The sequence below is a fragment of the Sarcophilus harrisii genome, chromosome 3 (assembly GCF_902635505.1).
Source record: "Sarcophilus harrisii chromosome 3, mSarHar1.11, whole genome shotgun sequence".
Lineage (NCBI taxonomy): Eukaryota > Metazoa > Chordata > Mammalia > Dasyuromorphia > Dasyuridae > Sarcophilus > Sarcophilus harrisii.
In genome coordinates, this window is record NC_045428.1 from 330155023 (window position 1) to 330285325 (window position 130303).

The window sequence follows — 130303 nt, forward strand, 5'->3', positions numbered from 1 at the left end:
TTGAACCAGATAGTCTCTGAAGCCCTCCCAATCCTGATATTCTTTGGTTCTTTGATTGTATAAAGTTTCAAACATGTATTCCTTATCATTCAGCAATAACTTATTATTATCCTATTATGTTTAACACTTTTCTAGGCACTGTGGACAGGAAAATGAAAGATAATCCCTGTCTCAAAGAACTTACATTTCTGGGGGGGGGGGGGGGGAGGAAACTTGTACTTGTCTTTAATTATTACATTATTTGTGAATATGCTTCCTCCTTTCTAGTTGAACTTTTTCTTGAAACAAAGATAAGCAGTTAAACAAAAATAGCCCATACATTGACCAGTCTGTGTCTGTTTGCACATTGTCTTCTCCATTAGACTGTGAATTCCTTGTAGGCAGATGTCTTGTACCATTCTTTGTATTCCCAGAACTTAGCACAGTATCTGATTTGTAGTTTTGTTGTTCAGTCATTTCAGTCATGTCTCATCCTTCATGATCCCATTTGGAATTTTCTTGGCAAAGATACTAGAGTAGTTTGACTCCTTTTCCTTCTCCAGCTCATTTTGTAGTTGGAGAAACTGAGGCAGATAAAAGTTGTGACTTACCCAGTCACATAGGTAGACCAGATTTCAGCACAGATTTTCCCAGTCCAGTGATCTCTCTATTGTATCACCTAAATGCTCTGACATATAGGGCATTCACAAGACATTCTTAACATATGGAAATATTTTGGCAGTAGGTACAAGTATATTGTCATTTCAATCGGAAACATGAGAGGAAACTGATATAAAATGGGAGGGACTGACTTTTGCTCCAAGCCTGTGAAGGTAATAGTTTCCATTCATATAGTTCTTTAAATTTGGCCAAACACTATATATCTATAGATCTATCTATATCTATATCTATATCTAGATATCTATATATCTTTTATACAGCTTTTAGACATCTTGTTTGGTCTTTTCTTTTGGCTATATGACAGCCTTGATTTTAGGAAAATTATTTCTCATTAATATTAAAAAGATTCAGACAAATGTGAGAGGAAAAAACGAGACTAAAGGGGAAAAGTTGTGCTTACCCGAGGCTACTCTGGATTTTTGAAGGGTGTAAATCTCCCCCAGCCATAAAGAGCTCATTAACTTGTCACACTTTATACCTTTATAGAATAGAAAATCACATTCTTCCCATTATTTATGGCTCATCAATAATACATTAGCTTCCTGCTAATAAAGCTAACAGTGTTTTGTTTGATTTATTTGGCACCTGAAGATAAAGTTAATTTAATCTATTTAGCATTTGGCTGAAAGGTTTATGCTCAACTCACTGCCAGTTACAGACCCCACCCTGTACACTCCACCCTAATTCAATTCTGTTCAGCTCAGTTTCACCCTCTCATTTGGCAAATTTACTAGATTGTAAATTCAGTGGTTCCAGGGATGGTGTCTCATCTGAATTTTGTATCTTTCTTAACACTTTGCTAAGTTCTGTGCACAGAGTAGGTATTTAACATATTTTTGTTAAATTGAATTAAATGAAGAAACAAGGACCCCAAAATACAATACCGTTCATAGTTGGCATAATTCAAAGCTTGATTTCTGGTTTGATTATTTTAATTACACATTGCTTGTTGGTTCTTTGTGAATCTCAGGTCTCCTAAGATTGTGAAGAGAGTGGATGAAAGGAGGTTATTGAAGTAATTTTTCTTTAGTTTGCTTTGAAAAAGCTGGGTTCGCAATATAGATTGGACTTGGGCAATATAACTATATATCCTGAGTTATCATTTCCTGTGTGGACAATTTTATCCCCTAAAATATGCTCTATAGATATGGTTTTAGAAGCAGCTAGATGGCACAGTGGAGAGAGCACTTGCCTTGGAGTCAGAAAAACCTAAGTTCAAATTCATGAGCAGACCTTTTACAAATCAGTTAACCCCAATTGCCTTACAAAAAAGTAAACAACAACAACAACAACAAACTCAACATAGATTCCTTGATGGTTCTGCTAAATTCTTCTTCCTTCCTTCAAACCTTCCTCTTTCTTTTATCTCCGTCTTTCACCCCTGCTTTCCCGTTTTTCCCCTCCCACTTTTACTTTCCTTGGTCTCTCTCTCTTCTTTATTTGTAAAATGAAGGGGTTGAATAAATTAATTTCTGGGGTCCTTTCCTAGTCGTTTCAATGGTTCCTATCTCTGTCTCTCGTCCTCTCCTCTCTTTTCTTTCTTTTTTCCCCTCTTCTCTTCTGTTGCCTCTTCTTACTCTGTGAGGAAGATGAGGAGTAACTATCCCTGTGAGTGACATATAAAGAAACTGAGGTGCGGACAATGGGATGATTTGTCTAAAAACAAGAGGAGGAACATAGTTACCTGGACGTGGCTGCTCAGTTTTCCGGACTCTCTTTTCAGATAAGTTTTTCTGGGCATGCAACTAAGGAAAGGGGAAAGGAGAAATGAGGGTTTTCATAAGATGCCATATATATTGTAATGTCGGGAAAAGTATTGCCACTTATTACCTCTGCAAAGTCACTTGGACTTAGCTCGACTTAATGTCCTCCCCTGTACAAATGAGTAAAATAAAAGGTTTCAGACTAGCCTGATCTCCAGGATCCATTCTGGTTCTTATTCACTGCATCTCCTTCAAGACTTGGAGAGACATAGGGGCTGGCACAGCCTGTGCCTCGGACAGCTCCATTCCGCTGAGAGATTGATAGTCTTTACAAGCAGGACCTCCATCATTTCGCCCTCCGCGCTCCCTCCCTCCCTCCCTCCTAGGCTCCCGGCAGTCTTTACTTGTTGATAGGCTGAGCCGGCGGTAGAGACTGGCCACTGATGTCTCTTGGCGGCGGCGTTCCTTATCAGTGGGCCAAGAGGCGTAACTGAGCAGCAGCAGCTGGAGCCCGCGGCCCCCACAGTACCAGAGCAGCGGCGCTGCGCCCGGGAGCCTCCTGGGGCTGGGGCAGGCTCAGCGGGTGGCCCAGGTATGCCGGCTAAGGCAGAGTGGTCCTCTCTCAGCCAGGGAAAGTGCACCCATATGAACAGCTGGGGGTCAGGTAGCCGCTGTCTGTGATCCCCCGGGGATGAGACTTGTGTGTGAAAGTCTGTGGTCACCACCATGCAGACCTGCAGCTTGTGGGTGATTGTCTTCTCGTGGGCTGCGCTAACCGTGAGTATCTTCATTTCTTTTCTCAATCAGAGATAAGCCCTACCCCTACACACACACTTTAAGATGGGGGTCTAGAGACTACGCAGTTGAAACATCCCCAAATTTCCAATGGGCAAATTTTAGCCTTGCAGGCTTGACGGGAAGCACCTGCCTGGTAAAGCTGGGAAATTAATTTGAGAAACTTTTAGCATCCAGAATAGTTTTGAATTGGGGTGGGGGTGGGGGGAATAAAGCTTTCTAGAGTTTAAGAGTTTGAAACCAGTGCGGTATGACAGAAAGCTACAAAACTACCTTCCTTGTCATGCTCTTACTCATTCTCTCTTCTTCCATTTCTCCCTTCTCTTCCATCCCCGAACTTTCTTTCTCTTTTCCTCTTCCTCGGCTCTCTTTCCTCCTTCTTAATTCTCTCCTTTTTCTTGTTATCCCTCCCTTTTTACCTATTTCTCTCTCTCTTTGCTTCTTTCTCCCTTCCCTTTATTTTTACAAAACCCTTTTGTCCTAGGGACTTGCAACCTGATTAACCTTCAGGGCAATATTCAGTCTCTACAAAACTGGTCCAAGAAGCAGTAAGAAAGGATGAAAGAGCCCAGGGTAAAATGCAGAGATGCTTGTTTCCTCTTTAACAAGGTTTACCTGTTTCACCATGTGAATTTTGTAAATCAAAGTGATTAATCAATGCCAGTGAAAGCTAACTAATATAGTACACAGCAAAAAGACCTATTCCCCTAACTCTGGATAGCACTGAAATCCAAATATTTCCAAAATACAGATTCCTTTCTATTCAGAGAAGTCTCTAAAAGTAGAAGAATCTATACCTTAGTAGCTCAGAACCTTGACACCTAGGAAAGTTATCTTGATGTTTCAGGAATAGTCCTCTTACAGTGAATTATGACCTTGCCTCTTCTATGGATGAGTATGAGAGGACCCCACAGGGCCAACTCAATCAATAACTTCAATGTCAGTTTCTATGCCAGGAAAGTTTTTTTTTTTTTTAATTTGGCATGTCTGTGACATTCTTGCAGAAGTCAGTCATGCAGAGCTGTTCTGGTTAATGTTTTCAGCTCACCTGCAGCTTTGATTAAGCTCCCTGCCAAATGCCCACTACCTCCCATTCCCACTTTTCAGAGAAAATGGAGAGAGGTCACCATAACACTTCTCCTGATTCTCAAACCCAGCTACTCTGGTACACACACACACACACACACACAAACAGGTAAACAACAACAAATAAAACCACCACCATCAATAAAATACTATTATGGTTAATTCTCAACTTAGTTGAGAAGTGAAAATGCTTTGTCCAAATCAATGTGACATTTGGTAAGGTAGCATCTTTAGCCTTGGTGCCTTCATAACCTTCTTGCCTATGTGTATCAGGATTTCAATTACTAGGGGACTAGTTAGTTATCTCTAACCAACCAGATTTAGAAATTCAGTGCTAAAGGGATCTATGAGTATGAAGAATTCAAAGAAATATGGGAAAACATGTCTGAAATGATATACACTGAAGAAAGTTGAACCATAAAAGCTATTAATATAACAGACATTACTGCTAGATAAATGAAGACCACTTTAAATAGAAACAAAGCTCAGCTAGATTTTTTAAAAATACAAAAACATTAGATGACATTGGTAATAATTTAGAAAGTGAGCACCCTTCTTTTAACAAACAATAAATTACTAAAAATAGGGCTCTATTGTTACCTATCATGATTTTTTAAAGAATGTTTTTGGCAACTGAAAGATGTTATTGAAAGACTTTGGGACTGTATCAAAAAAAAGGGAAAAAATCAGTACTTATTTTTCAATGCAGAGAAGGTGAATAAGATATGAGATAAGGTACAATTTTATTTTTATCCCAGGGTAAAAAACAAAACAAAACACCAACCTGTATTTTGCCAGGAATAAGCTCCAGACCAAATTGTAAGATAATACCTTTATTTTCATAGGGAATCAGCTGGAAGGGACATTCAAAATCATCTAAATATCCACCAACCAGCATGCTATATGTGAAAAAACCAAGACCAGAAAGCTGAAGTGCTCAGCCACTAATTGTGATCTTGGGCAAGTGCCAAAGTACTATTACATTCCTTTTGGCTCCTATTTTTATGTCAATAAAATGAGAATGTTTAGCCTTATATCTAGGATTAGAACTCAGATCTTCTGCTCCCAGTCCAGTGCTTATTCCACTGTGCCACTTATTTTATTATAACAGCTTATCTATCTATGGGGAGAATTTTACATTTATACATATAACATTTCATTGTTATTTAATGGTTTCACGTTTATTAAATAATTTACCCAACTAGATCGTGAGCTCTTCCAAAGCAGGGTCAGTGCTTTATACTTATTTATATTTCCCACATTGTCTCACATAGAAATCATGCTTAATAAAGAATTGCCGAATTGAATTAAATTGAATGGAAAATTCCTTTGTTGTTTGTTGTTGAGTTGTTTCAGACTCTCTGTGACCCCCTTTGGGGTTTTCTTGGCAAAGGTACTGGAGTGGTTTGTCATTTCCTTCTCCAGCTCATTTTACAGATGAGAAAAGCAAAGCAGAGTCAAGTGACTTGTCCAATCAGGGTCATACTGCCGGTAAGTGTCTGAGGCTGGATTTGAACTCAGGTCTTCCTGACTCTAAGACTGACTGTCTATTCACTGAAGCTGCCCCCCCAAATTTCTTAGTCTTCACTATTGTACAGTGGTTTAGAAAATTCCTATAACCTACTATTTACTTACTTTTTTTCCCCCCTTTCCCCTATTGGGGAATAAGGCAGTGCTTATCAAGTTATGAGGAAATACATAAAAGTAATTAATAAAGGAAAACCACTTATAAATACTGATATAATGACTAACTGCTGCCAATGAGCAGTTAAGTCCAAGAACCTTGGGAATAGCAGCAGCTTCCCCCAAGATCCCTGGCCTTGCTTTTAGTTTATTCCCTGCATTTGTCAACTGAGAAAAGAACCTTTGTGGTGGCTAGATGTAGCTATTTCTACCAGGTGTGGCAACCAGAGACTTCCCAGCTGCTACAGCTCCTGAAAATCTGGGGAAAAAAAGTTCTCACCAATCAAAATTCTTAGTATGTCAAATGACTCAATGTCAGAAACTCAACATGACTTTATTAATGGAAAATGATATTAAAGAAGATGTGTTATCGAGTGCCTTATTGCTGCATCCCAAGGACAAGAAAGCCTTTCTGTATGATTTGCATCTGAAATCTCTTATGCCTGTTATTTCTCTTATTAGAATGTGAGCCCCTAAAGAGTAAGAACAAATTCTGCTTTTCTATTGGAGTGTCCAGTATTTACACATAAGTATTCAGCCTTCTTTCCTTTATCTTTTCCTTTCTTTCTCCCTTCCTCCTTCCCTCCCTTCCTGTCTCCTTTTCTCCCTCCTTCCCTTACTTTCTTTCTTTTTTTTTACTTTCTTTCTTCCTTCTTCCCTTCCTTCTTTCTACCTCTCTCCCTTCCTTTATCTTTTCCTTCCTTTCTTTCTCCTTCCCTCCCTCCCTATCTCCTTTTCTCCCTCCCTCTCTTTTTCCTTCTTTTCTTCCTTCCTTTCTCCTTCTTCCCCTCCTTCCTCCTTCCCTTTCTCCTTATCTCCCCACCTTCCTCTATTCTTTCCTTTCTTCTTCGTTACTTTCCTCCTTTCCTTTCTTCTCTTCCTCCTTCATTCCCTCCATTCCTTCCTCCCTTCGTTCTTTCCTTTTCTTCTTTCTTCCCTACCTTCCTTTCTTCTATCATCCTTCCTTTCCATTCTTCTTCCTTCCTTCCCTCTTTCCTGTCTTCCCTCCCTCCCTTTCTGCTTTCCCTCTCTCCATTCCTGCCTTCTTTTTCTCCTTCTTTCCATTCCTTCCTTGCCTTCCTTCTTTTCTTCTTCCATTCCTTCCTCTCTTTTTTCTTTCCTCTCTTTCTCCTTTTCTTCCTTCCCTCCCTTTTTCCTTCTCTCCTTCATAGACCTAGCACCTGTTTTAAATTGGGTTTTGGTGGGTTTATCCTGTATGCATTGATTTTATATGTGGCATATCTTTGTAATAACCTTGTATTATTATAAGATTCTACTGTAATATTGTTAATGTGATTTTGGGAGAATATAAAATAATTGAAGGACTTCAGTGTTTGCTGACTGGGGAACAAATAACTCATGATAATTCAACTGATGTAAACTTTTCAAAGCATTTGCCTCACAATAACCCTGTGAAATAGATATTAAAGAAATCAGCTTAGCTATTCTTATTTTTAATTGTCTTTTGCCTATTTCTTGAAGCAAACATGTATTTCAGTACTTTTGTTCTTTCTCCCCCTTTCCCACAAAGTATATATTCCTGAGCCCTGGAAGATGTTGTCCAGCTGCTAAAGTTTGCCTACTCTAACTAACCCTGATGTAACCTTTAAGTTTATGTCCTTGTCCAAGTAATTGCTTATGTTTTATAGCCGGATGCCTAGATATCATGGAAAAATCTGGATCTAATTGATATCCCAAGCTCTCTTCAGCATAATATATTCTCTTCCTATTTGCAGGTGTATATACGATGTTTTGATTCATTAAGCCTGTTGGAAAATGTCTGGCATGAATGATTGAATAAGCAATTACTTAGTTTTTACTACATACAAAAAAAGTGGTGGGAATAAAAGTGGAATATTTAAAGTCTCTGTTAACAGGCTCACATTCTAATGGTGGTGGTACTGGTGGGGAACAACATATTTAATTTGAAAGTAAAATGGGAAAATTCCATATTTTTTAGGATGTGGCAGCAAAGCAGATGGTAATAAATTTTTCGTAATATAATTTCCACTGGTAAAATCATATCAGTCTTTTTTTTATATATTGGATCACTTGATAGTGCTACAGATGTTGAAAGCAAAAACTTTTATTTTCTGGGTCTTGAGGAACTATAACTGTGGTCATAGAAGCAGTTTCCAGGTTGCATATCCATAGGAGCTGCTTTCTGGGATGATGCCTACAGGAGTTTGACTGGAAGCAGGCCAAGTGTTCTTGGGATGTAATTACTAATGGAACTCTTGGACTTACCTTTAGAGGAAGGGAGAAAAGTAACATGATGTAAAAATAGCATTATGCCTAGTACTTTACAATGATTATCTCATTTGATCCTTACAACAACTCTAGGAGGAAGGTACATTATCCTTATTTTACAGATGAGGAAACTGAGGCAGACAAAGGTAAATGACTTGTCCAGGGTAACAGTGTCTGAGATTAGATTTGAACTCCTGCCTTCCTTTTATAGACCTAACACTCCAACCATTGTCCTACCTTTTTCTCTAATAGCGGCTTCAAAGGCAGGAAAACATGGATTCAAATTTACCTCTAATCTCACCGAGTACTGCAGCGGATAGAGCACTGAGCCTGGAGTCAGAAAAATCTGAGTTCAAATTTGACCTCAGATACTTACTATGTGACCTTGGGCGAATCACTTAATTCTGTTTGCCTCAGTTCCTCATCTGTAAAATGGGGACATATTGAAGAAGGAAATGGGAAACCATTCTTGTATCTCTGTCAAGAAAATCCCCTGGACAAGTTTACAGAGTCATGAAAAGTCAGACATGACTGAATGACTGAACAACCACAAGTGTGACACAAGTAAGTCCCTTGGTTTCTTAAGTGCTCTAAATTAGTGGTATCAAACTCAGTTAGAAATTGGACCGCCAAACCATACATAAGGATCCCTTATGGGCCACATGTTGACAGAAAAAATGACATGATTAAATCTATCTATATCTAGAGAGGAAAAGATTATACACCTCTCTCTCTCTCTCTCCATATATATATACATATATATATATATATATATATATTTAACACATCAACATTAATTCAGATAGGAACCTGTGATTTCAGGGAATTACAGTGAAGGTACCAATATATGTTGACTGAGTTTCTCCACCTGGGAGCTCTGTTATAATTGTATCTTGTTCTGATCTCCCTGAACACAGCTGCCCTTCTAGCCAATATAGTATGTTTATAAGTAGCCAATATAATAGCATTTCTACTCCCTCTGTTTTTGTTTGCTTGCATTTTTGATTTCCTTCTCAGATTATCTTTACCTTATTTCTAAGTCTAATTTTTCTTGTGCAGCAAAATAACTGTATGAACATGTATATATATATATATTGTATTTAACATATACTTTAACATATTTAACATGTATTGGTCTACCTGCCATCTGGGGGGTGGGGAGAAGGGGGGGGAAAGTTGGAACAGAAGGTTTTGCAAGAGTCAATGCTGAAAAATTACCCGTGCATATATCTTGTAAATAAAAAGCTATAATAAAAAAATAAATAAGTAGCCAGCATAAAAGGGCAATCAAAGGAAATAAGATTGCAAAAGGGAACCCAGAAGTCACATACATATTTTCCCAAAGATTAATGAAGCACAATTTACAAATTATATCATATAGATAACAAAATCCACATCCAGGTAATATGTGCCGGATGTAGTCTCTGCTGTCAGTGCCTTCTGGTTTTGCCTTATGTACATCCCAGACAAATCCCAGACCTTCAGTGTAAAGACCAGCTTATCACCAAATAGTGTTAATAGTTCGGTGATGTTGTGAGGATGTCATCTTTAAAGTTTTACTAACAATTTTGAAATGATTTATTTATGTTAATGAACTAATCCCAAGGTGGCACAGATAGGAATTAGTCTGGTCTTCAAAAACAAAATAAAACCCTGTAAAAAAAAAACGACCTCAAACTCCTGCCTCTGAGCATTTCTGTCTCCATGGGGTCCGTGCTACACTTGTGCTCTCAACTCTAAACTAGTGTTACATGGATTACAGAGTGAGACTCTCTTCCTCTGCCCTTCCCCTCCTTTTCCTTATGCTACCTTTGCTATCTTCCCCTTTTGCCTCTTGTCTGTGTCCCCTCTGTGACTTATTAAAGTGTGATTGCAGCCCCATTTTCCACTCTCATCATGGGCTTTTCTAGTGAGTACCCAAGAACCAGGCCTGCTTGCCCCTGTTTCATAATTTCTTAAGTTAATTATCAATTCAAGCTCCCTGAAATCATAGGTTTGGTCCCTATATATGTGTTTGTCTATCAATCAATATATCTATTTCTCTTTAATTATTCTTTGAAAACTCTACTACCTTTGTTTTCTGAAGGGGGTTTGTGGATTTTCATTTTATTCTTCTTTTAAAAATTGAATAACAACATGCCTTTTCAAATAACAAACAGTAATAATAGCTAACATTTACATAGCACTTTAAGATTTGCAAAGCACTCTCTTAGTTGATCCCACAACACAAAGTAGGAAAACAGAGTTTGAGAAAGATTACATGACTTGTCCAGGGTCATACAGATTTTGTCCAAGTCAGAAATTGAATACAGATCTTTCTTACTGTAAGTCCAGCATTCTGTTCACTTTGCTCAAGCTGCCTAAAAATTTGATTTTAGTCTGTGTGATATCATGGAAATGCTCTAGTTATTTCATAGATTGGAAAAAAAAAAAAACTTTCTTCCTTCTCTCTACCTAAATTTATTGTAAATATAATCTCTTTACTTACACTAAATACCTACTATCTTACCTGATCACTGGGTGAAGGTGAATGACCCTGGATTTTTACAAATTTTGTCATTAGAATACAAGCTGTAGCAGGCCCCATCAAGAAGGTTTCTAGTGCAAGATTGGAGACAGTTGTATTTCTGTTATAATAGGACTAAGTTTCCAGATGCTCTTCAGCAGAAGACTGGCTGCCAGGTGATGCATTGATGAACAAATTTTCTTGGCCATTAAATTTTATGTGGAACTAATTTATTAAATATTGAGAAAAGGGGAAAAGATTGGGTGGGAATTTTCATCCAGATTAGTGTGGAATGTACCTAGACCATTTCAATCAAAGTTCTTTGTAGCAAGAAAATGTTAAGAGGTTTAATTAGACAAAATAAATATGACAAATAATATTATTAGGGAGGGGAGAGAGGGAAAGGGGAAAAGAAAAATCAAAACAAAGGTACCAAAATCATTTTAAAAATAATCACTGCTCTAGGAAAATTCCTAGTTTCTAATTCTAACTACAGGGATAGAGAATTTAAGGACAAAATAACCAACATTCCATTCTCCACCCTAGTGAAAAGTTAATCTCTTATTGTTATCTCCTAGATGACCCTACCAAAAAAAAAAAATCAAGCACTGTGGATCAGAGCTACTTTTTCTTCCCTTCCCCCCTCCTCATCACCTAATTTAAATGCTTATTACTATATTTTAACAACTTCAATTTACATTCCACTGACCTTCATTCAAACTCACCTGGAGAAGCACATAACCCCCATAACCCAATAATGATTAGATCCTATCGGTCTAATGATTACATGACAAACAGAGGCTAGCTCTGACCAAGACCAGAAGAACATCAAATTACTCCTCTAGGTCACAGCTACAGTCTATCCAGTCCTAGTTTCTGACTTACAAGGCATACTAGAAGATATTTTGTCTTCATTCCATCACTATTTTTTTAGATTACTTAATAATTAAATGTGAAAAGTTAATAAAGGCATAGTTCAAATATCCCTATTTTCACTGTTGTTCCAGTGTTTGTGTATTTAGCTAAATTCTTCTAGAATCCTTTTATCTTTTTAACATGCATTCCTTAAATTTATTTATATTGTTCAAATTAGTATTATCTTTTGATTTATCATAAAACCATTATGTTTTAAGTGTCAAGAGAAGATCCACCATTCTAGATTGAGATTTGGTAAATCAAATCTGGTTCACTAATTTTCATGACTTTGTACACTTCAACACTCTCCTAATCCTTCAACTTTAAAGAAACTTCCTTTTCCAAATAACTAACAAATTTAGATCTCAATAATAAAGAAAATAAAACTCCCTCAAAAAAAGAAAAAAAACCCAGCAATATTATTCTAATTATATCAGTTTATTGAGAATTAGTATATTGATTTTTTTAAAAAATGAATTTCTTAAAATCAGAAGAGACCTGAGTGTGAATCCTGTTTGTGATATTGACTATCTGTATTACCTTTGGGAAATTACTCCATTTAAGTCTCATTTTCTCATATGTAAAATGGGATTAATATTTTCTCTTCAATACCCACTTCAATGGATTGCTGTGAGGTTCAAATGAGATGATATATGTAAAGAGCTCTTAAACTGAAAGTGCTATATAAAAGTCAACTATTATTAGTGTAAATGTAGGAAATCACTCTAGAGGTAGTGTGTTGTGAGTACAACCTCCAAGGAAAGGCATGCAAAAGTTAGCCAATCATAAATTCCTAGAAGGAACTTTAGAGGTTACCTAATCATCTGAACAAAAATTTCCAAAGTAATTTTTGAACCCTCATATTTTTTCTAGCTCATATAGATTATTTTTATGTTTATTACAAATAAAGAACAACTGTAAATGAAAATTAATCAATTGCTAAAGCAAACTTTGTTTAGATGGCACTAAATTGAATTCCCCAATAGGGATCATGATAATATATTGCCCACATCCACTAAAGGATTTTCATCAATTCTATAAATATTGCATTTCACTATATTTCACTGTATTCTGAACACACTACTAAGTACCATGAAAGATAAAAATAAAGAAAAGACAAAGTTCCCAGGTGCGTACAATTTTGTTCAGGCTGATACTAGAGAGTACAGAGAGAAAAAGATCAGTATAGTCTGTATGGGCAGAGAAGATTTAAGATAGAAGGTGAAGAACATGTAGGATCAGGATAAGGAGAAGAAGGGGCTCTCAAAGGCAAAAGAGCTGAGGGCCATTCAAGGTCTATAAAGATTCTTCACCAGTAAAAGCAGTATTATAACAATAATTCACTATGAGATGTAGTTTCTTTGATCCAAGACTCATAAGGAATGGACTCATGATGAGAAAATGCTATCCCCTCCAGAAATAGAACTCTGAATACATATTTAAACATATTTTTGATTGTTGTAGTTTAACATTTTATTTTTAAATTTTTAATATATATTTCATTAAATATTTTCTAATTACATATAAAAATTTAACATTCATTTTTTTAAATTTTTGAGTTCTAAATTCTCTTCCTTTCTCTCTCATCCCTCCTTGAGAAAGCAGTTTGATATCAATTATGCATGTAATATCATGCAAAACACTTCAATATTATCCATGTCACAAAAGAAGCCACAATACCCAATTACTCAAAACACTTCCTCCAAAAAAAAGAAAAAAACAACAACAGCTATGCTGTAATCTGCATTAAGATTCTGTCAGTTCTTTCATCATCTGTCCTTTGGAATGGTCTTGAACTGCACTGCTGAGAATAACAATCATAGTTGATCATGGTACAATATTGATTACTTTTATTCTGTACAATGTTCTCTTGGTTCTGCTCACTTCTTTTTGCCTCAGTTCATATAAGTCTTCTAAGAATTTCTCTGAAATTCTCTCTCTTTTCTTACAGCACAGTAGTAGTCCTTCTCAATCATATATCAAGATATTGGCTATTGATGAAGGTAATAGATCTCTCACCTTCACCTACTCCATGACAGCCACTACCACCACTACCATCACCCCAACCAAAGTCTGGGCAGAAATACTTTTCCCTGTTTAAAAGAAGTATTAATGTTATGGCAGAGCCTACCCCACTGGGGATGATAGAGAAAAAATCAGCTTAGAGGACTTTAAGAAGTAAATAGGATAAAAAGTCAAAAATTCCCGGGTCCAAATACTCTTTCTGACAATTTATAAGCTGTGTAATGGAAGACAGACTGGGTAGATTTATTCCAGGCTTTCTTCCATGCAGGAAAACAGTCATATGAACTGAAATTGGAAAGAACCCTTTAGAAACCAACTAGTTCAACATCCTCCTTTTATAGATAAGGAAAATGAGGTCATGATTTTCTCAAGACCATATTGCTAGCAAACACCAGAAATTTGATTTTTTTGAATTTGAACCCAAGCTTTCTGACTTCTAATTCCATTTTTTCCCACTGTGACGCACAAACTCTTTCTTTCTGACTTGACCAAATGTTTGAACACAGTCTGTATTGTGCCTGATCTTAAATAATCCACATATAAGGTTGTACTCTACTTACATTTAAATGTAAATAAATGTGTCTTCTGGGGAGAATTAGAATTCTAGGGAATTCATATGCAGCAAAACAAAGAAGATCTCCAGTAAAAATTTGAGTCAAGAAGAGCCAGAAGTTGTTCTTTTGTTTCCCATCCTTCCTCCCCATTCCCATTCCCAATCTCTTACTGAATTCACTCCCTCCTAAAGTTTAATCTATGTATGACATATCCATATCTCTCAGATTGTCCTGGAACAGGGGAAGTGGTTAAGTATTTAAGTTCCTGACAGCTGGCTGCATACAGAATAAACAAAGGAAGTTGAAATATCAACAAAGCTGAAATGGAAAAGACTAAATGCTAAAAGTTAATTCTGGGTGTCTGTAGAGATGGCAACAAAACAAGTGCTTAATTGGAGTAGGTGCCACCAATACACTTAAGTCTAAGATTTGTTCTGGACAGGTCTTCTTACACCTTACTTTCCTCTGGGCACTCTGCCATTCCATGGCAGTGGCCTCCATGCTTATTATTGCCCAAGACACTCCATCTTCTAACTCGAGGACATTTTCACTGCCTTCCTTCATGTCCCAATTAAAGTCCCACCTTCTACAAGTAGCCAGTCCCTTCCCTCTGTTCATTGTCTTCAGTTTTTCTGATTATTTAGGATATCTTGTTTATATCTAGTTGTCTCTCCCATTAGACTATAAGCTCCTTGAGGGCAGGTTTTTTTGGTCTTTTTTTGTATCCACAGGGAACTTAGCACAGTGCCTGACATGTGTCCTTGTGAACCCCTTTGGGGTTTTCTTGGCAGAGACGAGTAATTCGCCATTTCTTTCTCCAGGTCATTTTATAGATGACAAAACTGAGGAAAATAGGGTTAGTGATTGCCCAGGATCACACTGGTAAGTATTTGAGGTTAGATTTGCACTCAGGTCTTCCTGACTCCATCTAACATTCTAAGATACATACTAATAAATGCTTTTTGACTCAACAAGTCCCAATTTGGATAACAGAGTCCTTCTAAGAAACATTGACTACATAATGGGGGATAGCAAACTGGTCATGTGATATGATGATAGTAATCAGTATATTTGGCTTTGGAAATTACAGGTTGGTGCTTTCTCTCCTCTCTGTGATGTGCTCCGAGAGCTAGAGAGGGACAAAGAGCAGTGTCTTCAAGAACCGAAGAACAACTCTGAAAATGGGGAACCCATATCAGGTACAGGGCAAACTACTGTCACATTATTCTTTTGCATTTAGCCAGTTCATTGCCTCCATGTAGATAATTTACCCAAATGGACATTCTTCTTACCAAATAATACATCATTTTGTTTTAAAAGCTGCAGTTGGATAATCTGTACCAAATACTCTGTTTCTAGCCTTATAGGTACTGACTCAATTTTCCTAATAATACAACTTCTGCAAAAGTATTCCCATTAAGTTGATAACTTCGGAAAAGAAACAAAGGAAGCTAATAGATCTTTCATCTATCATACCTATTTCCCTGCCATCATTATGTCATTCCAACCAAAGTCTGTACAGATTTTTTTCTGAAACTACATATTAAAAAAAACCTGCATCTAAAAATAAGAGATCTTCATGCTTGTCTCCATTGAAATGTGTACGAAATATATTGATAGAACGAGTGTCAGCCTGGGTAGTTATGGGAGACAGAGGTAGTATGAAGAATTGGATAGAGTTCTGAATTTGTAAGGAAGTTTCAGATTCAGATCTCATTCCTGATACTAGCTGTGGGATCATGGGCAAGTCATTTAATTTCTCTGACCATCAGTTTCTTCATCTGTAAAATGGGAAGAATGTTGTTGTGAGGCTCAAATGCAACCTATGTAAGGTGACTTACAAAGTCAGAACTGCTAGTACCTCCCAACCCAATTACTTTGTACTTATTTTTATATATTTATATATGAATAGGTGTTTCCTTTACAAAATGTAAAGCTCTCTGAGGTCAGGGACTTTCTTATTTGTCTTTGCCTCCATAGCAACAGTAGTTACAAATAAATAACATAAATGTGAGCTCTTGTTATTACTTCTATTAATAAAGGAAAAAACTGAAGTCTACTGATAATCTGGAAATAGTTCTGCCTTTGACACTTAGTAGCTGTGTGATCCTGAATAAGTCACTTCATCACTTTTGAGAATCCTTTTTCTCATTTGTAAGATGAGGATAAGAAAACCTATTTCTACTTTATAAAAATGTCATAAAGCTCAAAGGAGTTAATGTATGTAAAGTGCTTTGGAAATTTTCAAGCATTTAAAAAGTGCTGATTAATATTAGTTTGACAAATCTGGCATGTGAGTTTGGGGAAGGGTATATCCTCTTACAGGCAGGAAGAAAGGGTGCAATGACTGCCATTCTAGCCCTATTCTGTTTACTCTTATATTCAGGGGTCATATTCTCAAGAGATTTCCAAGTTTATGGGCCCCAGACCTTTTCAGAAAAAAAGTAACCTGAGAGATACAAAGATAAAAATCAGCTTTCTTGTTCTCCAGATATGAGAGAGCATTATCTGACTGAATGTCCACTCTTATCCAAAGCAGTTGGTAGTTTGAGTTTCCTTCGTTAGGCACAAAAAATAATGACTGAACTACTCAGAACCAGGTTATTTTGGAGAGACGAGCTGAGGAAAAGGGGGATGCTTTTGGGGAGGATTAAAGGAGGTGGGTTAATGTTTCAACTCCAGAAAAGTCACAGGAAGTCCCAATTGTAGAGCTGTCACTGAGCCCAGGCACACTTATCACAAATAAAAAATTAACTCTTCTCCTATTCTAGGTTGTTTAGTTTTGCTCAAGGCCTTTCTTCTTTTTTTTTCATGAACTTTTCAGGGTCACCCTAATAATTACTTAGCTGACTGTGCTGGGCAATTTATAACTATGCCCCAAAGCAAACACAGGAAACTTTCTCAGTCCTTCTACCCCCTTCAGTGCAGGATGTCATAATTCAAAGCAATTTAAGTCAACAGACACCTTTTGTGTATACAGTAATGTACTGTCCTAGGTGTTGGGAACACAAAAAATGGAAGAGGACAAGATTCTTACCTTCAAGAATTTTATAGTAGTTAACACTAATATTGTGAAAAGCAGCTAGGATCCAGAAAATAGAATACTGTTCTTGAAGTCAGACAACATGTCTCAGACGCTCACTAACTGTTTCATGTTGGGCAACTCACTGAAACTTGCTCAGCTTCAGTTTTCTTATCTGTAAGATGGGAATGATAATAGCATCCACCTCATAAGACTGTGTAAAGATTAAAGGAGAAAACATGTGAAAAACTTTGCAAATCTTAGAGCACCTTATAAAAGTTCAATGATAATTACTACACTCCTAATGATCATTGTTATTATTATTATTGTAAATTATACACATTAATTCACTTAAATCTTTCAGTAATCTTATGAGGAAGATACAATGGGGACTATTATTCTTACTTTACAGATAAGGGAACTAAGGCTGAAGGAAATTAAGACATTTGTTCTTGGTCATGTGCTAAGTGTTGCTAAGGGATGGAGATAGATCCCTCTTCTGATTCCAAGCTCAACACTTTTACTTCTGTATCTAACAGGAGATGTGGAAAGCATACAAAAACATACAAACCCAAATTAGAATATAACCAAGAGGTCCAAACAGAATGATACATAGCATCACAGTTAGACTTTGAAAGAAGGGAAGGATTGAAATGTTAAAGGTTAGTTATAAAGATTTGTTGGTTCCAGGGATTAGGGGATTGGCAAGAATAAAGTCTAAGAGTCAAGAGAAGACAGGATAGGAATAGGGAAAGGAAAAATAGTACTTTTTATAAGAAAATAAAGTGTATAAAAGATCATAGTATCAGATGAAGGATAAATAATTTGGAGCCAGACTATGAAGAGTCTTCAATATCAGGTTAATCCCATATGGTAGACAATGCAGAGCCATGGAAGTTTTTTGATAGTATATGCAATGGAAGATGACTCCAGAATTTGTTTGATGGGTGGAATGGGAAAAGGTAGGACCAGGGAGACCAATCAAGAAGCTAGGATATGAATTCAAATCAGGCATTGAATTAGCATTTTAGGTTGCCTACTTTATTCCAGTAATTGTGGTAAGCCCCAAGGACACAAAGAAAGGAAAGGAGTGGAGAGGAGAGGAAAAGAAAGGGGAGGGGAGGGGAGGGAAGGAGAAAGGAGGAAAAAGAAAAGGAGAAAGGAAAGGAAGGAAATTTCTGCCCTCAAGGAGCTCACAGTTTAACGGAAGAGATATGCACAGTCTAAATTGGAAGGAATCTCATAAGGAAAGCATTAATATTATGGAAGAACAAGAAGAGCTTTTTGCAGAAGGTGGGATTTTAACTGGGACTTGAAGGAAAGTGAGGAGGGAGAGCTTTCTAGGCATGGAGGACAACCAGGGAAAAGCCTAAAGTCAAGCTATGGAGCTTTTTGTTAGAAGAAAAGCAAGGAGGCCAGTGACACTGGATCAAAGAATGGGTAGAGTATGATACTAGAAAGGAAGGGAGGGGAATAGTTATGAAGGCCTTTTAGTAGCAAATAGATGGTTTTATATTTTATTCTGAAAAATCTGAGGGAGCTACTGGAGTTTGTTGAATGAGGGAGGGTGGAAGGTGTGATATGGTCCGATTTGCATTTTAGGAAGATTAAAATGAGACGTAATGGTGATTGAAGAGGGAATAGAGAGGAATTGGTTCAGGGGGAGAAGTAAATAGAATTCAGTGAATTATTGAATATGGGAGTTGAAGGAGAAAAGAGTTTTGATACAGTAGAAAGGTCAAGGAGGACGAAAACCTCAATAAGAGAGTGGTTGCCACTCTAACCCCATGGATGGTGTGGCCTTGACCAAAGGCAGGTTGTAGGAGATGAGGAATGAGTCCCTGGTGAGAAAGTGGATATAGTGACCCTATATTACTTATTTTTTTAAAAAAAGAATTTTAGCAGTGAAGGGGAAGAAAAGTATTGGCTAATATACCTTGATGGGGTAAAAAAAAAATCAAAGGAAGACTACTTTAAAAAAAAAAAAAGGGATGAGATACCTTTGTAGATAAAATGAAAGAAACTAGAAAAGGGAAAAACTGAACAGGGGGGAAGAGAAAGAAATGATGAATAGAGCAAGAAGACAGGAAGGAATAGGATCAAAGGCATAGATGAATAAATTAGTTTTGGCAAGAAGATCTTATTCTCTGAGACCTTGAGAAAGAGGAGAAAATGGAAAAGACATTTAGAATGTTCAAAGTGTTGGAGAAATGGAGTTAAGGGAGATCATATCAGATGACCTTCATCTTTTGGAAAAAGTGGGAGGATGAGATCCTTCTGCTCAGAGTAGAGATGAAATTGGGTACTAAAGGAGAAAAGAGTGATTGTAATAGCAATTATGAGAGGTAATCAATAATGAAGTAATAAGAAGTCAGTATGAATAAAACAAATGATTGCCAGGCAATTTAGGGATAGATAGGATAATTGTGTAGTTGTAATCCATCTCCACATAGCTCAGGTCTGACCACGTCCCTACTGTATTCAAGGAACACAAGTGGTTTTCTTGCCTCTCAGCCGGGACTTTTTGACCTTTTTTGTGTGTGTTAGATACCTTTGTCAGTCTGGTAATGCCTATGGACCCCTTCTCAGAATAATTTTTTATTATAGCTTTTTATTTATAAGTTATATGCATGGATAATTTTATAGCATTGACAATTGCAAGACCTTTTGTTCCAACTTTTCCCTTCCTTCCCCCCCCCCTTCCCCCAGATGGCAGGTTGACCAATACATGTTAAATATATTAAAGTATAAGTCAAATACAATATATGTATAGATGTCCATACAGTTATTTTGCTGTGCATAAAGAGTTGGACTTTGAAATAGTGTACAATTAACCTGTGAAGGAAATCAAAACTGCATGTGGACAAAAATAGAGGGATTGGAAATGCTATGTAGTGGTTCATAGTCATCTCCCAGAGTTCTTTCGCTGGGTGTAGCTGGTTTAGTTCATTACTGCTCTATTGGAACTGATTGTTCCAATCTCATTGTTGAAGATGGCCATGTCCATCAGAATTGATCATCATATAGTATTGTTGTTGAAGTATATAATGATCTCCTGGTCCTGCTCATTTTACTCAGCATCAGTTCATGTAAGTCTCTCCAGGCCTTTCTGAAATCATCCTGCTGGTCATTTCTTACAGAACAATAATATTCCATAATATTCATATACCATAATTTATTCAGTCATTCTCCAATTAATGGGCATCCACTCAGTTTCCAGTTTCTGGACACTACAAAGAGGCAAAGAGGGCTGCCACAAACTCAGAATAATATTTTTAAATACATAAAACAAAATGCACAGAATCACAATTATGTTAAAACATAGTTATAAAATATCTTTGAAAGTTCACAGATCCTAAATTAAGAACTCTGCCTTGGATAAAAATCAAACAAACAAAAACCAGTGTTGGGCTTTTAAAACCTTTCCCAAGATAGTCATACTCCTTACAAGCTATCCTGTTTCCCAACAGATTGCCTTTCTGTCATCACCACTCCGTCACTTCAGTTTCTTCCTGTCTAGCTTCTTCCCTACTGCCTCCATATATGCCTTATCACTTCCCCATCCTCAGAAAAACCTAAACTTGATCCTTCCATCCTTGATACCTCTCTGTCTCCTTGAGTTGAATTCCTTGAAAAGGTGGACTACAATAGTTGCCTCCCCTCTCACTTTCTTTACTCTCTAAAATCCTGCTTCTATTATCATCCATGGAAACTGCACTCTAGATTATGCCTTTTGAACTACAGGTTTTCCACAAGGCTTTTCCCAGCCTTCTTCTCTTCTCCCTTTCCACTACTTTATTTGGTGATCTTACCACTCCCATGGATTTAATAACCATCTTGATGTTGATGATTCTCAAATCTATTTATTCTGACCTAACCTCTTTTGCATCTCCAGCTGCCTTTCAGATATCCCTAACCAGATGTCTGATAAATATCTTAAACACTCAAAATCTCTAAAACAGAATCTGGCCAAACACTCCCCCAGTTACTGTTGAGGGCAGGAAACTGAGGCTGAGTGAGACTATATGACTTAATCTTGATTAGATTACTGATAAGTATCTGAGCCTGGACTTGAAACTTTGTCTTTAAGCATCTTTTTAATCCTTATGGGTAGGGCTGATGAACCCAAGAAAGGGAAGATGAGCCAAAGTGACCCCACACAGAATACCTATCCCTGGCGAGGTCCTGTTCCAGGTGTGGGACAGGTGCATGCTAGGGGTACCTATCCCAGGGTGGCTCCTGGGTATAGCAGCTGCCAGGTCAGGTAAGGGTGTTTGACTGATTTGTGTCGAAGGAGGCAAGTGAATAGGTTGTCATAAAGCAAAGGAAAGATTACAATGTCATAGATTTAGAGGTGTCCAGAATCCTTGAGACCATCTAGTACAATCCTTTCATTTTATAAATGAGAAAACAGGCCCAAGAAACTGCTTTCTCAAGGTCACACAGATTCTAAAAGAACCCAAATGCAAACCCGTGTTCTCTCTCTCCAGATCCAGAATGCCGAGTCCCTCTGTGAGTTGGGAGAGAGCCTTGCTAGTGGCAATAACAGCCTTGAGGTGGGGGAGGACAGTGAAGGGGGAATGTTGCTGTATAGTTTTTGTTTGTTTTGTTTTGGGTGGCCTGGCAGGAAAATCACTATTGCTCCCAATCAGGGGAAGAAAGGGTTAATGCTTATAAAGAATGGGATGGTTGATTAACAAAGTGGGGGGGGGGCAAGGCAAACTGGAACCTTTCTCTCTGGGTCTCCATGGGAAGATAAGGCAGGCACTGGTCACTCTGGTGGAAATTGGGGCAGGGAATGATTTATCATGTTGGCATAAACTCCCAAGACAGCTCATGCTTCACCCTTTTCTGCTCCAGATGTCACTTAGGCTTGATATATTTCTCCACAAATATTTCAGGTCCAGCACCCGATGATCCCTGATTTCATTTTATAAATAACAAGGATTGTGGAGTTAGTTTGGGGCAAAACTGAATAATAGGATAGTCTATGGCCCTTCTCCTTCTTTTCCTTACTCCTCAAATTCAACACATTCAATTCAATCTAATTAGCAGTTAATTAAGCACCTACTACAACTAGTGCTTAGGATAGAAAGATTAATAACAAATAGCATTTATATAGAGCTTTAAGGCTAACCAAGTGATTCTCTTATATTTTCTCATTTTATCCTCACAACAAAAACTGAAACATTCTCTGCCCCCAAGGAGTTCATGTTCTTTTGGAAGTGGAGGACAAAATGTGCCTAGAAGTGTAAATACAAAAGCATATATAAACTGTTGGTTTTGTTCATCCTTCAGTCTTTTTTTAATGATAGCTTTTTTACTTTCAAAATACATGCAAATACAGTTTTCAACTTTCACCCTTGAAAAACCTTGCGTTCCAAATTTTTTTCCTCTCTTCCCTTTACCCCTCTCCACCCTAACCCAATACATGTTAAACATGTACAATTCTTCTAAATGTTTTTCTACATTTATCATGCTGCACAAAAGGGAAAAACATGAAAAAGAAAGAAAAAAGCAAACACACAACAACGGCAAAAAGGTGAAAATATTATGTTCTGATCCACATTCGGTCTCCACAATCCTTTTTCTGATTGCAGATGGCTCTCTCCATCACAGGTCTATTAGAATTGGCCTGAATCACCTCATTGTTGAAAAGAGCCATGTCCAACACACTTGATCATCCCATAATCTTGTTGCTCATATGTGCAGTGTTCTGTTGGTTCTACTCAACTTCATTTAGCATCAATTCATGTAAGTTTCTCCAGGCCTTTTTGAAATCATTCTGCTTATCATTTTTTACAGAACAATAATATTCCATAATATTCATATACCATAATTTATTCAGCCATTCTCTAACTAGCGGGCATCTACTCAGTTTCCAATTCCCTGCCACTACAGAAAGGGTTGCTACAAACATTTTTGCACATGTGGGTCCTTTCCCCTTTTTTGTGATCTCTTTAGGATACAGATCTAGTCTAGTAAGGACACTGCTGGATCACAGTTTGATAGTCCTTTGGGTATAATTCCAAATTGCTTTCCAGAAGAGTTAGATCAGTTCACAACTCCACCATCAATGTATTAGTGTCCCAGTTTTCCCACATCCCCTCCAACATTTATCATTCTCTTTTTTTGTCATCTTAACCTATTTGAAATGTATGAAGTGATATCTCAGAGTTGTCTTAATTTGCGTTTCTCTAATCAATAATGATTTAGAGAATTTTTTCATATGACTAGAAATAGTTTCAATTTCTTCATCTGAAAATTATCTCTTCATATCCTTTGATCATTTATCATAAGAGAATGGCTTGTATTCTCATAAGTTTGAGTCAATTCTCTATATATTTTAGAAATGAGGCCTTTATTGGAGCCCTTCTATATAAAATTTCCCCTCAGTTTTCAGCTTCTATTCCAATTTTGGCTTCATTAGTTTTTTTTGTACAAAAACTTTTTAATTTAATATAATTAAAATTATTCATTTTGCATTTCATACTGTTCTCTTGTTCTTTGGCTATAAATTCCTTATTTCTTCACAGATCTGAGAGGTACACTATCCCTTGTTTTCCTAATTTGCTTGTAGTATCACCCCTTATGTCTAAATCATGAACCCATTTCAAATTTATCTTTATCCTTCATTCTTGAAGAGAACTAATGATGTCACAAGATGGTGTATTTGAACTGGCAGAGCTTTGCAAAGTCATCAGCCTCCATTTCTCCTCCAGTGTTATTGAAGTCCAGCAGTAGAACATAGAAAGGTCAAGGTAACAGGTGATGACCCAGAATGCACTCGAAGGCCTTTCAAATTTGGTCTTTCCCAGGACTCTATTTGTTTGAAACTATGCCCAATAAACTGAAGAAGGAATCATGGACTCATAGATTTAGAAATAGAAAGGATTTTGGAGGTCAATTATTCCATCCTTTTCATTTTATTGGTAAGATCTGTGAAGCCGAAAGAAATTGTCTAAGGTCACATAGGCAAGAAGTTTAGAATCAGAATGTGAATTCAGGGCTTTGACCCTTAAACCGGCACTCAACTGAGAGGATCAAGAAAGGTTTCATGAAGGAAGTGGTATCTGCATTGAACTTGAATTCTAAGGGGGTCCTAAAGAGTAGAGGTGAGGAGGGAATGCATTCTAGGTATGAGGAACAACTATGCAAAAATATGGAGTTGGAAAATGAGATTGCCTTTAGAGGTAACAATGAGTGGATTTTTAGAGGTAACTAAGTGGTATAATAAAGTACTAGTTAGAATCAGGATTTGAGTTCAAATTCTGGTTCAGATATTTACTAACTATGTGACCTAGTACAACTCTGTCTACCTCAGTTTCCTTAACTGCTAATTGGAGATAATATCTTCTTTCTTCCAGAGTTGTAATGATGATCAAATGTGATAATATTTTTTAAATGCTTTTAACAAAGTAGGAAGGTAATAAATGCTTATTTCCTTCCTTCCTCGGTCATTTTGTGACTATGTGAAAGAGAATAATGTGAATAAAATTTGGAAAGGGAGATAGATACTGGAATGTGAGTTTTTAAATGTCAAGCAGGAATTTATATTTTATTCTAAAAGCAAAATCAAACTGCTAGATCTTCTTGAGCAGGGGAATGGTATTATCAGACCTGTGATTTAGGAATATTGTTTTAATAGCTGAGTGGAATGTGAATTGCAAATAGAAAAGAATATTAAAAGAGGGAGGAAAGAGAGAGGGGGGAAGGAGGAAGGGAGGAAAGGAAAGAAGGAAGGAAGGATAAAGGGAGAGAGAGGGAAAGGGAGAGGGAGGAAGGAGAAAGAGACAGGGAGAGGGAGGGAGAGGGGAGAAGGAGAGGAAGAGGAAAAGAGAGAAAAAGAAAGTGAGGGAGGGAGGAAAGAAGGAAAGGAAGGAAGGAGGGGGGGAGAGAGAGAGAGAGAGAGAGAGAGAGAGAGAGAGAGAGAGAGAGAGTGCTTCATTAGTTTAGACAAGAAATGATGAAGACCTGAACTATTGCAGCCCCTGTATGTTTATAAGGAAAAGAAAGATTTGAGAGAAATTCTGGAGAAACACTCATTGGGCACTTGGCAAAGCTTCACCCCAAAGTTAGACCAATAATTTGATTGGTCTAAGAAAATGTGTACACACTTCTTAGGCTGAGATATTATACAAATGGTAATGTGAGCTCAGAATTTTTCATTCTTCCTTTCTCTTCTCACTGTCCCCCATCTCATTGGTGAATCAGTGACTGTTCTAGCTGGAAAGATTTCCAGCCAGATTCTCCTTTCTATGTTACTTCCTCTTCTTAGAGAAGAGATTTTTGACTTTCTTCATTTCACAAACTTTTTGGTTAGTCTAGTAAAGAAATCGATCCATTTTCAGAATCTGAAGTTAAGAAGAAAATAATCATTCTGTTTTGAACACTATAATGTATACAAAGTTCAAGAGACATAGTTTCTAGGTATTTAATAATCAATTTTATTAATTATGGGTAGAAGATTATAAAATGATGGTCATTTGTCTTTCTCTCTTAAACCAAAGGACTCCCCCAATTTTTGAATGCTTAAATAGATTTGAAAAGAGGGGGGAGTTTCCTGAGGATAGAAATTAATTCTTGAATGGTTAACAATCAAGGAGAGGATAGACATATTAATGAGGTAGGCAAAAAATCTTCAGTTCCTTCTGATGATCAGAATCTTTTCAATCATGACACTCTGCCACCTCTAGTTAGCTGACAAAAAAAATCCATCTTTATCCAGACCACACTGGCTGGTTTTCCCTTTTATAAGCTGTCTCATCCTAATTCTAATTTCTTAGAAAGCTGCAAGGACAAGAGCTCACCTAGACTGGATTCTGTTTGTAAGGTTTTCTAATTAGGTAGAGTCCCACCCAAGATTAAAAAGCATGTACCTCTAGGATTTGGGCAATCTCATTTATCAGTAATGTCCTTCAGAAACTTACTGAATAACCTACAGGGGTTTATTTCTGAAGTAGGAAATAGAAAGGAAAAAACCTTCATCTCAACTAATAATCAGCTATTAATATGAGAGAAATAATAATTTCTCTCAACATATTGAACTTGAGATACCAATAAGACATCCAAATAGATATATCCCGTAGGACTGAAGTTTACCCTAGAAATAGAGGCTGAATATAGATTTGGGAATAATTTGATTAGGGAAATAATTGTACTATTCATTAGGTGTATGTATATAAAGAGAAGGTGACCCATGATAGAACCTATGATGGGAGAAGGACATGGATGATGATCTGTTAAAGGATACTGAGAAGTATTTATCAGAGAGGTGGGAGGATAAGCTGGAAAAAGCAGTGTCATCCAAACAAGGGAAGAGAGTGTCTGGGGGGGAGCTAAATAGTCTCAGAAGCAACCAAGAGATCAAAAAAAAAAAAAAAATAGTAACTAGGAAGAGGCCCATCTATTTCAAGTTTGCTCCCTCATCATCTCCTTCAATGCTTGTCCTATGTTCTCATTGGGCTAGCTAAAATTGACCCTTCAAGCCTAGCAGGATACACCTGGAGGTTCTACTTAGTTTCTTTCCCTAATTCCTGTCCTCTCTTGGCCAAGTTTTCTATGCCTTTGAAAATATCAACTGTGCCAATGAAATAAGAAGAGAAACGTTACCTAAACTCAGCCTTTTCTTTTATAAGTAAACTTTGTTAACACTTTGATGTCAACCTCTGGAAATCTGGAAACAATACTCCTGCCTCTTATTTTATCTCTGATATCTCTTCTTTTGGGGGGCAGTGATTATCTCTGCCTCATTAAACTAGGAACTCCACAAGAGTAAGAACTGTGTTTTCTCTATCCAACTGAAGATGGCCAAAGATCTTGAAGGGTAGATGGATGGCACAGAGTGCTGGGTCTAGAGTCAGGAACACTTGAAGTCATACTCAGTCTCAGACACTTACCAGCTGTGTGACCCTGGGTAGGTCATTTAATCATGTTTGTCTTAGTTTCCTCATTTGTACAGTGAGGAGGAAAAGGAAATGGCAAACCACTCCAGTATCTTTGCCAAGAAAATCCTAAATAGAGTCAGTCTCTACCGAAATCACTGAACAATAACCACAAAAGTCTAAAGGAAAACTCATTCCTATCCTCGACACATCCATTTCTGACAAAAAAAAGCCTTGCCTACAAGGTGTGCTATTGCCTACTTCACTAAACTCCTTTTCCTCTCTTCCCTTTTTCTCCTCACCCCAATAATCAGAGGCAAGTCAAGACCTCACTGTCATTAGGGCAAGGGTTCCACCTGCATTTTCTACTCTGTGTGTGTGTGGGGCGGGGAGAGAGAGAGGAAAAGAGAGAGAGAGAGAGAGAGAGAGAGAGAGAGAGAGAGAGAGAGAGAGAGATATACATATAAATATATTATAATTTTAGCATTTATAATATATTTGCTGCCTCTTGTTATTCTTTAGTTGTTTTAGTTGTTTTTTAGTCATGTACCACTCTTCGTGATTCCCATTTGGGGTTTTCTTAGCAAAAATTCTAGAGTAGTTTGCTATTTCCTTCTCTAGCTTATTTCACAGATGAAGAAACTGAGGCAGACAGAATCAAGTGACTTGCTCAGGGTCATACAGCTTGAGTTTTTCTGACTCCAGGTCTGGCACTCTGTCTACTATTACCTACCTGCCAAATGGGGATTTGCTACCTGAATGTCAATATGATTACTTTTCTTTGTCACTCTGTGTATTTTATTTAATACACTTAAAAATAATATTCTGAAAAGGGATTTATTGCTTCACTAAACTAATCAAGAGGTTTGTGAAGTAAAGGAAGTTAAGAACCTCTCCTCTAAGAAGAGAAAGTAATTATAGGAAGGAGAGTCTGGCTGGAAATCACTCTAGAACAGTCATAGATTCACCAGTGAGATGTGGGACAGTGGGAAGAGAAAGGGGGGGAGGGAGAATACAGAATCTGAGCTCACATTACAGTTTGCAGCATATCCAAAGCCAGCCTGAGAAGTATAGACACATTCTCTCAGACCAGTCAAGTCACTGGGCTAATCTTGGAGTGAAGCTTTGCCAAGTGCCCAGTGAGTTTCTCTTCTAAAAGCCAAACTATGGGGCTGGGATCCCTAAATGTGGAGCTATGGTTATATATTTTCCAACTGAAAAGGGGCTGATAGTGAATGAAGCCCCTTCCTCTCTAACCCCCAGGCCTCAGGCTACTCTCATCATCTGAACTGGATGACCAGCTCTGTGATGTAGTTTAAGAAACACAGCATAGGGTACTGGAAAGAGGGCTAGATTTAGTCAAAGATCCTTGATTCAAATCCTGGCTCAATCTTTGCAATTTGTGTGATCTTCAGCAATCCCTTCATCTCTCTCAGTCTTTTTCCTGATTTGTAAAAATGCAAAGGGACTAATGATAATGATGACCCTCCCCCAAAAAGCAGAAAAGAGCCTTTAAACATGCACAGAAGAGAAAAAGTTTCACAGGAGACAAAGAGGATAATTTTGAAAAGAATGTGTTGAATTTATTATGTATTTTAAAAAATGCGTGTAATAGAAACATGCAGTTATATATACAACATTTTTCTGTTTTATAAATATATGGAAATGTTCATGTTTGTCAAGGTCAAACTAACAAAAAAATGTATTTTAGAAACACAAAGAGATTGAATTAGATTCCTCTGAAGTCTTCTATTATCCTCTATGATTCCAGGGTCTATCTTCCCCCTCCCCTCAACACAAAGCAAAAATAACTTCTTTGACTTAAGATTAATACTTGGAATTCCACCAGTAAATAAATATTCCTTTCTTTGAGTCTTGAAAGATTTTTAGCTTTCAGAATAACCTTTTGAAGTGAAAATGCTCCTGAGAGATATTTGGGTTCTCAAAAATTATGCTAGTGGAGAGTATGTTCTAGGAGGTCATACTAACTTTAAAAACTTTAAAAGGTGTGCAGCTCTGAGAATCAGCCTAGCATCTAAATTTCAAGAAGTTTTTTGACAACAGGTTGAACACTAAGTGGGACAACTTTTTAGTTGTAAGCTGTGCCAACTCAGTAAGATGGAGAGAGATTGCCACCTGCAGGTAGAATGAGAATGCACAGGGACTAATAAAAACCACATAAAAGGATGCTAGATAGAAATAATGAAGTAAAAGGGGGAGACTTGGGAAAGTGCTGCCTTTACTAGCCAAAATCTAGAGGACTAATTTAGGTTCCTTGAAATTAGAGGTTAACAAAAGGAGAGAGAAGGGTCTAAGAGGGGATGGGACAAGAGGTAGGAGTTTATAAAAAAAAAAAAAAACTTTCCCTGGAAATCTTTTGTTGTTGTTCAGTTGACTCGTTGTGACCCCATTTGGGATTTTCTTGGCAGAGATACTGAAGTGGTTTAAAATTTCCTTTTCCAACTCATTTTCTAGATGAGGAAACTGAGGCAAGCAGGATAATCTTATAAGTATTTGAGTTCAGAGTTGAATTCAGAAAGATGAGTTTTCTGATTCCATCCCTAGCTCTAGTTGCCTAAAGAAACCTATTAGATTCAGGGAACATCAGATCTGGAAGGAAGATGAAGTCATAAATCCAATCCCCTCTTTTTCTTTTGTTATCAAATTGGCAACTTCACTGGAATGAGGAATTCCTCATGAAACCACCAAAAAAGATGGACATTTCTCATGCATCTTATTCTTTTACAGACTCACCTAAGAGACTGAGAGGTTAGTAACCTGTTCAAAATTATAGAGGCAGAAGAAAGAAAACAAAGAAGGGAAGGAATAAAGTTAAGGGGAAAAAAGGAAATAAAGAGAAAGAAAAGGAGCTTTTATTAAGCACTTATGTGCCAATCCCTGTGCTAAATCCTGAAAATACAAATAAAAAAGCTAAAATAATCCTGCCTCTCAAAAAGCTTAAATTTTAATAGATGGGGTGGGGTAGCACACTTTGATTCAGAGTTAATGATCGGTGCTATATTTGATTGTGGCTCAAGAGTTAGAAACACAGACCAAAGTAGAAGTATTGGTAGCAAGATTGCTGGCAAGTAGGGTGCAAGGGGTGGGAATTAGATCTATCTTAAAAGTGTTCCAGGTGTGGATAACCTGGCCCCAGGGTACAAATTCTGGAGAAGAAAGAGTGAAAACCTCCAGTATATGGTCTCTGGTCCTGGAGAGAAGGCAATTAACATGGCTGTAAAAATAAAGGTCAGTGAAAAAAATTAAAGGCCAGCTTGAATGCAAATCTTTCCCATTCCAAGGCCAGCTCTCCTACTATTCCAAGGTGCAACTTTGATTCTTTTTACAGATTAAAAAAAATTGAGGATTAAAGAAGTCAGAGGACTTGTTCAAATTTCAAAAAGTAGAGACTCTCTTTAGCCCTTTCACAACTGGAATTACGACCATTGTAAGCAACGATGTTGTCAACATCCCAGAAAAATGTTGACATCTCTTTTAAGGATCAGACAGTTATTTTAAAGGACCTCCAAAGGTCCTTCAAAGGGATTTCAAGCATGTCAGTATTGAACTTAATTTTCTTGGAAAGAAGATAATAATGAATGACAAGTGGCAGAGAATTTGAAAAGAACTTGAAACCATACATACAATCTGTTATCATGTCCAAAACATTACTGTGGGGTTTCCATTATAAGATGAGGTCTGAGCATGGTTACTTCCTTATCAATGTTGCTAGTCAAGAGAATGGTTCACTTGTTGAAATCAGAAATTTTTTGGGGGGAAATTATTTTTGAAGAGTGTACATGAGATGAAGTGTTACTTAGGCTATTTCTTAAGCCCCAAAACATGAATTAATTCTTGAAGTAAATCATATTTAATCTGTATTAAACTTAATTGCTCTGATTCAGTGGATTGCCACAGTAAAAAACAAAACAAAACAAAAAAAACAAGGATACCAGAAAATTTCTGGATGGTATCTATATTTCTGAGAAAGGCATAACAAGCTGATGAATAATTTGGAAAAGATGCCAAATTGTCATTTTATTCAGATGTCAAAATAAAAATGCTTTTTATCAAAAAAAAAAAGTGTATGAACCATGGGACAACTTTATTTGATAATTCAATTTCCAAAAAAGAATTTGTCAGTAGAACTTCCTAGTTCAGGGTCCTTTCTATTACTATTATCATTACTATTACTTCATATCATGAAGGAATGCAACAGTGGTTTTGTTGGTAGCATGTGACTTCTTGTTTTCAAGTCTGGAGATTATATGACTAATACACAGAGTATATCCATATTTATTTGTCTACAAAGTGTTCCTCTCCTGCTTCTTACCTTACTACTTCCATAACAACCAAGCAATACTCCATTAATCTTCCTTGGAGCTTGGCCCAATGACAAAGCAGCCTGGAATTCCATTTGATTGTTGAAAGAAGCTGTCCCATAGTTGAATGGCCTCAGACCCTGAACTCTAGCACTGTAATAATCATATTCAAATTCTATGTAGGTTACACAGGGTTTTCTCATTTTCTCATGGACAGGGGTATTTGTTTCTTGGTTTTGTTTCAAGGTCCAGAAATGTCTGAGAAACTCATTCCAGGATCTATTCTAGGCTGAAATGTAAGCTGCATTATAAATAAAGCTTCCTACTGACACGCAAAAGCCCTGTATTTAGGGGAAGAGGAAATGGGGGCTGGTATTAGCGTCCAATGAGCTCAGACATAGGAGCAATTTTTTCCCTAAACAAGTCTCCCTCAGAATGGGGCATCTCAAAGTAAAGAGATACCATTGTGAACAATCTTTGCCTAGCCCCCTGAGTCAACTGAAGAAAGTAGCTCACACCTGGATCATTTTATCGGGGAGAAAATAGCTTTAACAGAGAATAGTTCAGACCAAAAAAGGAACTTTCATCATCTTTCATCCTCTGGATGGGTGTATGTAAGTAATTACCACAGTCACACCTTATGTATAGGGGTGGGAAATGGGGGAATATGCAAAAGACATAGAGGATGTCATCACTGCTGCTAAAGAATGCATAGGAAAGGAGTATCAATAAAATAAAAAAAAGGAGAAGGAGGAAGAAGAGGAAGAGGGGAAGAGGGAAAGAGGAAAGGCTCGTAATGAAAAGACATTGGCTTTGGGCTGACTCTGCTACTAACTTAGTGTATCATCTTGGACAAGTCATGGAATCTTAAGACTTAGTCAACAATCCACTCAGTGGCCCAGTGGATAGGACTAGTGAATAGAATTAACATTTCTGTCACTACAATCACACATTTGCCTTTTCTTTTTCTCAAGCAAGCATATCACACTGTTATTTCCCACTGGACTTGTGCTTAAACTTCCAGAGTTGTTTTCACATGAAATGCCATTATTCCCATTCTGTAGATTAGCAAGTCATTCACAGTTTATTTTTTTTTTTAATGTCTATTGTTTGCTAAGGAAGCCAGGTAGTGTAGATATAAAGATAGAAAAACAACAGAGTATAGGCTGTCAAGGAGATGTCAAACTAGTAGATGCCCTCAATTCTCTCCTGGACTGTTGCAATAGCTTCCTAATTGATCTCCCTATGTTCATCTTCTTCCCTCTCTAATCTAACCTCCATATGACTTTGTTGTTCAGTTGTTTTTTCAGTAATGTCTGACTCTTCATGACCCTAGGAGGTTTATTTTGGGCAAAGATATTGGAGTTATTTGCCATTTCTTTCTCCGGTTTATTTAACAGATGAGGAAACTGAGGTAAACAACATTAAGTGACTCTAATCTACCTTGCATATAACTGCCAGATTGATATTCCAAAGCACATATCTGACTGTCCCTTCACTGTTCAGGAAGCTTCAGCGGGTCTCTCTTTATCTATAGAATAAAATACAGATTTTTTTTTTGGTTGACATTTAAAATCCTTCACAATCTGGATCCTTTCTGTCTTTTCAGTCTTAATTAATATTACTTTCAATCTCTCTTTGCTCCAACACATTTGACATTCCACTTAAACTGCTTATGTGTCATTCTCATTATATGAAATTCCATCTCCCATTTATTTGCCTTTCTATGGCTGTGATTTTCTTTTAAAAAAATAAAATTTTGTTTTATTTTTAACTTTTTGTTATATCACTCCTCCAATCAATGGCTTCCTATCAGCTCTAGGATAAAATACAAAACCCTCTGTTTGTATTCATAATCTACTCCCATCTCCTAGCTTCCTGTATACCACTTCACATATTCTTCCTTCCAGAGACACTGACCTCATCCCTGTTTCCCAAATAAGACACCATCTCTCAGATCCAGACGTTATCACTGGCCTCATGCCTCAAAAGCTGTCCTTCATCACCACCTCCTGGAATCCTTGGCTTCCTTTAAGACCCAGTTAAAATCCTGCCTTTCCCCAGTCCCTCAGCTCTAGTGCCTTCCTTCTATTAAGAAATTTTTATTGATCCTGCACATAGTTTGTTAGTATATAATTATTTGCATGTTGTCTCTCTCCCTCATTAGATTGTAAAACTTCTTGAAGTCAGGAACTATCATACTTTTCTTTATGTCCTCAGAATTTAGCACAGTGCCTGAATCCATAGTAAAACACTTAATACTTAGTGATTGTCTGATCAACTTATATTTCCTCTTCTATACAGTAACCCCTTATAACAAAAAAATTAGAGAGAAAAATCAGTTTGACAAACCAACAAACATGTCGAAAAAAGATTGACACTATATATAGTGTTCATATCCATAGTTCTCCACCTTTTGCAAAGAAGCAGGGGAAATACTTTCTCATCACCTTTTTGGGGCCAATCTTGATCATTACCATTTCATATCCATTGCAATAAGTTTTAATGGGCTGTTCCATATGCCTAGAAAGCTTATCCTTCTCACATTTCCCTCTTAGAAATCCCAGCTCCTTTCAAGGCTCAGCTCCCATGCCATCTCCCATATGAGACCTTCCTTGATTGTCTCTCCTTGTTTCTCTTCCACCATGAAAATTTGTATATATTTATTTATGTATCCCCCAGTAGAATATAAGGGACTATTATTTTTACTTCTCTGGTACTTATGACAATGATTCCCACAGAGTAGGCAGAGCAGTAAATGGGTTTTTTTGTTTGGTTGGTTTTGTTTATCCATTTAATGGTATTTTATTTTTTCCAATTACATCTAAAGATAGTTTTCAACATTTACTTTTATAAGATTTTGAGTTTCAAAAATTTTTCCCTTCCTCCCCTCCCCAAGACAGCAAGCAATCTGATATAGGTTATACATGTCCAAACATATTAAACATATTTACACATTAATTATATTGTGGAAGAATCAGAAACAAAAAGAAGTAAATGTTTTAATTAAATTATAATATAGTAAAGAAGATGAAATTTGCACAAATAACAGAGCAAATGATTAAATTTGTAGGAGTTGACAAATATAGACCCTTAGAGATTTGGAAAGATGGAATATCATGGAAGGTAAAAATCAAGGGAGATTTTGAGAAACTTCATCTTGAAGAAGGAGAAAAACATCTAGGTAATTGTGATAATCCAAGTGAGAGGCAGCAAACTGTACTAGTATAAGTAGAAAAGTGGGGGAGATGTTATAGAGGCATTGCTACTTGGCACTTGATTGAATACTGAGGGTTAGGATGGGGGAAGAATCTAGAATTTTATCAGAGATTTTACTGAGGAGATGCTTGTTCAGGAATGGTAGATGTTTGAGGTCTGTCTCAGCGTTGACTTCTGTAACTCCATGGTTTCAAAGCCTGGATGATGTTAATATCAATACAAACAAACAAACAAAATGGGAAACTGAGAAAAGAAGGTGGTTTTGGAAGGAAAATGGATACAGTTTTAGAAACATAGAGATGCAAGGATCTTTGAATTATCCAGGCTGAATTGTTGAAAATAAAGTACTAAATCTCAATTTATTTTTTAAATAAAAATGCATTGCATTATATTACATCTTCAGTTTTGTCATTTGTGCTTGAATCTCACTGTATTTTGGGAAAGAAAGTCACTTTATTTCTCTAGTTTTGTAAAATAAACAACCGGCAGGTCCCATCCTGCTCTAACAGTGGTGATTTTGAAGTACAAATTCCTACCCTGCCATAGGCTAACTTGCTAATGTGTGACCAGGAACAATTCACTTAACTTCTCAGAGCCTCAATGACCTCATCAGGAAATAGGGATGATAATGTTTATACTATACATTTCAGTGGGTTCTAAGGAAAGCATTCATCAACCTTAAATGTTACAGAAATGTGAGCTTTTTATTTCTAAGATGATAGAAGGCCTGAAGATGCCTCTCCAGGTTTTGTTGTTATTGTTTGTTTGTTTTTAAAGAACCACACACAAAAAAAGCAAATTAATAAAATGAACCTGTGATCCTTTTTTGTACCCTCTAGCCTTCCCTACAACCACAGAACGGGAGCTTGGAGATTTCTCAGTGTATTCACTTGGCTACCCACAATTTCTTGATTGACCATGCTTGAGGCAGATAGTGCATGTTTTTGAGAAGACTAGTTAAAATCTCAGAGGACAGTTTATGGTTGTAGATCAGGTTTTTTCTGTATGGTACTAACTGGCATATACAAGAATAGAAAAACTGTCTCTCTCCTTGGCCTTCCTGGCTCCGTGCTGTGTTCAAAGAGCTACCTGGCAAACAGTGTATCAGGATTGGAAGGAGATAGAATAGAGGAGTGAACAGTCTTGGGTATGGGTAATGAAGCAACTCCTCCTGAAGAAGAAACTTCCAACTCCTTTGCCTTTCTCACTCACATTAAACCTATTTTTCACACTTACCAAAAAGTGGCCTTCGGGATCTGGCTCCTAAAATTCACCTGTTTTTCTTTTTTAAAGCAAATTTGTAACCATGTTCTTTGTTTTTATGTCACCTCTCTTTTCCAATAAGGACCTCCCCACCCCTTCTCAGAATGATTACTCTGACTTGCAACTAAAATCCTACTTTCCCCTCAATACTATTTTATTTTTCTAAATACATGTAAAGATAGTTTTCAACATTCATTATGGTAAAAATTTTATGTTCCAATTTTTTTCTTCCTCCCTCCTTTGCCTTTACATGTACATGTATAATACTTTTCAATATATTTGTCATGTCATGTAAGAAAAATTAGACCAAAGAGAAAAAAACCACAAGAAAAAAAAAGCAAACAAACAAATAAAAAAGATGAAAATACTGTTTCAATCCACATTCAGTTTCCATAGTTCTCTCTCTGGATGTGGATGGCATTTTCCTTCCAAGGTCTATTGGAATTGTCTTGGGTAAATGCACTGGTTGATCATCACAAAATCTTGCTGTTACTATGTAGAATGTTCTCTTGATTCTAGTCACTTCACTCAGCTTTAGTTCATATAAGTGTTTCCAGGTTTTCCTGAAATTAGCCTGCTCATCATTTATTATAGAATAATAATATTCCATTATATTCATATACCATAATTTATTCAGCCACTCCCCAACTGAAGGGCATCCCTTCAACTTCAAATTCCTACAAAAAGATTTGCTATAAACATTTTTGTACGTGTGGAGCCCTCTTACTTCTAAGAGAGTTAATTATTTCCTATATCTATATTTTATTTTGTATATATTTATTTATATGTTGTTTCCTCCATTAAATTGTACCTCCTTTAGGGCAGGGACGATCTTTTGCCTCCTTTTGAATTTTCAGCTTTTAGTCCAATCCTGGAACACAGTAGACATTTAATAAATGTTTACTGAATTGAATCAAATGATATCCCTTATAATGAAGAGTAAAAAAGGTGTATGTGAGAAAGTTCAGTTAAACTAACCAATATATCAAAATTATCTAATATTATATACAATTTTCCACACTGATAGTAAATCACCTTGGCACAGAAAGGAGGGAGGAGTCTCCCCATATCTCTTTCCCAAAGTCAAGCTTGGATTTGTGGTTTTGTTGCTCTTCTTTCCATTTAAATTTTTGTAGTCATTGTACATGTGATTTTTGCCAGTTTACATACTTCATTTTACATTAGTCCATATGCCTTCCCATTCTTTTCTTTATTCTTCATCTAATTTCTTACAGCACAGTAATATTCTATTAGCATAACACAATTTTTTTCCATTCCTCAGATGAAGGACATCTGACTTATTTCCAGATCTTTACTGCTAGAAAAGTGTTGCTATCAGTAGCAAATAATACAGCTAACATCTGCATAGGGTTTTGAGATGTGCAACCATTTTATATTAACTCATTTGATCCTCACAATTCTATGACATAGGTGCTATTTATTATTTTCCCCATTTTGCAGGAGCGGAAGCTGAGACAGAGGAGATTTAATACTTGCCCAGGATCACACAGCTAGTAAATGTCTGAAGGCAAAGTTTAAACTCAGATCACCAAGATCTGATCACTGAGATCATCCAAATCCTGTGTTCTATCTACTCTGCTGCTCTAGCTGCCCACTTTTGTTCATATGCAGCCTTTCTTTTTATTATTGACCTTCTTGGGGGCTATGCCTAACAAATGGAATCTCTGGATTAACATGTATGGAGATTTTATTCCCTTTGTTTGCATAATTCCAAATTGTTTTTCAGAATAGTTGGACCAACCCATAGTCATACCAACAGTGCATTAGTATACCCATCTTTCCACAGCCAGCATTAACTGCTCCTATGTTTTGTCATCTTTCCCAACTTGTTAACTGAGAGGTGAGATCTCAGAGTTATTTTAATTTGCATATTTAAATTTTTATTTTAGTTATTTGGAATATATTTCCATATTGTTGTTAACAGTTTGCAATTCTTTTGGCAACTGTTGATCATTGAGCAATGACTTTTGCTTTTATATATTTCTTTTAGTTAGCTTTATATTCTGATTATCAGACTCCTATCAGAGATAGTTTATACAGATTTTTCCTCATCCCTTCTCATGCATATGTTAAATATTTTACTTATATTTTTATAACCTTAATTTCTGAATATATCCTTCTCACTTCTTCTAGCTATTGAACCACTACTTGTAACAAAGAATAAAAAAAGGGAGAAAAATTTTCATCAAAACGATATACAATATGCTATCATCGTTCCCCATGTCTGCTAAGAAAGATGCATTTTCTTAACTCTTCTTCAGGATGATGTTTGGTCACTTTAATTTTACATTGTTGTAGTTATTTCATAAATTACTTGTGTTTTTGCTTAGTTCATTCTTCAACAGTTCATGTTTAGTCTTCTCATCTTTTAAAATCTCTCCCTCACCATTGGCTTCATCTCACTTGTCTACTTGTTTTGCTGTTCAATTGTTTTCATTCATGTCCAACTGTGACCACATTTAAGGTTTTCTTAGGAAAGACACTGGAATGGTTTGCCATTTCCTTCTCCAGCTCATTTTACAGATGAAGAAACTGGGGCCAATGCTCAGAGTCATACAGCTAGTGAGTTTCTGAGACCAGATTTGAACTGAGGATAATGAATCTTCCTGACTCTAAGCCTGGGATTCTACTGTACTACCTCACTGCCAACAAACATACTCAGGTCTCTCCAATTCTTAAAAAAAAAAAAAAAAAAAAAAAAGCCTTTCTTTATCTTTTCATCCCATCCAGCATTCACTCCACCTTTCTCCTCATATTTACTACTAAACTTGAAAAAGTTGTCTATATCCAGTTCTATTTCCTTACTACCCAATTTTTCTTCAATTCATTTTAATAAGACTCTCCAGTACTCCACATGCTTAATCATGCTTAGGTAATCAGTAGTCTAATTACTAAATCCAGTGACATTTTCTAGTCCTTACCTTACTCAATCTCTCTGCAGATTTTGACATTTAACTATCCTTAATGAATGTTCTCTCCTTCCTAGGCTTCAGATACATAACACTCATTTGGCTCCTTTCCTACTTCTAAGTTCATTTTGCATCCTTCATGCTCTTCCTTACCTTGATTCTTTTCTGTCTTGAATATATATACTCAATATGTATTTTTTTGCACCTACAATGTAATCAGCCATGTGGTTGTGGGGATTATAAAAGAAGGACAATAGAAATAGTTCTTGGTGCTTAGAACAGTGCCTAACATTTATACTCCGGTATTAATTTAGCCAGAAAAATATGGAACTGGTTCTTCTCCTCCCCTGCCAGTGTCACTGAGTTGACCAGCTCAGACTTGACTTCTTTCTGTCAACAGTTTCTAGATGCCCAGAAAGCCCCCAAGGAGGTGGAGTAGCCATCTTCCCTAGACCACCACATGGATATATATTACATATATTTTTTACTTAAGTGAAATAAAAATTTGCAAAAATTTTGCAAAAAATTTAATACTGGGATAGTATACAAATTGAATTTTGCAATAAAAATAAATAAAAATTTTGATGCAGGAAGTAGTTTAATTAGAATATCGGCTTTGGGCGTTGATGGCGGGGAGTAATGCCTTCTTCCTGCTGGGTCCTAGGAAGGGGTTTTACCTTCATTAATTCAGAGGGCTCAGTGGCTCATAAATTTAGAAGGGACCTTCAAGGTCATGTAATACAGGCTTTTCCTCTTGCAGAAAAGGGCACATTTTCAAGCACAAGAGTAGGGTGGAACTGACTAAATCCTTCAGACTGGAGCTCTTCAGGCAACCTGGTCTAACCCAAGTTTCCTGGAATACTATACATACAAATAATCATGACATTGCAGGAACTCCACAACAAGACTGGAACAGGCTCAATGACAATCATTTGTATCAGAAGGTCACTGGTGCTGGTTTACATAACATCAACCTCCCTGAATCTGGGCAGGTTCAGTGAATGATCTGTAGGAATGGCTCCAGGTGTGCCAAAAGGGAGGTTGTTTACAACCTTGCCATGTCTGCAGGCAGCCGTCAGCTGTTAAAACACCAAACTAAGAAGACATTTTGAAGGGAGAAATGAAAAGTTTTGCTGAGAGACTGGAGGCAGGAAAGGAAGGAAAGAAAGGAGTCAAAGATGACTTGTACCTGGCTAACATGGAAAATGGTAGTGCCATGGGTGGGAAATTAAATTATAAAAATGAACCCTACAGCTAAAAACAACCTTGGCTCTTCCTGAGATCCAGCCTGGCCCATCATCAAGAACTCAGAGGACTCAAAATAGAAGCTGTTAGAATCTAAACTGAATTTAGAGTTAGTCAACAAGTCTTTCAGTAGAATGAGTGCTAGACATATTATATTCAGAGGACTTGGATTCAAATCCTTCTGTGCTGCTTTAACTACCTGTGTGATCTTAAGCCAGTGATTAACACTCAAATAAAAACTCAAGAGTGGGGGTGAAAGGGTAAAGAGGAGAGACTAGGTAATCTCTGAGGTCCCTTCCAACTCTGAAGCCAAAACTCTGTGATCCTAAATGAATATGGACTCTAGAACAGTCTAGTAAGCTTTAAAACCCAAAAGAATAATATCACAAATCTTTATTACCCAAATATCTTCCACACCCAGAACTACCCTGACCTAGAAGTAGACAACATACTCTAAGAGACAATATGGAGAGAAGCATTAAAAAATAACTTTTTTTTTATTTAAAAAAAGGATGTATGTGGTCAAATGCAAGAATTATTTTATGGTTAAGTTGCATGTGCTCCAGGGAAGTCTCAAAACCTTGAGGGGATAGTGACATATAAGAAGGACAATTTTTGACCTGGACATAGATGTTACATCTTGGTTTGACTTCTAGATGAGAGCAAATTTGTGCCTAGAGATTAATGGGAAGACCAAAATATGTTCTCTACCCCATCCCCATCCCTTTACTTCTCCACAGTGGGAAGCAACAATGACCTAAATCTTTAAATACTGGCCTGATTTGTGGTCAGCAGATAAGGATTCCATTCCCAGCTTCAACATTTATAAGTTATATAACCATAGTTATTGTTGTTCAGTCACATATTACTCTTTGAGATCCCTTTTGGGAGTTTTCTTGGCCAAGATATTGGAGTAGTTTGCCATCTCCTTCTCCAACTCATTTACAGATAAGGAAACTGAGGGAAACAGAGCTAAATGACTTTACCAGGGTCACACAACTAGTAAGTGTCTAAAGACAAATTTGGACTCAAGGAGTCTCCCGGATTCCAGGTCCAGTGTTCTTTTTACTTTGCCACTTAGTGTAATTGTGGACAAATTACTAAAATTCTTATGCTACCTAAGTCATAGGATTGATGGAAGGAAAGTGATTTGTAAGCCTATACACTACTATATATAGTACTATATAGCATATAGTATATATAATGTATTATATAAAGATGAGCTATCTGGCATTGTTGGTACCTCACTCTCAGCTGTTTTGTGGAGTAATGGATAGTGCAGAGAAATAGTCCCAGATACTGATTGACTATGTGATCCTGAGTAAGTCAGATGACTATTGTTTGCCTCAGTTTCCCCAATTGTAAAATGAGGATAACAATAGTATCCATTTCTCAGAGCTGTTGTGAGGATTAAATGAGATAATATTTGTAAAGCACTTAACTCAGTGTCTGACACAAAGTTGGGCCTAGGACAGAAGGGAAATTGTTGTGGATAAGAGCCATCTCACAAGCCTCTGCCCATCTGCACTGTCCCTGTTTTCCCTGCCTGAGCAGTAGTAGATGTGAGACATATTCAAGAATAACATCCTATCAAGATATTTGTAGTAACAGAAATTTGCAAGGACAAAACAAACAAACAAACAAACAAACCTTCCTGTCCCAGATCATGTCTGTATGAATGAGCTAATCAAAATAAATCGACCTGAAAGTTAATTAAGCTGTCTTCCTACTACTAATGAATGGACACTATGTGGTGATTTTTCAATATTTATTTTCAGTATATAAAAATGAGAAGAATAAAGATGGATTTTTTTCTATATGGTATAACCTCCTCAAGAGACATTTGGAAAGAAATCTTCAGTGTAAGATCTAGTATAAAGTATTTCTGTTAGAATTTTTTAAGCCTTCACTCAAGAAAAGTTATGTTACCAACTGAGATTGATGAGTTCATCTAATTACAATTCACCAAAACAATAGGTAGGATTACGATTTTTAGTAAGCTAATTCTTGTATTACATGCAAATACGTTTAGTTCCAAATACATATTTTTAAGGTTTTTGGTTTAGAAACACATCTTGCATATTAAGTTGCCAATAAAATGGACTTTTGAATTGCTGTAGAGATTTTTTTAAATAGGAATTTCAATTTCAGTAGTAATCTTTGTTGTTTGTCATTTTTTCTTGAAGAGAATCATGACATCAGGAAGGTGATACTATGACATACTTGCTAGTAAATTGGATTTAAGTGAGGAAGTGCTATGAAAAGTCAGCAGTCTCACTTTCTCCTCCAGAGCCATGTGGGTCCAGTGACAAGCTATAGATCAGGACCACTGGAAATAGCTCTGGATACAATGGCAGACCTTGGCCCTTTTAAATTAGAGTAATTCCCAGGTCTCAGTTTGACTGAAGCAATGTCCATTCTATGATTAAGGCTAGATCAGCACCCTTTAAGCATATAGTGAAATGACAAAGTTTTTGTCCACAGATACTGCTATTTTTTTAATAGAAAGATTTCTCTTTTCCTGTTGTAAACATCTTTAATTAGGCTTGTCAAATGTTCTATCTATTTTTTAAAGTCCATTTACAATTAGTGATTGCAACCACTGGAACAGCATAAATAGGAGGCAAAAAAAAAAAAAAAAAAAAGTCTAGCTTATTCTGGAATCGATTCCAACTTTCTTGCTATCACTTATTTAGTTTGTTTTCTTTTTTCTCTTTTGTGAAAGTTTGTTTCCTATATAGGTTATACAGAGAAACACCAGGGATTTTATAGGGAAACCGTACAATTTCTTTGAAATGATTGACTTCCAAAAAGTTCCTGAGAACAGAATGATGATATTTCTTTTGTTGTAGATTTGCTCTGCATTAGGGACTTTCAAACTAGTGATTATTTCATTATACAGTTGTGCCAGAATAGTCTCTTCTGATGCAATATTAGAAACTATATCATCTTAGAATCTTGTGCATTAAAATTCATTTTGCTCTCTATTGCACCTTTTGGGTTAAGTCTGTAGTCTGATTTGTTATGTTTAAAGTGGAAGAGCAAGTGCTTCCCTAAAATACTTTATTAAAATTTTAACTATAAATATACTTCAGTTTATCACTATTAGTCATAAAACACCTCCAACCAGTTTATGTACATGTTATTTTGCAAAGGAGAATGTAGCAAGAGAATAAAACTGCCTTCAACAATGTTGGTCAGATTAAGTCTCCTGCTCCCTGCTTGGGACTGACAACTTAATTTTCATGAGGTGTCACAGGAAACTCATTGTCATGCCACTTAGATGGAAGTATGCATGGAGCAGATCCCTTAAAATTACCCACATATATTTTGATGTGTGTGAAATAGTGAAAGCTATTTACTAAAAGGGGAGAGAAACAATATTCCTGCATCTTGACACTCTAGTGAATAAACATTGCAACTTATTTGCCAATGTTCACCTTCAGCATGCATCTGTCTATAAAGCTAAACTTTCATGAGTATATTTTTACTGCATTGTAAATTCTTAATCAACCTGTGTTGTTGGGTTTTAGATTTTCACATTTAATTCAATGCTGACATCAGTCTCATAAAGACATGATGCTTTTCAAATTTAATACAGTGCACATAAGGACAAAATATATCCCAAGTTAACAGCAACAGCAAAGTAGACATTTGGGTAGGTAGGTGGCTCAGTGTCTGGGTCTGAAGTCAGGAAGGCTCCTCTTTTTAAGTTCAAATGGGGCCTCAGACACTTAATAGCTGTGGGAATCTGGACAAGTCATTTAACTCTGCTTCAGTTTCCTCTTCTATAAAGTGAGCTGGACAAGGAAATAGCAAATTCCTCTAGTATCTTTGTTAAGAAAACTCCAAATGGGAATACAGTTGGATATGAATAAAATGACTCAAAAACAACAGACACTTAATAAATGTTGGTTTCTTTCCTTCTTTCAGCATCATCTTAGACTTGCCTTCTAATGACTAGTTAGGAGATGCATAATCCTGGAAACTCTTTTTTCTAGAAATTCTACCTAATCCACTGACTTCTTGATAATTCACATAAATGGTTCTAACTTTAGATATTCTAATTAGCTTCCTTTCTTCATATGTGAGCAAAATAAAATAAAATACAATAAAATTCACCCTTATCTCTAGTTATAATCATCCTCTTATCTCTTAAATTCCTTCATAAAAGGTGGGGTAGGAGACTGGTTAAGCCTTCACTCAAGAAAAGTTATGTTACCAACTGAGATTGATGAGTTCATCTAATTACAATTCACCAAAACAATAGGTAGGATTACGATTTTTAGTAAGCTAATTCTTGTATTACATGCAAATACGTTTAGTTCCTTTCTACAGAATCATCAGTGGCTATAACTGAAGAGCTGACTAAAGCAAACAATTCCTACTTTGAAGGGAAGAAGAGGAAAAAATTGTTTCTCTCTTGTTTTAATTATGTTCTTAGATGGAAAGAACTTTGATCTGTGAGATCTGGATTCTGGGAACAGTTTTGTTGTTAACTTATGTATGAACTTAAGTTATGAACTTAAGTAAGTCACATTTCTGATCTTCAATTTCCTTATATGCAAAATATTAATCATGGCCAGCAACCCTCCAAAATTAGTCTGCTGACCAAATTTACCACCACCAGTTTTTGTATTGCCTCTGACATAAAAATGGTTTTTCCATTTAAAAAGAAATTTTATTGTAATTTAAAAAGCAAAAACTAATGCTTAACTTATAAACTGTTACCAAAACAGACAATGGGCTGGACTCTCCTGCCTTAGATTTCTAAATCCAGGATTAGATTTTTTTTTCTAAAATTTAATTGTTGTTTAAGTCTTTCAATTGTGTCTGACTGTTATTGACCCATTTGGTACTTTTCCTGGGAAAGATGCTGGAATGATTTGCCTTTTCCCTCTCCAGCTTGTTTTACAGATGAGATAAACAGGGTTAAGTGATTTATCCAGGAAAGCACAGCTAGTAAGTTTTTGAAGCTGAATTTGAACTCTTCCTGACTCCATACTTAGAGCACTATTTACTGTGCCACCTAGCTGCCCCTCTCAAGGACTTTCCAGATCCTAAATGAATGATCCTACAATCTTAGCAGATGTTTTCTGTTATTATTTCTGCTCTTTTCCAGGCTGCCCTAGACTATGGGACAACATGATTTGCTGGCCTTTCTCTTTCACCGGACAGACAGTGAAAGCTGAATGCCCCAAATTCCTCCAAATGATCACTGGCAAAAATGGTAACTAGAGAACTCATTCCTTCTTTTCTGGGTCTGGGAGGGTAAATATCAAGTATGTCAGAGAGCGAGTCAGAGCTAACATGTCAGAGTAAAGTCAGGAACTTGCCCAACTTCTCCCCCAAAGTTCTCCATATTCCTTTAAATGATGACTCTAAACAAATTTTAGAGTGTTAGAACACCCAAAAAGATGGAGAAGAACATTTTCCAGCTGAAGGCAACTTAGAAGGTCAGCAGAAAAGGTCTGTAGAACCAGGGTGGGAGTCCATAATACAGTCCCCAGTGCAGCCCCAGTCCCAGTCCTGACCTCTCAATCAGCAATAGTGCTGGAGGTTTCCAGATTTCTCAGCTCAGAGACACCAAAGAAGATCTGGAAGGTCAGCAGAAAAGGTCTGTGGAACCAGGGTGGGAGCCCAGTACACAATCTCAGTGCAGGCTGCACCAGAGCAGCTCTGGCCCCAATCCCAGGTCTGAGCATCAGCAAAGCTCTGTTGATTTAGCACACTAGAACTTACAGTTACATTGAAGGGGGAGAAAGGAAAGAAATCCTCACAGTTCCAGGGCAGAAAGATGCTTGTAGTCAGATCCTTAGAAGTATTTCTGAAAACAGCTGCACAAAACCCCTGAAGTTTGAGACAGTGCACCTTCTACCCTAGAAACAGATCCTACTTTAACAAAGAGTTAAAAGCTGAGCAATAGGCTAGGAAAATGAGCAGACAACAAAAAAAGTTTCTGACCATTGAAAGTTACTATGGTGGGGCACCAGCTCAAAAGGGATTTTAAAATCAAGTAAGAGAAAGAGAGGAAAAATTAGGGAAAAAAACAAAAGTGGTGCAAAAAAAGAAATGCAAAAAGCTAATGAGGAGAAGAATGCCTTAAAAAGCAAAATTGGCCAATTGGGAAAGGAGGCACAAAAGCTCACTAAGGAAAATAATTCCTTAAAAAATAGAATTGAGCAAATGAAAGCTTTATCTTTTTCTTTATGAGAAATCAAGATACAATAAAACAAAACCAAAAAGCAGGGAAAATGTGGAATATCTCATTGGAAAAAACAACCTTACCTAAAAAATAGCTTCAGAAGTAATAATTAAATTTTTTTTGGTCTACTTGAAAGTAAAAGTAAAAAAGTAAAAAGAGCTTGAATATCATCTTTCAAGAAATTATCAAGGAAATCATCCTCATATGGTCCTAGAATAAATAGAGGGTAAAATAGAAATTGAAAGAACCCACTGATTACACCCTGAAAGAGATCTCAAAATGAAAATTCCTAGGAATATTATAGCCAAATTCCAGAACTCCCAGATCAAGGAGAAAATATTAGAAGCATCCAGAAAGAAACAATTCAAGTAAGTATAGTGGAGCCAGAGTCAGGAAAACACAATATTTAGCAGCTTCTACATTAAAAGACTGGAGGACTTGGAATATGATATTCCAGAGAGCAATGGAACTAGGATTATAAATAAGAATCACCTACCCAGCAAAACTGAGTATAAGCCCTCTGAGGAAATGAAATAGAGGATTTTTCAAACGACTTGTGATGAAAAGACCAGAACTGAATGCAAAATTGAATTTTCAAATACAGGACTCTGGAGAAGCATAAGGAGGTGATTAGAAAAGTGATATCATAAGGGACTTAGTAAGGTTTTTCTATCTACATTCTTACGTAAAAGGTGATACTTGTAACTCATTAAAACTTTCTTATTATGTCTGTAGAAAGAATATATATAAACAAAGGGCATGGATGTGAGTTAAATATGAAGGGATGATATCTTTTTTTAAAATGATGAAATTGAGATAGGGTGATGTACTGGGAGAAAGGGAAAGGGAAAAGTGGAATGGTGCAAATTTTTTGCCATTTTTTTTTAAAAAGGGGGAAAGAAAAAGCTTTTATAATAGAGGGGAAGAGGGGAAGGAAAGGGTGAGAGAGTGAACCTTACTCTTATCATAATTGGCTTGAAGAAGAAATAATGTACATGCTCTAAGGGTATAGAAATCTATCTTACTCTACAGGAAAATAGAAGGAGAATGGGATATGGGATATTAGGAGAGTGATAACAGAATATATTGGGGGAGGAGGTGGTCAGTACCAAAACACTTTTGAGGAGGGACAGGGTGAAAGAACTACTTAATTTTATTTGTCCCTGGAGAAGGAAATGAATGGCACTGTTCCAGTATCTTTGCCAAGAAAACTTTATGGACAGAGGTTCCAAGAGTGAGGCACAACTGAACAACAAAGATTTTAGGCATCAGGTTGAATTATTATTCATTATTATTAATGTTTGGTACTTCATTGATGTCAAGTACATCTAAAGAGAGAGAGGGGGGAAAAGGAAAGCTGGGACATTAGAAAGGGGTGGCCTGGGAGGAAAATACAGGGTAAAAAGAATTAAGTAGTTTGCTCAATGTCACACAGCTAGGAAGTTTCTGAAACTGGATTTGAACTCAGATCTTTTTTATTTCAAGTCCAGAGCCCTATCTACCATAGTAGTTCCAATATTTTATGATTCTGTTGTAATATGCATTGTATTTAATGGAATAAATGTTGCCATTGAAGTCAAAGGACCTGGGCTCAAATCTTTATTCTTCTGCTTAAATCCTATGTTGCCTTGCATGTCCCTTCATTTCTCAGTAACTTTTTTGTCATCTAAAAAATAAGGGCAGGCAACTAGATGGTGAAATAGATAGAGGACTGGTCCTAGAGTCAGGAGGACCTGAATTCAAATCTGGCCTCAGACACTTAACACTTCCTAGCTGTGTGACTCTGGGCAAGTCACTTAACCCCAATAGCCTTACAAAAAATAAATTTAAAAAATAAGGACAAGGGAAAATTGACTAGATAATCTGTCCTTTCCAGATCTAAACTCTTGATTCTCAAGGCATAAGAAAGGATACTTTCAAGAGGAAGTTGATTTTCCAAGAATCCTTAGGCAAGTAGCTGGTGCAATGGATAGAGCACTAGGCTTGGAGTCAGAAAGATGTGAGTTCAAATCTGACCTCAGATACTGTGTGACCTTAAGCCTCAGTTTCCTCAACAGTAAAATGAGAAGAGTAATAGCACCTATTTTTGCTGTGAGAATCAAATAAGATAATATCTGCAAAGTGCTCAGTATAATACCTTGTAGTTATTATGTAAATTCTGGCTATTATTATTATCCTTAATTCTCTCTGCACTTTCCCTTGATGTAAAATAATTTTTTAATTTGGGGCTATAAAGTCTCCCTTATTGTTCCACTAAGTTTGTTACTCTGCTTTTTTTGTCCCACTAGTAGAATCAAGATTTCCACAATCCCTTAAATATTTCTCCCAGCCTTAGATGGATGAAATTGAATCTATTCTTGCTTACTCTTTTGTATTTGTCTCTTCTACCTTATTATTCCTGTTGCTTTTAATATGCCTGTCGTTTTGTTGAGAAACATAGAAGGAAAGGAGGAGAGTAAAGGCAGAGTAGTCCAGTAAAAAGAACCAGAGTTTGGAAGCTCTCAGACCTGAGTACTAGTTGTTGCCTTTGACATGAACTCTAGCTGTGTGACCTTAGGGAAGCATGACTATTCATGTTTCTATTATATATATTATATATCACAATAGATAGACACTGCTCAATGTCTATTATTTTTTGTTGTGAGGGTCAAATAATTTAACTGAAAGTCCTTTGTAGAGTAAAAAAGTTCTCTACATATATAAGGCATTATAAAGATAGCAGGAGCAATACTAAGACCCTGCACATCTAGAATCATTGAGAAGAATCATTAAAGAACGCACCAATAAGGATAATGAAGTCCTGGCAAACTAATATTCTTTTGGGCAAAGATAATATTTTCAGTAAGTAAGGGTTTTATCAGTAAAAGATAAATTTGTAAGGCAAACTAGTTTAAAATGTGCTGTTTGATGTGGTTGAGATTTTCAGACACTGGCTTAATAGAAGAATGAAAGGTTCTTAGTAAAGGACAGAGTTTATCTTTTAAGAACAAAGTCTTCCCATATAAATGAGTGCAGCAATCGTTTTTATCAAAGAAGTTAGCCTCAAGAGTTAAGAGTTAAGAAGAGATGGTATCTATTTTTAAACCATGGCTTAAGATATAAAAATAATGATGCAATCAGGGGTGAAGTATAGCTAATTATAGTTAGTAACATATATTAGCCTGGAAAAGTTGTAAATCTGGTCAAAAAGACTTTAAATTGAACATGGAAGAGGAAGAAGACTACTGTCAACATCTACCCACCAAATCAAATACTAAAAAGAATAGCAATTATGCCCTAGGAAGAAGTGAAGATGATTAGTAGTAATTTATTTTATTTTTTACATTTAGAATTATATTTTCCCAAGTACATGTAAAATTTTCATTATCATTTAAAGTACTAAATTATTTTCTCCTTTCCTCCCCCCTCATTGAGAAGGCAAACAATTTGAAATGGATTATACATATATAGTCATGCAAAACTTATTTCCATATTGTTTATGTTGTTAAAGGAAACATAGCCAATCTCCCTCCCCAGAAAAATAAAGTAAAAAAAACCTAAAAGATATACTTTGATCTACATCCAAATTCTATAATCTCTTTCTCTAGGAAGGGATAGCATTTTTCATCAGAAGTCCTTAGAAGTTGTCTTAGATCATTGTATTGCTGAGAATAGTTGTCATTCACAGTTGATCATCATAAAGTATTGCTGTTACTATCTACAAATATTCTCCTGGTTTTGCTTATTTCACTTTGTATCAATTCATGTAAGTCCCGATTTTTCTAAGAGCATTTGATCAGTAGTAATTTAAAGATCATCTCTATGAAGCAAGGAGCAGTAGATAAATTGTTTAAAGAGATGGGTATGAATGCAGAGGATATTGATAAACCAACTAAAAAAATTAAGACACATATAGAGAAGATGGAGGCAAGAACAGATAATTAAGGTTGAATAAAAAAGTATGAAATGATCCTCTAAAAATAATATTCATAGCTCTGGAAATCAGAATGAGATGGGAGTAATCATAAATGTAAACGATAAAACAGCACTGTTTACAACTATGTTGGGGGTAAAAGGAAGATCTAAGAAAGGATAGGATCATAACTCAGAATAAATGAGATGATGTCAATGGATGGAGAGAAAGCACAAATACCCTTAATTTTGCTTCTATTTTCTTCTCCAAGAAAACCACTCTTCAAACGGGAAAGAATAAATCATTCAATCAACAAATATATGTCAGATACTGGAAATCAGTACTAAATACAGGAAATACAAAATGAGACTATCCCAGCTACCAAGGAACTAACATGATTTGCTAAACAAATATAGGCAAAAATGAATACTGAGAGTGACTGAGAGGAGAGGTATCATTAATAATTAGGGGAATCAAGACAGACATAACAACAGATAGTGTCTGTGCTTAGATTAAGGGATATCTTTTTCCAGTCAGGAGTCTTTTTACTCTGTGGTCACACAGATACATGTCTAATCTTGGGAGACCCTGGCCTCTAAAGGGGGCCCAGACTATATCTCAGAGTCATGAGGAAAAATACTTCAAGATTATAATTGGCTCATGTTTGAGGCCTTTCCAATAAAGAGCTTAAAGGTGCTTAATATTTAAAGTAATTTAGATCTAAATGACTATTAATTTCCCATACACAAAAGAAATCATTAAAACACAAAGACATAAATGAAACATGAAACTAATCCACAAATCCTATTACACTCTCCCTTAGTCATTATTTAAAACATTGAAACATGAAGTTATTTATTTGACTACTAAAATGCCATATGCTATCATCTCAAAGTTTCATTATCCAAACAATTTCCTCAAGATCCATGACTTCTTGCAAGCCATATCATGATTTGGAGTCATCTTCCTATCATTGATTATCTGTAAGAAGAGTTTGGTTGCCAAAAAAAATCCTTCTATTGTTCATTAATGGCATCTGAGATTCCCAGAAGCCTCAGGAACATTGTCTTGAAGGCTGTAACTATCCACTCAGGATTGCTATTGGATTACTTCAGATTAGAGAATGAGATAGGGAAAAAAAAAAAAAAGGCAGACAGGGCCTTGGGATCCAGTCTCAGCCAACTAGCCAACAGGCTATACCATATGTACACAGGTGCTACTGTTGCCAAGGTGGAGGAATGGCACCTTTCATTCCAACCTTGAGAAGTCCCAGAGAGATTGTCTTGAAATATTTGAAGAACTTTATGTAGAAGAGTATTTTTTGGTGACTCAGAAAAAACAGTACCTGGCATTTAATAAGCACTTAAACAATGCTTGTTTCTCCTCCCCCAATAGGAAAAACTGAAGAAAGGCAGAGTTTAGTTTGATGTAATTAATAATAATAAGCTCCTATGAGTTGCTATTACTATCCCTATTTTATAGATGAGGAAACAGGCAAACAGAGGTTAAGTGACTTCTCAGTTATAACTGACTCTTAGGTCCCAAGCTCAATCCACTCCACCTCCTACCTATATAAGGATAAGGAGATTCTTGGACACAGTGAGCACTATCTCACAGGGAAATGAATTTCTTCTTCTAATTAGCTTTCCATCATTGGAGGTCTTCAAACTAAATGACCAATTAATAGAAGCGTAGAAAAATTAGAAGAAATGATCTCCAGCTTAGTTAAATTCATAATCCTTAAATCTAGTTGCCTCATTGTACAGACAAGTGAACTGGGACTCAGAAAGTGGATTGATTTACCCAACTGGGAGCTGAGCTAGAATTGAATCCAGATTTTCATGTACCCAATTACCTCACCTGACTTCTAACCCTCCTCACCCAAACTTTCTCTAATCTCTAATCTTCTAAAATCCCCTGGAATTTTTTCTGCCCTATACATTATGTTTCACTCTTTTTTGGGAAAATTTGTGGATTGAGACTGCAGTGTCCTGAAAATAATAGAGACTTTTAAAATATTAAATTAAAATAAATTTGATGAACTGAGAGAGATGCCATTCATCAAGCTGAATAAACAAATTACTTTCCTAGGGCTCACCTTATGGACAGGTAGAGAAGACAGCTATGTAGGTAGAGAAGCACCTGGCAGAGACCCTGTGGTCAAAATTATTCTCTCCCTCTAGAACCCCCACCTGAAATCTCCTCTTTGAAGTTATGTTCCTTTGGCTTATGAAAACTTTTTGTTCTTCCAAAGTCCTTTACAAAATCCAAATACTGTTGGGAAGAATGAGGGTGTTATTCTTTGTTTATCCCTTAAATCTAAGTAGGATTAAAAGGTAGTGAGGGGGAGGAAAGAAGTTTGAGAAGGGGTATAGCAGGAGATGGAAAAGGTCCTGAAAGGGAATAAGGGAAAACTGGAAAGACAAACTTTATCTTCTTTGAAATTTTGCTAAGGGCTCACCCTACCTTAAACCCACATCCTGTTTATTGAAACTGGGTCATTTCAGTCTCATGACTGGCTCGTTAGAAGGAGTTCCTCATTAGAAGAAAAAACTGGGTTTCTGGCCCAGATCACAAGCTCTGTCGGTCTTCCCGAATTCTGCCAGGTCAAAGCAGGAAACTGTGTTGGACAATTCTCAGGACTAAAGAATTGCTCCCCAGCCTAAAAAAATCCTTCTTTGATCCACTGTCTGATTTCCTTTAGCCTTGAGGCACACAAACAGATGATTATGTGTATATAGCTGCCCTCATTCTTTTCTATCACATCCTCCTAATTTTGGCTTCTGTTTTTTGTCTTTTATTTTATCCTCCTAATGGAAATGTGGGGATCTCCCAACCCTTTTCTGACATTGCCTTCAGAACTCTTTGCCCAGAAGTTTATTTTCCTACCCACCTCAGAACTACTACTACCATTCGGTAGGCCAAATTTTATTCTGGCACCTTTTCAGGGATAGGTTCCAAACCTGTCAGGCTTAGAGCAAAGGTATCAAAATTAAGGCAAAATTCCTGAAAGCAGTTTCAGTCAGATTAAAAGGTAATCGGGAAATGTTTAACAAAATAAACAAAAATATAATACAACATAATGTTAATTTAGGGTTTTCTAAGTTAATACACAGCCAGCAGGAATCTATTTCTATTTGACTTTGTCACCATTAATCTAGAGCATCTCCATAAGACAGTAGCAGATCCAGATCACGTCTTCAAAAAAGAAGTGTCCCAGAACACCAGAAGCAGGGAAATCCTGGCATCTGCCTAAACCCAAAGTCAGATAGAGTTGAAAGTGCCATTAAAGACACCACATGGTACCCATAAGCGTAGGTACAAGACAACTGATATATTTGGCTTTAGGTTCAAGGAGTTTTTCTTTGCAACCTCTAAGAGCCAAACCAAGTTTTTATCAGCTAGCAACAGAGATACAACTGATATTACAAGAGATAAAAGAGAATAAAATACCCTTTAGGCAGCAGTTAAGAGTCAAAAAGGAGAAATAAGTTGGCTTCTCATCCAGATTTTTTCCTTATCAGATTGTTTCTCTATCTCCTAAACCTTCCTTTCTCTTTCCTGCCAAAACCCCTTGGAAGTGTAAATCCAATTGAAAAATCCATTAAGAGAGTCTGAGCAACTCTGGTGTGGCAAAATTTGTAAGCTAATTATCTCTTTTTTCCTTTCTAAATTCAAAATTTTTAAGAACAAAATACCAAAAAACAAACAAACCCATTATATATGAAACCATGAATCTTCATTTCAAATTACACGTGCTCTCTCCATCTTCCTCTCTTCCTCCCTCTCCTCTCTGTCTCTCTCTCTTTCTCCCTCCCTCTCTTGTCTCTCCCCAACTCTCTCTCTTTCTCACATACCCATACACACTCCCAAATATTGCATATGTTTCTTTCAAAACTGTCCTGCTTATTTTTGAATCATATTCCTGTTCTTTTCTATTTTAAAAATGTTTCAAAGATGCTACTTTTTGGCATTGCTATTGCTAGTCCCCCTTTCTTCAACTTCCCAATGAAAACAGGAGGAGAACAATCTTCCTCACAAACCAGTCTTGTAAAGTAAAATGAATCTACACAATGACCATGTCCAAAAACATGTGTCTCTGTACCTTAAATCCATCAAGTCTCTGTCAGGAGGTATGCACGTTTATAACATGCTTCATCCTGAGTCATCCAGAGACATCACTGAAGTTGGTCACTGCATCTTTCAAAGTTGTTTTTTTCTTACAAAATTGTTTTCCTTGTATAATTGTTCTCCCAGTTCTACTCCTTTTGCTCTGTACCAGTTCATACTTCCTAGGATTCTCTGGTTATCTCTTTTTTCATTTCTTGTGGCACCTATTATATAATAATTGATTTTGTAATATTCTGCTTAATTCATATATCATGATTTGTTTAGCCATTCCCCAATTAATGATCACCTTAAAGACTTTTTTCAATTTCTTTTTATTTTCTTTTTAATTTATGGAATAAAACAAGCATTTCTAAAGCATAGTACAATAAAAAGATGATTGCATATGAAACTTCTAATCTGTTATGCACAATTTTCTATTCCTTTCAAATGTTCAACAAAATTAAATTTCTTTTTTTTTCTTTCCTCTCCCTTCCCACCTTAGAGATGGCTATCATTAGACACATAATAGGTATATATACATTTATAAGCATATATACATGCACACACAAATATATATGTAAAATTATTCTATCAGTTCTTTCTCTAGATACAGATAGTATCTTTCTTCATATGTCCTTTATAGTTAGTTAATTTGGGTACTTATAATAAAATAACTTATTCACTCAAAACCATTTAAAAAATATTGTAACTATATACAATGTTCTCTTGGTTTTGTTCATTTAGCCCTTGTTATATTATGCAAGCCTTTCCATTTTTTTCTAAAATCACTGCGTTTATCATTTCTTAGAGCAAAGTAGTATTCCATCACAATCATATACCACAACTAGTTTAGCCATTCCTCAAATGAAGGGCATCTCTGCAATTTCTAGTTCTTTGACACCACAAAGAGAACTACAATAAGCATTTTAGAACATATAGGTTCTATTTTCCTTTTTCCTTTAATCATCTTTGGAAATATACCAAGTAATTGCATTGCTGAATCAAAGGGTATAGGTAAATTAATAACTCTTTGAGCATAATTCCAGGTTACTCTCCAAAATTGTTATTTATCAATTCATAATTCTACCAATAATAAATCATTGAATCCACCAAACCTTTGCCACTTTCCCCTTCTATATGTTTAACCGATCTTGTGGGTATAAAGTTATATCTCAAGGTGGTTTTAATATGGATTTCTTTAACCAAACCAATATGACTATAAATCATTTTGACTTCTTCACTGAAAAATTATCTGTTCATATCCTTTGATCAATTATAATTGGGAAATGACTCAAATTTGACAAAGTTCTTTATATATTTTATATATGAGACCTTTAACTGGTAAAGTGTCTATATATTTCTCCCCAGTTTTCTGCTTTCCTTCTGATCTTGATTACCTTTGTTTTATTTGTATAAAAACCTTCATAGACTTTAATTCTTTTGTTCTCTTTTAATTTCTTCTTTCAGGATTTATGTTTGTTTTTCTTATGACTACTTCTTCCTTAATATTCCTATTGTTTCTTTGTTGTATTTCTACTCCAAATTCTTTTTTTTTTTTGAGAACAGGTTTTATTTTTTATTAAAGCTTTTTATTTTCAAAACATATGCATAGATAATTTTTTAACATTAACCCTTGCAAAACCTTGTGTTCCAAATCCCCCTCCCCCCCGCCTTCCCTCACCTCCTTCCCTAGATGGCAAGTAATCTAATATATGTTAAATATGTTAAAAATATATATATGGTAAATCCAATATATGCATACATATTTTTATAATTATCAAGCTACACAAGAAAAATCAGATCAAAAGAAGAAAAAATGAGAAAGAAAACAAAATGCAATCAGACAACAATAAAAAGAGTGAAAATGCTAGGTTGTGATTCATACTTAGTTCCCACAGTCCTTTTTCTGGGTGTAGATAGCTCTCTTCATCACTGAACAATTGGAATTAATTTGAATCATCTCATTGTTGAAGAGAACCACGTCTATCAGAATTGATCATCATATAATTTTGTTGTTGCCGTGTACAATGATCTCCTGGTTCTGCTCATTTCACTCAGCATCAGTTCGTATAAGTCTCTCCAGACCTCTCTGAAATCGTCCTGCTGATTAATTTTTAAAGAACAATAACATTCCATAACATTCATATACCATAACTTATTCAACCATTCTTCAATTGATGGGCATCCATTCAGTTTCCAGTTTCTAGCCACTACAAAGAGGACTGCCACAAATATTTTAGCACATGTGGGTCCCTTTCCTTCCTTTATGATCTCTTTGGGATATAAGCCCTCCAATTCTTAAAATATGTTTCTGTATGTATCCAACCCTTTTTGGTCCAATTAAGAGAAGAGTGAGGCTCTTTGGAGGCCCATTCTCCTCTCTCTTACCGCCACATATGCATGCATCCCCTTCTCATATATCCCAGTTATGAAAAACAGCAAGTCTTATCCTCTTTTACATCTATAATAATTTTTGATATCTGCCTTTCAGAATTAGAACCCCCTGTATCTTTGAAGTTGAGCCTGGATTTTCAACCCGGCCTCTCCATGCCATGGTGTCTTAGGCAGACACAAGTGTTGCTGTACTATTCACTACTACTTCCTGAAGTTCAGTTTCAGATATCTCTAGGGATTCCTTATCCCCTCTTTGACTTTCTGAGTCCCCTGAGGCTTTTTCAAAGGATTTCTGTGCTTTTGCCATGTTTTTTTTTTTAAAATCTCAGTCTAAACACCATAAGCTTTATCTGAATGTGGATAACATGTTTCATTGTGATTCCTCTATGATTGTGGTTGGTCCTTGTGGTGATCAGAGCTCCTAAATCTTTAAAAGTGTTTATCTTTACAATATTGTTGCTATTGTATAAGAGTTTTTCTGTTCTATTAATTTCTTTGCGTAGTTCATACAAATCTCATTTTTTTCTGAAAGTTTTCAAGTTTTTGGAAAATAATTACTTCAGAAGATAATCTTTTCTTATCCCAGTTCATCTGACTTTATAGGGGAATCCAACAGAAGAAAAAGTTTTCCACTGAAGGTTCACTATATAGAAAGGAATTTCTTTTTAGGAATTTCTATCCCTCTAAACCACTTGCTAGGAAACTCAGATAAATAATAAGTGGACCAATAGAATAATAGATGGATGATCTTCAAATAAATGAAAGACTAGGATGTGAGCTTAAATGTTATGAAGAACTTCTTTAAAACATTCTTAGGTACCAAAGTAGTAGACAAAAGGAGTTTTTGGAGTTTTTTGGGGGGGGCTTCTAGGTAGATAGGGATATAAAGGTAAATACCCTTGTGAGGAAATTAATGAATTTAAGGGACTAATTTATTACAATTGCCAAATATTCAAGTTTCTGGAATAGAAAGGCCTTAAAGATAATAAAGTTATTTAATGAAGTGCCAGCTATTTAATGATAGAGGCAAGCCTAGACCCAGCTCATTTATTCCTAGTCCAGTGATCTTTCTAGTATATAATACAATGTACTTCATGAGCTTCTTTTTCTAGGAGTTATGAGACCTGGGATTTTGTCTTATCTCTCCCACTAACTAGTTATATGACCCTACACAAGTGACTTACCATCATGTTAGAGCTAAAAGGTCTTAGAGACCATTTAATCTAATCCTCATTCTACAGATGAAGAAACTGAGATGTTAAATTACTTTGCAGTTGTGACTGCTGAGACCAAAGCCCTTTAGAAAAGGGACATGAAAATCAGAGATGGAATAATTGTGGAGGAGATCCAAGAAAGGATGTAGGTCTCAGAAAGTTTAGAATCACCATAGAACACCTGTCATATTGGCTAAGATGATAAGAAAAGATAATGATGAATGTTGGAGGGAATGTGGGAAAACTGGGACACTAATACATTGTAAATGGAGTTGTGAACTGATCCAGCCATTCTGGAGAGCAATTTGAAACTATGCTCAAAGGACTATAAAACTGCACATACCCTTTGATCCAATAGTACCTCTACTGGGCCTGTATCCCAAAGAGATCTTAAAGGAGAGAAAGGGACCCATATGTGCAAAAATGTTTGTGGCAACCCTTTTTGTAGTGGCAAAGAACTGGAAACTGAATGGATGCGCATCAATTGGAGAGTGGCTAAATAAATTATGGTATATGAATGTTATTGAATATTATTGTTCTGTAAGAAATGACCAGCAGGATGATTTCAGAGAGGCCTGGAGAGACTTGCATGAACTGATGCTAAGTAAAGTGAATAGAACCAAGAGAACATTATACATAATAACAAGATTATGTGATGATCCATTCTGAGGGATATGGCTCTTTTCAACACTGAAGTGATTCAGACCAGTTCCAATGGATGTGATGGAGAGACTTACACCCAGAGAGAGATCTGTAGGGACTGAGTATGGATCACAATATAGTATTTTCATCTTTTTGGTTGTTGTTTGCTTACTTTTTGTTTTCTTTCTCATTCTTTCCCTTTTTGATCTGATTTTTCTTGTGAAACATAATTGTGGAAATATGTATAGAAGAACTGCACGTGTTTAACATATGACAGATTACTTGCTGTCTAGGGGAAGGGATGGAGGAAAGAAGGAAGAAAAAATTTGGAGCACAAGATTTTGCAAGGGTGAATGTTAAAAATTATCTATGCATATATTTTGAAAATAAAAGACTGAAAGAATAATAAAAAACTTTAAAAATAAAAATAAAAATTAGAGTCCCCCAAAACTAGAGTGATATAGGAAGTAAGATTAAAAAAATTAGTTTCAGTGGGAAAAAAAGGAGTCATTGCAGAGAAACAGAGATGAACACTAATTTTGGTGACTTCATAGTTTAGGGAAGGGTCTAGTCTTTAGCCACTCTTTTTCTGTGTATAGTCACCATAGACAATTAAGAATTGATTACATTATTAAAAAATAAGAAGCAGAGGAAATAGGAATTGAAGCAAAGTGTGCTAGAAATCACCCTAAGATAATTATCTAGAGGAAACCTAGCAGTTGTGCTTACTCACTCTCTACTCTTATTTTGTACCTGCAGGGTTTGTATTTCGAAACTGTACTCAAGATGGCTGGTCTGAAACCTTTCTCAGAACTGATACTGCCTGTGGGTATGATGTAAATGATACCACCAATGATAAGCGGGTAAGTGAGGCACTCAACACCATGGACTAAGGAGCTACTGTACAATATAAGGTCAGTTTGGGGATTTCAGGGGAGAGACAGAGCAGGAGAATGAAATGAACAATGGGATAGAAATCAGAATCTTTGAATCCTAGTTCCATTAACTAATTGTAGGTAAGTTCTTTGAGGGTAGAAAAAAAAATTTGTCTTTATATCTTACAATGCTTGAAATTGTGAGGTATGATATATCTTTACATGATAAATACTTGTTGATTGACTTATTAGGTCACTTAATTTCTCTGACTTCAATTTCCCAGCATTTAAAGATAAGAATTATAATATTACCCTTTCCTATCTCTCACCCTAGGATTATTCTCAAGACTAGATGTCATAATAGATATTTAAGTAATTGTTAAAAAAACAAAAAAAAATCCATAAATGAGGAAAGAAATATGTCCTTGCAAAGATCATCTCAGAATGTTTCTAGGAGTTCTTTCCTTCCTTCCAATCTTCCTTCCCCCTTCCTCCTTTTTTTTTCCTCTCCTTCCTTCCCTAATAGGTTATCTCTCTCTTTGTCTCTCTCTTTCTTTCTCTCTGCCTCTCACTTGGTGGGAAGAGATTAGGGTAATGAGTTTAAGCTAAAATCTCCCCTCCCAGTTAAGAGCAATCAGGGAAGCATAAATAGACTAGAGATATTTGAGTGTCAGCAAGTAGATAGAATTCTTGTCCAATACAATTCTTAGAGGGTGGTCTCAGACTCTTCCTGTTCCTACCCTTAGCTAGGCTGCTAGTGGTATTGACATAACTTTTCTTTGGGAAGAAGTTTCAAAGAATATTGTGAAGAAATAGAGAAAAATTACATGGTTCGCTGTGTTCCTCCAAAGATTTCATGGATTTTGAGATTTCCCCTGAAGAAGCAGCCCTGATGCATTTTAGGCAGGTTTCAAGATCTTGCTAATGCACAATTTGGGACTCAATGAGATTGTGCTTTTAAATTTGGAAGAGTATACTCATCTGTACTGGAGTTGTAGCAACAGAGTCACATTTAACATTTATCTCAGAGTTTTGGTGGAAACCAACATTGGCAACATAGACATTGTCAAACAACTATTCTGGGGTTTATTTGTGTCAAGTCCTTCTATACCCACCTCTGTTCTCATAAATTGTCAGTGACTTTGAATAGTTGAGCTATTACCCAGAGAACCATAGCTTTAGTTACCTGAAAAACTAGTAATTGAATCATGGAAGTCATGGAACTCATGAGAGGTGATTATCTTTGATGAATTTGGCAATATTTGTCACTTGCTATTTCCTGATTTCCTGGTGTTTTCTATTTCAAGAAAGTTGTGTTTATTTTTACTACAATTTGAGATCATGTGATCAATATTTATTGCTTTATAAAAGAAATAAGCTGTTTGGAACTCAAAGCTGTTGGTTCTGAGTGGCTCTTTACCCTAGTATGCATAGAGTAGCTTTCAAGGGACTCACAGTTGGAAGTCTACAAGGGCTACCTAATTGGGGGCTTTTCTACTTAGGAGAAAGGCCCTTTCATTGGTAGGACCCAGGGAATATTCTCCTTTTTTACTTAACTCTTTCCTAGGTTGTGATTGGACAGCAGGGTTTTCCAATTTAATTTCAACAGATCAACTAGTTGATTTAATTATTGAAAGATTCAATAAATTTTCATTAAACAAAGAAAGTATCAAAGTTTCACTAAATTTTTCTTGTTTATTGGTGTGTGACAACATTGTAAAAAATGCAATTTTTTCATATTAAATTTTTTGTTTTGGTGAATGTTCAGTGGTTAAAGAACTGGTACTCTGTGGTAGAGATTGACTCTCACTTAAGACTGATTGTTTGGGGGACCCACCCAGTGGAGATAATGAAAATGGTATTAAAAATAATTTACATGGTACAGTGCACCCTTTTAATGTCTATGAAGTTACTGTCTGTACAAGTTTGATGAGGATGTTGATTATATTGTGTCAGCTATTAGAAATGGTATTACATTGTAGCAACCTTTCATTTGGTAGATGTTAATAGTTGTTTCAAACTGTTCTTTCAGATTGTTCAGACACCAATTATTAAACCTACTGTCACTTAGAACCAAGGTTCAGACCCTTCCTTGTTAAAGAAAATATTTGTAAGCAATGCTTAGTAGCATATTGGATAGAGCATCAGTCCTGGAATCAGGAGGAGCTAGTTCAAATCCAGCCTTAGACACTAACTATGTTACTCCTAATCAAGTCACTTAACCCTGATTACTTCCAGAAAAATAAAATAAAAGATTCACCAGAAAGTATTACTGGGAATGAGATAAGAGAGCCGTACCAATACTTAATGATGTAGGAGCCACTTCATCTTCAGTAGCTTAATCTTGAAAGGAAGATATCATCATAGAAGGATTTTTTTTTTTTCTGTTCAACATTTTATCAGTGACTTAAATGAAGACTTAGAATGAGTTCTTATCAAAGGTACAGTTGATATATCTTGTAGCAAATTTTTTCACATGGGTTAAAACGAACAATGGGCAACTAGATGGTGCAATGGATAGAACAATGGGTTTGAAATCATGAAGACTCATCTTCCTGAATTCAAATCTGGCTTCAGACACTTACTAGCTGTTGATCTTAGGCAAGTCACTTAACACAGTTAGCCTCAGTTCCACATCAGTAAAATAAGCTGAAGAAAGAAATGGTAAACCACTTTATGACCTCTATCAAAAAAAGCCCCAAATGCAGTCATGAAGACAAAGAACTGGTCCCCAAAATGGGAAAACTCATCTTCCTGAGTTCAAATCTGACCTCGGGCACTTACTAGTTATGAGACTTTGGATAACTCACTTAATCCTGCGTGCCTCAATTCCCTCATCTGTAAAAGGACTGGAGAAGGAAATGGCAAACCATATCTTTTCCAAGAAAACCCCAGATGGGGTCACAAAGAGTAAGACATGACTGAAATGGCTGAACAACAACAACAAAAAAATAGATTGAATTTCCTTCTGGAGCCATGAACTCCCAATCACTGGAAATATTCAAACTGAGGTTGAATCCCATCTGTCAGGGATACAGTAGTGGAGAGTCCTGATTATGTGGGAATTTAAACTCATGTTAAGAATTCTGTGATTCTGTGACTTGGAATCTAGGTGGGAAAGTAGTGGTCAAGGAGGACTAAGTTTGAATAGGAAGACTTCCTGGAAAAGGTCAGTCTTGGAAGAGGGGAAAGATGGAAAAATAAGCAGGAAAAGGTTGTTTCCAGGAATCAGAATAGAGCTCATTTTTGTTTGTTTCTTTTTTCAGCACTCTTACTTCTTGAAGCTGAAAGTCATGTATACCGTGGGCTACAGCACCTCCTTGGTGATGCTTTTGATTGCCCTGGGCATTCTCATCACCTTCCGGTGAGGAGATACTGAAAGTCTTTAATTTCTGGCAGCCTTCAGATGGCACTGGCCTTGGACCGATTAAAAAACTCCAACATCTTTTTGGTGCTTTTCTCCTTTCATATCACAGATACATCCCAATATCTCTCCTATTGTTATTACATAGAACTCTTCCTTGTCACAAAAAAAGCAAAACCTGTTAATACAATGGAACTGAATTATGGGTTTAGAGCTGGAGGACATGGGCTCAAGTCCTGACTCTGACTTCAGGAAAGTCCTCTACCCTTTCCTAGCATTGGTTTCCCCATTTGTAAAATGAGGGGGTTGGGCTAGAATCAGTGGTTCTCAAAATATGGTCTAGAGAATCCTGGGGATCTCTGAAACCCTTTTAGAGGGTCTACAAATTCAAAAATAGTTTTTATTTCCAATATGATAAATGTCTATAAATATAACCCAGATAAACAAAAACACTTTGGAAAAATCCTCAATAATTTTTACTAGGATAAAGATACTGAAAACAAAAGTTTGAAAACCACTGGGCTAGATAATTTCTAAGGTCTTTTGCTGTTGTAAACTTATGAAACTATGGAAACCAATCAAAACATTGATTTCATCTGACAGAAATAATTCCCCCACCTCTCTTTTGAGAGGAGGGAAGAATGTTATTATGTATCTTATGTAATCATTATTAATTATTCCCTTTAATGTGAGTTCATTTATATTTTACTATAGTGTTGCTTTCATTTATTTTACTTTAATTTCTCTTTATATTGTTTTCCTTATTCTGCTTACCTCACACTATCTCTTCTCTTCATGTTTTTTATATCCATTGTTGTTTCTTATATTCATTCCTTATATCCATTGTTTCTTATGGCCTAGTAATTCTTCATTATATTCACTTTAATTCATTCAGACATTCCCCAACTGAGAGGTATTTATTTGCCTTATTTCCAAGTTTTTTGCTATCACAAAAAGGGAAATGAAGGAGCCAATTGAAGATAATACATTTCATGCTGTGTAAGCATCTGGATAATCTGAGTATCATCGAGGCATACCTGCTCATGCTGCTATAAATATTTTGATATATATCAGCTCTTTCTATATTGAACATTGGTGATACATACTTCTTTCAGAAGGACTGGAAGTCAAAGTAAAGTATATAAGTATATAAGTCAAGTAAAGGATATAATAACTTTTCTCATGGAATTCTAAATTGCTTTCTGGAATGGATGGCCTCATTCTTAAATCCACCAACAATGCATTCATGTGTCTTTCTTGTGAAGCTGATTTAAGAATTTGGGGGAGAGAGACACACAGACAGACAGACAGAGACAGAGACAGAGACACAGAAACAGAGAGAGAAAAACACAAGAGAAACAGACAGAGACACACACACACAGACAGATAGACACAGAAAGTCAAGAGGCAGAGACAGAGAGACATAACCAGAGGCAGACAAAGATTCAGAGACACACAGAGAGATTAGTTGAGCTATATAGTGATTTCTTCATTGCCCATCTGGAGCTTTGTGGAATATTTTTGACAAATGTTATTACAAATTGGCTTCTCTCTTTCACTGAAACCACTTCCAGGCACCACCTCATTTGAATGTTGAAGGAAGATAACTTAAATCAGAAAAGAAAATCTATTTTACCTTCAACAAGTTATTTAATAGCCTCTGTCTAAATCTAAATAGAATATTCCTCCTGCTTTGTAATAGTCATGCTATAGATGCCTTCTTCCCTTCCTCATTTTATAATGGTAATCAACAAATGGAAGAATCAGAATCAGTTTACTTTGATTATAAGAGATCTTTTTTTAAAACAAAAACATTTGGAAAAAGATTGTTCCTTTTGATCAGTCTAGGAAATAGTTCCTTTATTAAGTTACCTTATAATCCTATTTTCTGAAGTCTGTGTAAGAACAATGATTCTGGGGATCCTTAGAAGATCCTGGGGTTTCTGAAGGGCCTGAGAGTCATATATACTCACATACTTCATAATATAAATCTCCAGGGATAATACCTATCTTCTTGAGGTTCCTTTTCCTTCTAATTTCTATCCTTTCTTTAAATACAGATTCAAATTCAGGTTTGGTGTCAGAACCTTGGTTTTGGGAAACAAGATACCTGGGTTGTAACCACAGTTCCAATACTGACTTACTATATGACCTTGAAAGGTCATTTGCTTTTTATAAAATGAGATTCTATAAAGCACTTTGCAAACTTTTAAATGGTACTTAAAAGTAATTAATGATTACAATCATTTTTCTCAGACTTAAAATGATAAACCTAAAGGTTCTAACCCCAACACTGATATTCCAAAGTTTATTATTAATATTTTTTTTTTAAAAGATGATGGAAAATATTGATTTGCCTTGTTTTTTTGGTTTGTTTTTGAGAAAGTGTTCAAAATGTACTCTTGTTCTCACTTCTCACTCTTTTGGTTCCCTCCAACATTGAAATAACATTATACTGGGAACTAGGTGATCTTGGTTCTTTCACTAAATAGTTCCTTGACTTTAGGCAAGTCATTCCCCCTCTTTGGACTTCATTTCCTCCTCTGTAAAATAAGGTTTCTTTTTATCTCTAATATATGATTTCCTCTATCACAGAAAACTCCACTGTACCCGGAACTACATCCATATGCACCTGTTTGTATCCTTCATCCTGAGGGCTTTGTCCATCTTCATCAAAGATGCAGTGCTGTTCTCCAATGATGTTGGCCACTGTGATGACCATCTGGTAAACCAATGGACATTTGGGTTGTATCTGAAAGAAGGGCTGAGTTGTTTTCACAATGCTGGTCCCTGAAAGGGGCAGAAGCCTATATCAATGATGTCAAACTCAACTAGAAGGAGGGCTACTAAATTGTATATAAGGATCCTGAATGATTGACTTAGAAAACTACATATTAATATAATGTTTGTTGTATTTTTATTTATTTTGTTAAATATTTTCTGGTTTGGGCTATACTCAGAAGTGTTGATGTGGCCAAAATATGGAATAGAAGCAAAAAGATAATTTCATCACGTACTAATGCCTCTTCCTCAGTTCATCTCTTATCTTCCTGGACCCTGCTTTTTTTTTTTTAATTTTACTGTATCAAAATGGTATATATTGCCAAATTCCCAAAAATCTATATTTTACTATTCAAATCTACTTATCAGAGAATATTTTGCTCCCTTCCTACTAAACTAAACACCCACAATTGGTAAAGAATTGCCTAAAGGCACATGGAATAACTATTAGTGCTCTGTTTTTCAAATTCACTGACCCAGGTTCAAGTTCATGAGACCCAACTCTTCCTTCCCTTTTATTGCAGATGTTCATGGTCCTTTGCTTATTTTCCTTTACAAAATAAGATTATATAAAGCACTTGCTTTAAGTGGTATTTAAATGTAAATAATGGATATAAATATTATTTTTCTCAGACTTACAAAGACAAATCTAGAGTTTCTAACCCCAATACTGACATTTCAAAGTTTATTATCTACATAATTTTCAAAGAAAACTTGAAAGAAAATACTGATTTACTTCAAGATTTTTTGATTGTTTGTTTTTGAGAAAGTTTTCAAAATGTACTCTTGATCCCATCCTCACTCTTTTTTTCCTCCAACATTGATCATATGCCCATATAATTTATTGTATAAAGCAACAGAATCTGAACTCATCTCTTAGTTTTCTTGTTAGTTCTTTTCATGTGTGCTTGTTCTAAGACCTCTCTGGAACTAGAAGTTCTTTGAAGGCAAGGATTGGCCTTTCAGGGGACACACCTCAGGTCAGGAATGTGTGTCCCTTTCAACTAGAGTTCCCTGAGCAAAAGTCATTTAGAGTGATAGAGGAAAAAACACTGAACTTATCTCTCCTTACCTGTGAGAATTTGGCCTAATCACATTTCCCTTCCAGGAAGACCTTGTATTTTCCTGCATCTGCAGTGACCAAATTGGAATTGATCATCCCTAAACCAAATCAACATTTCCTTTAATCTTTCTCAGATTTCCCTTCAGCTTCTCTCACAATATGGTTCTTTTATTCTTCTTACTCTCCCTCTGTAGCTAATGGGCTTCTGTATATAATTCTTGGTCTGACAATAGGTTATTGGAGTCTGAATTTTGTTTCCAAGGGAAGTCTACACTCCAAAGATCTTTTCTACTCTGATCCTTCCACCAAGGAGAATTTGATAGAAAAGTCAAGAAGGTCCAGAAAAGATCTAGCCTCTAGAGCTGTGTCCTAGACCTCCACCCCATCTCTGTACTAGCATCTCTTCCATGATTACTTTCTCTTGGTTATGATTCAACTTGTCTTTCTGTCTCCTCAGGTTGGCTGTAAAACCCTCATGGTCTTCTTTCAATACTGTATCTTGACCAACTACAGCTGGCTGCTGATAGAAGGTCTCTATCTGCATACCCTTCTGGTCGTTTCTTTCTTCTCAGAAAAGAAGGTTCTCCAGTACTTTATCATCTTTGGATGGGGTATGTTTCTCTACAAAAATAAAATATCAGCTGGGTGGTTTAATGAAAACAGCACTGGACTAGAAGTCAGGAAATCCAGGTTCTAATCTCAGCTTTGCAATGAAGTACTTATGTGACCTTAGGAAGTCAAATAATGTCTTTGATCCTCAGTTTCCTCTCTGTAAAAAAGAGGGGATTGAATGAGGTGATCTCTCAGGCCTATATTAGCTCAGAGATTTTATAACTCTTCTTCCTGACATTCAAAGCTAGTTCCAGCTAGCTTCCTCATCCATATTCTCAGTAGTCTTCATGTAAAATTTTCATCTAAATTTTAATGAAATTCTAAATTCGGTGAATGTTTATTAACATGGTCTGCATGCAAAATGTTTTACAAGATGCTGAAAGATGCAATTTTTGTTGTTGTTGCTGTTGTTGTTTTAATAACTTTTTATTGACAGAACCCATGCCAGGGTAATTTTTACAACATTATCCCTTGCACTCACTTCTGTTCCGATTTTTCCCCTCCCTCCCTCCACCCCCCTCCCCCAGATGGCAAGCAGTCCTATACATGTTAAATAGGTTTCAGTATGTCCTAGATACAATATATGTGTGCAGAACTGAACAGTTCTCTTGTTGCTCAGGGAGAATTGGATTCAGAAGGTATAAATAACCTGGGAAGAAAAACAAAAATGCAAACAGTTTACATTCATTTTCCAGTGTTCTTTCTTTGGGTGTAGCTGCTTCTGTCCATCCTTGATCAATTGAAACTGAGTTAGATCTCTTTGTCGAAGAAATCCACTTCCATCAGAATACATTCTCATACAGTGAGATGCAATGTTTAGCTAGGACACAATCACTTCCTTCATGGAATTATATTCTAGTGGGGAAATATGACTGCAATACAAAATAATGTACGATCAATAAATAAGGGAGGGACAAAGTGAGGTTTGCGACAGGGATGGTTATTACTGACTTGGAAGGGTCAAGGAAGGCTTCTTGGAAGAGATGGCATTTGAATTGAACTTTAAAGGACCAGGAGAGATTCAACATCCAGAGTAGAGAAAGTATTCCAAGAGATATGAAATCATGCAGACAGAAAAAAATGCATGAAGATGACAAGGAATCTAGTTTGTTTGGAGCATAGAGTATATGGAGGAATGATATAATGATATAAACAGTCAATAAGCATTTATTAAGTGCTTATTATGTACCAGGCACTATGCTTAGCACTGGGAGTACAAAGAAAGGCATAAGACAGTTCCTGTCCTCAGGGAGCTCAGATTCTCATTGGGAGAAACAACATGCAAAAAAACTAAGACATTACTAGTCTCACATTGTTGTTTAGAGGAACAAATGGACAGCTAAGTGCCATAGGGTACACAGTGCCAGGCCTGGAGTCAAAAAGCTCCTTTTCATGAGTTAAAATCTGGCTTCAGGTATTTAGTAACTGTATGTCCCTGGGCAAATCACTTAACTCTATTTGCCTCAATTTCCTCATGTGTAAAACAAGCTGGAGAAGGAAAAGGCAAACCACTTGAGTATCTCTGCCAAGAAAACCCCAAATGGGCTCAGTCAGACATGACTGAATAACAATAAAATTATTCACATGAAACACAAATATGCTTCCAAAAATAAAAAAGTTCCATATTATTCCAAGGACTAATATTATGATAAATTCAATCCAATTCAATAAATAGTTATTAAGCATTTGCTATACACCAGGCATTGTTCTAAACCCTAAGGATACAAATCTTTAAAAAAAATTAAAAAGAAAGGTAGTTCTTATCCTCAAGAAGTTTACAATTTAATGAGGGAAGACAAAATATAATAAGAAGCTGAAAACAGGGTGGGGTAGAGAAGTTTTGCTTGGGCATGGTGAAGACAAAAAAGTTATAACCTAAGTAGTACAACCTATAATCCCATCATTCAGTTGTTAGTTCTGATATTCAGTTGTTTTTATGCATGAAGAAGAAGTTGTGACAAAGTGTACAATTTTCTTTCCCCCAAACTCCTAGATTCCTATTCAGAATAGTTGTCCAAGACTGGGAACTGGAGTTTATGAAGGTAGGAGAAGGGATGTGGAGAGTATAATTTATCTGTGACCATAGAAAAGCAGCCTGAGAAAAAAGCTGACTCTGGAGTCAAAAGCCTTGGGTTTAAATGCCACCTTTCAAGCCACCTTTGAGGCTTATGACCATGGTGAATTTGGGCTAATTATTTCCTTCCTAGCCTCAGTTTTCTCATTTATTAAAATGAAGAGGTTGAACTATATGGCTTTTGATCCCTTCCAACTCAGGATCTATGATCCATTCAGAGTTTTGTGGTCCCTATAGGGATCAAACCTAAGGGAGTTAACTTTAAATAGTGGGAAGAATGCTGGATTGGATTCCAAAGATCTGGGTTTGAACTTTGGCTCTACTATTTACTCCTATGGGACCCTGGGAAATCACTTAACAGAGCTGGTATCAGTTTTATTTAGTCATAAAGTGAGGGCATCAGACTAAATTTAGTTTTATACACACATACATACACACATACATACATATACAATGTATATATATATGTGTATATATATATATATATATATATATATATATATATATATATATACACACATACGTGTGTGTATGTATATGGTCAGTAACTTTGGCCTTAATAATGCCAAGCTCTGACTCCTTAATGGTTTTCCCCTCCATCCACCCTTAATAGAGAAATCCTCACTGTCCTAAGGGCCTCAAACCTCTTCCTTTATCAAACATCTATTAATCAATAAGATTTTATTAAGTTATTACTATGGGCAGACACTCAGTATCCTCCTAGGACTGACCCAGATTCAGAAAGAACTCCTGGCTATAGACAAGCTATAATGGGAGGGTAGATCCCTCAAATCCTCCTCAGTCAAGCTATTAGGACAGATCAATAATTTATTAAATAATTTGCTTTGAGGTCACCAGAAGATGCAAAGGAGACACAAACAAAATCATAGATGCACATGGGGGAACTGATTGATCTATTCACTTCAAGTACATTGAAAAAAAAAGAGTCTTTTTTTTTTTTTTTAAACTTCCAGGTTCCCCAGCAGTTTTTGCTACATCATGGGCAATCACTCGACATTTTCTGGAAAACAATGGGTAAGCTATCAGCCATGTTTGAGAAAAGTGGTAAAAGGGTCATGCTTTCTACTACTCAGTGCTTTGGCATTCAGAAAGGAGACTTTATGGGTGCTTCAAAGGAGAGCTATATTTCTCAAACTGGGGTGGAGGGAGAAGGGAGGATGTCATGAGTTAAGTGGACTCCAATGTGTCCTTGGAAACCTAAGTTGTGAAACTCAAAATACTTTTTTGGAAGTGCTAACAGCTATGAATAAACTTGACTACTTTCCTTTATTTTCTGGGCTTTTTTCATTATCTCGCTTCTTAGCTGATCTTTAAAATATGCTTCAATACTAGAAAGAAACCAGGGTTCCAGAACTTCAAATAGTCATTCAATGATTTTCTTTTATTATTCACACTTTATTTTTCAATGAACAAATGTTTATTTTCTCTCCCTTCCACCCACTAGAAGAAGGAAAAAGAAAAATCTCTTGTAACTAATATTTTTTGCTTGACTATGGTTTATTAAAAGCTAAAGGCTAGTTTTTTTCCATCTCCTACTGAGTCTTCCCTCAACATCCCTCCCTCCCCATCTAGGCTTTTAACATTCTTGCGATGCCATGAGGGAGATCACAGTTGGCACAGTTATTTTGTTAGTGGCAGTGCCTGAATGACCAACCTTGGACTATTTTGGGGATGTTGGATGAGTGGCAGGGAAGAGGGAGCAATCTGACAGGGTGGCAAGGGAAGGTGAAAGAGGAGTAAAGGGGATTGTGTGATTAGAAAGTTTGAGAACATCTGTTGTGTAGAAATCTTGACTGTCTCCATCACTGAAATCCAGTAAATGGTTTTTCTGGGACCCATCAAAGGCTGTAACTGAGCCAGGTTCTTGGGGCCCCATGGAATCTACCCTGGTTCAGAGAACAGGGGAGAGTTAGAGCCAAGAAGTTTTTGTACTTACTGAGGTCAGATGGGTCAAGGTCAATGCCCCGATATAGTTTTTGTTTGTTTGTTTGTTTGTTTATACATTTATTTAGTTTTAAATTTATGGAATAAAGCGTTTTTTTAATGTAGTATAATATTTGAAAAAAATAAAAGATGAAGCTGAGAAAAATTAAATGATTGTTTGTGTCAGAGACGAGACTGGAATCCAGACCTTCCTGACTCCAAGTCCAGCATTTCATCTCCTCAATCATACTTCCTGCTTTTCAACCTACTATCTAGTTTCTTCAGCTGGAAAGCTCCCAGTGCCCACAAGAACAAGCTGAGTAGCTCAATGTTGGGGTACTGCCAGACTGATTCCACAGCTTCCAGTTCAGACAGCTTCACAAAATTTCTGGGCCACAGAAATGTTCCATATCTAGTATGGAGGAACAATTTGGGGAAAACAGCATTGTGTAAAGTAAACACTGATGAACTTGTAGCTAGCTAGCACAGTAGCTAGAATGTTGGACCTGGAGTCAGGGATAGTTAGAATCTTGGACCTGGAGTCAGGGACATTTAAGTTCAAATCCAGCCTCAGAAATTTAACATATGGGCAACCCTGAATAAATCACTTAACCTGTCTGCCTCAGTTTCCTCAACTATAAAATGGGTATCTACCTCCAGGTTGTTGTGAAGATCAAATGAGATAAAATTTGTAAAGTGCTTAGCAGAGTACCTGGCACATTGGGTGCTTAATAAATACTTCTTTCCTTCCTGTCTCCCCCTTCGGGGCCTCCCCTCCCTCTCTCCCTCCCTTCTTTTCTACCTTCTTTCCTTCTTCCTGACTCTGGCCAATATGACTAATTAATCAATTTCCCCAAATTTTAGTTCCCTCAGCCATACAATCAGGATGTTGGATTAGATGCCTTCTAATCCATATACAAATGCCTTCCAATTCTAGATCTATAATTCTGTGAAAGTTATTCTTTCCTTATCTGTTTTACCCAAAAATGAACACAATAACAACAACCTTTATTAACTTCAACTGTGCTTCCTTTAGGTGCTGGGACATTAATGCCAACCCATTCATCTGGTGGATCATTCGAGGACCTGTGATTATCTCCATCCTGGTGAGTTGTCCTCTCTGGAGTCAGATTCTGGAATGAGGTGCCTCAGGATGCTGGGGTAAATCAGGCTGTCTAGTTTGACTGAAATAGTCCAAATGTTTAGAGGACTGTTAGGTAAAAAAGGGATTATTCTTATGCAGAATGGTTCTAGTCTAGTCAATAGTTATTGTGATTATAATTGTGAATTAGGGAGCCAGGTGGAAGTTTAGCAAGATTAGCCTTCATAATAGTGTCACATTTTGTGCTTCACACCATATCTTAAGAAAGTCATTAATGACCTGGAGTCTATCCGAGACAGGGCACTAAGACTAGTGAGGGGTCCAAAAACTATGTCATAAAGAATCAGGGGATATTTAGCTTCAAATAAAGAAGACTTGGAGCCATAATACTCATCATTAGCTCTTTGAAGGGTTTTCATACGGAAGAAGGAATAGATATAATCTCTGTAGTTGCTGAAAGCAGAATACATTTAGTTAAATATTCTTTGTGAATATTTAGAGAGAGAATTAACTATGGCTTTTGATATATTACTTTTGATATTAAAAGGAGTATTGATGATTGAGTTTGCATGTGTTTCTTGAAGAGAAATGACTTCCTGAGTAAAGACATATGGAAGAAACTGATTCAGGAGGAAATAATTCTGACTGGAAAGGGAGGAATGAAACCCATGAAAGGGGCCCCTCTATCATCCAAAGGGACCAGTAAAAACTTTGGCTAGGCTGAGTCATAGGAGAAATAAGATTAAAGAGGTCAATGAATGTCTTTGGGAAGCTAAGACTAATTCCATCTGGTTTTCTCATGGAAGATCTTGGTTATCTTTGAAAAGATATCTTATAATTTTGTAATTTTACCTTTTCTTTTCCTCTGCACTTACCAGCAAGAAATCCTCTTAGGAAGCCTAAAAGATGATTGTGTGTTTATTCCAGACATGGCTAAGTATTTATTTGTTAAGCTCTTTGCAAACCTTGAAGTACTCTTTATATGCTGTCTATCCTTAAGATGGTAGGGCAGAATAGATATAGTGGAACAGGGAAAAAACAGCTGTAGTTGGAGTGAGAGGCCTGCCTGTCTTACTGAATTCTGCTTCTTTGTTTGAAAACTCTTTGGCTTTTAAAGACTTGTGATATGAAAAGAGCATTGGAATTAACATTGGAATCCTCATCCTAATTAGTTCTAATACTAGCTGTGGGTTAACCAATTAGTTGTGTGAACTTAAATGAGTCAGTTTTTTCATCTATATAATGAGGATAATATTTGTAATAGTTGTATGAACCTATATATGAGCTTCAGTTTTCTCACTTATAAAATTAGGATAATATTTAGTATAATAATAATAATTGCCATTCATGTATCACTTTAAGCCCCATGAAGCACTTTACATACATTATCTGATATGGTCTTCTCATAACAATGCTGTAAGGTGAATGCTATTAGTTTCTCTATTACACAAATGAGCAAACTGAGGTACTAAAAAATTAGATGGCGTTTGTTTATGATCATACGAGTAATAATTGATTGAGGGAGAAGTTGAACTCAAATCTTCCTGACTTTAAACCCTGGTGCTCTATCTCCTAAGTCTCTTCTATTTATTTCTCAATGTTCTTATAATACCCTATCTTGTAGCCTATTAACATATTATTTTAAGTTGTTGTTTAGTCATTTCAGTAGTGTTCAACTCTTCATGACTCAATTTGGAGTTTTCTTGGCAAAGATACTAGAGTGGTTTGCCATTTCCATCTCCTGATCACTTTATAGATGGAGAAACTGAGGCAAACAAGGTTAAGTAATTTACTCAGGGTCACATTACTAGGCCATATCTGAAGTCACATTTGAATTCAGATCTTTCTGACTCCATTTCTGGTGCTCTATCCACTGTATTACGTAGTTCCCTGTACTATATTATCTCCATATTTAGAGGGAACTAAGTACTAGGCTTGGAGTCTGAAAGACCTGAGTTCAAATCTCAGATACCTCCTAGATGTGTGGCCCTTGGCCAGACACTTACCCACTGTTTGTTTTAGCTTCCTCATCTATAAAATGGGATAATAATAATAACAACTACCTCCCAAAGTTGTAAGGATCAACTGAGATAAAAATTGTAATAGTATTTAACAGAGGGCCTGGCACATAGTAGGTGCCTAATAAATGCTTGTTTTTTTCCCCCTCCAATAAAAATGCTAGTAATTATTGCTTTACATGGTGTCTCAAAAGTTTTAGGTCAGTTCTAAGCTTTAATAACTTACTATGGATAAGTTTAAATAGTTTAAGGATTAAGTATTTTAAGGGATTTTCAAATAGCTTAAGCTTTGACAATTTAAAGCTGCTCTAAGTCTTTTGGGACACTTGTTGGTATTTTGTTTTTTGTTCTTGCTGATAATTTGTGGTAAAATATGGAATCCCTAGGCTTACCATGAGATAAGTAAGCAGAACCTTGAGATAGACATACCTAGATCCCAACCAGTTCTGCTGCCTTCTGTCTTCCACATTCCAGGGAAGGACATTCAGGCATATCCTTCATATCACTATTACTACCCTTTTTTTCCCCTGAATTCTTTTTACTCAGGAGAAAGAAAATGCAATCTTCAACTTAATATCAAAGATTTAGCTCTGGTATTAAAGTTTAAAATTGAACCTTAGTATTCATCTTATCCAACCCACTCATTTTACAAATGAGGAAATTAAGACCCATCAAGTACATTGTCCAAAGTCACATAATTAGTACATGACAAAGTCAGGATTTGAATACAGGTCTCCTTGATTCCAAATCCAGCAATTTTTTCTACTGTTCCATCCATCCTTAATCTACCATGCTATCTCAAAAATAAACACACAATTTTCTTTTAGGTTTTCTTATTAATCATTGTAGAGGAAAAGACAAAGGAAAGTTTTACAAACTATAAAAACTTAGGCAGGATGACATAGTGGAATAGAATGCTAGGCTTATAGATAAGAAGACCTGAATTTAAATCCTGCTTCAACTACTCTTGTGCAAAGTACTTATGGAAAACCAAACCAAACCAAAACAAAAAAAAACCCTTTGTGTCTCAATTTCCAATGAAGGAGTTGGACTTGACAGCCTCTAAGTTTTCTTCCAGATATTCTATGATCTAAATTCTAAATCAATGATCTTTTAACTTGCTTATGGTTATTTAGCTAGTACATAAATATTAGAATGAGAAATTTCCTTTCAGGTCTTCATGAAACTCTATTATAATACACTGTCCTTGTAGGAATAAGAAAGGTAAACTAGCCATATAAAAGGTGGTAGAACCTGTCAGATTGGCTAAGATGACAGGAAAAAATAATGATGATTGTTGGAGGGGATGCGGGAAAACTGGGACATTGATGCATTGTTGGTGGAGTTGTGAACAAATCCAACCATTCTAGAGAGTAGTTTGGAACTATGCTCAAAAAGTTATCAAACTGTGCATGCCCTTTGATCCAGCAGTGTTACTACTGGGCTTATATCCCAAAGAGATTATAAAGAAGGGAAAGGGACCTGTATGTGCACGAATGTTTGTGGCAGCCCTCTTTGTAGTGGCTAGAAACTGGAAACTGAGTGGATGCCCATCAGTTGGAGAATGGCTGAATAAATTGTGGTATATGAATATTATGGAATATTATTGTTCGGTAAGAAATGACCAACAGGATGATTTCAGAAAGGCCTGGAGAGACTTACACGAACTGATGCTGAGTGAAACAAGCAGGACCAGGAGATCATTATATACTTCAACAACAATACTATATGATGACCAGTTCTGATGGACCTGGCCATCCTCAGCAAAGAGATCAACCAAATCATTTCCAATAGAGCAGTAATGAACTGAACCAGCTACGCCCAGAGAAAGAACTCTGGGAGATGACTAAAAACCATTACATTGAATTCCCAATCCCTATATTCATGCCCACCTGCATTTTTGATTTCCTTCACAAGCTAATTGTACAATATTTCAGAGTCCGATTCTTTTTGTACAGCAAAATAACAGTTTGGTCATATATACTTATTGTGTATCTAATTTATATATTAATATATTTAACATCTACTGGTCATCCTGCCATCTGGGGGAGGGGGTGGGAGGTAAGAGGTGAAAAATTGGAACTAGAGGTCTGGCAATTATTAATGCTGTAAAGTTACCCATACATATAACCTGTAAATAAAAAGCTATTAAATTTTAAAAAAATAAAATAAAATAAAAGGTGGTAGAAGACCAACATCTGAGTGTCCACACTGACCTTTGTCACTATTGCAGGTTAACTTCATCCTTTTTGTGAATATTCTAAGGATTTTAATGAAAAAACTCAAAACCCCAGAAATGAGAGGAAATGACATGAACCATTACAAGTAAGTGAAGCCCTTGTTGTCAGATTTAATGCTAATAGATGTGCATCCATTCTGTTCTCAATTCTGTGCTCCATGCTATGTGGGGATAAGAGGGAAATAAAGGTCATGATTCCAGCCCTCAAAAAACTTATAGTCTTTAAAAGAAAAGCTTACACACTATTATATCATTGCCACCATCATTAATCTCTTACCCACAAACGCATACATACACATTCTCTTCTTTCTTCCTTCCCTCCCCATTTCTTTCCCTCCCTTCTTTCTTCCTCTCCTATCTCTTCCCTTCCCTCTTTATTACATACACACTCAAGGAAGACCTCCTGGAGTGGGTGGGATTGATCTGGGCCTTAAAAGGGTTACATCTTGTTCATAAGTCCTTCAATGTCTATCCACAGGCGACTGGCCAAGTCCACCCTTCTGCTGATCCCCCTCTTTGGGATACACTACATCATCTTTGCTCTTTCCCCTGAAGATACCATGGAGATAAAACTGTTTTTTGAGTTGGCACTTGGCTCATTTCAGGTAATCTTCAGAGAATGTGAAGCTGTACGAGAAAGATTATTTCTCCTTAGAACAGGGGTCTTAACTCTGTGTGTGTGTGTGTGTGTGTGTGTGTGTGTGTGTGTGTGTGTGTGTGTGTTTGAGGGATCCTTTACTCTAGTGGACCCCTAATGATCTATATCATTATAATGGAAAGCAATTAAAAATAGTTATCAAAATACATTCTTTTTAAAAAAAACAAAAAAAACAAAAAAAACAAGTTCATTGATCCTCCTAGCTTAAGAGGAAAAATGACAGCACAGTGACAGGCAAGAGTCTTGGTAAAAATTTCCAGGATGTGGCTTGATTTGATGGCTAGCTCACTGAGTAGGGCACTGAACTCTCAACAATAAGAGCTAGGACTGAATCTTGGATGCACTCACTGTATGGCCTTGGACAACTTATCTACCTTGCTAGGGTAAAGAACCTCCTCTTACTTTAGGCAGATGTTGTAATAGAGAGATAATGTATGTAAAATTCTTTCTATAAATGGGGCACAGTTATTTTTTATGTACTTCAGAATATCTTATAATTGGGACTACAGACTAGGGATGTAAAGGGTACTCTTCATGTCTGCTGTAACAAACTAGTGCATGGGAGTAGAAGTAAAATAATAGATATTTGTGCTAATATACTTGGCAGATAACCTAGAATTCTGGAGAGCCTTATTAAGGTCAGAATCATAATGTTGAAATCCAGCTTTTAACGTTTCCTAGTTCCTGGTAGAAAGTAATCATGATACAGTGGAAAGATGGATAGATTTGTAGTTAAAGTACATGAATTCAAATTGTGACTTTGCCAAATCTTAGTTTCTTCATCTATGAAATGAGGTATGGACTAGAAAACCTTTATGATTTCTTCCAGCTCTAAATCTAGGATTCTATGATCCTAAGTATCCTTGAAAGTATATATTTGAAAAAACCAGAGTACTAATTAGTATTCTTGGCATCTAGGACAAGAAGAATAAAATGCAACCTTAAATCAACTTTAATAACAAATTAAATATTGATGGTGAGGAAGAGACCTTGGGGCACACATCCCCTGTAAGAATGGCATGTAGAGGAAACAAAGGACAAACTGATTTTGAGATCAGTGCTGGGAAGATACCTACCAAAGAGTAGGTTAGGACTAAAGAGAAAGAACCACTCATTTTTTTCCTTTAAAGAAATTTTTTCCCAATTATACATAAAAGCAAAATTTTTATGATTTATTATGATCAGACCTAGATTTTTTATTTTAATATTTTATTTTCCCTAATAACATTTCAAAACTATTTTAACATTAATTTTTTTTAAATTCTAAGTTCCAAATATTATCTCTCCTTCCTCACCCCCTCCTGAAACATTAAGCAGTTTGATATAATTTATACATGTATAATCATGCAAAACCTTTCCAGAGTTGTCATCTTGTAAAAGAAGACACAAATCAAGAAAAAATATATAATGAACATGAAAAATAGTACACTTAAATCTATATTCAGATTTTATCAGTTCTTTCTCTGGAGGTGAATAACATTTTTTTTTTTAATCAAAAGGACTACTATTTTAAACTTAACAGTATTTTAACCAGGTGCTAAACTCAGTAGTTTCCAATTGCTAGAATATAAGCACTATCAGTGACCCCAAAATTTTAATGGCCCAAAGGCCAACCCTACTCTTGTTAAGATTCCATACCTGCTTTCTCATACCCTTGTTTGCAAAGACAAATAAGAGTTTAGGGGACTGTGCTTTTACTGTGCCCCATTGTAGGACTCATGGAATTAGCTGAGAACTTTGTATCATGAAAAGAAACAAATTATATTGCCTAATACTCTTTAATATTCCAAAGTACTTCTATTCAAAAATGCTATATTTATTGTCTCGTTGGATCATTGTAATATCCCAGGAAGAAGTAGGTAGGGCAGATGATATTAACTTCACTGACACCTGAGGAAAAAAAGGACAGAAGAAAGGTGGAATGATGTGCCCAAAGTCATACTGCCAGAGCTAGTCAGTGGCAAGAGGGAGGAAGATAACTCAAGTCTCTAGACAGCTCAGGGTTCTTTCTACCACATTTCCTTATGTACTGAGACTTCCTGTTTTCCTGAAGCAGTGGTTTGTGGTCAGTCCATCTGAATGTCCAAATTGAGTACACTCAGCTACTTTTCATGCGTGTAACTTGTCAAAGGCAAAACAAAAAGTACTTTCTGAATTTTTCATAAGACTTTTTTTTATATACTAGCAACTCACATGAAAAGAAATGAACTTTCAAATTTGTTTATTTAAGCAATTCTTTCTGAGAATAATGACTATAAAATTAGGAAAAAGCTAAGTCAGGGAGGCTGCTTTTTCATTAGTCCTGACCTCCCATTCCTTCCTGGCCCTAAGGGACTGAAGTAATAGGCAGGTGTAGCTTTATATGTGTTTGAACTAGGAAGTTATCTTTATTAAGGGTGATTTAAGAATCACTAGCAAGAATTTTTGCTCTAAATATCTTCTCCATTGTTGACCTGTTGCTAATATTCAAATTTCAGCTGAACCATTTCTTTGGTTTTAACTTCATCTCTTGTTAAAATACAAATTCTAGTGGAATTGGCTAATTTAACAAAATGGTATTAGTGCCTTAGGGTGAATTAATTTACAAAATTTTTTCTTCCTCTGTGACAGATAAGAGTTGGTTTTGTGGAAAGAAGAAATATGGGGTGGTGGTGGGGGAATGGAGGGAAGACAGAATGAAGAGACATAAAGAATAGTATTCTGCCTAACAATAATAAACATTCATTAAGTGCCTACTGTTGCAAAGAACTGTGAAGAATACAGAGGAAGATAAAAAGTTTCAAAATGTAGGATCCCTACCATCATAGAGCTTACAGTCTAATGGGAGGATTACAACAATTCTGATCATTGTAAAACATACAGTTCTATGATAAACTCATTAAACAAATATAAAATAACATGTTATGCAAATCTCAGAGGAAAGGTTGTTATATGGGAGAATGGGGAAATTTTCTGCAAAAAGGTGACATTTGAGTTGCATTGAACAGAAATTCAACAAGTAAGAGAAAAGAGGGCATTCTAGGCATAGAGAACAACATGAGCAAAGATATGGAGGTGGGAGAATATTGGTGTTTTCAGGTCCTGGGAAGAGTTCAAGTTTGACTAGAGTATATATAGTTGGAATGGAATTATATAAGATAAAAGTTGGAAAGATAATCTGGTGACAGTTTGTGGGAAGCCCTTGAATACTAGGCAAAGAGATTCGAGGTAATAAGGATCTGCTGCTTTTTTCAGTAAGGGAAATAAATAAGGGAAATGGCTTTTGTAATTTGTTTGGATAAGTCAGAGTACTCATAAATAAACAGTGTGGGTGATCTTCCAAAAAGCCCATTGGCCAAAGGATAAGTGTGTTTAAATTCTGTGCCTAAATTTATTCCTTTTGTTATATCTCTTTCTGAACTCAATATTGTAGTCTTCATAAAATTTGACATTTTTGAAATGATTGTTGGTAACGTTTGGGTTTTGACAGATTTTGATGACTCATACTTGCTGAAGCTGTTGAGAGTTGTAAATTGGCTGTCTTGAAACTATCATCCTAAGTGGCAAGTGCTAAGGAGTTATGTGTCTAACAAAGGCAATAATGGTTAAGAGGAAAACAGGCAGCTGGGAAGCAATATGAGGCACTATGCACCTGCTATTAGAGAGTCAGAATCACTAAAAGTAGAAATGGAAGCAAAAGGGGAAGATTCTGCCACAGACTGGCCCTGGGAATGCCAGCACAGGGTCAATCTGTAACATGGATTTTACACTTACTGTTTGGGACAGGTTTGACTTCTGTACTCTATAGTGGCTGGCTGTTGAGGGAAAATATTGTAGAGGGGACCAAACGCAATAAAAGAGAATAAATGTCCTTTAGTTCTTACAGTCTCAGTAGATAAAAAAAAGAGTATTCCCGGGAAGATGGAAGTTTAACACAAATGAGGAAGAAGTAGATATTGTAAGGTGTAATAAATCAGTAGAAGGCTTTGTAGAAAAAACTGTGTTTGGAGTGAGGATTGGAAGGAGAAGACAGGGCATGGATTAATAAAGAAGAGCAGTATGGGGAGACATTTTGCATTTCAGGTATTTGGGAAAGTGAATATAAAAATGTACTGAGTACGGAGTAGCATTGAGAAACATACCCTGAGTCCTAGTAGTATTGTAAAAAAAAAAAATTATGATAAATTATATTTTAAATGGGAAAGATAATATATGGAACATTTGAGTATTGACACAAATAAGCTTATTTATATATGTGTAGAACACAAAAATCTACATATATAACCCAATAATCCAAATATTCCATCTATTATTATTCCTATTTTTAAGAGGAAGAAACTGAGGCTCTAAAAGGTTAAATGACTTTTTCCAGGGGTCTTACAGCTAGTTCATGTTGGAAGCAGGATTTGAACCCAGATCTCCCAAGTATGGCTTTCCATGCATGATACCAACAATATTGTCTCTCAAAGAAATTTGATGTACTAGGTGTTTTGTGCCTGGGGAAGCCTCATGTCTTATGAAGGGAAATGGAAGTTTAGAAAGTATAGCAAATCATGGGATTTTAGATGTAGAGCTTCCATGAAGCAAAGAGATCATCTAGTTCAATTCTTTTATTTTACAGATGAGGAACCTGAGACCTGGGGAAGTTAGTGAGCATCAAAGCTAGAACTTAGACCCAGGTCCCTGGCAGAACCAATGTTCTTTCCACTGTATCATGATAGAGCAATCTGCCTTTCCTGCCCTGAGACACATTTACCAGGGAGTTCTAGATTGGGCCAGTTAAATTAACTTTCTACATTCTAATACTGTGGTTCTTTCCCTTGACAGGGCTTGGTGGTGGCTGTACTCTACTGCTTCCTTAATGGGGAGGTAGGTATTTATAGACTACTTGAGTAAAAAATTTCTAGTTCAGAGAAGAAAAGGCACCTACAGTACTTTGGGGGGTAGGGATATCTGGAATGGATTGGTGCTGGGGACAAGAGACTCTGGGACACATACAGGGGAAAAGAGATCTGGCACCGTTTCAGGTCAAATCTCAGCCTGGTTCTAGACTTTGTGTAGCACATACATAATGCTTCCTTGACTTCTTTTGGATGTATCTGATTATACCCTTTGGCTCCTACAAAAGATGACATTTAAGAATCTAGGAAGAAAGAAAACATGAAAAGTAGTATCAGATTCCCTTAAATCCCTTAAAGCAGCAGAGGAGTTGGTCATGTTGGATAATCCCCTGCCTCTATGTGACTGCTCTATTCCATATAGCACTCGTTTTTAGAGATTCTTAAGGGTCTTAACAGTAGGTTCTAAAATTTCTCATCTCTGCATGTACTGATTGTAGAATCAGTAATCAAAGCAGTTTCTCCCATCTCCTCACTAATGTCCCCCCTTTCCCCCATAGAGAGATGTTTATTTTATTTTATTTTTTGTTTTTGTTTTTGTTTTTAATAACTTTTTATTGACAGAACCCAGGCCAGGGTAATTTTTTACAACATTATCCCTTGCACTCACTTCTGTTCCGATTTTTCCCCTCCCTCCCTCCACCCTCTCCCCCAGATGGCAAGCACTCCTATACATGTTAAATAGGTTACAGTAGATCTTGGATACAATATATGTGTGCAGAACCAAACAGTCATAGAGAGATGTTTAGGAGAGTTTACCAATAAGTTACCAATTACTTAAGTTCTTGCTGTGTGTCCCACTCCTTGTTGGATGTTGCATAGGAGACAAAATGGTAGAGAAGGAAATAATGTATAAATTATGTTACAGAGCTGTGTTCTATTCTGTATTTGGGGTTCATTATTAAATTACCATGAAACGATATTAGGGCAAACTTACTTGGGCTTTTGCCAGTTTAATATATGGTCTTTGAAAGAAGAATTGCAAATCAGTCAATAAATATGTATTAAGTACTACTATTTGCTAGGCACTATTCTAAGTTCTGAGAATACAACATAAAAGAGAAATAACTGGACCCTCAAGAAGCTTAAATTCTCCTGAGGGGTTGGGGTGAATAGTCAGGAAAGAATGGAAGGTTTCAGGCTTGTGGCACAGAAGGAGCAAAGGTGAAGAGATGAGAATGAATGTGGTATATATGTGTGTGGATCATTTTGGTTAACAGATGCTTTTCTTGTCTCTGGGGGCAGGTGCAGTTGGAGATCCAGAGAAAGTGGCGACAGCGGCGCTTGAATAACTGGTTCTGGATGCGTCCATCACTGAGTTCTTCCTTCAACAGTGGCACTAGTGGCCTTACCCACATGACTAAAGCCAGCCCTTTGGAGCAGGGCACAGGAACTGCCTGGAAAGGCAGTGTCATCTGAGGGGCTAGTGTATAGGGGAGGTATTGTTGAGAATCGGGAGCACTAACAGGCACTGGATTGTCCTGAAAAGGTATAAGAGACAGGTGTCAGTAAAGATAGGTTTCTCTGAGAGGTCATCACATTCTCAGGGAGCCATCAAAACAGGAATATCCTCCAAAGCAACAGTGATAACTACCATGTTTCCAGCCTGGGTATACTTCCTCTTGCTTTTTCCTTTCAAGTGCCAGTTCCTGATTTCACTTGGTTACTTCCTTACCTTAATTCTTGGTCCAGTCTCTATGAGATAAGAAAAGAGTTCTCCCCAAAGCAAAGAATTAGAATAGTGTTGAGTATGTGCAGAGGAAGTGACTGGGATGGAGAAGAGACTTGAAGCCATGTCATAGGAAGGATGGTGGATATTTTCAGGAAAATAATTGTTTTCAAACATTGGAAGGATTATCCTATAGAAGAGAGAGTATATTTTACCTATGTATGTGATTCCATGGGCCTAATTAAAACCAATTGGTGGAAGTTATAAATATATAAAAATTGGCTCAGCAGAAGAAACTTTTGATAAAGAAAGCTCTCCAATAACAGTGACCACTAAGCAAAAATTATAGTAGTGGAAATTTATGCACTCGGTATCAAGTTGGACTGAATGACTTTTGACAATTCTTCCTCTCTGGATTCTGTGATTTTGTCTGGAGGCAAGGGGAGAAAGAATTCATTGAGAGTAGTTGGGATGCTATCTTTAGGTCCCGGTTCCAATATTTGGACATTTGGATAAGGGAAAGTTGAAAACCAGCAGTCTATTACAATGAAGGTTCTATTTAGTGCTCCATGACCAAAGGGAAGAGAAGAAAAGGATGTGTTAATAAATCCTGACAGTATAGTGATTCATTCATTATTTATGAGGAAAGACATTTTGGGGTACTTGGAAGAAGGAATTGGGGATTTCAGGTTTCTTCTTACTCTCATAAAAATTTAACATATGGAAAGGGCAATTCACCTTTATGGACTTCTCCATCTTTCTCCTCTTCCTTACACTTAGCAGAAGAAGGGTCAGAGAAGCCTTTTGAATCATGTAATTCTTCTCCTTATCCATTCTTAACCCTTGTAAAATAGTGTAAAGAGGTAAATTTGGTCTCTAGCTTTCTTCTCCCTCCTTCCTCATCTCTCATACACCTTTTTCAGTGTCTCATGCTTCTCTCTTGAGCCAACTACTATAATCACAGTCACACCACGCCCACCATTGGAATTTACCTGTTTTGTATTCTGTACCTCACACTCTCTGGGCTGTCTAAGGTGAGAACTAATGTAGCAATCTAATAAACCGCAGGTACTGAAGTGGAAAGAGAACTGAATTTTGATTTAAAGGACGTATGGGGAAGCTAACTGGCACAGTGATGGAGCATGATTCCTGGAGTCAGGAGGACTCCATATTTTACCTCAGGCACTTGACACTTACTAGCTATGTGACCCTGGACAAATCACTTAGTCCCAATTGCCTTCCTCAACACAAACAAAAAGACAAAGGTTCAAATCCTTACTTAATATCTGTACAATTTTGGGGAGTTCATTTAATGTTATGACCAGCACAACACAAATGGGTTAGTGGCGGTTGAAAATAAGGAGATGGGGTTGCTGATAATTCAACAGAGCCATTTATTGAGAGAAATCATGTTGCTTGTATCTCTTAAACCGTATGTTACTAAGAAAGGCATTGTTTTGTAACTAACCCTGGTTTTTGTTTTCTATGATCTAACTCTGAAGCATGTTGTTAGTTTCTAAGGACTCAAACTTATGTAAAGTTCACAATGCCCCAGTAATTGTGCCAGAACTTTATGTTTTTCCATCATTTCAAGCTTAAATGCACTCTTGATTAATCTTAGGAGGAGGGGAACATCTCAGTTACTGAAGTTTCTAGCTTCCTGGGAGTTGTCTACATCTCCCCCTTTTTGTTTATTTTGGTACTCTCAAGTCTTGAAGTTTGAGATGCTGCCTGCAAACATTCTCAGAGATTCTTTAAATTATGGTTAGAAAACAGCCTATCAGAGTAGGTCCATAGATACAGATACATATAAATAAAATTACAGCAAATGCTACGAGTATTTCATGCCCAATAGCACTGAATGATCCTTGTGCTCTTTTAATCCAATCAGCAATTGTTTGGGCAATCTGGTCAGGTTCTAGATTTTCATGTGATTATCTAACATATCGGCGTCTTTTGAAGGTCTTCAATATCCAATGTAACATTTGAATTTCCCCATAATCCATTAAAGTGATTTCTAATTTTAGTCCATTCCCCTTCTGACTCATCATATTCCTTATTAATTATACAGAAATTAGTGAACCTGTAATCACATACCAATTTTTCTCTAATCCTCAATATTTCCACTTCTTGTCTTATTTTAAGGACATCCTCCCTTAATTGATTTATAGCTTCATTTAAAACTCCTTTTTGATTTTATTGCACATAGCAAATCTTTTAGAGATGTTCAGAGTAAATTAATGCAAATAATTAGCTTGAACCACTTGATTTTGAATAGTGGTTACAGACATAGCAATTGAGGCACTGGAAGCTAAAATAGAAATTAATGCAATTATACCAAAAAACAACAAATGAAATACATCTTTTCTTTTCTACTTTTGCTGAGTAAATGTTCAATGTTCTCCAAGGAATAGTCTACTCGAGTGTGATATCAGTTATCAGTCTGTATAGGTAACATATTAAATGAAGGCTTCATGATAACAAACACAATACTGGTATTAACCTTATTTCCTATGCATTCAGAAACTTTGCATTCCCTGCAAGTAATATTATAAACTCCTTCTACCTTTGTAATTGTCACTTGGCCAATTTCTCCCCACTGAAAGCATAATCATTCCCCAAACATGCCTGCACAGTAGCATTATATAATACATTCCTTTTTTCCATTGAAAATATCCTTCTAAAGGAGTGAATGGTAATGTGATTTTCCAAACCTGCTCATTCCCCTTTTGATTATTTCCCTATCAACTCAGTTTGGGGTAACGCCCATGCATATAGTGATTATAAAAGTCATATTTCTAAGATACATAAGTCTGATTCCAAATTGTGTAACAAAGTCTCTGCTCTGTTCTCCAGTCCAGAAAAGGAGAGCCAGCTTTTTCAGAGTCCCATAAGTCCCCATCTGGACAGGGTGATATATGGATTCCCCAATTAGTTGTTTCATAGTTCTGTCCCAATATATCCATAATAGTGGTTGTTAGATTGAGGAAATGTTGCATGCTTTGTGGCACCACAGATTTAAAGCCTTTTTTATACAATTGGAGGGTTGTAACATTCCTATTAGTCAAAAGCCTATGAAAAGGATCACATTTATAACAAAAATGAATAGGTTCTATTGGACTACAGCTGTCAAAGCTAGCATTTGTAGTAACACAGGGAAGGATCTTTAGTAAGTCCAGTAAATTTTAATTTAATTATTGAACTATTTGACTCCCCTCCATGCTTATTAACATCAAATTCCTTAACTAAATATTGAGATCCATTACCATACAATACAATTTCAGGAATGTATTCTCCCCATCCAACTACTCTCACCCAAGGTGGGCTTTGTATAATGCCCCAGAAGATTTTAGGTTTTCTTCTCTTAATTTAAGTTGTGCCAGCACTAGGGCCAGTTGCAGGAGCCATGCCTCTGGATTCCCCTTATGGTGCAGTCGGCCTCTTCAAGTCTTCTTTTATCTTCATGCTCTGGATAATTTGGACAGGGCGGTTACATCTGTCCAGGATCTATGTGTCTTCTTCATCTGTGGAAATACAAAGAAAACTCTGACCCCAAATTATTACCTACTCAGAGCCCCTCCAAGATCCCATTGCCATCCTTCCACATCACATATTGTGATGGGGAAGAGGGGGGAGGTGGCAGAGCTGGCCCCTTAATCATTTCTGTTCCTTTTTGAGGAAAAATGAGGTAGTGAAGGAAAAAATAACTCAGCTGGGATGTGGGACATATGATTCAATGTGAGATAATTAATAGTATATAATCCTTTAGCAAGTCTATTCTTGGGGGACTTCTCCCCCTCTTTTTGTTTATCAAGAATGACTTTCAAAGTTCTATTCTTACCCTCTACTTCTCCTGGTTTTGATAAGCAACTTTTTATAAAGTTATCCAAAGAGAGGGTATCAGAAGAGACTACCTGAGGGCCTTTCTCTTTACATACTCTTTTTTTATTAAAGCTTTTTATTTTTCAAAACATATGCGTGTACAATTCTTCAACATTTGTCCTTGCAAAACCTTGTGTTCCAATTTTTCCTTCCTTTCCCCACGCCCTCCCCTAGATAGCAAGTAGTCCAATATATGTTAAACATGGTAGAAATATATGTTAAATCTAATCCTTTACAAACTTTGTATAAGGTTTTTCCGACTGCTTTCCATTCACTGAGTTGGGGGCTGCTGGGGAACCAGAGTGCATTATTATAAACATCCTATAAAAATGCTCTTATTTTTCTTAGCCCTTACTCCCTCTTGTAACATTTAATGGTAAAAGTTAAAGATCTTTCCTTTCATTCTTCAAATCTTTAACTATTTGCCCTCCCATTGTTTTATGTCTCCGTTTGCTGCGAAAAATAAAAGATGAGCAGTGCCGGTGAGTGACCCTGCTGGAGGCCTTCCCCTTACCTTGATGTAGGTCTTTTGTCCTACGGCTACCCTGGGGGTACCAGCCACTAGAAAATCATCTTCGGTACCAATTCCCTGTCAAGTCTCTGCTTCCCTTGTGGGCTGCTTGACATGATCAGTGCCTGACAGGATCAGGACCCCATATTGGGAGCCTGCAAAACACAAAGGGGCTAGTGGCGGTTGAAAATAAGAAGACGGGGTGCTGATAATCCAACAGAGAGAAGTCATATTGCTTATATATATCTTAAAAACATATGTTACTATGAAAGGTATTGTTCTGTAACCAATCCTGGTTTCTGTTTTCTAATAATCTAACTCTCTGAAGTGTTAGTTTCTAGAGACTCAGTCTTATGTAAAGTTCACAACACCCTGGTAATTGTGCCAGAACTTTGTTTTCCCATGATTTCAAGCTTAAATGCACTCTTGATTAATCTTAGTAGGGGAACATCCCAGTTACTGAAGTTTCTAGCTTCCTGGGAGTTCTCTACAACTTAATTTCTTAGGTACCCAGTTTTCTTACATATAAAATGTAGAAATTAGACCAGAATGGTTTCCAAGATTCTTTCTAGTTCTAAATTTTGTAACCCAAATCTTAACTAATCTCCTTTTCTCAGCCATGTGCTAAAGAAAGATGAGATTCCTCCATTCCTCTTTTATCCCCACATTTGTGTGGGTGGTTTTTGTGAGGTTAAGGGAAGAAAGAGTATATAGTAGGATAATATGGGCAGTGGGTTAAATATTATGAAGGACAAGGGCTGGAAAGAAACCATCAGATTTGATGATTCAGAGTTTATTAGTCGTTATAAATAGGTGTTTCAATATATGTATACACACATAAATATAAAAATATATTCATTTTCATAGGAGGGAGACGAAGTGCTTACCTTTAGAGGAATGACTTTAATAGAGAGGCAGATTTTAGGCTAGGCATAAAAGGAGAATGATTCCAAGATTGGTGAGAAAGACTTGGGAGCAAAAAAGACTTATTGTTTCTTAAAACATACAATATGGAAGTAAATGGATGCAACCCATTGCCCAGAAGCTAAGTTCTGGAAACAGCTTTGCAGTTTGTAGAATTCAGTGTTAGGGGTGGAGGGGAGGATGCTTTTCAAAAATCACTCTTTGGCCCATACTCTCATCCAGTTTTCTCCCGAGAATGTCAGAATTTGGCTCATTGTTGCCAGCCTACCTAGGGTTTCCCCAGAACATCAAAATATAGCTCATGATTATGTTTTTATTGAAAAAAAGTAGAAGGGTCCTCAGTTCATTAGTCTTCAGGCTAATGAAGCATCAATTTCAGGGCATCCTTTATTTCGCTCAATACAGAAATGAGGAATAGATTTGCTGCTCCATGCCATGGCTCTGCTTCTTCTTGCTTCTTGACTTTGGGTCCTGTTTGGTTAAGGAACTCTTTATCTAATCTCTAGAAATGTTGATTTAGGAACTCATTACTCAACCGATGCCTCTATTTGCTGCCATCTCTGGGGCCTGTTTGGTTTCCACACCAGGAGTTCCTTTGCAGCTACCATTAGAATATGAAGTTCCTGGTTCCTTACAGTAGGTATGGGTAAGCCACATCCTGGAGCTTTACCTCAGCATAGAAATCTTTTGTCATTCATAAGTTTAGACATCTGGAACTGGAAGAGAACTCATAGATCATTTATTGCAAGCCTCTTATTTAACAGATGAGAAAACTGAGGCCCAGATCAGTTAATGATTTGTTCAAAGTCACACAGAAAAAGATTTAAACCCCAGTCTTCTTTTACATACTCCAGAGCAGTGGTTCTCAAAGTATGGACCAGAGCATCCTGGAAATCTCTGAAATCCTTTCAGAAAGTCTACAGATTCGTAATTAGTTTTTATTCTTAATGTGATCAATATCTATAACTATAAACCACATAAACAAAAACTCTTTGGACAGATCCTCAATCATTTTTAATAGGATAAAGATATTGAGAACAAGTTTGAGGACCACTGCTCCAGAGAGTTAGGGTATTTCTCTTGTTCAAGAACATAAAAGCCATACATAAGTCTAGTCATATGGGTTGTAAAGCAAACCATAGCCCATGGTTTTATTTATTTACTTATGTTTAGAGTAGTATAGTGCTAGAGGAACATGAGACTTGGTATCTGGATAGACCTGAGTTCAAATACTGCCTTAGATACTTATTACCTATGTGAGCCTGAACAAATCATTTAACCTTTCTCATGGGATTACTGTGAGGATCAAATGAAATAACATTTGTAAAATGCATTGTAAACCATAAGCTTCTATATAAATGCTATTATTCTGGGGGGTGGGGGTGGAGAAAGAATATGTAGTTCCCAAAGAGTCTAAGAATTGCTTGGATGATTGGGCTACCCAGCTCCCTAATTTATATCTAAGTTCTCAAATCAATATTTGTTCCCAAGTCTAGTATTCTAAGTGGAAGATTTTAGAGATTACACATATTCCTAATCCATAATTGTAGAATGTTCTCATAGGTATGGTTAGAGATGGTAATATAACAATTCAAAAAACCAAGAAAACTATACATTTAAAAATAAGCTAAAAAGAAAAATGCTATCACACACACACAAGGAAAAATATTTAATGCTGCTCATCCTAAATGAGCCCCAGAATTGGGGGGGACCCCTTTGGAGCTCTTGTCCAAAATGAAGTTCTAGGTTTACATGGACCAGCTTCAATCTTGGCAGGGATAAGGATTCCTACACACATGAACCCCAGGAATTTAAGTTCATTTTGTGTTTGCACTCTTCTTTTCTTTGTGTCTCTCAGCTATGGTCTTGGTCCATTTATTCATATCTGTTTCTATGGCTTTTTACTGCCAACATCTAAGAGTACAGTTTTGATTTACATGAATTACGGCTGTTTTCTTTAGTGTAGTATAAATGACTTAACCAGTACCGAGGATCATGGCTACTCTTTTTGCCCCATCAAAGAAAGAACATTAAATCCCAGATCTCCTCAGTGTTTCTGTGTTTTAAAGAAAAACATCTTCAAGCAAGTCTTTATTCTTTATCCTGTCAGCCTTGACCAAAGCATTCCTGATCACATTGTCTTCATGGGCATCTCATATCATTGGTCACTTTAGCCCAGAAGCTATACCTATATTTTCTTCCCTCCCTCTTACAGCCTATATTCTGATTGCACTCATTGTTGCCAGCCTACCTAGGGTTTCTCCAGAACATCAAAATATAGCTCATGTTTATGTTTTTATGTAGCCAATAAAAGAAACTAAAAACTCTCAGTTAATCTTCCTGTCACCCTTCCTGAAGCCCTACTCGGGAAGTTTTTTTTAAGAAAAGGAAGGAAAAAGTTCTTCTCCCCACAACAAGGTCCAAGGACACAAGTAAAACCAGAATTTGAACACAAGTCTTTTGGGTCAATCCAGTCTTCTTGGCTTCAGTACATGTTAACTGCTAGAAATTGTGGCCTTTTATAGGATTTCCCAACGTAACCAATACTGTTGATTAAAAACATTTTCTAAATTCTCTACTGAGGAAATAATTCAGCTCTCCTGCTCTCTTCACAGGCTTTCTATCAAGTTCAAGGTTAGGGACTGAAAAAAGGTGAAGAGTAGCATAAAAGGAAAAGTTCACGCTTTGGGAAGTAAGGTTGGGAAAGACACTACTCTGGCAAGTGGGAGGCCTGGATTCTAATTTTAGCCAACACTTACTTGCTGTGTGACTTTGGACAAATTGTTTCAACAATCTGGATTGTAGTTATACTGGTCAAATTGAGAAAGTATCTTTTTTCCCTTCCATAGGGGTTGTGAGAATCAGAGCGCATTTTATTTAAAATGATAAACATACCATAACAAATATGAGGTAAGCTTCATACTATTTTGGTTTGATACAAGTAGACTTCAGACTCTCTCTCACTATTACTACCTCTCTGTGGGAAAGAGAATCAGTTGATGACTCTCTAGCCTCAAGTCCTTCCTTAACTCAAAGTGGTTTTACTGACAAACACACTTAGAACTTGTATGATCTGAATTACTTTATTGAACATGACTTAGTTCTTAGTTAAAGTAAACACTGGAAAAAGTGCACATTTTTGCCTTTTGCATTTAGGAGATAGAAAATGTCTAAGTACAAATAATCATATTTTGTATTTAGAACATAGATAGAAAATGTCTGTGCATAATGTCTCTCTTGCCAGAGAGGTGAAATAAAGAGAAGTCTTTCTGCTTTAGACTCTTACCTTTACCCTAAAGCTGTCTTTTGTCATTCAGAATGCCACCAATCTCCAATCTGGTTAGAAAAACTGCCCCCAAATCCTTAATCCTTGTGAATCCCTACTCAGTTTCTCAAAGGTCCCAATCTACTAACAGTCTGACTTTATGGGAATGGTATTTTACTATCTGGTTGTAGGTAATTTCATCTTGTCTCTCCCATGATGCCATGATACAGACTACTGACAAACACTTACTATCCTTGTTCCCTGTAGTCTTCTCCCAGATTCTTCTTCTTCTTTTTTTTTTTTAAATGCACCCATATATTTATTTATAAGTGCCTAAAATAGACTAGGAGCATGGATACCTTTTCCAGACTTTTTCCCACTTCCCCAAAGGTCTTCCAAATAAATACTGAAATCAAGTAATTACTATCTTGGTTAAAAAAAAAAACAACTTATCCCAGCATAGAGCCAGCCATCACTTCCAAGAGCTCTAACAAGGCTGGTGACCAGAATGACACAGCTGGTAGAATTCAGTTGTATTAAGCTAGATCTCTGCTAGGGGTTCATAAAGGGAGGGAAAAAAAAAATGTTTGAGTACAAGTCTGAACAGAAGGGAAGAGGTTGAGATTAACCAGTACAGACCAGATGCACAGGGGGAGAGGGGAGACCTGAGGGGTAGCTATAGAAATGAAAAGAATGTCAACTGATAGGAATGAATATCATGGACTGAGGGAAATCCTTCACCCCAAACTGGCCTGGGAGGACCTAGAAAGGAGACAATGCAAAGCCAAAGAATTCAGATAAATCCCACCTGGCAAAGATGATAATCTTTACTTTCCTACCTAAGGAACCCTCCTCCTAGGAAACACAGAGAGAAACTCAATGATGGATATTAATCATTATCCAAGGTCTGACACCCAACAATTGGCAAAGTCCAGCAGGTCAAGGTATGTGTACTAATTAAGACTTCTTGCTTTTAAACAAGCTGTGCTCGAGGAATGGAAAACACTGAATTAATTTACTCTTCCATTTAAGCTGTTAGTGGAGCCTGCTTAAGCAAGCAAGCATAAACACAGCAACTCATAGGCACATACATGAATGTGTCCCTGACATTATAAGTCAGTAAAAGCCAACTCAGTGAGCAGAAACAACAATGAAACAAACACTGTTGAGCTTGATCAGAAAAGAAAAATCACCTGGCCAGCAGGTAGAAAGCAGTAATCCTACACCTGAGCCTCTTTCTCTCAGAAGTATCCCCATAGCCAGAGGCCCCAAAGAGCCTGACTATACAGTGATTGAAGTACTCCACTCCCAAGTTCAGGGATCCAATTAAATCATATCACATAAAAGTTTTTATTTAGCTCCTAATTCGTTCAAGGGACTCTAAAAACATCTTGAGTTCCAGATCAGTCACACATCTCAGAAGGCTATCAGATGGGTAACCCTCCCTTTAGGCACTCCATGGTTAGTCTACTATCGAGGAAGATGAATTACCAAAGATTTTTAAATTCTTCAATAAAAGAATCAAAGATAAATAAAAACTTTATGAAATGCATAAGGAATAAAATTCTCTCAACTTCTTTCTCCTTTCAACAATAAAATGGTTGCCAACCTTAGGAAATTTCTCCAGTTTGAATGGAAGAGGTAATTCTCAGGGAAGGATTTATCTTTTTAAAGAGTGGATGGGATCTTATCTTATAAGAAGAATGGTTAAGAATACTGAAAATTTAAGACAAGTATTTTTACTCCCATTTTCCTGTGCATTTCAGAACAAAACTGGTCTTCTGAGTTTGAATTATGGTGGGGGAAGAGGAAGAGGAAGGAAAAGGAAAGGATACAGAGATTTTTAAGAAGGGAGGAGATAAAGCAGAGGGAAGAAGAAGGCAGGATGTAAATGTAACCAAACCAGACTAAGCAGTAGTCCTTAGAAACTGCTCTGATGTATGTGTTATCCTCTTTTAATGGTGTTCCATTAAAGTCAACTGCAGAAGTTACTTCTGGAGGAAGCTTTTTGAGGTCAAAGATGAATCTTTGAAGATCTGGGCCGAGGAGGGAGGAGTTCCTCAAGAATAATCTAGCTCGAGTTATTTTTAGCAACTCAGTGAACCCTATGCTAATACAGAAAAATTTAAGTGTGAATTTCCTTTTAGAAGTCCTGCATGGAATCAACACGATTCAAATATTGTTGAGGAAAGGCAGAGAAATTAAAATTCTTTAATTAAAAAAAAAATACATTTGAAAAAGGAACTTATTGTCTTGGGCTCCCTACCTATTGAATCTAGATGGACTCTTCCCTCCCTCCCCCACTTTGTCCTCTGCTACAGAGTTGTCATCTGGGGTTTCCTTGACTGCATAGCCCAAAGGTCATGGCCAACAGGCAACCTTTCACAGGGCATCTTTCTACCCTAGAAATAAAATTTTGGAATACTATCAGCTCTTTATTTGACCCCTGCTTAAATTGTTCCCATAGCTCCAGCCTATTTAACTTAAATGCCACTTCTCTTCTGCAAAAAAACTGGCATCTGAACCTTGACTCCAAAACTTTTTCTTGAGACCTCTGGATGAATAAGAACAAGGGGTTTTGTTTTAAAAAAAAAAAAAATCAAAAGCTCCACAAAAAAATGGTATATGGCTTGAAAGAAATGAGTGGCTTTGCAGAGTCTATTTCTCTCAGGCATCAAGTAGAAGCTCATTCTCAGGAAGGAGCTCTCTCTCATTTTCTAAAAATTCTTTGGTTCATTCCACTGGTACGTGATGCTATTGATGTGAAGGCCACTGATTCCATTTAGGAAGAAGAGGAAGGAAGAGGTGAATTCACACCAAAACATCAAGGTGAAACCTGTGAAGGTGACCTGGTCCTTGAAGAGGATCACAAAACTGAAGAGACCCATAGAAGAGAAGGCAAAAGAGATTAGGATGAAGATGGAGCCCATGGCCCATTTCCGCCGAGAGTGAGCATCTTCACACACCTGGGAGACCATCAGCAGCTCCAGACCAAAGATGGCCACTACCACAGCCAGAGCCCCCATACTTCGGGCCAGGACCATGCCCACTGCCACTCCATCCACCTGGGCAAGATGCAAGTCTGTGAAGCAATTCAGCTTGCTATTATTGGTGAAGGCACAGAAGTGCCACAAGCCAAAGAGCTGATCCTTCACTAGGAGCCAGTGGCCATCACATATAGAGATAGAAGACAGGACCACAGCAAAGGCAGCACACAGAATGATCAGGGATCGGATGCATGATTCAAAGAAGGACTTGGCCGGCCTCTTCTGAGCCAGCAGCTTCTGAGCCTGGAAGACAGCAGACCACATGAAATTAGAAGTTCTACAGTCTAGCATCAGGGTCCATCTTGAGTTTTATCAAATGTGTTAACAAATATGCAAATCTTACAGCACTATGCTAGCTATAATTATTGTTGTTGCTGCTGATATTATCACCCCCAGCTCCTTCCTACTCATCGTCTCCCAAACCTGCCCGGTGTTTTTGTAGCTCCAAATCTGTGTTTCTGTCATCCCTTTTTTCTAGAATGTCCTTTTTGCCCGGCTAGGGGCAAACCTAATAAGGTCTGATGAAAAGAGAGCTGGACAGAGAATCAGACCCTAGTCTATTCCTAGCACTGGCACTAACATGTTAGGTCACTGCAGATACCATTCATAAGGCAGTAGAATTTATAGTGAAGTATTAAGCTAGTGATCCAATCTCCTCATTTTATAGCTGAGGAAAAACTGAGCTCTAGAGAGGGTAAGTTATGTATACAACATCACACAGGTGGTCAGAAATAGAGGGAGGCAATATTTAAATTTGGATCTTCTGACTTCATTTCTGTACAAGACTACCTCTTCTGGGTCTGAGCTTCAACTGTAAAATGGTTCCCCAAGGTGACCTGGGCAGAAGGTTTTTTTTTTTTCTTCTTTTTTTTAAACACAGTATTGTTGGCAGCTTGATAAAACATGATAAGAGGGAACTGGCAGCAAGGATGACTGCCTGGAAAAAAAATTGGTGTTGACTGTAAACCTGGTGGAATGAGTGAAGAAAATCAGGTTCTTCACTAGAGGGGGTTCTCTCCTACCTTCCCTCTCCATTTATTTACTCTGAGTTTCATTTAAACAAATGTTTTTCTTTTCAAAGTACACATAAACTTATGTGTACTTTAAACTCATTCTAGTTTTGTGAAATAGGTAGGGTATCATTATAGCCACCATCATCTGAGGAAACTGAATCATAAAGGGACTGTCACACGCCTGAAACCCAATTGCTATGGAACTAGCTATGAACTGATACACCCCTCTGGTCTTTGCTTAGTAACATCTTGAGGTAATAGTCATTGCTACGCTGCTAACTCCATCAGCTAAGTAACTTTGGACAATTCACTTAAGCTGTGTTGAGTGACTTGATAGGATATATGTCATCATCTCCATTTTACCTGTTTCATGGGAAGAGATAGATTTTGAAAAACCTCAAGGATTTTGATTTTTTGGCGATCTAAGAAAACCCAATATGAATTTATTATCATCATGGGATGAAATGAATGATCTCTAAAATCTTTCAAACTCCAAATCCTATGATTATTGTAATAGATAGTAGGCTCCATGAGGGCAGGGGCAATCTTTTGCCTCTATTTGTATCTTCAATACTTAGCATAGAGCCTGTCACATACTGGGTGGCTAATAAAGGTTGACTGATTGACCTTCAAATCCATTTCAATCATGGACAGAGAAACCTTTCACCCTTAAAGACAGCTCCATCAGCAAAACATACTGCTCCACCTGTCCTAGGTAAAGAAAGGACTTTAGTCTTCAGGGCTATCCAATACCAGAAAGAGCTATTCAGTGTTTTGTTTTTAAAGAATCACTGAATTTTCAAGTTAACAGGGAAATTAAATGATTAATGATCTAATTATTTCTCTTGCTTCTGAGGTAGGCTATATTCAAACCTCTTTATCCACCAAAAAAGAAAAAAGTATCCTTAAATTTCTAATCCCTATTCCCCCTGCCCCCAAATTACTTTAAATTTTATCAAGGTTCCTTATGATTCTAATACTCTGTGGTTCCACTATAATAACTAAACCGAAAGAGTGGGAATTACTTCTAGTCATCCATGATTTTGATTTCTCTGTGCTCTGGATCCAAAATTATGGTAACTTGTAGAACTACTAGATTGCTAACATCTGATTTTCTTTTGAAGAGTTAATAATAAAGAAGGAAGTTGGCTAAAAAAGCAAACTTGGGTGTTCTCTTATTAAACATAATAGCAAAGCAAATCCCATGATTTTAGAAAAAACATTTTTGGAACTGCAATTGAGGCTGGGAGAGAGAAGGAAAACTGTTCAGAGAACATGATCATTGCCCTAACCTTGGAGTATCAGCCATCCCAATACCCACTGCAAGCACTAGATCTTGTGTTTTCTGAAATCATCTTTCTTCCACAGCAGTTATTCCATAATGTTGTACAACTTCAAAAAAAAAAAAAAGTCCTTTATTTTCAATTAGAAAATCCTTTTAAAAAAATCAGATTATGTTTTCCAAAGATTCGAATACTTGAAATTTTCAAAACACATTATCTTGTTTGTTCCACAGAAATATTGTGAAATAGGTAGGGCAAGTAATAATTGTTCCTATTTTATAGATGAAAAAACTAAGATCCTGGGCCTCAGAAAACTTGAAGGTCACTCAGCTAGTTAAGTGGGAAACAAACCCAGGTGTTCTCGTTCTCTCTCTCTCTCTCTCTCTCTCTCTCTCTAAAAAGGCAGTATCTACTTGAGCCACTTTGAAGGGGCTTCAAAGAAGGGTGGGATTGGGGAGACGGATATATATAACAGAATATAACAAGGAAAGAAAGGCTTACTGTCTCCAAGTTTAAGGCCTTTACCTGCAATTCCTGAACCATGTCTACTTCATAAATGGATCTCTCTGTATCAGAGCCTCGAGTACTTTTACAAATTCTTTTACCTGAACCAATTGACCAAAGTAGGAAAGGCAAATATGTTTTGGTTATGACAGGAGAAAGTGGAAGGGGTTAAAATTTTTTTTTAAACTAAAAATGTAAATTTTTAAAATATAAATAAAATACCCATCTTTATATTAGGAGTCCCTAGCAATTAGATACTATTCTGAAATGCAGAAAAAGAAACTCAGAATATCTGGCAAGAGTGTAAGCAAACAGCAGTAGAGGTAAAAAAATATATATTTGGCAAAAACTTTTCAGGGAATCCTACCACAGCTGTCGCATTGTAGGGAAGGATTAAGTCATCTTCGGAGTATATGTACGAAATTTGACTCAGCTTTTCCAACTTGGTGTCTCTTTGCCTTTTTTCTAATACAAGCCATTTTACACTTCCTTTTTCTGGGGAAGCGTTCTCAATAGCTAGGGCTATCCCTAAGAGCCGGGAGACAGAGGTCTGATGGAATTTCTGCGGGAAGGGCAGGCAGAGAATAGAAGAGACAAGTGTCCACCTCCCGAACCTGCAATTCCAAGTTTTTTTTCCCGCTCCTTTCCAGTCCTCAAGCTGCACTAGAGCAGAAATTGACTCAAAATTAGGAACCAAAGGCTGAGATCCAGGCGTAGATAGGATAAATCTGGACTGTCTCCGGCTATAGGCAGCGGAGAAAGTTACCTCCAAGGCCAACTTGGGGACCAGGTCAAACCAAATTGGTCTGCAACAGGGTGGCGGTGGGGAAGGGCAGTACGCCTCTGCCCAGCCTCCGGGATTCCGGAGAGTACTGGAGACGCATGCCGGAGCTCGGAAGAACACCGAGACCCCCAGCTTCTCAGTAGGAGACTCCCGTGCCCCCGGCCAAAGTTTCTTGCGGGATCTCCCTCTCGGGGTCCCCTCCCGAATACCTGAACCGCGATGGCCGTCATGCTGCCAGCAAGAGCGAACTCAGCTGATGGACAAAGCAGCCTCGACTCCTTCGCAAAGGCCAAAGTGCCTCCGGCAGCTGGCTGACTAGCAGCTACCACACGTCGGGTGAGAGTAGGTGGAGTCAAGACTCGGGAGGCTTGGGGCAAGAGGAGGGAAGGGTGGTTAAAAACAGAGCAATTAACCCCAGGCTGGTTGCATCGCCCCGCCCCAGGCTACCCTAGGCTGCTCCCCTTACGCTGAGTCAGCTAGTGAGGTCCCGAGGAATCCCGAGAGATGTTGGGGGAGGGCGATCCTGAGGTCGATGAGTTTTGGAGAAGTACATCCGCGGACAAGGAATGGGGGAGCTGGACCAGCAAAGCGGACCGTTAGGGAACTGGGGAAGAAGGCTCTGGGGAGAGTGAGGCTGCGCTCCCGCGGCTGATATATTTGCGGTCAGTAGGAAGGTGTCCCGTACTTACTAATGTGCCACCTTGAACTAGGTCTCGGGTTTCACTTGTGGGTCTGGTCTCCCCCACTGGAGTATAAATTCCTCGAGGGCAGGCAGGCGGGTAGCGGAAAAGGCTAGAGACCAGAAACTCAACCCTGTTTCTTTTTCTTGAAAGGAGGTGTGTAGTTGTGTGTAGTTGAAGGTGGGGTGGGTGGAGAAAAGAAAAAATAACCTTTTCTGTATAGTGGGGACAAAACAGCGGAGATATGAAGGTGCTTTTTTTTTTTTAAAGGTCCGTCCCATTCCACCTATTTAGGCAGTCACTCGGTGGTAGATGCTGGAGATACAAAGATTGAAGGCAATCTCTGTGATCCAGAGTCTAATTGCAAAATAAAAGTGCTCAAATAACTATGTTAGGAGGGAAGTGCAAATGAGGTATCCCGGCAAAGTACTGTTTAGGAATTTGAGATGAGAGGTAATTTTCAACTTTGGCTGAGGGACAGGGGTCAGAGGCAGCATGTGAATTGGGCTTTGAATAAATGAAGACACGTCAACTGATAAATTTAGGTAAGGTGGAGTAAGGAGACCATTTCCGCATGGAAAATTATGTCAGCAAAGATAAAAAAGAAACAGGAAAGAGAGCCTAAAGAAGGGACAGAAGATAGTCTTTGGTTCCAAAAGAGAAATATAAAAAGTGATGGAATATAAAGTTAAGCGTTTTAGGGAACCCGAGATTTAACTATCCAGACCTTGATGGGCAATGGACATTCACCTCGGGCTCTTAGAAGTAAAAGTGGCAAGATCAGAGTGGGGTTTACTGAATGGTGATTACTGAAACTAAATACTGAATAGTATTGAATAAGCATCGAATAAGTACAGATCACTCAAATAGTCAAGAATTGGATCCACCACAGGTCTTGGGAGGAGTCTCACTTATTCATTGAGCCTAGATTGACTTAGATTGACATAAATATAAATAGGGATTGTTTCTTTTTTGGCCAGAAAAATCTCCGGCTATTCTTCTTCCAGGTTGAGATACACATGTACACACACACACACATTGACTAGATAAGAGATCATTGACTGCCTAATTTCTTACCTAACTTAAAGAACGTTGCCTCAATCAAATTGAGACCAATTAAAGGTTTTCCAATGAGTGGAGGGCCGTCTGCACTCTTGTTCTGTATCTTGCCGTTGGGCCCAGATGGCTATGGAGGAGAGAGTGAGGCTGGTGATTTGGCTTAGCCCTCCCTCTCTTAAATCCAAATTCACTTCCATGGCTTGGTATCACTTCCTGAAGTCTTGGTCCTGTTGAATAATGAATGACAAACAACAATTGAATGGGGGATGGACTAAAAGCAGCCAGACTGATTAGGAGTTTATTTGGCCAGAAGTGATAGGGATCTGAAAAGGGTGATTACAATATGAATGCAGAGAGGAGGTACTGGATGCCAGAGATTTGACTGAGGTAGAAAGGACTTTATGTTTGAATGAGGAAGAGGGAGAACTATTGAAGATTTCAAAGTTTTGAGATTCTTTGGAAAGATACGTGAGCTCTGGTTTTACCCTAACTACACCTGGATACCACCTCTCAGTTTTCTCCTCTAGCCTTTTTTCAATCTTTCCTTAAAGGGTGACTAGTTGAGCTCCTTTGTGATCTCATCTGGGATTTTCTTGGCAAAGAAACTGGAGTCGTTTTGCCATTTCCTTTTCCAATTTATTTTATAGATGTGAAAACTGAGGCAAATAGCGTTATGATTTCCCCAGGGTCATAGAGCTAGAAAATGTCTGATGCCCCATTTTGAATTCCTGATGAGGAGTCTTCCTAAATTCAAAGGCCTTCTCAATCTGTTTACACTTAACAGCCTTCTTAATTTTCCCCCCAAGGAACGTAAATTCCCTAAGGGCAGGGTCAGTCTTTCTTGTTGGTATTTGAATCCCCAGCAATTAGCATAGTGCAATGAATACATTCCCTGTCTTTATCTGTGTGTCTGTCTTTGTGGGTGTGTCTCTGACTCTGTCCTTGAGTGTGAGTCTGTCTTTCTTCTTGTCTCTCACTTCCCACATTCCCCCTTCTTGACTGTTGTATAGGACATGGATGTCACCATTCTCCAAACTCTCTTTATCTCAGGAGATTTAACAAACTGTAACACAGTATAGCATTTAGTCCTTTAAATCCTTCTGGTACCCTTTTCTACTATTTATTATATAAATGAAAAAGTTCTGTATACAATGACATACATATACACAAAAGCCTCCTGTTAGGAATATTCTTAACATTTAGGCAAAGGAGTGGCTCTCTGCCTAAATTTAATTTATGTTTATCTTCAGTTAACCTCTGTTCTCTATGATTCAAGCAAAATTCAGGTTACCAGTCTGAGTAAAGTGAACCAAGTGTGTTACTTGTTAACTTGTTTGTTGATAGGTATAGGGAGGGGAAATTGGGGAAAACACAGATCTTTTCTTAGAACTTTCCTTTGTCCTTGAATAATGGGTACAAGGGCAGCTTCAGCCTGAATCTTCTGTTCTGTGATGCCTGTAAGGCCAATGGCCCTCTAAGATCTCTCCCTTCTTTGCCCAAATTCAGCCTTTTTTTTTTTTCTTCCCCCTCTTCTTTCTCTTTCCTCTGCTGAGCCTTGGCTACTGATTATTTCCAACTTAGCCCTTGAAGTCTCCCACTCATTCCTGTGTGCCTTTATTGTCTTAGTCTCTCACTGAAAAACAAACAAACCTCCATCCTTAAAGTCCCTACTTCCCTAGCTTTCTTTGGGAGTAGGAAGAAATTCTACTCCCAGGGCCTTTGGTGACTTAGAGGCTCTTCCCCTCCCTCCCCCCCCCAAAAAAAAAAAAAATCCAAGTTTTATCAGAATGGCTTTTACATATCTAGCTTAATTTTCTGTCTTTTCCGGGCCAATGTGTTTCTCTGTGATCCCAGGGCACCCTGGGGGAAAGGTAGCAACACCCACTCTGGATTATTCTGGGGCTTTTTGGTTTCATTTCCATTCTCTGCCTGTATTGCTGTTGGAGAAGATGATATTCTATTAGTGGATGATCCTTGATAGAAAGGAGAACTGGGGACTTTTCCTGTGGGTGTCATTCACCTTGGTGATATGGTAGAGACACTGGATCTGGATTAAATTCTGGTTCTGATACCAGCTCTGAATTTCTAAAATGGCACTTCACTCAGTACTCTCCCCATTCCCACTCCCTCCAAAAGGGGACATTAACTCTCCTGGCTCTTCACCTCCCAGGGTTCTTGTAAGGAAAGTGGCTGGTAAACTTTAAAGCTGCATATATTATTAGCTAGGTGCCCTGGGGATCATAGTATCTATTTTGTACAGGCATTGAGATATGAATCTTAAGAAAAGTGTTAAGTATAGTAGGCTCCTTTATTTATTTAAATATATTAATTTAGAATTAATATTATTTAAGAATCTTCATTAAGAATATTTATTTAATAATAGTAGGTTCCTTTATTCAACAAACATTTCTCAAACACCAGTCCATTTCCTCAAGGGCATTATATTTTATAGGGCTGGCATTCCTTATTTTCTAAAGCTCAGTGTTGGGGCCTGAATGCAGGTGAAAGGAGAGGAGAAATCATGATTTCTTCAAAGAACTTCCATTCTGATGGAGGACACAGTCCGCTTACCTTGGGGAGCTCCTGCTCTGATGGAAGAAGCATTTTCAAATCAGTTCATTATTATTACAGATGGACAAGATATGACAAGTATTTAGGGATCATGGACTTTGATGACTGTATTAGAAAAAGTATGACAACCCCATTCCCCAAGGGAATTATAATATGAGAGGGCTTTGCCTGGGGGGTGGGGGTGGGGGTGGGGATGGGTTATAGTATTAGGAAGGGAAACAGTCTCTGGGAGACTCAGGATAAAGGGAAAACAAAATGTATATAAATACCAGAGGCTTCTTGTGGCCGGGCAATCTAGTTGTGGGTAAGCCACATACTAGAGATATGGGAAGGATATCAAGGGAATAATGGTATCAGTTTTTATAGTTACCTGGTAAGGACACCTTGGTGCCAGGGTGAATAACTCTTTCAACTACCTTTTATTACTGACCTCATTAACAGCTTTACCTACCTGTCAAATCCATGGAGCCAGTCGCTGAATTTCCTTTTCCCCAACTGCCTCCACCTTCCCTCACCCCTATCTCTTTGCTGATTTTTTGCCAATTTCCTTTCCTCATTGATTTTCTTTTTCCTTGCTATCATTTCCTTGCTCCCACTCCACCTGTATCTTTCTGCCACAAAGTCTGATCTCTCTTGCTTAAGAAATGCTACGTGGAACTTGTTTACCATACCTTTTCTGAAACAGTTTTCTCTTTCCTAACCCCAGGCGTTTCTTTCTCTTTATTTCCCTGGGCCACTGGGGTCACAAGGTGACATTTCTGCTGTGAGTTGCAAAAATGACCTGAGTGAATGATCCAGATTCTGCCTGTTTGGGTTGGCTTCTGATGTTGTCACAATTAAGGTTTGAGGAAGCCTTAATGAGGAGTGATAGAAAAGAGAAACAATGTGTTTTCCCAAACTTTACTCAAAAACCCATATTCTATAAACTGAATTCTATTTTTTCCCTCGAGCTTTTTAAAAAAAATAAAAATGTTTGTTTTTCATTACGGCTTGTTGGCTATGAAAGTTAATCTAACACAGTTCTTTGCATCTAATATTTATCAATCAACAAGCCTTGGTAGAACACATACTATATCAGAAACTCCCCATTCCCTAGACACAGATATTCTAATGAAGACAGCTAGTACATGCAGTGTTAAATACTAATAATTGTTTGTCCTTTGTTCTTGAAGAGAACTATGGCATCTGGGAGGTGATGCCTTGATATGCAAGTGATTAGGTTTTAAATGATGGAGGCTATGGAAGGTCTCCTGACTCAGTTTCCCCTCCAGAACCATCTGGGTCCAGTGGCCAGATATAGATGACCCTGAGTGCAATGGAGACCTCCTTTAAAGCTAAATTTAAGCTAAGCTTCAGTTTGAGTTAAGCCTCATCCATTCAGTGATTAAGAATAAGTAGAAATTGAGGCAGAGAATGGCCTCTTTCACCACCTCTCCCTCAAAAATAAATAAATAATTAATTAAATCTGGGAGGGGAAGACCCTTGGGCCTAAACAAACCAGACAGGGAGCAGAGGGAGCTCCCAAGTTGGGAGGAATCAACAAAAGGCCTGATGGCCTAAAAGGTGGTGCTTGGGCTGCTTCTTAAAAGGAAAGCATTCAGTGAGGAAAAGGTGGTGGATTCTGGGCATAGGGAATGAAGGTTATAGAGTGGGAAGGTGGAGGGAAGATAAGTTTGGCTGAATCAAAGAGTGCTCCAGGGAGAATGATGTACAATGAAACTTGATAGATCTGGGCCAGTTGTAAAAAGATTTAGAGCTAATTAATATGTGACTATGTTATCTATATTATATTCAACCCTAGAGGTAACAGAGAGCTACTAGACTTTAGTAAGTAGGGACTTGAAATGGTCAGATTAAGGAAAATCATTTTGACTAGTTTGTGGAGGATGGATTGGAGTGGAGAGGGATTTGAAGCAAGAAGGCCAATTAGAAGTCACCAGGCCAAGCAAGAAGTGGTAAAAACCAAAAATAGAGTGGTGGTGGTGTGGAGTAGAGAAAAAGAGTTAGATATTTGAGATATAGAGGTAGAAGCAGTGAGATTAGCTATTCATTGAATATTTTGGGGAAAGGAGAGTGAAGCATCAGGGATTTAGTAACCTGAGTGATTTGGGGTATATCTTTGACAAGACAGGAAGAAAATTTGTTTTTGCAGGAAAAATAATGAGTTGTTTTGGATGGGCTGAGTTTGAGATGTCTTTTTCAGTTGTTCCTAGACCCTTCCCTCTGTATTGGAGGTGCTCTTCCTTTCACCCCTTCAGAAAGCTTCCACCAGGATTTCTTCTTTCACTTTGGCGTGAGCTGAAGAGTGGCTCTTCAACTTCACAAGGTCAATCCCTGTATGTACCTTTGATCTCAAATCCTCCCTTTCTTTCCAGCCGACTATCCCTATTTTCTTTTCTTGCTGGTTCCTCTGCTGCCTACAGACACAAAGATATTTCTAAGATATTTCTACCAACCCAGCCCATCCTCCTTGCTAGCTTTCCCTTTCTCTTTTCCCATTCTCAATGAAACTCCTTTAAACTCCTTTAAAAAACTCTCCACACATTCTGGTCTTCTACTTTCTCTTTTTTTACTTTTTTTCTAAAACTCTGAAATCTGGCTTCCAAACTCATCATTAAACTGTAACTATTCTCTCCAAAATGACAGTAATCTCAAATGCCAAGTATGATTGATGGCCTTTTCTTAGTCCTAATCATTCACTGTCTCAACAGCATTTGACATTGTTGATCAAGCTCTCCTCCTGGAGATCAATTCTCTCTTCTCTCTATTTTTTTTTGACATTGCTCTCTCTTGCTTCCCTTTTCTGTCAGAGTATTCAGACTCCTTTGCTGGATCTTCATCCTTGTCAGTCCACTCATCCACTCACTATCGGTATCCTCCAAGACTCTGACATGGGCCTTTCTCTCTTTTTTACCTATTCTATCTCGCTTTGGTGTCTTCATCAATTCCCATGAATTCTATTCATTTATTTTTTTTGTTTTCCTTCCTTCCTTTATTTATAATCAATAAGCATTTTTTAAAATGTTAATATCTATTTTCCCAATTACTTTTAAAAAACAATTTTAATTTTTTTTCTTTTTCCTACTCTTATTTTTTTCTATTTCTATTTCTACTTCATCATTTTCTGCCTCTTCTATTTTTCCTTCATCATCTTCTATTACTACTACTTCATCTTCTAATGCTTTTTCTATTACTACTACTTGTGTGCGGCCACAATAGTATTCCATCACAATCATATACATACAAATCTCTCCCTCCCTCCTGATTTATCCTCCTCATTGACAAGACAGGCAATTTGATACAGGTAATTCACATGTGGTCTTGTAAAACATTTCTGCTGATGCATTTTTCTCGGAGATCACCCATATATATTTTTAGTTATTTATATGTTGTCTCCCTCATTAAAACGTGAAGTCTTGGTAGGGAATTATTCTACCCCTATTTGCATTTCTAGCATTGAACTCAGAGCCATCTACACAGACTTTCCCATTGTCTGAGACATCCAATTTACTTTGTCTATTACAGAGGTCCTCAAACTTTTTAAATAGGGGGCCAGTTCACTGTCCCTCAGACTGTTGGAGGGCTGGACTATAGTAAAAACAAAAAACTTTGTTTTGTGGGCCTTTAAATAAAGAAACTTCATAGCCTTGGGTGAGGGGGATAAATGTCCTCAGTTGCTGCATCTGGCCCGTGGGCCATAGTTTTTCCCATTTAATCCCCACAACAGCTCAGTTAAGTAAGTGCTGTAATTATTTCCATTTTAGACTTGAATACACTGAGGCAGAAATTAAATGATTCTAGTAGATGTTGGACTGAAGTTGAAGGGAGAGCCTAGGACTAGATATATAGATCTATGAGTCATCTGCATAGAGATGATAATCAGAACCCAGGAGAGCTGATGAGGAGACTAAGAAATGACAGAGAAGAGAAAATGGCCTAGGACAGAGCCTGGAGGAATAGCTAACAAAGGGTGTGCACTTAATAAATGTATTTAATTGAACTGAATTTGTTAGAACTCAATAGGAATGGTGCAGCATAATGTAAGAAGAGGTAGCATCAGGGGGAGAACACTACTCCACTCTTCTCCCATCACTCTACACTTTAGGTACATTAGTCCAACCATCTGCTCATTTATACATACTACCTTTAATCATTTTATACACACTACTCACACAGAATAGCAATTTATATGTCACTGTTAATAGTATAATTATCTCTTCCATATTGAGAGGGTTAGAGGCATGGCACCCTACAATTCTGGAAAATACATGTAAAATTTTTTTTGTCCCTCCCTCTATTACCAAAGAAGAAAATGGAATTATTATGGTATTAAAAGATAAAATATATTGCTATTATAGAATACTATGCATATATATTTATGTGTTTCTAAATCTTTTGTGTGTTGTCTACAGCTTCTACAAAACTTCCCTAAAATTCCCATTTAATTTCTTAGGCCAACCTGTATTAAATATATATTAAAACTGCAATGGGGAAAGTCACAACGTAGGATAATGTGTTATTAGTGCTGTTGCTTTTACACTATAAAATAAAAAAGCATTCCTTAGTTAGTTTGGGATTCTCTCCATCTTAGATTGAATTAGATAAATAGATGGATGATATGCATAACTGTGTTGGAATCCCCTCAAAGGGACTCATGAGTTGATTGTTAAATTTTTAATGTGAGCATTTCTACTTAAGAACCTGGCAAATACTACCACTCAGGACTCGATTTATTGTTCTATTGATTGTGTAGACTTAACTGATGGAGAAAATGTTAATAATGCAAATTAAACTTAAAACTGTGTCCTTCCTAGGTTTTCTTTTTGGAGAGCTAGTTGTTAAACACATGTTGTGATTCAGTCATTTCAGTTGTGTTCAATTGTATGTGACCCCATTTGGGTTTTTTTTTTGTTGTTGTTGTTGTTTGTTTTTTTTTGGCAAAGATACTGGGGTAGTTTGCCCTTTCCTTCTCTCGCTCATTTTACAGATGAGGAAACTGAGGCAAGTAGGGTTAAATGACTTGCCCAGCTTGCAAAGTGTCAGATTCAAACTCAGGAAGATATTCAGGTCTGGCGTTCTATTCACTATACCATCTAGGACTGTCTCTGTTAAACATTCATCAGATTATATGTGGGTGTGTATACATACATGTGCATATGAATATATGAATATACATATACGTGTGTATACACATATGATTATATGTATGTATGAGAATAAATGTGGCCTATTGCAATTGTCTCCAAAATAGGAACTGGGCTGGTGGAAAACAGGTTCCATTCCCAATGTAAAAGGTGGAAAGACAGGTTCCATCCCATTCTCATCATAGGAGTCAGTAGTGGGGCTTGTAGCCAACACAAGCTCACCTATGCTTATCCCTCAGTATTTCCTGCATGTGCAGATTCTCTTTCTCCTGTGCTGAGCCAGGTGTGGTTCCTGAGGCTGTTATAATCTCAACTCTTTGCCACCTACTGCAGCTGTGCAGAGGCCTTGGCAAAATTTCATCTTAAAATCCTGCTTCTAGATCAGATCAGGCACTGGACTTGGAATAAGTTACAGATGAATAGAGTCCAGTCTGCCCTGTTTAATTTTGTGTGCAACAGAGTGAGTCACACAGGATAAGCAAGAAGATCATATTTTGATCTGAACCAGATATGTCATTACATCCCTCTCCCTAGACCCACTCCTTTTCCAGCCTTCTGTTACCAAAGAGATTGTCATCACTCTTTCACTCAGGTTTTTTAAATCGTGGTACCATCTTTGTTTCTCTTTCTAATGAGTTGTCAGATCTTATTACTTCTGCCTCCATTCTCTCTTACAGGTTTCCTTCACTTTCCTCAAAAAACTAGCACCATAATTCAGCCCATATTATCTCTCATATGGACTCATGCAGCAGTCTCCAAATTGGTCTCTGCCTCTAGTCTCTCCTTTTCCTCTCTTTCCTTCACACATCTGCCAAAGTGATTTCCTTATGGAGTAGATGTGACCATGTACTCCCTAACTCAAACTCTAGTGGCTTTGAATTGAATCTAGGATCAGATATTACTTTATCTTTATATCTTTTCTAAATTTCTTCTCTTGTATAAGTTTAAAATATGCATGTATTCTATTTTTTTTTAATTTATTTTGCAATATTGTGAAGCTCTAACAAGAGTACAAATGCAAATATTTCCCCCAAACTCACAGGGGCACATTTTTTCTTCTATTATCTTGATCCTTGAGGAGAGTGGGCTCAGACTTAACACACTTTCATATAATATTCCAAGTTTACTTACACATGTAGCATGGATGAATCTGCATTTCTGATGATACTGGGACAAGCAAATTGCTTGGGTGTTTGCTCCTTATTGTTAATCTTGCAGCAAATTAAGGCATAGACTGAGAATCCCAGATTTCTGATGACTCCCTTTCAATCTCACAAGATCATAGTTATTCCCAATTTTCTTTATCTAAAACAGGAAAGACCAAATGCAAAGAGGTGAAGAATAGTAACTTGTATTCATGGCAACCTTGGGTGGGAAAAGACTCAAAGTCTCTCCTCATCTAGAGACTTAAAGCATATTTCTCTCCTGAAGCACCACCAGGAAAGAAAAGAGGTTGTAATTTTTATATATTTTATTTATATGTATATTCACTGTGATTTATGTGTACACATATATATGTACTATAATTAAATGGAATTAAAATGCGCACATTTTAGGGGTGAATACTTACAAATTCTATAATGATAAGAATTCCTGGTTTAAAAAGTTTTGAGATCACCAGCCTAGTGGATAGAAATTAGAAAGACCTCTACCTTGTATTGGCTATATGATGTAGAAGGCGGAACTGTGGAGAAGTATACTTGAAATGAGGTGTTAACTCCACCTGTCAGATTGGCTAAGATGACAGGAAAAAATAATGATGATTGTTGGAGGGGATGCGGGAAAACTGGGACATTGATGCATTGTTGGTGGAGTTGTGAACGAATCCAACCATTTTGGAGAGTAGTTTGGAACTATGCTCAAAAAGTTATCAAACTGTGCATACCCTTTGATCCAGAAGTGTTACTACTGGGATTATATCCCAAAGAGATTATAAAGAAGGGAAAGGGACCTGTATGTGCACAGAATGTTTGTGGCAGCCCTTTTGTAGTGGCTAGAAACTGGAAACTGAATGGATGTCCATCAGTTGGAGAATGGCTGAATAAATTGTGGTATATGAAAATTATGGAATATTACTGTTCTGTAAGAAATGACCAACAGGATGATTTCAGAAAGGCCTGGAGAGACTTACACGAACTGATGCTGAGTGAAATGAGCAGGACCAGGAGATCATTATATACTTCAACAACAATACTAGATGATGACCAGTTCTGATGGATCAGGCCATCCTCAGCAACAAGATCAACCAAATCATTTCTAATGGAGCAGTAATGAACTGAACTAGCTATACCCAGAAAAAGAACTCTGGGAGATGACTAAAACCATTACATTGAATTCCCTAATCCCTATATTTATGCACACCTGCATTTTTGATTTCCTTCACAAGCTAATTGTACAATAATTCAGAGTCTGATTCTTTTTGTACAGCAAAATAATGTTTTGGTCATGTATACTTATTGTGTATCTAAGTTATATTTTAATATATTTAACATCTACTGGTCATCCTGCCATTTAGGGGGGGGGGGGGGGTAAGAGGTGAAAAATTGGAACAAGAGGTTTGGCAATTGTTAATGCTGTAAAGTTACCCATGTATATATCCTGTAAATAAAAGGCTATTAAATAAAAAAAAAAAAAAAAAAAAAAGAATGACCAACAGGATGATTTCAGAAAGGCCTGGAGAGACTTACACGAACTGATGCTGAGTGAAATGAGCAGGACCAGGAGATCATTATATACTTCAACAACAATACTAGATGATGACCAGTTCTGATGGATCAGGCCATCCTCAGCACAGATCAACCAAATCATTTCTAATGGAGCAGTAATGAACTGAACTAGCTATGCCCAGAAAAAGAACTCTGGGAGATGACTAAAACCATTACATTGAATTCTAATCCCTATATTTATGCACACATGCATTTTTGATTTCCTTCACAAGCTAATTGTACAATAATTCAGAGTCTGATTCTTTTTGTACAGCAAAATAATATTTTGGTCATGTATACTTATTGTGTATCTAAGTTATATTTTAATATATTTAACATCTACTGGTCATCCTGCCATCTAAGGGAGGGGGGGGGGGGGTAAGAGGTGAAAAATTGGAACAAGAGGTTTGGCAATTGTTAATCCTGTAAAGTTACCCATGTATATATCCTGTAAATAAAAGGCTATTAAATTAAAAAAAAAAAAAAAAAAAAAAAAAAAAATGAGGTGTTAACTCAGTGGAATTGATGAGATGATGGTTCTCTAGTTCACATATATACTTAGCATAGTGATGTGATGGTTCTCTAGTTCACACATAATCAGTATATTGTAATGATGTAATTACAATAAGGTATATAAGGGCCAACAAGGACTAGAAGATAGACATTCTATCTTTTGATCGGCCTCCTACACTATGGGGGAGACTGAAGGAGACAATAAAGACTTTGGACTCTATTCTTGTCCATTCTCATGGTGACAATCCAGCTGAAACCAAGGCCCTTGCAGAGGACCTCGAGAAAGCTAGCCGGAACATTACATTTTGGTGCTAAACATTGGAATACATGGGAGCCACCAGTGGCTGCTGGAGATCCAACCCAGAACAGATCTCTTCTTGTGAGAGGATGATACAAGGAGACTGAGAAACAGTTGTTGTTCTCTGACCTGTCTGTTTGAAAGGCTGTTGTATTGTCTGATCTCTCTCCTCTCTCCTCTTTCTCCAATTTATCTCATTCCCAGTCTACAACACCTGTATCAGCAAAGGCTGCCCTGCAGCTCCTTCAGACACTATGATTCACAACTTTGGAAGCTCTTGGAGAACTACCTGTCCCTTAACAATATGACTCTGGGCAAATTACTGTATCTCTCAGTGTCCTGGGAAACTCTTAAAATTATAAATTACAAAGAACCTGCCAATCTTCCTTGGTAGAGGTGAGAACTTTAGGAGCTTTCTTTAGCAATGAAATTATAAGTTCATATCCCTTTATTCCTTCTTTCTGTAATGTGTATGTATATATAAAATGTATACATACAAATATGTGTGTATCTGCTTATGTATACACACATATATATGTATATCTGTGTTTATACAAATATGTGTTTATAAATGTATATCTGTATATACACACACATTGTAAAGGGAAAGGATGAGGGGGGATGAACTTATGATTTCATTGTTGTAGAAAACTCCCGTTTAAAAGATTATACTAATGCAGATTGGAGAATTCTCTGCAAAACACACACATATATATACATATACATATACCATATATATATATAAAAATATATTGTGTACACATATTTATATATTTCACAAATACTTCCCTGTAGTGGCTATACACACGTAATTGTGAGTGTGTGTAAAATATGACACGTGCAGCATATATATATATATATATATGTATTTAGAAAAAAACTAGACTAATAATTTCATTGGAGTTGAAAGCTTCAGATAAGAAATTTTCTCTACCAATGCATATTGGTATCCTTTACTAAAGTCTTATTAAAATACTTTATTATAAGACTAGGAGATCAACTCTGGAATTCTCAAAGGCAATGGTAATAGTGCTCAAGTGTGACAGGGAAGAAGAAAAAAAATAAACATTTATTAAGCATCTACTAGATGCTAAGTGCTTTACAAATGTTATCTCATTTGATCTTCACAATACACCCTGGGTTGTAAAATCCTTATTTTATGGTTGAGGAATTTGAGACAAATAAGTGATTTGCCCAGGGTCATACAGCTAATAAGTGCCTAAGGTTGGGTTTCAAATTAGGACTTCCTCCAAGTCCAGTATTATATCCACAGTACTACCAGCTGCCTTTTAACTAACTCTTTCACAGGAAAATCTCACATTGAGTCTTGCCTCTGACACATATTGGTTACGTAAGCCAGGACATGCATGTCCCATGACCTTTACAATGCCCCAGGAAGCTCTCTAAGACTAAGATTTGCTGATCCATATTAGTGGGAGGAAGATATAGAATCAATATATTCCCTATTACAATTATATTACAAGTCCAATTAAAAACCAACAAAGATGAAATTATAATCTGTATTTATGTACTCACCAAGTACTCACCAAGGATGAAATCATTGAAGTATATATGTAAATCACAAAAGTTGATATATATGTATATATTTGTTGGATCTGTCTATCTCTGTCTCTATCTATGTCTGTCTGTCTTCTATCTATCCATCCATCCATCCATCCATCCATCCATTTATCTATCTTAAGTCACTAGGTGGTGAAGTAGATAAAAGAGCCCTGGGTTCAAATTCAGTCTCAGATACTAGCATTGTGACCATGGGCAAATCATTTAATCTTTGTGTGCCTCAATTTCTTTAACTGTAAAAAGGAAGAAATAATTGTTGTGAGGATCAAATGAGATAAAAATTATAAAGTACTTAGATCAGTGATTTTATTAAAGTGGGGCTTTCCTGATGAGGAACTTGCCCTACTAATTTAGAGCAGAACCTTCTCCATAACTTAAGAGTATTAGGCATTTGCCTTGAGACACCAACAGACTAAATGACTCAGCAGGGTAATATAACCAGTGTTCTGTTGGAGCAGGCCCTGAATCCTGTCTTCCTGACTCAGAGGCCGAGATCTTTAGCCAACACATCGAGTTTGTACATTTATATACATATCTGTATGTATTTGTAAATGTTTATATTCACATATGTAGTTTTCTTTCTTTTTTTTTTTCTTTCTAACATTCTCCCATCTTATTATTTTTTTTAATTTTAATAACCTTTTATTTACAGATTATATGTATGGGTAACTTTACAGCATTGACAGTTGCCAAACCTCTTGTTCCAATTTTTCCCCTCCTTCCCCATCTCCCCTCCCCCAGATGGAAGGATGACCAGTAGGGATGTTAAATATATTAAAATATAAATTAGATACACAATAAGTATACATGACCAAATCGTTATTTTGCTGTACAAAAAAACTCAGACTCTGAAATATTGTACAATTAGCCTGTGAAGGAAATAAAAAATGCAGGTGGGCAAAAATATGGGGATTGGATTCAATGTAATGTTTCTTAATCATCTACCAGAGTTCTTTCGCTGGGCATAGCTGGTTCAGTTCATTACTGCTCCATTGGAGCTGATTTGGTTCATCTCATTGCTGAGGATGGTCAGGTCCATCAGAATTGGTCATCATATAGTATTGTTGTTGAAGTATATGATGATCTCCTGGCCCTGCTCGTTTTACTCAGCATCAGTTCGTGTAAGTCTCTCCAGGCCTTTCTGAAATCATCCTGTTGGTCATTTCTTACAGAACAATAATATTCCATAATATTCATATACCACAATTTATATAGCCATTCTCCAATCACATATGTGTCTTTCACACAAATCCTCATAGTATCTATCTGTGTTATACATAAATACATTGTGTATAGGTTTATAGTGTTTTGCACACAAGAGGCATTTAATCAGCAAAACCAAGAGAACATTGTACACATAAACAACATTATTATAAGATTATAGAGTAGAAAGATTTAGCTACTCCTATCAATATAATCAGTTCAATTGGGAAGAACTCGTAAAAAATGTTACCCACCTCCAGAGAGAGAGAATTGATAATTTCTAGGCACAAACTGAAGTATAATTTTCTCACCTTTTTTTTTTTTTTTTTTACTTTTTTTTCAATATAGCTAATATGGAAATAGGTTTTGTATGATTTCACATGTGTAATTGATAGTTTGTTTGCTCTCTCACTGAATGGGGGAGGAACAAAAGAAAGGGAGAGAATTTGGAACTTAATTTTTTAAAAGAATATTAAAAATAAATGATAAATTTATTTTAAAAATATAAACAAATATTGATTAATTGATTCTTCCATTCTTTCCTCTCTATTCACAAGAACTCTACCCTTCTAATTTCCGGTTCTAGCACTCTGCCCTTTATGCTGTGCCCTCTTGAACTTCTATGCTATAGTTAACAAATTTAATGTTAAACTCCTTCCTTCTTTGGCTCCTTTCTTCTACTAACATCTGGCTCCCGTAGGATACATTTATATATTGAACCATCCCTTATGCTGTCACAATAGTTGAACAACTTCTTATGCCCTGAATATATTTGCCAACCTGAATTCAAGAGAAAACAGCCAATATATCAAAACTGAGGTCTTTAACTGGGACAAATGAGCTGCAGTTTGGGATATCACAGAATAAGAGCTGGAATAACTTAGTAGGGGACTAGGAACTGGGTTTATGTAAGTTATTAAGGCAGGGAAAATGGCCAAATTACAGGTGGGAGAGGTTAGGGATGTATTTTAGCTTTGCTTGCATAACAAATGAAAGTCCATAGAGATAGTTTGGGAATTTCTGGAGGGGAGAGTTTGGGAGATTTATAAAATAATCTTCCTTTGGGAGAGATTAGCCCTGGGCAATTAATTCATTACCTTGGGAATGGAAACTAGGTCAGCTTCAATCAACTGAATTTTGGACACATGTATATTTCTTTTGGACTCACTCGGCAACCTCTGATACCTGGAGATTCATTCTTTTAATATTTGTAATAGGGTTTAAGGATTAGCCCTTTTATTTGTAACAGGTTAAAGATTGATGAATATTCATGTTTTGCCAACGCTCTTTGCTAAGAGAAACACTTTTCAGATGCTTTTGCGGAGAAATACAACCTGTGAAATCTCCATACCTCAAACTACTAATTGACTCCCTAACATAAATTCTTTTAAACAAGTTTCAAAGGCAATTAAGTCGTATGTTCTATTATTTCCTCATAAATTACTAAATTCTCAAATCAAAACTAAAACAAATACTTGAGGAGACTTATTTTCCCATAAACTTTATCTCCCCTTTAATTATTAAATCCCAGGCTCATGAATTCATACAAAACACCATTGCTAGTGGTCTTACAAGCATACCTCATTTTACTGAGCTTCACTTTATTGTGGTTTTTACAAACTGAAGGTTTGTGGCAACCCTGCCTCAAGTAAGTCTGTTGGTGCCATTTTTCAAATAGCGCATGTTCACATTGTGTCTTTGGGCCATATTTTGGTAGTTCTTGCAATAATCAAACTTTTTCATCATTATTATCTTTCATGGTGTTCTGTAATCAGTGGTTTTTGATGTTGCTATAGTTGAGTTTGATGTAATTGTTTTGGGCCACCACAAATTGTGCCCATATGACATGATAAATTTAATCAATAAATGTTGTATGTGTTCTATTTCACTGAGTCATTGTTCCCTGTATCTCTCCCTCCACTCAGGACTCTCTATTCCTTGAAACACCAACAATGTCAAAATTTAGCCAATTAATAACCCTATATTAGCCTCTAAGTGTTCAAGTGAAAGGATTAAGTTACATGGCAAGCTTTCATTGTTGTCTTATTTTTAAAAATTGCCACAATCATCCCAACCTTCAGTAACTGCCACCCTGATCAGTCAGCAGTCATCAACATCCAGGCACCAGCAAAAAGATTATGACTCACTGAAAGTTCAGGGGATGGTTAGCATGTTTTTTTTTTTTTTTTTTTTTTTTTTTTTTTTTTTAGCAATAACATATTTTTAAAATAAAGCATATATATTGCTTGCTTTTTTTTTTTTTTGCAATAAAGTATTTTTTTAAAATAAGGCATATACATTGGTTGGTTTTTTTTTTTTGATCTAATAATATTATATACTAAGATTACAATATGGTGTAAACATAACTTTTATATGCACTGAGAAACCAAAAAATTCATGTGACTCACTTTATTGTGATGTTTATTTTATTGAGATATTTTGAAACTGGACCTATAATATCTTCAAAGTATGCCTGTAATTTATTACTAGTTACAGATTATGCCAATATATAAATGTTTCAACAATGTATAAACTGAGAAAAGTTACAATCAGTTGTTTCAAATCATCACATCTATCTCTGACTCCTGATCAATGTAGTTACCACAAGCCAACAAGTCAGCTGTCTAGGGATAGAAGACAGTCTTTCAAGAAATCTACATGATGTCTTCACAAAATAAAAGTTACAGTTCTTTTACACTGGCTTCAGATTCTCTCAAAGATAACTCCTCAGACTCAGGCTCTCACAAGATGACAGTTAACTCTTTCAGTCCCTATAATAGACTTCTCAAACATTACAGTTTACTCTCCATAGAATGATGTTAACCTCAAATCTTGAGGTTTGTTAACCTCAAATCATTTAAATCTTAAATGAGACAAACAAAATGAAGTAACTAACTTCCTTAGAATGACAGTTTAATTGTCACTTTTCAAAATTTTATTCCTTACAATAACAATATTGGTATTCTATGCGAGAATGGATTTTTAAATCAAGTTTATTTATCACTCTCTAAATCCTAGTAGCAGTTATCCACTGGTCCTACCCAAATCTTTTCCCCTCCTTTCTCAAGTTCAGTAACTTTCTCACAGACTATTTCTTTATCCCAAATTCTTTCTTTATACTAGAGGATATAACTGTATTTTGAAATCCCCTCAAACATCCTAATCTTTCAATTCTCTTTTTATGCTGAGTGTAAAAGGTTGACTCCTCCTCTGAGAGGTGGGATTGTGGGTTTCTGACTCTGAATACTGACTTGTGAATCTCCCAAAAATGTGAACTCCAATGACTACTTAAATACATTAGTGAGCTAGAGAATTTGCTAAATACCATGCTAAATTAGGCAACTAACTTATCACTTTGTAAGGATTCTAACATCTTTCTTCAACTCTATAACCTCCTTATCTATTCCATTTGAATGATGAAAAACTCAAAGTCCCATCATTATATCATAAACTCGTCACTTCATCTCTCCCTATGCAGTATTCCTCTAATCCTATTTTTTTCATTCTTTAGATTTTCGGTCCTTTTATCCAAGGTCTTTGTTCTAACTTCACTTCCTTCCCTTCCTCTATTCTCCACTCCTTTGTCCTTAACCCATTTTTACTGATACCTCACCAAACCCCAAACTTTAAACCTGGATTACTCCCCAGTATCTACCTCATCCCCTCCAATCCCCATGCTGTTGAATAGAGCTGGAGGAAGCTGAATGACTAAGCTGATTGAACCCATTATAATTTTATATTTTTTAATCTATTCTCCTCCCCCCACATCACAGCAAAACAATTCTTATACTTGTCTTCAGTTGATTCTTTATCATATTTCCCAAAGAGCCTGTTTGTTTCAAATCTTTTCTCCTCTGGCCTCCCACACTATCCCCATCTTTTCCTTCACAGCTGAAGTATATGGGATATTCAGGGAGATTTAGCACTCCAATATGAGGGACTGCTGAGCTCTTTTCTGGATTGTTCATCCACCTTTGTTATCCACCTTCACCCAATTCTTACCTGTGCCTCCAATAAGCTGTAGCATGTACAGCAGTCACACCCAGTAAACCAAACAGAGAGAGTAACCAACGGTTCTCAAGTGGATGTCTGTCCTAATCATGTGAAGATTTGACCCAGTAGAATGGGCAGATGAGAACAATTTGTTTTTAACAGTTATGAAGGTGACTGAAGTGCAATAAGGTACTTAAACCTTGGGCAGATATTGAAGACACCAAAGTCATCTACTGCCTTCTGGGATATGGCCATTTTTCTTGACTTTTGTCTTACAACTAAATTTAAGTTGCTAACGATTTTGTGAAATTCTGCCTCATTTAAATCCAGTTCATGTGCAAGTCAAGACATCACTCATGATGTAATTGGCCCTCTTCAATGGATACACAACAATGGATACACAACAATGGATACACAAATAGAAACATTATTATTATTATTATTATTCAACTCAAATCTGTCTTCAAATTTTCAACTATTTCTTTTACCCAATTTGATAGTCTATTCTCAATCCTTAATCTTCTTGATATTTGTAGCATTTGGCCCTATTGACTACATTTTCCTCCTGGATACTATACTCTCTGAGTTTTTCTTATACTGTTCTTGATATTCTTATTGCACCTGATTGATTCCTTCTCAATTACTTTGACAGGTTCAGCATCCATATTATATGCCCTAATTGTAGGTATACCTCAAAGCTTTCTCTTAGGCCCTCTTTCAGTTTCCACGGTCTCTCATTTGGTGACCTCATCTCCATAAATTTAATTATTTTCTCTAAATATATTTCTCAAATCTCTGTCTCTGTCTCTGTCTGTCTGACTCCCTAGCTGCTATTCCTGTCCCTTCTATTACTTCTTTCCTCAGTTCTGAGCTCCTTTAGTAGGGATTATTCCTCTTTTTCTTAGTATCTCTCAAATCTAGGACAATGCCTGGCACATAGTAGATAGTGAATAAATGCTTGTTGGTTAATTGATCTATTGGAACTCAAAATATCCTTTCCTATAAAAATAAGGCTATAATTGGTATTTTGGTTCCAAGCCAGCTCACAAATATTTATTTAGCCTATAATGTTACAGAGTTCTAGAAAGGGATGCACCCCAGAAAAAGGCCCTGTAGTAGAACAAGAAAAGGTAGAGAATTTTCCTGCCCCTTTCCTTAGTGTTGTTGATTCTTGGCAAAATTTTAAAACAAAATTGATATTCAGCACCCTTCAACTTCCCTTCCTTTACTCTTCATCCACATTTGAATGCCTTTTCCCTAGTCCCAGATGTTCCTTAATGCATTCTGCCCTCTTTGTCCTCCTACTTAAAAATGCCCTTATTTAATAATTTCCTGTCTCCCAGCTTGAGACCATTCTATCTCCCTAACCCCTCCATTGGATTTAAAGTATTTGTTTTCTCAGAGAAGCTGACATGTCAGATGTTGGGAGGAAAGCAAACTGGTTGAATACATTTTCATTAAGTGGAGAAGTTTCCTTAAATCTGAATTTTCAGTAAATGTAAAAGTTTGTTCCATGATTTAGCAACAGTGGAAATATACATGGTTGAGTAACCTCTTTATTTCTGGTGAGTTGATAGCAAGGAGGTATTTGCATTTTTAAAAGAGGAAGGAAGTTAATTCAAATGACCCTTTAATCAGTGGAATTTCAGACTGATTACTGATATGAAAGGGGTAGGGCTGGGGGTAATTGAGGCTGTTTTGTGCAGGGTGGCTATTGCAGACTGGTTGGGTCTAAATAAGAATCTGTCTCTTTGGTCACCATAGAGCTGTTTCTGCTTTTCTCAATCTTCAATTTCAAAACCAATGAGTTTTGTACACAATCTAAATTGTTCCCCATGTGTGCCATCTATCCCTCAATCTCCCATTGTCCCAATCAATAATGGAGTGATGGTGATGGTAGTGATGTGGTTTGGTTATCAGAGTTTATTAAAGGGGCAGAAATTGACTCTGCATGTAAGAATTCTTTGTGAATTGTAGGCCTAATTTATAAACTAACTCCTCATTAATCTGGAATTCATTTATCTGACTCAGCTCACAGCGGGGATCAAAAAAAAAAAAAAGACTCAGTTTTCTCTCTCTCTCTCTCAATCTACCATACTTGATGTTCATAGTGATTACATTCAACCCTAATTAAAAGTTAAAGTATGCTTAGTAATCTTCGTATGAAATGGAAAAGAGAGGTTTCTCTGGAAATGACTTTAAAAATAAAGGAAAATTAATTGCCATCACATCATAAAATCTAGAGCTGGAGGAGACTTCAAGAAATTGTAGTCCAATTTCCCCATTTCATGAATTAGGAAACAGAAACCTAGTATTAATATATGAAATAGAGCAATGTGCCTAGAGTTATACAAATGTTTTTTTTTTTCCTGTATGCACATACCCATACATAAACTGCATATATCTTCCTACAAAATCCAGCTAAGATTTCTCTTTCCACCCCCAGCTAATTAAAACACTTTCTTTCCTTATGTTTCTCATATTAATTTCCTTTCATAGGATTATAGATTTAAAGCTGAAAGGTTTGCCCATGCCCTTTAATTTATAGATCAAAGCTTCTTAAACTGTGAGGTGTGACCCCATATGGGGTCATATAAAAACTGAATGTGGGGACTGTGAAATTATGATTTATCATCAATAAATATTTGGTTTGTCTACCTTTTTTATGTATTATGCCTATATACCTAGGTTCACATAAAAATTTCTCTGGTGAAAAGGTGTTGAGAGTAGAAAAAGTTAAAAGGCATTGATACAAGCGAACATCTAATGTGTCTTGTTCTAGGCTGTATAGTTAATAAATGTCTGAGGCAGGATTTTAATCCAGTTTCTCTATATCCAAATCCAACACTCCGTATTGTTGTTTGAGCTGGTGACAAGGAAGGAGCTATCTTTTTGCCTTTTATGTGAATCTTCTGATATCAGCATTATTTCCTTATCAGTGGATTTTGTCAAAGTAACTATAGCAAACACATATCCACCAACTATTAGATCCATCTCTCCTCATTATTATTCCTGTACTATCTCAAAGACCTGATATCATATTTGTGTCATCTTCCAGCCAAAGAAGCCAGGCTGCTGGTTTGGCAATGCTTAAAGTGAAGAAGTCAAATTTTTGGTAAATTGATTCCTTTCCCCTCCCTTTTCTCCAATAGTAGAATAAAGAAGTAGGATGGCTTGGGTATTATTTTCATTAACAAAATAAAGAAATATGAAAATTCAGACTGAAAATAACCATATGAAAAAATGGTCCAAATAATAAGATGAATGTATTTTAAACTGAGATTTCACTTTACATTCGTCAAATTGGTAAAGATTATAAATAATTATATTTATATATTATGTTATATTTTACATATATATCATATTATATGTCATATATATAACATATACTATATAATAAATAGTTAATGTTAGAGGGGCTACGGAAAGTAAGGTATACTGCTGAACTCTTTAAAAACATTTATTTCTTTTGTTTTTATATTATCTTATGTCATCTTTATATCACCTTTGTTTTTATATTCCTTCCAAATATCCTTCATTTTTTTCTTTCCATAAAGCTATACTGTATTGTTGGGATATGGGAGCTACCTGCCAGTGGCTGCTGGAGGTCTAACTCAGACTTGTAGAATGGATCTCCTCATGTGAGAGGATGATTATACAAGGAGACTGAGAGGCAGTTGCTATTCTCTGATCTCCCCACTAAGAGGCTGTTGTATTCTCTGACCTCTCCTTTTCCCTCTGCCTCCAATTTATTTCATTCCCAGTCAGCAAAGGCTGCTTTGCAACTCCTTCAGATGTTATGATCCACAGCTGTGGAGGCTCTGGAAGAATTGGAATTGACCTGCCCCTTTACTTAGGCATAGTCCTCAACACGAATGAAGAATAAAGAGTACAGAAAAAAAAAGTAGTTCAATAAAATTAAGCAACATATCAGTGGAGTCAGACATTATATGTAATATATCACATATATAGTCTCCCATCTCTCCAATGAAAGAAGGAGGATAATTCTTTTCATTTCTTCTTCAAGCCTGCAACTGGTTATTACAATTAGATGATGTTCATTTTCACTTATATTTTTGTTCTTTTCACTTACATTGCTAATTAAGATATATGTGTTGTTTTCCTAGTTCTGTTTTTGTGGGTTAATACTTAAGTTTTCCCATACTCCCCTCTGTTTTAAAATATTTTTTATTTCTTCAAGTGTAGGAATTACAATCACATACAATTTGCTTAGCCATTTCCTAATTAATGAGCATTGTTCCTCCCACACAGACACATTTATTTGTTATTACAAAAAGTGTTGCTATAAATATTTTATTTTATTTGGAACCTTTCTATTTCTTACCTCTTTGGAATATTTTTCTGCCATTGGGATCATTTGGTCAAAGGTATGGATATTTTAGTCACTTTTTAAGAATAATTCCAAATTGCTTTTCAGAATGTTTGAACCAAATCTACAACTCCACCAACTATGTGTTTAGTGCTCCTGAATTTCTGTAACCTCTCCAACATTGATTATTACCATCTTTTTCTTTTTTCCAATTTGCTGGATGTCAGATAGAGACTCAGAGTTGTTTTAATTTGCATTTCCTTCATTATATTATTAATAATTTGGAGCATTCTTTCACATGGATTATAATTCACTTTTGAATTAGTACAGTTTTTAAAAATTGGAATTACATGAGAAAAGTAATTGACCTGTTCTAATATTAATAATATGTTATAGTGAAAAAGTAATTTTCTAAATGCAAAATTTAGGGAGATCAGATGAAATTGATTATGTTCTGTCTTAAGGAAAAGTTAAATATGTGCAATTCTTTTAGACATTTTCATATTGTGCAAGAAAAATCAGATCAAAAGGGAAAAAACCATGAGAAAGGAAAAAAAAAACCAAGCAAACAACAAAAAAGGTGAAAATACTATGTTTTGATCTAAATCAAGTGAGTTAGAGCATTTTTTCATATGTTTAGGAATGGCTTTAATTTCTTCATCTGAAAATTATCTGTTCATATTCTTTGAATATTTACCAGTTGGGGAATGGCTTGTATTCTTATAAATTTGAGTCAATTCTCTCTATATTTTAGAAATGAGGCCTCTATCATAAATGCTGGCTATAAAATTTCCCCCCAGCTTTTCTGCTTCCCTTTTAATCTTGGCTTCATTGGTTTTGTTTGTGCAAAAAACTTTTAAATTTAGTGGAATTAAAAAACATCCCTTTTGCATTTCATGATGTTCTCAAGGTCTTCACTGATCATAAATTCTTCCTTTTTTACAGATCTCAGAGGTAGACTATCCTTTGTTCTTTTAATTTGTTTATAGTATCATCCCTTATGTCTTAATCATGAAATCATTTTGACTTTATATTGACATGGGCTCATCTTTATTGATATAAGGTGCATCTCCTGTTATTTTTAATGATGACTGATGACACTTGATAAAGTCACTTCCTTAGTTTCTGACAGACCTGAGAAATCACTTGTATTAAGCCTTTAACCAAGTGGGCCCATTATTGGGAATGTAACTTAGTGACATGAAAAACAAACAAAAACAAAGGTCTAATAGAATAGTAATTTTGTGGTAGCAAAACAAAGTAGGTTCCTACCTGTGGGGCAAATTAAACAAATAGTGGTAACTTTGTTATCAATTATTACCTAGTGAAAAATTATGAACATGATGAATTCAGAGAAACATGCAAAAATCACAGGATCATAGATTTACAACTGGAAAAGAAGTCATTGATTCTAATCTTATTTTATAAATTAGGAAAACTGAGGTACTTAGAGGTAGTGATTTGCTTAGAATCATACAGGTAGTAAGTGTCTGAGGTAGGAGCAGGATTTGAATTCAGTTTTTTCTTACTCCAAGTCCATTGCCTTAACTACTTTACAGAGATGTGAAACATGTAATCTTTTGGTTCATATGTGGCTCTCAACACTTCCACAAGTAGCCCAAGACATTCCCTAGTTAACCAGAACCAGACTAAAATATAACAGTGCAAATAAAAATACAATAAGACAGAAAATATAATTTTTTAAAACTGACAATATGCAGCCTTCAGAGATCCTTATGTGTAGAATAGTCCTCCCCCCCCCCTTAATATGGCATTCACAGGAGATCATTGTACAATATTGCTGATACTGTGTATAATATTTTCCTGGTTCTGCTCATTTCACTTTGCATCAGTTCATTTAAGTCTTCCCAGGTTTTTCAGAAATCATCCTGTTCTTCATTTTTTTAAAATTATTTTTTTCCAATTACATGTAAATTTTTTTAACAATTAAAAAAAAAAAAAACTTAAGTTCAAAATTCTCTCCTTCCTTCTCTTCTCATTACTCTCATTGAGATAGCAAGCAATTTGATATAGGTTATATACATATTTCCATAATAGTCATATTGTAACTGAAAATATAGTGTTGTGATATGGGAGCCACCTGCCAGTGGCTGCTGCAGGCCTAACTCGGACCTGTAAAATGGTCTTTTCATGTGAGAGGATGATGATACAAGGAGACTGAGAGGCAGTTGCTGTTCTCTGACTGAGAGGCTATTACGTTGTCTGACTTCTCTTCCTTCTGCCTCCAGTTTATTTCATTTCAAGTCCACAAGCAACACCTGTGTCAGTAAAAGCTGCTTTGCAACTCCTTCAGATGTTATGATTCATAGTTGTGGAGGTTCTCAGAGAATTGACCTGCCCCTTCACCTAGGGATGGTCCTTAACACTATAGAACCCCCCCCCCAAAAAAAAAAAAACCAAATAAGAAAAATAAAGAAAATGAAAATTATTATACTTTAATCTCCATTCAGATTCCACCAGTCCTTTCTCTGGAGGACTTTTAGAATTGTCTTGAATCACTGTATTGCTGAGAATAGATATCATTCAAGTTTTTAAAAAATTTTAAATATTTTTAGAGTGATAAGGGAGTAGGATGATTTGATGATTTCATGGGAAGAGTTAAGAAAAAAAGGTGAACTGATTTTACTACTACAGTCTGAATTGGTTTGGAATCTGTTCAACTTTATGTGTAGAACAACAGAGCTCCCTGAAAGTCTTTTAAAAGAGTCTAGTTTGAGATGTAATAAACTGCAAACCTTTGGCCCTGAGATGGGAATCTCTGCTTATGTTCTCTAGACTTGTTCTGGTTTGAAGAATCCCAGCCAAGCCTATCTTATCTTATTTTTGTAGACTTATTTAGAACGTTCAAAGTCCCAATTCCACAGAGAGTATGACTTTCTGGTAATAGTAGCAAGAGGTGATGTATATCAGATTAAGTATTGGATGTTGGGAAGGAGCTGGGGGATTCAGATCTGTTTGTAGAGACCTTAGAAATCATAGGTTGTTCTATTCCCTTCTTTTATGGATGAGGAAGATGAGACTCCAAGAGATAATGAATAGAAGCTAGATGGCACAATGGATAGAATACTGACCACGGAGTTGGGAATACTTGAGTTGAGCTCAAATCCCATCTTAGACCTTACTAGGGGTATGAACCTGATGAGTCATTTAACCTTTCTCAGAATAATTTTGCTTATGTAAAGTAGGGATAATCATAGCAATTACTTCCTGGGGATGTAAGGACAAAACAAGCTATTTGTAAAGTGCTTTCATTGCCAGCCTTAAAATGCTATATAAATGCTAGCTACTATTACTATAAAGTGACCTGCATAAAGACATCCATTTAACATTAGGGGAAAAGCTGAACCTTAACCATTTATCTCCACCTTTTGGAGCCAAGTAAATTGCACCACACAGGTATCAGTCCCTACTGCCTCCCTAATTATCAGACTAGTAGGATGTTTTGCGATCATTCAAACAAGACAAACAGCTGTGTCACCAAGAGCGTGTGGGGACTCAGTCATCTTTAAGATTCTTCCAATTTATTTAAAGCTTGGAAAAGTTGTTTCAAGGCTGGGTTATAGTAATAGAATGGAGAGAGATTGCCCTGGAGGAAATGAAAGAAAGGAGATGGAGAGCTAAACTTTATGAACTGGGGGAGACAGTAGTATGAGAAGACTTGGTACAAACAGGAACTTGGTACAAAAAGGTGATGTGCTGATTTCAGGAGCCTGGAAAGAGTAGGCGGGTGGAAGGGTGAGAATGTTAGTGAGTGCCAGGGCAAGCCTGAACTTATCCAGAGCTGTCTTTATGCATAATGTATATGATGTGGGCTGGGTGGGGTGGTACACGTACATTAAGTCAGAGAGAGAGAGAGAGAGAGAGACTGACTGTGCAAAAAGTAGGGTGGGGACAGGTTTTAGGGTCCCTCTCCATAGTATAATGACCAGGCAGGTGTGAATTGTGATGAATAAGCTACCCCACCAGATTGGAGAGATTTGATTAAGGGAGATTAAACCAAATGAAAGAATGTGTTAAAGTTTTGAAGAATTTTACAAACTATAGAAGTGGTGAATGCTAGAATATGATAAGTGCCATTATCTACCAGGGTTCCCTCTTCCACTTCCTTTAAAACACAACTTAGTGTAGTTTTTGTTTTTCCATTGCCAAAGATGAGCTCATGGGTTTAGACTTTTAGAGATTGCAAAATCATCAATAGAGAATAGAGGGAACCTCAGAGACTAATACCTCATTTTACAGATGAGGAAACTAAGGCCTAGAAAGGCTTAGTGCTCCTTCTAGTCCCATATCTGAGACTGAGGTGGAACGTCTTTCCATTATAGTAGACTGTCTCCTCTATCAATGCTCATCATAATTTGAAACTCCAAACAGCAAGGAGAGCACCAGGGAGTCAGTGCCATGACAAATAGGTTAGTAACTCTGCTTGGTTTCAGGTCCAACATCATGACCTTGTGCCTGGAACAATCTGGTTCTCACCCTAGACCTTTTTTCAGCTTCCTTGGGTGTATTGTCTTGCACCATTAGATTGTGAGTTCCTTGAAGTCAGGGATTGCCTTTTTTTCCCCCTTATTCATATCCCCAGCTCACAGCACAGTATCTGGCCCATAGTAGGTGCTTAATAAATGTTTAATGACCACTACTGATTATTGATTAGGTAATTACAAGTTCTAGATGTCTGAAAAAAGATTTTCTGAGTCAAAGAGCCATATGGAAGAAGGGTTAAAAAAAAAAAAAGAATTGTTATAGAATATAAATATGCAACCACTCTGGTAAATGCTTGAGCAAAATTTCTTCTTTATATATAAAGATGATTTTGACCCACTTTCAACAATGGTATGGGACTTGATTTGTTTCTCTGAGAGTAGGGATGGATTGTATTGGGTGAACCCTATTTCCTAGTCTAACCTCCACTGGAAAACAATTTGGTTATATCAAATCTGTAGAGAAACTGTCAGCCTCTAAGTGGGGAGAGGTCTTGAGACCCCTCCCCATATAGGGCTGGCACATGGCTTGAAAATTTCTTTGCATTTGTTCTTTCTTGTTTTTAGATGAAATGAGGTATTGAAAATGCCTCCAATCTTGCAAACTTCAAAAGAATGGACTAGGGAGCCACCAACAAGCAACTAAATGGTGTAGTGGATAAAGTGTTGGGCCTGGAATTAGAAAGAACTAAATTCAGATATAATCTCAGATACTTAGTGACTGTGTGACCTGGACAAGTCATTTAACCTGTCTGCCTTATCTGTGAAATGGGGGTAAAATAGCCTCTGTTTCTCAGGGTGGTTGTAGGAATCAAATGAAATAATAATTGTAAAGGATTAGGATAGTTCTTGGCACATGGTAAATGTGATATAAATGTTAACCATTATTATTATTATTAGAAATAGGGGAGTTGAATTCTAGCCTGGGATTTGCTAAAGGCCAAGTACTCATGAGGTTAAGGCCCAGACACTGAAGAAGGCCCTACTTGATCCAGCCCAGAAGTAGGAAGTAGCAATGATGATAATTTATCTTTTGGCCAGGCCATATTTGGGGGTGAATTTGGTGGGTAAATAAATGCTTTGCACTCCTTCCCCCCAGGGACCAAGGTAGTGTAAGAGAGAGTGTGCACCTTCCTCTCCTCTGCATTCTTTCCTTGAGATACTTTCTATGTCTTTGTAAAAACTAAAAATAAGCAAAAATACAACATATATATATATATATATATATATATTATCAATTTGGAGATGGATGGCCAAAATCAGGCCAAAACGAAAAAAAATAATTCTCACCACTGTGGAAAAAAATACAAAGAAATGTGGTCAAGAGAACATCCTGTTTTAGAGTCAAGGTTTTCCCTTTGCACTCATTTGGAAACTCATTGTTTCCTGCCCTAGACCTCAAAGGTTCCTGTGGTCCTCCTGGCTGCACCATCAGCCTTGCTCTCCTTCAGTTGCTGTGTAGTTTGATCCTTTAGCTGCTGATTATGTGGACTTTGGAAAGTTCATCTGACTCTTTCTGTTGGTATTTATGAATTCTTTGGTATCTGTTACTTGCTTGGCCTCTTGACTCATCAGAGCTTAGATATCCTGTGTTTGTGTTTCTGTTCCCTTTGTCCCAAGGTGAGATCTGCTTCCCTTGCTCTTTAGGTACTTCTGGTCTAGTGTGATACATGTATTCAACTAGTCCATTTGAGGATAACCTGGATCTCTTTGGCATTCTGATCCAGCCAACTATACTATTTGAGCTATGAATTCACTCACACTTGAATAAGAGTGAAAAAGGAAGGAGTAACTCATGACTTTTGACCCCCAACCCACAATAGAAGAAGACAGTGAAAATAGACTAATAAGGATGAGAGGTGGGGTAGGTAAGTAGCATAGTAGATTGAACACCAGCTCTAGAGTCCAGAGGTCGTGAGTTCAAATCCAGTCTCAGATACTTATTAACTGGACAAATCATTTAAAGAGATTGACTCCAAATTAAAATTGACTCCAAAATAAAAAATAAAAAGGATGGGAGGGAGGACAAAAAACGTTAAATGAAGACAGAAAGGGAAAATAGGAAGGTCATAGGACATGAATGTTGCTGCATGGGACCAAATAACTTTTTTAGGAATAACCAAGCAAAACCTATAAAGCAAATTATTTTGCTTTATAACAATCTAAGCAGTAAGTTCATATAATTCAACAAACTATATCTTCTAAAATTTTCCTCAATATTTCATAATCAATAAATAATTTTGAGAGGCAGCATGACATAGTAGATAGAGACCAGGCCTATGGGTCTAGAAGACCTGGGTTTAAGTACTGCTTCTGATACATACACAGTCTGTGTGACCCTAGGAAAATAACTTTATTTCTCAATGTCTCAGAACATTGCACTGCTGCTGATCTTGTTGGTAAAGGAAGTTTCCTCTGTGGAAATTTCCTATAATAGTGAAATCACAGCCATCCTTCCCTAGACAAACTCTCCTCCTTCTCCCTCCCAGTTCTCCCAATACTCTACTTTTAGATTCCCAATAAAGTGATCAAATCTATTTACATTCCTCAGGGATATTGAATGTCTCCATGACATCTCCAGAAATTTAGCAGTCACTTGAAAGCAGTAGCTGCTTGAAGGTCAAAGATTCATTGTCCTCATTTGCAAAACAGAGTTTGCCCTAAATAGACTCTGAGGTCCCTTTCAGCTTTAATCTATGATCTTATAAATTAATAA

At 36.7% G+C, this 130303-nt stretch overlaps 2 protein-coding genes and 2 long non-coding RNA genes across 6 annotated transcripts; 1 reads left to right on the top strand and 3 right to left on the bottom strand.

Moving 5' to 3' along the window:
• Window positions 1–508: 508 nt before the first annotated feature.
• On the bottom strand, window positions 509–2711 carry LOC116422404. The gene is made up of 3 exons (XR_004233017.1): window positions 2345–2711; window positions 1545–1635; window positions 509–1138 (listed from the first exon to the last, which is right to left on the bottom strand). It is a non-coding gene; the product is annotated as an uncharacterized LOC116422404 (long non-coding RNA).
• A 180-nt stretch (window positions 2712–2891) lies between these two features.
• Window positions 2892–85593, top strand: SCTR (secretin receptor). The gene is made up of 13 exons (XM_023499167.2): window positions 2892–3140; window positions 15268–15376; window positions 45185–45292; window positions 59279–59382; window positions 62661–62758; window positions 65354–65483; window positions 67060–67213; window positions 70263–70323; window positions 72269–72338; window positions 76586–76677; window positions 77070–77196; window positions 82056–82097; window positions 83372–85593. Exons 1-13 carry the CDS (start codon window positions 3090–3092, stop codon window positions 83543–83545), a joined length of 1320 nt encoding a protein of 439 aa, XP_023354935.1. The 5' UTR covers window positions 2892–3089; the 3' UTR covers window positions 83546–85593.
• A 291-nt stretch (window positions 85594–85884) lies between these two features.
• On the bottom strand, window positions 85885–90035 carry LOC116422403. 2 transcript variants are annotated; one of them, XR_004233016.1, is made up of 3 exons: window positions 89076–90035; window positions 88192–88343; window positions 85885–87319 (listed from the first exon to the last, which is right to left on the bottom strand). It is a non-coding gene; the product is annotated as an uncharacterized LOC116422403 (long non-coding RNA). The 2 variants fall into 2 exon arrangements; XR_004233015.1 differs by having other exon boundaries at window positions 88192–90035.
• Window positions 90036–92051: 2016 nt separating this feature from the next.
• Window positions 92052–99648, bottom strand: TMEM37 (transmembrane protein 37). Of its 2 annotated transcripts, XM_031959957.1 has the most exons (3): window positions 99475–99648; window positions 99218–99375; window positions 92052–95667 (listed from the first exon to the last, which is right to left on the bottom strand). In XM_031959957.1, the coding sequence occupies exons 2-3, from the start codon at window positions 99236–99238 to the stop codon at window positions 95095–95097; spliced, it is 594 nt and encodes a 197-aa protein (XP_031815817.1). In that variant the 5' UTR covers window positions 99239–99375; window positions 99475–99648; the 3' UTR covers window positions 92052–95094. The 2 variants fall into 2 exon arrangements, with proteins under 2 accessions (XP_031815817.1, XP_003763842.1); XM_003763794.4 differs by lacking the exon at window positions 99475–99648 and having other exon boundaries at window positions 99218–99437.
• Window positions 99649–130303: the final 30655 nt, after the last annotated feature.

Coding starts and splice junctions, on each gene's coding strand:
- SCTR (XM_023499167.2), top strand. CDS start 3,090: ATGCAGACCTGCAGCTTGTGGGTGATTGTCTTCTCGTGGGCTGCGCTA. Junction 3,141..15,267: donor TCTCGTGGGCTGCGCTAACC/GTGAGTATCTTC, acceptor TGGAAATTACAG/GTTGGTGCTTTCTCTCCTCT. Junction 77,197..82,055: donor TGGCACTTGGCTCATTTCAG/GTAATCTTCAGA, acceptor TTCCCTTGACAG/GGCTTGGTGGTGGCTGTACT.
- TMEM37 (XM_031959957.1), bottom strand. CDS start 99,238: ATGACGGCCATCGCGGTTCAG. Junction 95,668..99,217: donor TGACGGCCATCGCGGTTCAG/GTATTCGGGAGG, acceptor GCTGTCTTCCAG/GCTCAGAAGCTGCTGGCTCA.